The sequence below is a fragment of the Sinohyriopsis cumingii genome, chromosome 16 (assembly GCF_028554795.1).
Source record: "Sinohyriopsis cumingii isolate HCF-2022 chromosome 16, ASM2855479v2, whole genome shotgun sequence".
Taxonomy (NCBI): domain Eukaryota; kingdom Metazoa; phylum Mollusca; class Bivalvia; order Unionida; family Unionidae; genus Sinohyriopsis; species Sinohyriopsis cumingii.
This window is the reverse complement of record NC_142976.1, coordinates 19820574-19932613: the sequence shown is the minus strand read 5'-3', so window position 1 is coordinate 19932613 and position 112040 is coordinate 19820574. Positions and strand designations below refer to the sequence as shown.

General features: G+C 37.1%; 1 protein-coding gene across 1 annotated transcript; it reads left to right on the top strand.

Annotated features, from left to right (window-relative positions):
- Positions 1 to 45426: 45426 nt before the first annotated feature.
- On the top strand, positions 45427 to 95514 carry LOC149780037 (semaphorin-5B-like). The gene is made up of 14 exons (XM_089936801.1): positions 45427 to 45539; positions 53449 to 53490; positions 54830 to 54912; positions 56053 to 56121; positions 56694 to 56826; positions 64326 to 64466; positions 66657 to 66827; positions 67540 to 67728; positions 68422 to 68562; positions 79037 to 79207; positions 80140 to 80337; positions 83306 to 83488; positions 86563 to 86698; positions 95320 to 95514. The coding sequence occupies exons 1-14, from the start codon at positions 45458 to 45460 to the stop codon at positions 95489 to 95491; spliced, it is 1911 nt and encodes a 636-aa protein (XP_089792927.1). The 5' UTR covers positions 45427 to 45457; the 3' UTR covers positions 95492 to 95514.
- Positions 95515 to 112040: the final 16526 nt, after the last annotated feature.

Here is a 112040-nt window from a genome sequence, read left to right as displayed (position 1 = left end):
CAAAACTATACCGGTAAATAAGTGACTCTTACGTGTTGCGTCTCTCTATCTCTTTCACTCATTCTCTCTCTGTCTCTCTCTGTCTGTCTGTCTGTCTCTCTCTCTCTCTATATATATATATACTATCATACAGGTTAGAGTATCATACAGGTTAGAGCATTTTTAATTCGTACTCTACGGATGGGTGTCATTTACCCGCTGACCTGTATATAATTTTGAACGTATCATTGCAAAACATGACTTCTCAACCGTATTGTGTGCAGTCAAGAATAGACGTGACTGGTCTCTAGTGTCTGAAAGCTCCATTGGCTGGTTTTGGAGTTATTTACATTATTGATCCAGGCCAGTGGATCGATATTGTCCGGTGTATGCTATATGTATGGTGCTATATTGTTTGATTGTTTGTATTCTGGTGTTTGTGTTCGGACGGGCTTTACTAAATCAAATCTGTTTGAGTTGTTCTTAGTTCTTTTTTATAGTACAGAAGCATTTTAGTATGGGTAAGTAATAGGTTCTAGAATAGTCGTATTTGTTGTATTTTATAAATATAGCGTGTATAGAAGCAGTAGTATTTATGTTTATGTATGTGCTGTATGTGTAGTTGTTGTCAAAGATAGTGCAGTCTTACAAGGACCTCTATATTACAGGGAAAAAATCTGTCTTATTATGGTATGTGAAAGAAAAATTGTTTTTCTTTTTAAAGTTTAAATGTATTTATATCTTATTCATTTTGGTTTATATTTTAGAAATTAGAATTTAGGATTCAAAATCTTCCCTTATTTTCATAATAGTGTTAATATGCCCTATTAGGTCATTGCATATATGATTTTCCTCAATATTATTTGTAAATAATAACTGCATATCATTAAACGTTCCATATTTACTTATAACTTTGTTTTTTTTATGGCTTGTCTCTCTGTATCCTTCTTCAGGCATCTTAATATTAGATGCTCTTTTGAGTCAGTATGGTTCTTACATAGCCTGCATCGTGGTATCATGTTAATTATATGTCTATTAATGTTTTCAGCTGAAATCAGAGCAATAGACCTTACTCTGCAATGTATTGAAAGCAAACGTATTTTATACAGCATCATCTTCTCCGACTCCCTATCAGTACTTAAATATGTACACAATAGAAAACCGGAGAACCCATTGTTGACCAATGTTCTCGTCAAAATTACTAAGCTGAGTAAATCCCACAGTATTGTTTACTGCTGGCTACCTAACCATGCTGGTATTAAAGGTAATGAAAAAGCAGATCGCGCTGCTAAAAATGGCCCTATCTCAAGAACTATCTGATTTTAAAATAACGTATACTGATTTTAAACCTAGTATCAAAGAGTCTTTACGTCAGAAGTGGCAGGTATCATGGAATGATACAGTCAATAATGAACTTCATGATATCAAACCAACCCTTGGAGAATGGACTCCTTCCTGCAGAGCTATGCGTAGAGAGGATGTAGTCATTGCAAGAATTCGAACTGGTCATACTTATATAACCCACTCCCACATACTAAAAGGTGAAGACCCACCAGAGTGCGTTTCTTGCAATGAACCATTCACTGTTAAGCAACAGCGAGAAGAAGGAGAGGCAAGAAGGAAGCGACAGGAAGAAGTAGCAGCAGCAGATAAGAAACAAGATCAAAGAGAACGTCAAACGGTAACTGTACTCTTAAACATTTTAGCAGAGTTAAGGAGTCTGAAACAAATGTATTAGACTTTTTTAATTACGACCCAAGAGAAACAAAAACCCTTCTCGAGCCAAACAACCCAGCCTTGTTACTACGCCTGCGATACCACCGCTAGTGATTTCTACCAAATCATCATTGACAGGAGCCAGTCCAGAAGTATGCCTTGGCCGTGGCAAAGGCATATGGCAGTTAAAGCAGATTACGTCCCGTTCCTAAGTTTGTTTTTTAAACAAATACCCAACGGTCCTTTTCAGGGCCATTCTTTTGCCTCGAAAAGATTTGATTTTTTGTCTATACAGATTTTTTTTTTGTGTTGTGTAAGTGTTTGTGACTGTATGTTTTATGTTGTAAGTGTTATATAAATCTAAGTCCCACTCTTTATTCCCGGTGCACGCCCGCTCTGTGCTCCCTATTGACGTCACCTCACATAGTTACCAATCTTCAGTACTGTGACGTCACCTTGCCTGTTCGTACATTGTTGCAACATTGTTACCAATCTCCCGTACCGTGACGTCAGACGATATACAGACCCAACTTTCCCTTGTCCGTAAACAGACCCAATCTATATAATATATAAATTCCATGTTAAATTTTTGTTGTCCGTAATCGTGCCCAGGGTGATTTTTAAAACCTTGTCCGTAATCGTGCCCAGGGGGTCCGTAATGTATTTTCCCATTGTCTGTAAACAGACCCCTCCCCTCACTACTGATGGCTCTACAAACGACAAGAAACACCATCCTTCAGTACCACAACCTCTAACATTATTTGCGATGCACGACCCATTATTCTATTAACTTGTCTTTCACAAAAATTGTATTGCTTTGTTCCGGATTTTATTTCTTATCGTACCTATCACTAAATATACAATGCTTTCAGGCATTTCTGAGCACCTAAGGTTTCGGTCTCCAATAATGAAGCAAACCACATACCGAATTCGACCGATTGACGAAAATAAAATACTGAAATGCTTGCCATTTGCAAAGAGACAATTGTCACCAGACAATTAATTTTAGACACAGCGGATACCACTCCTGTGTTTTCATGACTCGCGATATGTCGGCCTATTCTGCGTACAGCTTTGAAAAGATGTAATGTTTATCCATCCGCCTATGGAATGAAATGCATTACATTATACTATTTCTTTTAGCAGTTTAGTCGAGTAATTATTTCAGGTTTATAGCTAGTTTTACAAAATCCAACGTGACAATGCCAATAAATGGCAAGAGATGTTATGGAAACTTAACCGATCTTGTAAAAATATTGTTAAAGTTCAAAATTTTATTTAAAAAAATAAGTTATTATGCGGAAGAAAAACAGCAATTAATAGTGTGTAATGTGTTTAAAACGTCTTGTTTAGGGGAAACATTATTACAGAATTTAGAAACAGACTATACGCCGGTGAATTTCTTGAGAATCCTTTATAAGCGGAGAGCTGACGCGTTGGGTAGCAGACGATTTCGTACGTGTGGGACAACGTCTTGCAAATTGGAAACTTGGAATAAGATGCAGAATATTTTAAGGTATACACTTCCATCTTTAATAATGTATTTGTTTGCATGATTCTAAAATATACATAGTAACTAGGATTTTTTGGGTTACAGGTTCAAGAAGGTCATAGAGTGGGTCTTCATGTTGGCATTTAGAAATCACATTTTCATATGCAGTTCGAGTCGAAATGTGGTATATTTATGTACACTGTATGAATACCACTTTTCTTAATTAAAGTACGTTCATTCTTGATACAAAATGGGTATTTTTTACCCAAAATAACACGAGATCCAATGTTTACAGAAATGACGTATCGTTGCGCAAAATTACTGTTTATGGGTAGTGTTGTTCATGGTTGTTCTTCCTTCCTTTTCACAGTCCACCTATGGGTCCGGGGTTGTAGAATTTTCAATTGGCCCGACGTGTCCTTACATGAGTCGTGAGAGGCGACTAAGTAATTGCAACCTGTTTGCTTGGCTTGTGGCCCTTATTTGGGGAGGAAAGGATCCTGGTAGTTGAGCAGTGACTTTCCGATGCTATACACTGCTTTGGCCTCTATTTCTAGACGGGTGGTCGGGATTGACCCGGTCTCGACAAATCGGCTGATGACGCCGAGCTCTAGGAGGTCTTTCTTTACTCGTTCATTTTCTTTATCTTTTATTTTGTATCTCTCTAAAGACTTGATACCACCGTTGCCCCTACAGCCTACACCTTTAGCATTCCTTTTCCCAACTCTCAGAAGACTTCCTAGAAGACGGTGGCTTAACGGGTTAATCGGGAGGTAATTTTACCGACTGAGTACATCTTACTGGATGAATCGGAAGGTGATGTTGCATACTGAGTATAACTTCTTTGTATCCTTGGTACTTGAAAAGTGTACCCTTATTGTGCTTCGTGGATAATTTTTTTCTTAAATGAACACAGGAGAACAAAACCTTTATCTGACCCGGACGACGAAGCATATGGCGTTGAATCTTTCCCACGCTTCCTCGTGATACAATCAAAGGATGCTTCAAAACCGTTTGCGGCACTTTTCCGTTCGTAATAGAAAAGACAAGGGGATCGAAAGTGTTAAAAGAAAATTAAAAATCTGGCTGCTTACTGGTGTAATATAAGCGACGAGGCAAAACAGAAAATATTTAGAAAATGAAAACATTCTTTGATTTTCCAGTAAACTCATTCACTCGCACGACATTCAATACGTCCAAATGTGTAATTTGCCGTCGTGACTTATCTGGAGTCAGCGATACGGAAATCATCCAAGGGATGAAAAATAAACTTGTCACTGCCGTCCGTTGAACGTAACAACACTTTTCAGGACACTAACACAGATATACATAATCCGTCCTAATCGATGTTTCAAGTGTCAGAAATACTGCCATCATGTGGCCCATGCAGAGACCTTTCTCATAAGAAATTATAGTAAAGAACAACTCCACATTGCGTCAGTTGGGGAAAGGAGCACCGTGACAATTCCAAGGATTGTGTTACCTGGAGACAAGAGAAGGAATTACAGAGGGTAAAGTAGCTTCCAACATTCCCTATCTAGAGGCCAGAACGCTTGTATAAGCTAGAACACACCTTCCTGGCCCAGACTTCTCAACAGTAGTGAGAAATAAACAAGGACGTAAAAACACAAACCCAACTGATTCACCATCAAGCTCCAACACACAACATTATACAAATCAGAAGAACATAGTATCTACCCAAACAATATTCAACAACACGCCACCACAGGTCACCAAACAGCAAGCGATCATAAGCAAATAACAAAGGGCTCCGATAACCCTATAAAGCTGTACAAACAGTTTGGCGACATGAATGCAGAAGAAACTGCTTCATGTGCTCAGCGTGATTCAATACCTAACATCAAACAATGTAGCATCGCTCTCTCCCCAGATAAATAGGCACATAGATCCCCCTCGCAAAAAGTCTAACCTAATCACACGATCCTTAAGTTTACATTCATAATGTAGCACTCTATCATGGAACTATCCAGGACTTAAAAACTATTACAATGACGTTCTTCTACTTTTAAAGGAACATGATCCTGCACACTTAAAAGTGACTCCCTTTTTAACACCTACTTTTAAAATGTTGACGGGGCCTCGAGCGGTTTCGGTTCTTTTGAACAATATGACCCATAAAAGCGTCATCCCTTTAAGCACACATTTGGAAACCATTGACTGAAGCGTCACTCTACGTCGGTTGATTACATACCATCAAACACCAACCTACTAACAAACGAATTAGACAACCGTGTTTAGCATCTGCCCGCGCCATTTGTTCTACTCTGGGACTTTAATGGCTTTCACATTTTATGGGGATCAAGTCACATAAGCGACATAAGTCAGAAAGTGGAAGACTTCATTTCTGGACACGATTTGTGACTTTATAAGACAAGTTCTCCGATGTATTTACATCCAGGAACGGGTACATTGACGTGTATAGATTTGAAAATTTGTTCTCATTTGCTACTTTTGGACTATAATTGAATGGTCACTGATGATCTTCACAGTAGTGACCATTGTCTAATCTCTCTCAAGAATATTAACTGTACAATTGAAGCAATTCCACACAAATGTAATTTAAAGAAGGCCGATTGTGCCAAGTTTCAAAGCCTCGATCAAACTAGGCTTAATAGGGATGTTTTTAAACGTTAATGACCCTGTTTAACATTTTATTTTTATTTTAATGATATTGCAGAAGAATGCATTCCCAAGTCCTCACCGAACTGTAAAAGAACCCGAAGCTTTGGTTCACTGAAGAATGTAAAGAAAGCCATTAGGCAACGTCGAGAAACACTAAGCAAATTTTATTATGATCTGATGCCCGAAAATTCAAATAAGAACCGTATTCTTCGGTCTAAAGTTCGCCACACCGTCAAAGAAAATTAAAGAACGTCATGGCAAAAATACGTTTCTACTTTAAACACTCGTTCTTCTATAAAGAAAATTGAGACACGATCCGCAAAATAAATGGAAAGGGAAAACAATTCTTTCCGAAATCTGAAAATAAATACAATTTCAACTCCAAACATGACATCACACATATACATGTAGACAATTTCTCTAAAACTTCCTCGTCATCTAATTATTAAGAAGCATTCCGAAGATTAAAACGCCAGAAAAAAAAGCAGTTGAAATTCACAGCTTATCAGTTTTGAACAAGGCCCATGATACATCCACCTGACGAAATACATTACCAGTTTTTGAAGCAACTACCAGAACCATCACTAACATCTCTTCTGGAAATCGTCAATGATTTATGGATTACTGATAATGTACTAAAAAGTTTAGAAAGAAGCAACATTAATACTAATTCCCACACCAGGTAAAGATAGGGATCCTACCAACTATCGAGCCATTACACTGACGAGCTATGTGCAGGACAATGGAACGCTCGGTTTGTATGGCTCTTGGGAACCAACTTTCTAGAATGGAAACATTTATTCATAAAGCGTTGATCAAAAAGGAACATTTAGAATCGGTTTTCTTTGATATGGAAAAGGCCTATGACACGACATTGAAGTACAGGATACTCCATGACCTGCACGATCTAGGTGCAAAAAGCCATCTACCCTTTTTGTATTTTAAACTTTCTCTCAAACAGTGAATTCAAGGTACGAGTGGGTTCCACCCTCTCTGATATGTACGAGCAAGAGATGGGTGTGCCCAAGTGTAGTATTGTATTTGTAACGTTTTTCAACATCAAAAGTAAAAGCATCATCAAGTGTTTGGCTCCTGGTATGAAATGATCTCGATACGTTCATGATTTCTTGATATGCTGTCGCTCAAATCACATGCATACAACTGAAAGACAATTATTTAAAAAAATATGAACAAGATATTCAAAATTGGGCCAATGCCAACTGTCTCAAATTGTCAAAGTCAGAAACAGTATGCAATCAACATTGTAGGTATTTTTCTTTGACATAAAATTGACCTTCATTCACCACATTAAGAACGTGAAAGGAAAATGCTTGACATCTCTAGATTTACTTAAAGTAGTAGAGCACGATGACTGGGGTGCTGATTGAAAAATCATCCTCAATTTATATAGAACGTTTAGTCGCTCCAAACTGGACTATGGTTGCGTTGCTTATGGTTTAACTGAAAAGTCCTACTTGAAGATGCTTGACTCAATTCATAATCAAGGAATAAGACTCGCTTTGGGAGCATTTAAGACATCCTTGTGTGAAAGCCTTCTCGCTGAAGCCAACGAGCCACTTTTGTCACATCGTAGAGAAATGCTTTCTATTCATAATGTTCTTAAATTAGGATCAAACCCTATGAACCCTGCTTTTTCGGCTTTTTTTCAACCAAAACACAAAACATTATACGAAAATAAATCAAATGCCATACCTTTCTTTGGCATTAGAATATCATCCAACCTTGACAGTATATACCAAGACAGATAACAAAGTCACGAAAACAAACTGGCACCCCCGAACAAATTGTACAGAATTCTTTTAGTAATTATAGCTTTTTAGGGCAAGTAAAAGAAATGGAATTTAGATACAGAAAAACTCTACCTACCACAAATTATGGAACCGAAAACGCAGACATACATTAGAAGTTAAAACCTAAGCTTAGGTTGGATATTAATGTGGAGATATTGGGCGAAAATAAGAGAAACTAGGGTAAAATGCAAGAGCATTTAACATCTTGCCTAGGTTATATAACCTTGACAATTACAATTTTATTTCTAGGTCATTTTCTTTTGACGAAATTCCGTTTGTCGTCCCAAATTCGGGACTTCAGCTCGATGACGATTGATATGTACGATTTTAATGAGAGCATGGATCTTTTCCGTAAAAGAACGATCCTACTTCATCCATTGCAGAATGAATGAAAATAATACATTAATCTAGAACTTTATATGCGTTTCAGTCACGTGGTTTATTCATCCCGATAAACTCACCAAGTTAGCTGCGTCAAAAAGGCTAAGTCTATATAGTACAATATCCACTAGTTTTACCCGTTTCCCCTCTTAGCTTGTTCACCTTCACAGTACCGCTATTATTATATACTTTAATATATCACATAGCATCTATGCATCCTCTGTATGTATAGACAGGCGCACATACAGGTGAGCGGAGTTAGCCCAATGATGCTGATGCATGTTCGACATATAAGGCACTTGTTTATCCACAGTACGATCAAAGGAGTGTTTTCCGACACGTTCGCGTGATGCCAATTTTCAATCCTATTGCAAAAGAAATATGACCAACGCAAAAGCGTACAGTAGTAATCAAAACAATCAAATTTCAGTCCCAGTAAAGTCGTTTCAGTCCGTTATTTATTTTGGTTAGCATTATGTTATGCTAAGGCGTACAACCGTAACTTAATTAAAAGTACATACACGCACGCAAAAAGATTCACACGCAATTAAACACCGTATTCCCTTTTTTCTTTACTTATATAGCTTTTGGCGAAATTGATACAATTTCTGAATTCCTTTTAATCTGGATTAGACAAGTTTCTGAAATTCTGATGATCCAAATAGAGCCAGTTCTTACAAATACAGATTCGTAACAGGACAAAAGCCCAGAACCAAGCATGACACAAGGACAAAACCCGACTATGGCAAATGTTACTAACCTTTAATCACAAACCAGGGGATATGGAAGAGGAAACCAGCTGTTATACCTAGTGTCAAAAGAGGGGGGTATTATCGTACGTTTTGGGCAATGGAAGAGATAAGGAAACCAGGCCCACTGTTGTTTTATACGCCAAGGGACTGAAGTACATGTTTCGACCTGAACTTTTGGTTTAATTTAACGGTATTATATTTGGCAGAACAGAGCAAAGAGTAACCATGACTAAATTAAATATTTTAACTTTATTATTTTCATAGACAAACACCTATAGAACGGACAGGGAAAAACTCTTAAAAAGAACGCATTTTGGAACACAATCTGTCATTTCTAAGTCCTACCCAGCAAGACAGGCCGAGAAGGTACTAAATGACGTTCCTAGAAAGAAAAAGAAAAAAAATACAGGTACATACTAGACAATAATGCACACAATAACAAAATGACTATGCAAAAAATAAAATTGAAGGTGCGAAACTCAAAATTAAAGATGGAAATGTTATTTATGAAAAAGGAGGATATTCTTAATAATGTAGAAATATTTTACGACGATGTATACACCGCACAAACATTCCTTAGAAAACCATACATAAGTATCTACATAAAATAAACGTCCCCAAGATTAAGGAATTAAACTTCAAAACTGAAAAATCAATACGCGAGACATAAGTAGAAAAAGAATTTTAAGAAATTAATAGGTAAACATCTCCATGGAATGATGATTTAACTACAGAATTCTACAATATTTCTATTAAAGAGGAGACACCAATATTATTTAATTTTATTTTTGTAAAGGGAGAAATTTCTACCAGCATGAAAGAAGGAGGAATCACTCTAATTTGCAAAAACAGAAAACATTGTAGACAAGAATCTCTGTTAAATGTAGATTACAAAATCCGAAGCAAACTTTTAGCTAACATATTCAAATTAAATCATAAATATCAGAGCTGTGAGGAAGAGGGAAGAAATACATTAAGCAATACTGTATCAATAAGAGCTATAACTGACCAAGTGGAAACGAAACATGAAACGGGAGCCACAGTCCTGATGGCCAGGAAAAAGCCTTTGATACAGTTGACCAAAACTATATACAGCAAATGTTGGCTTGATAGAAATATTTTTAAAAAGTGGATAAGGATTCTGCACACTAATAATAAGTACAAATAAATGGTGCAAAGACAAAACAAAATGACAAACAAAGGTCAGTAAGACAAGGATTGTATTATCAATGCTATATGTATTAGTCATAGAAATTTTAAACAGTAACATATATTTTAAAAAACAAATGAAAGGGGGAAAATTCTAATCTGACAGAACGCAAGTTAACCCACCATGCTGATGGCTGCATCAGCTTTGTGAAAGATTGAAAATTATACAAAGACCTATTAAAATAATATATCAGCGTTTCAGCCTCAGGATCCCAGATTAATAATAGTAAACTGGAGGGAAAACCACACATGTCTATCCCCAGAAGAAAGAAAGAAAAAACCAATAGAATTCCATTTTGGGGAGAATAGTAAGCACCGAACTTGTTTAAAGATTATGAAAATGTTAAGACACAAATATGGAACTGTGTATTTATCAACATTTTAGTTGGAATAATAATAGCCCAAATCCCATTCAAAGACAGGAAAAACATTGTCACAACGTTACTATTACAACTTAGAATAGGTTGTTGTTGTTGTGGGGTTTAACGCCATTTTTCAGCACACGATAGGCTATACATGGCGGCTAGTATTAATGGTGAAGGAAGAACCCGGGAAAACCCCGGAAAGAACCACCGACCCACGAGAAGCTACTGGCAAGCTTTCTCACATACCAACATTGCTTACAATAGGTACGAGGAGAGTAAACAACTGCACACAAATACACGATATTAAAACTATCATTGAATCTATATCAAATCAGATACAAATTCACATTATTAACACTTCATTCAATACACAAGTCATCAAATCAGCACTAAATTCAAGCTAAATTATGAAAATATGTCAGGAATCATAAGCTCATAAAAGTATGTAACACATTTTAATTTTCACACGGACAGGGAATATGACACGTCTGCACCGGAGGGATGTCCGTTCTCACAGAACAATACTGGTCCACACAGGACGTAATTATGCAAGCCAACACGAGTTTAATTATCTACACCTACACAGGGAACAATTACATATCCTTACACAACTGGAATATGTCTGCCTACACAGAACCTTTGCATCTACACGGGAAAATAAATACATGTCCTCGCATGACTTGATTATACCTCTTAATTGCTTCACCAATTTAACATGGTGTAGTACAACAGCTAGGCTCTCCGGGTTTACACGAGTGCCATCATGGTCCCCTGATAACAGAGCTAGGAAGTCACCTACGAATAAACTATTTAGTTTAAATAGGTGCAAACTCGTAGGGATTCCTATATTACTTATTAACAATAATATATGTGAATCAATCGTTACAATTCCATAGTAATTCATTCATCAGGTGACGCATAAGTACAATGAAAATCTGACATTGCAGACGAATGATTTCAACTCGCTATATATATTTGCGAAACATTACAAATATCATGCAATCTGTATATCAAAGATATGAAATACTCTACTCCAGTGGCTTCCAACGTGGGCGGTGGTGTTACCGAAGGGTGGGTGGGGGTGGGGCTAATGCTAAATAATGCTTTGTACAGGGTAAGGTAGGGGGCGCTGAGGATAACCAAGCGGGCGGTGGCCCGAAAATGTTTGGGAACCACTTCTCAACACGATATTGTTCACTCGCGCATGTAACGGTGCTTCTTCAAAACCTAAAACTATCGTATTGAAGGACGTAGAATTTGTGATATTAATGAACTAAAATTTCAAAAAATAAAAGAACAATAAATGCGAAGGTATACTCTGTCATCCCATTGTTCGTCTCTACGTGTTTTAAAAATCAGGTAAATGCCTATACTGCTTTTGCCTCGGGCAATTATGCCTGGCTGTATAAGTTACTGTCTGTATTTGAAAAGTTCGTGTTAACACAGTTCAAAACAACACGTGCAACACGAAATATCAGGTATTGTGTACCTGAGTAACTTGACAACTATTTATAGGGCATTATATTGCATAATTTAAGTAAGATTCCTATACAAATGTGCATTCATCTGCCAGCTATATTGTTCAATAAACGTTTAGGTAGACACATTTTTAACATTTGTGAACTTTACTATTAAGTTCTGACTTACATGGTCAAAATTAGCAGGAATAAAAATAACCAAATAAAGACAAGGTTACTCTTTTATACACACCTTTTATACCCATGATACACGGTTTACCAGAGTCACGGCATACAAAAGGAAAATAAAGACAATCCCAACATACCCTATGTACGTGCAAGAAACGGATAGTAAACACCTAGTAGAAAGATGTAAAGACTAACTATTTTCACGAGGAAAGACCGTATTTAACAAACAAAATTAATAAAACCTAATTAGGGAAAGTAGGTAAAACACGTTGTACACTAAACATATTAATGATAAAGAATCGTATGAAGATGCAATAAACTATATAGAAAATGTAATGAATGAAAGACAAAAATTTATCACATAGTCGGTACATTTCGCCTATAGTGTGTTTAATTTAATACTTTTGATATTATAACGTGAGCATATGACTTTATGTGATTCTGATTGGTCCAAATAAGCCCATGAAATTATTGTGCAGTATTCTTTTTACTGATTTGCTGCGATCGTGGGAAAACCTTTTTAACCCTTCCTTCTGGAATGTTTTCTTTTCAATGAACATTTTGAGAGCTATTGTTCAACTCGACTCTCGAAAGGAAATTGAGGACACATTTTCTCGGCTGTCTTTGGACAATTTACCCCACAGGTGTTTGTTATGTCAAGTATAACAATGTCAAGTAAAATGGCGTAAAATTCCAAGACAAGGAAGCTTAGTGAATTACATAAACCCTGGCTGCTAAACTGTCCTTTGGAAAGAAACATAGGGTGACGAACTTTTATCTCTCTTAAAGACATACCTAGGAAGAGAATATTCTGTATCACTGTGTTACAACTAAAACAAACCCAATGAAAAGTAATTGCAATGTTTTCCGTCACGTCCGCGCCTCATGAACTTCCGATTATTGACCCCAATTATCAACGAGCAGCTGGATAATTAGAAGTAGACCCTTAACTAAGAAGAATGCTAAGACCAGGTCATTATGACCCCTTCACAAGTAAGAACAACAGTCAGAACATAGCCCCAAATTAACATGCAACACTAATACTTCGGCACCCCCTCCCTCCCCTCGCTAAATAAACACTATGTAGCACAGGCCAGTCGCTTCTTAAAACATTTAAAAAGCACATCCACATATTCAGAATTGCAAGGCGACGTTGTTAGAGCTTGTGCTCTGTGCGCCTGCTGTGGCGTGTGTGCCTCAGATGCCGTCGTCGCTTGTCTCGCCCAGTCCTGACAATTGAAAACTATGCCTTTATGTGATTCACAGCCCGAGCTCCGAGACTGGGTCCAGATGAATATTCCATATTCTCTGTCCGCTTCAACTTGGATAACGGGAAATCGAATTCACTGTCTTAAGAGAATGTAGACACTTTTCCTCACAGTAAACAATGGGGTTAGCAAAACAAGAGGATCCAAATTAAAAACAGGGGCTCATCGGGAACGCGATGTCAACTTCAGGATCTTGTTTATCTGAAGCATCGAAACGTTGGCGTCTGACTTGCGATTCACGTCTTGTTGAAACTTCCGGATGGTTCAGATACGGGTGTAAGTAGTCCAGATGGCCCAGGCACTGGGGGATATCGCTGGTTTGGATGGGCGGGGTGCTGGCGATAATTTTTCCTTCCTGGTAAACTTCCAGTTGTCATACTGTCATCTACTTGCACTAATCCTAACCCTGTTGACACAGAGCGTGATATTTTTAGTGATTGAAGCTGGGGTAACAGGGGAGCTTGGGGAAGACGGGTTAATGTAGAAGTGGGTTTTTGGGAAAGCGGGTTCTGGCTAATTCCTTTAGGTATACTTCATTCAGATGTGGAAGCTTTTCTTTGATACTGCGATGAACCCGAACGCAGCACCTTTCGAACATATACATTACCTGGTTGAGTTGCAAATATGCCTCGTTGTCGCCAACAATGCATTGTTTTCGTTAATCAGATTCCCTGATTAAAGCGTGCCTCCATAACGACCGGCGACTACCTTCTTGAGCGTGAAAAGGACGTTGCTACGTCGCATTATATCCCTTTTTCAAACGTCTGTGGCATGAGTGAGCATTCAAACACCAGATATCAACTTCAAATGGTAGGCAAATCCCACTTTTATCGGTAACACTAGTCCAATGTAGGCTGTCGCCATTGTAGCAACATGCTACACTTGTGTCATAATAGTTTTCAGTTCATCAAGGTTGGAGAGATTATCAGAACAATAATTTTGTTGTGATCACATATCATTAATCTGTTTTCAGCAAGACCAGTAATAATTTTATGGACAAGGTCACAAATGATAAAGTTACATTGAAAATTTAAGTAAGTTTAATTTTCAAGCTGTGTGAAATATATTCAATGAATTCAAGCACACGCAAATAAACTGAACATTTTTTTAAAAAATGCTTCTGCATATGGTTGGACAGTCTAGATTTTGGGCATGTATACATCTACTCTTTGCATCCATGTGAACTATCAGAGCATTAACATGCACACAAAAACCGAGCAACAGTTTCCAAACGTAACTGAGAAAACTAACAGAAAAACAAACACCTTTAACATAATGCCGAAGAATCCCCATCATCAATGGTGACAGGCTTACCCCTAGTACATGGGAAAGATCCTCTGACTCTTTATCTCCAACCTCTTTGACTTGACTTCAATGTGTTTGCTTTTGTGTACAAGTCAGTTAATATCCCCCAAAACACTTCAGAGTGCAATGGATGTGGCTTAAGACCAAATACAGTCTTATCACCACTTTGCCTCAGGCTATCAGGTTTCAGTTTTACAGGACTGGAAAAAAGATATCTTTTTTGAATTGATTGTCACCTATTGTAGTGTACAGACCTGGCAGATACATCTCTGATGCATGCTATTGTCCACTTGAATCGCACTCGTATTCGGTTTAAAATGTACGCACGGTGACTTCCAGTAAACATTTTCCCATCCTTTACTAGTTTAGTCGTATAATATTTTAAACTCCTTGCACCATGCCAATGTAATGCATTCACATGCTGATAGTATCTTATTTTATCATCAACTTGCAGGAATTCAGATAGAGAGTCCTTGATATTAATGAGACTATTTTTGACGTTCTGTCTTCTTTGGGTCTCATGCAAAGTACGATTATACTTGCTATTGTTTTCCGATTCAACAGCCTAAGTTGTAAGGTTGTCTAACATTTTTACTTGTAGGAAACTTTGCTAATTATATCCTTTCTGTACAAGGTGTTAGTTTCTTCATTTTGTGATATCTACTCTTTGCAACACATGTACCTGCAATATACCTTAAATTTCCTTTTCGAGACTCTGATACAAGTACAAACATCATCACCCGGCACAGAACTCGAGAGAAATATTCAAGAGTTTGGATGTAATCCTGACACTGAAAATTGTCAGTGTTTAGAATAATATTAAGTTCATGCCTTGGAATCTCGCTTTCTGACCTCTATATTATTGCATACACTATTAACTATACTTTAGATCTTTTTGTACAATGTATGAAAGAAGGTATTCAACTCTTGCAGTGATTTATTGCATATTGTTTTTAATGTAAATCTAACTTTTATTTGCTCTTGTGTTGCATTTGATGGGATAAGTTGATTCCTTGCATTAAAGTCGACAGGATGCTCAGCAATGGTATATTTAAATGTGGTTGATCTAAGTTCTTGGTCAGTACTTGAAGCAGGAATGTCTTCCCTTATGGACGAAATTTAATCAGAACCCATGTCATTATCAAAGTCAATACTGAGACTCTAGTAAAGATAGAGAATGTTTACCGCATTCTAAACTTGAACTTACCATTTATTGTAGAAGTCATATATGCTGAAAATATGTGGAATACCATACTTCGCGTTGAAACTGATAATCCGTTGTCACGTTTTATTTGTGGTCCTCCATATTACTAATCCTAACTGACCTACTGCAGACGTGTCAACTTCGACTCGGTAAAATTAATCCTTATGTTTTGTGAATGGTAATGCTGAAAGATATTACGAGTGGAATTTGAATCTCCATGGCAGCAATATTTTTCTCAGTGGTACTGTAAACAGTAACATTTTCCCTTCCCAAGTGAACAGAACTTGAGAAAATCAACTTTCACAGGTTTCCATCATTGCCACAGCCTTTCTCTGTAAACAGTATACTAGAAATGAGTATAGCTTTTTTTGTCAGCATAACTGGGCAGCCTTTTCTCAAATCTAAAGCTTTTAGCAACTTGTTGCACCGATTATTGTCTTCTGACTGAGAAGAGTTTAATACACCATCCATTTCCATACCATTTTATGTATTGTATATTTTAGAGAGTTCCGTCTACAGTTTCTTGTTGGGTCATCTCTAGTAGGGAGAGTTCTCTGCGCCCTCAAGGTCAAGTTTTTGGTATCTTCAGGGATATTTCCTTGAAACCATCATTAATAGCCTTTAAAAAATCCAATTCATATTTTCCTATGACCACATCAAGGACAATGTTATATCAAATACCGTGGGGAAAATGGTTATTTTGGAGTAATATTCACCCGAATCACGTCAGTAGGTCAGGTCAGGCAAAGGTGGAAACAGATATTCCCCACCTAAAATAGTTTGTTATTCTCAAAAAGTCAAATTCGAATGTTCTTCCATTCTATATTCATATTCACTTTGTTCAAACAAAGGTGACATCTAAATTTCAATTATAATCAAGTCAGTTTTCAAAACATTTTTTTTTCTGTGAATCAAAATGTCCATCATCACGGTTATATCTTCCATCACCAACCCAGACCAAAAATGCTCAGTATATCCTTCGGGATTCAGTGCTACGATGTTTGTTGCGCTAGAGATACAGACATTTTACATGCTGCGGATGATTTGGTTTGAACTTCTTTCACCACAAAACTTGTGCTGATTCCTCTTTGGTCTCAGAAAATGGTATTGTGACCCTCTAAAGCTTCTGCTAAAAAAGGAAGTTTTTCTACATATCTTTCATTTAATTTAGAAAGAGTAACGTGTAACCTAACCAAATCCAACCTACCCATCTCACAAGGCTACAGACTTGTACGAGTCCCAAATGAGAGGCGTAAGCATTAGCTATTAAAAGCCAAGATCATTTACCTGAGAGAATGATTCAGTTGTTCTAGACATTGGTTCAAGGACAGTGATGGAAGTAAAGTTGCCTTAACCACCACCCCCTTTTACTGTGTTAATTCCTGATGAGCTATTAGACGAGCTTGTTCCCTGAATATTCTTTTTTTTTCTTCTTAAATATCAGATCCCTGGCAATAAGATCTTCAAGTTTTTGTACAAATCGCATGCCATGGACATTTTTCTGAATATGAAGTAAAGGAAAGAAAAATGAAGAATAAGAACCGGTATGAACGACTGGACACTGTTCACAGCAAACATTGCTTACTCCAATGTTCCGTGAGCAGAAACGTTCTTGCCAGAGCTGAAAAGGAAACCATTATAAGTGAACATTGAGGGACCATTTGGAAATGGTAGAGTAAGTAGACAAAGCTGATATATTTTTTCTATGATTCAGTTGAACCTTTGTCAGATTTTAAGACAAATCTACTAACATTTATAGCTTCTACCATTAACGTCAACAAACATATAAAATAATAATTGACGGAATAAGTAAGAAGACACCTGCTCTCATGATGTCAAATGGTGGATAGTGGTGTTTAAGAAAAGCATATTGAAATATAACACAAAGGTCCTCACCAAATATAAAGTTAGTTTCGTTCTCGAAAATAAAGGATATAAAACATTTTCATTTTAAATTATATGCACTTGAAATGTTATTATTTAATTCTTATACACTTCCCAAATGATGTTCACTATAAAAAAGCACTACTATTCAGATACTTGTATTGTCATGTGTAATAAATTTTAAAGATCATTTAATTTGCCGGCAAAAGATTAGGATATGTACAATTTTCTTATCTATTTTAATATTCTTTTTCTTCAATGCCAAGCTTGTATCACCCTATTACAACTATCATATATCACTAGATATATTAAAACAAACAATCTGAATTTTATACCTGAAAATCCAGGTGATTCAGAGTTCTCAAAACAGTTGATTTGGTAACATTCACATAAATGCAGATTGGGTATTGCGTGTCGCAGTTCTCTTTATCAATTAGCTCGGTTTCCTTCTTGACTCATACAAATTCAGTCTTGTAGCCTAAAGCTATTTGTGATATCAAAAGGTAAAATGTCCCTTTTTCCAATAATCTTGACAGTAAAATATTTTACCCGACGAGATACTAACACACCTGATCAGTTTTTGGTCTGGAGTGTGAGGAGCGAATTTATTTACGTTTGCATTGTACATCTGCGCCTGATTCTGGACCCAAACTGTTCGGAACATGTATGTATGTATGTATGTATGTTCACTTTTCATTCGTGTAGGAAGATCATAACCAAATAATTCAATTTTTTTTAAATTAAACACGTTTTCTGTAATTTGATTAGATGTAAATGGTTATGTGATACTGATCTGGAATGTTTTACACCGACAAATTCTGCGGACTACTTTTGGTTCCGTGTTTTCATGTCATTTGATGTGAAGTTTTATCTATATCAACTCCATACACCCTAATCAAAATAAAAACCCACCCACCCACACCTGTGATTTCCAATTAAAATATAGGAACGAGAGTGTAAAGAAATGCATGCATTTCTGTCAGTTACGAAGACATCATGATGAACCTAAGCTCACGCTGGACGGAGATCCTGTTCCAGTTGTTGAGGAAACAATATTTGTAGGTATTATCTTCAACAGAAAATTGACTTTTATTCCACACCTAAAGAACTTGAAAGCTAGATGCTTGAAAGCTCGACACGTACCCAAAGTAGAAGAGCACACTGGCTGGTTGCTGATAGAAAAGTCATCGGCAATTTATATAGAACGTTTATTCGCTCGAAACTGGACAATGGTTGCGTTGTTTATGGTTCAGCTACGATGCTTATTTCAATTCATCATCAAGAAATAAGACTCGCTCTGTAAGCATGTAAGGTATCCCCGTGTGAAAGCTTCCTCGCTGAAGCGAACGAACTACGTTTATCACATCGTAGAGACATGCTTTACGGACATTTTGCTCTCAAATTAATATCAAACCTTCTGAACCATGCTTTTTTGGCTGTTTTTCAACCCAAATACAAAACCTTATACTAAACTAAACCAAACGCCATACCGTCATTGGCATTAGAATATCATCCAGTCGTGACAGTAAAAAAAACTGATCTTTCTAAAATTCAGAAAACATTCCCGAAAACCCTGGCTACGTAAACAACCAAAGTACTTTTTATGCTACAAGATGGGAAAAAATCCGAGACAAACTCATCTATCTTCCACAACTCTTATCATGAACTCCTCACCGAATGTAAAACCGACACAAGAATTTACAAAAAAGGATCAAAGAATGGGGGAAAGGCGGCTGCAGCGTTCTTTAGTGGAAATGACAAGACAAGTGGCACATCAATTTTTCAGCCGAAATCAGAGCAATAGACCTTGCTTTGCAATACATCGAAAACAAACGTATTTTAAACAGTATCATTTTCTCCGACTCGTTATCAGTGATTCAGTCACTACACAATATAAAACTGGAGAACCCATTGTTGAACAATGTTCTCGTCAAAAATACTAAGCTGAGTACCTCCCACAATATCGTATACTCTTGGTTACCTAGCCGTGTTCGTATTAAATGAAAAGGCAGATCTTGCTGCTAAAAAGACCCTATCTCGTGAACCATACCGTCTACTGATTTTAAACCTAGTATCAATGAGACTTTACTTCAAAAGTGGCAGGTATCGTGGAATGATGCAGTGAATAATAAACTTCACACCATCAAGCCAACCCTAGGATAATGGACTCCTTCCTACAGAACCATGCGTAGGAAGGAGGTAGTCATTGTAATAATTTGAATTGGTCATGCTTATATACACCACTCCCACATACAAAAAGGTGAAGACCCACCAGAGTGCGTTTCTTGCAATGAACCATTCACTGTTAAACACTTGATGATAGAGTTTTTCTACCTGCAACCTACGCGCCATCAGTATTACAATATTACAATGTGCATGACATGAAGGAACTTTTTGATACAATAAACATCACCTGTTTATAGAATTCCTAAAAGCAGTGAACATTTACTCTAAGCTCTAACTATTATGTCATCACATTGAGTATTTCCATGTAATGTTTTTACCGTCCATAATTTTCAAAAGCTTCCCATTTGTCTTTATTAACATATACCATTTACATTTCCCGCTGATCGGGAAGCTTTATATGTCACCCTAAACCATCTTATCGTTCTACTTTCTACTATTTGTTTATAATATCGCTGGTTGTTATAAAACCTTTTATTATTTTTAAATAATCATACATATTACCTTGAGTACGGCGCTAAATAGCCTAACTGTGCTGGTGCGCCGTTCAAATAACAATCAAAACGCAATTTGTACGCTACGGCAATGAAAAAAAATCTGAGTAAGCTTTCCATCCTCCACAACTCTTATCAGAGCTTTTCACCAAATTAAAAAACTACACAATAATTTACACTGATGAATCAAATCAAATGGAAAAGCCACTACAGCCTTTCTTAGGGGGAAAACACAGAAGAGTTGGCTTCACAAATGGTACATCCATTTTTTTCACCTGAAGACCTTGCTCTGCAATACTGTATATCATAAGTAAACAATTTAAAATGCATCATCTTCTCTGACTCACTAGTAGTACCAGTCACTACACAGTAAAACTTGGCAGGTGTCAAGGAATGATGCAGTGAATAACAGACTCCATGCAATCAAGTCAACTCTAGGAGACTGGGCTCCTTCCTACGGAACCAACCAATTAGTATTGGTCATACTTATATAACCCACTCCTACATGGTAAAAGACGAAGATCCACCCGAGCGCCTTTCTTGCAATGAACCATTCACTGTTAAACACTTTGTTAGATTATTTCATCTCCAACCGACGCGCGATCGTTGTTACACTATGAACGAACTGTTTTTGATAAAATAAACTTCTCTTGCATTTTAAAATTGCTGACAAAAGTAAACATTTTTTCTGATATAACTTTTATGCTATCACCTGGTCTATTTATATCTAATATATACCGTCCTTCATACTCAACACCTTTTCATCTAATGTTTCATTAACACACCATTTACATTCCCCGTTGATTGGAAAGCTTTGTCTATTATCTGCACCATGTCATTGTTTTACTTTTTACTGTTCGATTTTATTATCGCTGGTCGATAAGAAACTTTTCATCAACTGTTAATCCTACGTATAACCTTTCGTATGGTGCTAAATAGCCTAACAATGCTGGTGCGTCTTAAAACTAAAATCAATCAATGAATACATTTTAAAATTTTTGACCCCCCTGCGGGTCCGGGGTTGTAGAATTGGCCCGACGTGCCTCGCTACATGTCGTAAAAGGCGACTAAGTAGAGAGCAACGTGTTTGCCGTGGGTTGCGTCCCGTGTCAGGGGAGGAACGGTTCCTGGTAGTTGAGCAGAGACTTTCCGATTCAATACACTACTTTGGCCTCTAGTTCTCTTAGACGGGTGGTTGGGATGGGCCCGGACCCGACAAATCGGCTGGTCACGCTGAGCCCTAGGAAATCTTTATTTACTCTCTCACCTTCTTTATCTTTCTCCTTGTATCTCTCTCGATACCACCGTTGCCCCAATAGTCTATTCCTTTATTCCCCCTGCGGGTCCGGGGTTGTAGAATTGGCCCGACGTGCCTCGCTACGTGTCGTAAAAGGCGACTAAGTAGAGGCAACCTGTTTGCCGTGGGTTGCGTCCCGTGTCGGAGGAGGAAAGGATCCTGGTAGTTGAGCAGAGGCTTTCCCTGCAACACACTACTTTGGCCTCTACTTCTCTTAGACGGGTGGTCGGGATGGGCCCGGTTCCGACAAATCGGCTGGTCACGCCGAGCCCTAGGAGGTCTTTATTTACTCTCTCACCTTCTTTATCTGTCTCCTTGTATCTCTCTTGATACCACCGTTGCCCCTAAATTCTCTTCCTTTATCTTTCCCTTTTCCAAGTCTTAGAAGACTTCCTAGAAGGCGGTGGCTTAACGGGTCAATCGGGGGGTAATTTTACCGACCTTAGAAATTGGCGACTTCAGGGTCATTCAAAGGTAATTTTATCAACTGAGTATGGCATCTGTGTATCCCTGACACTTGAAAAGTGTCCCCTTGTTGGGCTCCTTGGTGGGTGGGGAGCACGGGTGCTGAATTTTTATTCAAGCCAAAATGGAAAATCAAAAAAATCAAAATAAGCGTACCAAAACGGGAACTGACTCAGATGATGAACCATGTAGTGTGGAATCGTTTCCTCGCTTCATGGTCATCAAATCAAAAGATGAAACCAAACCCCTAGCCGCACTATCGCCATTTATAATCGAAAAGACTATACTTGGATTAGTCGGCAAACCAAAAAGCGTTAAAAAGATTAAATCAGGTGGTCTGCTTGTGGAGTGCGAACGTAAAGCACACACTGAGAACATTCAAAAAATTCAAGTATTTCATGACATCCCAGTGACTTGTTTCGCACACACATCTCTAAATACATGAAAAGGCGTCATTCGTTGCCGTGACTTGGCTGGAGTCAGCGACAAAGACATCGTAGAGGGGATGAAAAGTGAAGGTGTCACTGCAGTTCGTAGGATTCGTATCAAACGAAACAACGATCTGCAAGACACCAACACCATTATACTCACCTTCAACAGACCAACGGTACCTAAAGTTGTCAAAGTTGGGTTCTTACAAGTTAGGGTTGAGGTATACATACCAAATCCCCTCCGATGCTACAAATGTCAAAAATACGGTCATCATGAAGACCGCTGTTCCAGAAACCAAGTATGTGGACGATGTGGAGACCCTTCTCATCGGGAATCCGAGTGCAAAGCCACTCCGCATTGCGTCAACTGCGGCAAGGAACACCATGCAAATTCAAAAGATTGCGATATATGGAAACAGGAGAAGGAAATCCAAAGGATCAAATACACATCCAACATCCCGTATCCAGAGGCCAGGAAGCTTGTACAAAATAGAACATCACTCCCGGGGCCCATCCTTCTCAACCATAGTAAAGAGCAATCAAAAAGCAACGAAAGAAGCCCAAACCCAAACAGACCCACCTGAATCCCCTTCCGTCTCGAACATATCGCATTACAAACCCCCCAAAAACTCAACATCGACGCAAACAACGTTCAACAATCCTCCACCATCAAAATCACCAAACAGTAAGAAAAAGTCGACAGGAAATAGGCAGAAAAAAGGGTCTGATGACCCAATAAAACTGCACAATAGGTTTGGGGACTTTGAGGATATGGATGCAGAAGAATCTGCTCCATGTCCTCAAGGTGGCTCCAGACCTAACAACAAAAAATTCACCCCCGTACTTCCTCCAGAAAAATAACCAAAGACATTGCCTCCGCGAAAGGTCTAACCTAGCTCCAGAATCTTCAATATAAACTTGTAATGAAGAACACCATCATACAATGGAACTGTAGAGGACTTAAAGCCAACTACAATGATATTCTTTTGCTCTTAAACGAACGTGATCCTGCAGTACTATGTCTTCAGGAAACATTTTTGAAAGATATAGATAACATCACACTTAAAAACTACTCCCTGTTTAACAACTACTCTCATAATGTTGACAGAGCCTCAGGAGGAGTCTCTGTTATTGTGAACAACAGAGCCCCTCATAGCGTCATCCCTCTGAACACAAATTTACAAGCCACTGCTGTGAGCGTCACTCTGCATCGGGTGATTACCTTTTGTTCTATCTACATACCACCAAACACCAATTTAGTAACAAATGAATTAGACGACCTTGTTCAACAACTCCCCGCACCCTTTATTCTACTCGGTGATTTTAATGCCCATAACATTTTATGGGGTTCAAATCACATAAGTGACAGAGGTCACAAAATAGAAGACTTCATTTCCAGACACGATTTGTGTCTATATAATACCAAATCACCGACATATTTACACCCAGGAACTGGTACATACACGTGTATTGATTTGACAATTTGTACCCCATCGCTGCTTTTGGACTATGAATGGAAGGTCGCTGATGACCTTCACAGCAGTGATCACTTTCCAATCTCTCTTAACAATACCAACGTTACAATTGACGAAGCAGTTCCACATTGGAATTTAAAGAAGGCCGACTGGGCCAAATTTGAAACACTTTGTACAACTAGACTTAATAGGGATACTGTCTTAAACGACAATAACCCTTTTCAATATTTTACTTCTGTTTTAATCGACAATGCAGAAGAATCCATTCCCAAGTCCTCACCAAACGGTAAAAAACTCTCAAAACCATGGTTCACAAAAGAATGTAAAGAGGCCATTAGACAACGCCGAGAAGCACTGAAAAATTTTAATAATCGTCCAACACCCGAAAATTTAACTAAGTACCGTATTGTTCGGGCCAATGCTCGCCGCACGATTAAACAAAGTAAAAGAACATCATGGAAAAAATATGTTTCAACTCTAAACTCTCGTTACTCTATAAAGAAAGTTTGGGACACGATCCGCAAAATCAATGGAAATAGGAAATACAATTCCTTTCGACATCTCAAAGTAAACAACAAGAATATCAATTCCAAACATGACATTGTTAACATACTTGCTGATAGCTTCTCAAAAAATTCCTCATCCTCTAATTACTCAGAAGCATTCAGAAGATTAAAAACTCACAAAGAAAAGACACGGTTGAAATTCACATCGAATAACTCAGAAAGTTATAATCAACCGTTTACAATGTATGAGCTGAAGGAATCTCTGAATAAGGCCCACGATACATCCACTGGGCCTGACGAAATACATTACCAGTTTTTGAAACACCTCCCAGAACCTTCATTAACAGCCCTTCTAGAAATTTTCAACAATTTATGGATTACTGGTAATGTACCTAAAATCTGGAAAGAGGCAACAGTAATACCAGTTCCCAAACCCGGTAAAGATAGCGCAGATCCTAACAGCTATCGACCAATTGCACTCACAAGCTGTGTGTGCAAAACAATGGAACGAATGATCAATTCTCGGCTTGTCTGGTACTTGGAAACTAATAATTTAATATCTCCTTTCCAAAGTGGCTTTCGATATGGCCGGAGCACCAACGATCATCTGGTTAGACTAGAAACATTTATTCGAGATGCATTTATCAAGAAAGAACACTTAGTAGCGGTTTTCTTTGATTTAGAAAAGGCCTATGACACGACATGGAAGTACGGGATACTAAATGACCTGCACGATCTAGGTCTAAAAGGCCGTCTGCCCTCTTTCATATCCAACTTTCTCTCCGACAGAGAATTCAAAGTACGAGTGGGCTCTACCCTCTCAGATCTGCACGAGCAAGAGATGGGTGTGCCCCAGGGCAGTATTTTATCTGTGACGCTCTTTAACATCAAAATTAATAGCATCACCAAGTGTTTGACTCCTGGTGTGGATTGTTCGTTATACGTTGATGATTTTCTAATATGTTATCGGTCAAAGCACATGCATACAATTGAAAGACAACTGCAGCAAAATATAAACAAAATTCAAAATTGGGCCAATGCAAACGGTTTCAAATTTTCGAAATCAAAAACGGTATGCATGCATTTCTGTCAGTTACGAAAACATCACGATGAACCGAACCTCACGCTGGATGGAACACCTATTCCAGTTGTTGAGGAAACAAAATTTTTGGGTATTATCTTTGACAGAAGACTGACTTTTATTCCACACCTAAAACACTTAAAAGCCAAATGCTTAAAAGCACTTGACCTACTTAAAGTAGTAGCGCACACTGACTGGGGTGCTGATAGAAAAGTCATTCTGAATTTATATAGAACGTTTATTCGCTCCAAACTAGACTATGGTTGCGTTGTGTATGGTTCAGCCCGAAAGTCATATCTTAAAATGCTTGATCCAATTCATCATCAGGGAATAAGACTGGCTCTGGGAGCATTTAAAACATCCCCGTGTGAAAGCCTTCTAGCTGAGGCGAATGAACCACCGTTATCGCATCGCAGACAAATGCTTTCCGCACAGTATGCTCTGAAATTAAAATCAAACCCTCTGAATCCTGCTTTTTCGGCTGTTTTTCAACCCAAATACAAAACTTTATACGGAAATAAACCAAACGTCATACCTTCCTTTGGCATTAGAATATCATCCAGCCTTGACACTACAAATATAGATCTTTCTAAAATTCAGAAAACGTCCATCTCCGAAACACCACCCTGGCTAATTAAACAACCAAAAGTTCGTTTCACGCTACACGATGGCAAAAAATCCGAAACAAACCCTTCTGTCTTCCACAACTCTTACCATGAACTCCTCACCGAATTTAAAAACTACACCAGAATTTATACGGATGGATCAAAGGATGAGGAAAAGGCTGCTGCAGCCTTTGTTTGTGGAAATCACACAACGCAAGTTCGTTTACCAAACGGAGCATCAATTTTTACAGCCGAAATCAGAGCAATAGACCTTGCTCTGCAACATATAGAAAAGAAACACATTTTAAACAGTATCATCTTCTCCGACTCGCTATCAGTACTCCAGTCACTACACAATAGAAAACTGGAGAACCCATTATCAAAAAACATACTCGACAAAAATACCGAGCTGAGTATCTCCCACAATATAATATACTGTTGGTTACCTAGCCACATTGGCATTAAAGGTAACGAAAAAGCAGATCGCGCTGCTAAAATGGCCCTTACTCAAGAACCATCTGATTTTAAAATACCATATACTGATTTTAAACCTTGTATCAGAAAGTTCTTTCGTCAGAAGTGGCAGGCATCATGGAATGATGCTGTAAATAACAAACTTCATGCCATCAAGCCATCTCTAGGAGAATGGACTCCTTCCTACAGAACCATTCGTAGGGAGGAGATAGTCATTGCAAGAATCCGAATTGGTCATACTTATATCACCCACACCCACATACTAAAAGGTGAAGACCCTCCAGAGTGCGTTTCTTGCAATGAACCATTCACTGTCAAGCACTTTATGATAGAGTGCTTTGACCTACAACCTACGCGCGATCGTTATTACATTGTGCATGACATGAAAGAACTTTTTGATACTATAAACATCACTCGTATTATAGAGTTCCTGAAAGCCGTAAATATTTACCCTAAACTCTGACTTTTATGCTATCACCTTGTGCAGTTTTATGCAATATACATATACCGTCCCATTTTAATAACTATTCATCATTTTTACATCTCCCGTTGATCGGGAAGCTTTATTTTGCACCGTTATCATCTTACCGTTTTTAATTTCTACCATTTGTTCTTTTATATCGCTGGTCGATATAGGACCTTTTATACGTTTTAAAAGATTATAGAAATAACACTCTGTTTGGCGCTAAATAGCCTAACAGTGCCGATGCGCCGTTAAAAATCAGTCAATCAATCAATCAATCTATTCCTTTATCTTTCCCTTTCACAAGTCTTAGAAGACTTCCTAGAAGGCGGTGGCTTAACGGGTCAATCGGGAGGTAATTTTCCTGACCCTAGAAACTGGCGACTTCACGGGTCAATCAAAGGTAATTGTATCAACTGAATATAGCATCTGTGTATCACTGGCACTTGAAAAGTGTTCCCCTGTTGGGCTCCATGGTGGGTGGGGAGCACCGGTGCTGAATTTTAATCAAGCCATCATGGATAATTCCACACACAAAAAAAAAATAAACGTACCAAAACTGGATCAGAGTCGGATGATGAACCATGTAGTGTGGAATCCTTTCCTCTCTTCATGGTCATCCAATCAAAAGACGAATCGAAACCACTTGCTGCTCTATCGCCATTTATAGTCGAAAAGACTATACTTGGATTAATCGGCAAGCCAAAAAGTGTCAAAAAAACTAAGATCATGCAGCCTACTTGTAGAGTGTGAGCGCAAAGCACATACTGAAAATATCCAAAACATTGAAACCTTTCACGATATTCCAATAACCTGTTTCACCCACTCTACACTTAATACATCAAAAGGCGTAATTCGTTGCCGTGACCTGGCTGGAGTAAGCGACAAAGAAATCGTCGAGGGGATGAAAAATGAAGGTGTCACTGCAGTCCGCAGAATTCGTATCAAACGAAACAACCATCTGCAGGACACCAACACTATTATACTCACCTTCAACAAGCCAACAGTACCTAAAGTGGTCAGGGTTGGATTCCTACAAGTTAAGGTTGAGATATACATACCAAATCCCCTCCGATGCTACAAATGTCCAAAATACGGCCATCATGAGGACCGATGCTCTAGAAGCCAAATATGCGGCCCATGCGGCGATCCCTCTCGTCTTTAAATCCTAGTGCAAAGCCACTCCGCATTGCGCACTGCGGCAAGGAACACCATGCTAATTCAAAGGAATGCGACACATGGAAACATGAGAAGGAAATCCAGAGGGTTAAATACACGTCCAACATCCCTTATCCCCAGGCCAGGAATCTTGTACAAGCTAGAACATCACTTGCCGGCCCATCCTTCTTAACCGTAGTGAAGAGGAACAAAAAGCAACGAAAGACGCCAAAACCCAAACAAACCCACCTGAATCCCCTTCAGACTCGAACATTCCGCATTACAAACCCCAGAAAGACTCAACATCGACGCAAACAATATTCAACAATACTCCACCACCAAGATCACCAAACAGTAAAAAAAAAGTCGCAAACAAATAGGCAGCAAAAGGGGTTTGATGACCCCATAAAGCTGCACAATAGGTTTGGAGACTTTGAGGATATGGATGCAGAAGAAACTGCTCCATGTCCTCAAGGTGGCTCCAGACCTAACAACAAAAAATACACCCCCGTACTTCCTCCAGATAAATAGCCAAACAGATTGCCTCAACGAAAGATCTAACCTAGCTCCAAAATCTTCAACATAAACTTGTAATGAAGAACAGCATCATACAATGGAACTGTAGAGGACTTAAAACCAACTACCATGTTATTCTTCTGCTTTTAAACGAACATGATCCTGCAGTAGTATGTCTTCAGGAAACATTTTTGAAAGATACGGATAACATCACTTAACAACTACTCCCTGTTTAACACCTACTCTCAAAATGTTGACAGGGTCTCAGGAGGAGTCTCTGTTATTGTGAACAACAGAGCCCTCATAGGGTCATCCCTTTAAACACAAATTTACAAGCCATTGCTGTAAGCGTCACTCTACATCGAGTGATTACCTTTTGTTCTATTTACATACCACCAAACACCAACCTAGTACCAAACGAATTAGACAATCTTGTTCAACAACTCCCCGCACCCTTTGTTTTACTCGGGGATTTTAATGCCCATAACATTTTATGGGGATCAAATGACATACGTGACAGAGGTCACACACTAGAAGACTTAATTTCCAGACACGATTTGTGTCTATATAATACCAAATCACCGATATATTTACACCCAGGAACGGGTACATACACATGTATCGATTCCACAAATCCCCATCGCTGCTTTTGGACTATGAATGGAAAGTCGCTGATGACCTTCACAGCAGTGATCACTTTCCAATCTCTCTTAACAATACCGACGTTATAATTGACGAAGTAATTCCACATTGGAATTTAAAGAAAGCCGACTGGGCCAAATTTGAAACACTTTGTGCAACTAGATTTAACAGGGATACTGTTTTAAACGACAATAACCCTTTTCAATATTTTACTTCTGTTTTAATCCACATTGCAGAAGAATCCATTCCCAAGTCCCCACCAAAAGTAAAAACCCTCAAAACCGTGGTTCACAAAAGAATGTAAAGAGGCCATTAGACAGCGCCGAGAAGCACTGAAAAATTTTAATAACCAACGCCCGAAACTTGAACTAAGTACCGTATTGTTCGGGCCAAAGTCCGCCGCACGATTAAAGAAAGTAAAAAAGCATCATGGGAAAAATATGTTTCAACTCTAAATTCTCGTTCCTCTATAAAGAACGTTTGGGACACGATCCGCAAAATAAATGTAAAGGGAAAATACAATTCCTTTCGACATCTCAAACTACACAACAAGAATATCAATTCCAAACATGACATAGTTAATATACTTGCTGATAGCTTCTCCATAAATTCATCATCCTCTAATTATTCAGAAGCCTTCAGAATATTAAAACTCACAAAGAAAAGATACGGTTGAAATTCACATCGAATAACTCAGAAAGTTATAATCAACCGTGTACACTGTTTGAGCTGATGGAATCTCTGAATAAGGACCACGATACATCCACAGGGCCTGACGAAATCCATTACCAGTTTTTAAAACACCTCCCAGAACCTTCATTAACAGTCCTTCTGGAAATTTTCAATAATTTATGGATTACTGGTAATGTACCAAACATTTGGAAAGAGGCAACAGTAATACCAGTTCCCAAACCCGGTAAAGATAGCGCAGATCCTAACAGCTATCGACCAGTTGCACATAAGCTGTGTGTGCAAAACAATGGAACGAATGATCAATTCTCGGCTTGTCTGGTACTTGGAAAATAACAATTTAATATCTCCTTTCCAAAGTGGCTTTCGATACGGCCGGAGCATCAACGATCATCTGGTTAGACTAGAAACATTCATTCGCAATGCATTTATCAAGAAAGAACACTTAGTAGCGGTTTTCTTTGATTTAGAAAAGGCCTATGACACGACATGGAAGTACGGGATACTAAATGACCTGCACGATCTAGGTCTAAAAGGCCGTCTGCCCTCTTTCATATCCAACTTTCTCTCACACAGAGAATTCAAGGTACGAGTGGGCTCTACTCTCTCAGATCTGCACGAGCAAGAGATGGGTGTGCCCCAGGGCAATATTTTATGTGACACTTTTCAATATCAAAATTAATAACATCACCAAGTTTTTGACTCCTGGTGTGGATTGCTCGCTATATGCTGATGATTTTCTCATATGTTATCGATCAAAGCACATGGATACAATTGAAAGTCAACTACAGCAAAATATAAACAAGATACAAAATTGGGCCAGTAGGAACGGCTTCAAATTCTCGAAGTCAAAAACGTTATGCATGCATTTCTGTCAGTTACAACGACGCCACGATGAACCTAAACTCACGCTGGACGGAACACCTATTCCAGTTGTTGAGGAAACAAATTTTTTAGGTAAACTCTTTGACAGAAAACTGACTTTTATTCCACACCTAAAGAACTTGAAAGCCAAATGCTTAAAAGCACTTAACCTACTTAAAGTAGTAGCGCACACTGACTGGGGTGCTGATAGAAAAGTCATTCTGAATTTATATAGAACGTTTATTCGCTCCAAACTGGACTGTGGTTGCGTTGTGTATGGTTCAGCCAGGAAATCATATCTTAAAATGTTTGATCCAATTCATCATCAGGGAATAAGACTGCCTCTGGGAGCATTTAAAACATCCCGGTGTGAAAGCCTACTAGCTGAAGCGAACGAACCACCGTTATGGCATCGTAGAGAAATGCTTTCCGCACAGTATGCTCTCAAATTAAAATCAAACCCTCTGAATCCTGCTTTTTCGGCTGTTTTTCAACCCAAATACAAAACCTTATACGAAAATAAACCAAACGCCATACCTACTTTTGGCATTAGAATATCATCCAGCCTTGACAGTACGAAAATTGATCTTTCTAAAATTCAGAAAACGTCCATCTCCGAAACACCACCCTGGCTACTTAAACAACCAAAAGTACTTTTTACGCTACACGATGGAAAAAAATTGAGACAAACCCTTCCGTTTTCCACAACTGTGATCAAGAACTCCTCACCGAATTTAAAAACTACGCAAGAATTTATACCGACGGATCAAAGGATGAGGAAAAGGCGGCTGCAGCCTTCGTCTGTAGAAATCACACAACGCAAGTTCGCTAACCATAAGGAACATCAATTTTTTCAGCCGAAATCAGACCAATATACCTTGCTCTGCAACATATAGAAAACAAACGTATTTTAAATAGCATCACCTTCTCTGACTCACTATCAGTACTTCAGTCGCTACACAATAGAAAACTGGAGAATCCATTAATGAAAAGCATACTCGTTAAAAATACCAAGCTGAGTGTCTCCCACAATATAATATACTGTTGGTTATCTAGTCATATTTGTATTAAAGGTAACGAACAAGCAGATCGCGCTGCTAAAATGGCCCTTACTCAAGAACCATCTATTTTTAAAATACCGTATACTGATTTTAAACCTAGTGTCAGAAAGTCCTTATGTCAGAAGTGGCAGGCATCATGGAATGATGCAATGAATAACAAACTTCATGCAATTAAGCCAACTCTAGGGGAATGGACTCCTTCCTACAGAACCATGCGTAGGGAGGAGATAGTCCTTGAAAGAATCCGAATTGGTCATACTTATATCACCCACTCCCACATACTAAAAGTTGAAGAGCCACCACAGTGCGTTTCTTGCAATGAACCATTCACTATCAAGCACTTTATGATAGAGTGTTTTGACCTGCAACCTACGCACAATCAGTATTACAATGTGCATGACATGAAGGAACTTTCTGATACTATAAACATCACTTGTATTATAGAGTTCCTGAAAGCAGTGAAGATTTATTCTAAACTCTAACTTGTATGCTTTCACCTTGTGCAGTTTTATGCAATATATATACCGTCCCTTTTTTAATACCTTTTCATCATTCTTCATTAACATACACTATTTGCATCCACCGTTGATCGGGAAGCTTTATTTTTCACCGTTACTATCTTATCGTTTTAATTTCAACTATTTGTTGTTTATATCGCTGGTCGATATGAGACTTTTTATAATTTTTAAAAGATTATACATATAACATTTTGTTTGGCGCTAAATAGCCTAACAGTACTGATGCGCCGTTAAAAATCAATCAATCAATCAATCAATCAATCAAATTTCTGAAAGAAGTGAACATTTTTTTAAAAAGTATATACCTTCGTTCATAATAAATACCTTTTCATACAAATCTACATTAACATGCGCCATTTACATTCCCCGTTGATCGGGAAACTTTACATATTACCCTGTTCATCTCCTCGTTTTGATTTTAACTTGGATTTTATTATCGCTGGTCGATAATGGGCCTTTTATCAACTGTATCTTACGTATAGCCTTTATATGGCGCTAAGTAGCTGTACCGTGATGGTGCACCGTAACAGTACAATCAATCAATCAGTCAATCTTAAACTAAGCAATAGGAAATAATGAAGACAAAAAAAGGTTTGCAAAATTTCAACAAATAATTTATTTCGCCTGAATAGAAAGTGTAAAATCAACGATTCAGGTTGGATACAAAATGAACTTGATTTTGGACAAGGTCAGGTCCAAAATATAATTATCAGTAGCATATAATAATAGCAAAAGGTAACAAACAATGCAAATTAAACATACATACATACATTCACACAGACATAAATATACATACATGCATGCATACATACATACATACATACATACATACATACATACATACATACATACATACATACATACATACATACATACATTCCCCCTGCGGGTCCGGGGTTGTAGAATTGGCCCGACGTGCCTCGCTACGTGTCGTAAAAGGCGACTAAGTAGAGGCAACCTGTTTGCCGTGGGTTGCGTCCCGTGTCGGGGGAGGAAAGGATCCTGGTAGTTGAGCAGTGGCTTTCCCTGCAATACACTACTTTGGCCTCTACTTCTCTTAGACGGGTGGTCGGGATGGGCCCGGTTCCGACAAATCGGCTGGTCACGCCGAGCCCTAGGAGGTCTTTATTAACTTTCTCACCTTCTTTCTCTCTCTCCTTGTATCTCTCTTGATACCACCGTTGCCCCAATATTCTTTTCCTTTATATTTCCCTTTTCCAAGTCTTAGAAGGCTTCCTAGAAGGCGGTGGCTTAACGGGTCAATCGGGGGGTAATTTTACCGACCTTAGAAATTGGCGACTTCAGGGTCATTCAAAGGTAATTTTATCAACTGAGTATGGCATCTGTGTATCCCTGACACTTGAAAAGTGTCCCCTTGTTGGGCTCCTTGGTGGGTGGGGAGCACGGGTGCTGAATTTTTAATCTAGCCATCATGGATAATTCCAAAAAAAATCAAAATAAAAGATCGAAACCCTTATCAGAGTCTGACGATGAACCATTTAGTGTGGAGTCATTTCCACGCTTCATGGTCATACAGTCAAAAGATGCCACGAAACCGCTTGCCGCACTATCTCCATTTGTCATCGAAAAGACTATCACAGGATCGATTGGCACACCTAAAAGTGTTAAAAAGTTGAAATCGGGTTGTCTTCTTATTGAGTGTGAGCGACGAGGTCAATCAGACAATATCAGGAAAATGAAAACGTTCTTTGATATCCCAGTAACCTCATTCGCTCACACCACACTGAATACGTCCAAAGGCGTGATTCGCTGCCGTGACTTGGCTGGAGTCACCGACGCTGACATCATCGAAGGAATGAAAGATGAAGGTGTCACTGCAGTCCGACGAATACGTATTAAACGTAATAACAATCTGCAGGACACCAACACCATTGTACTCACCTTCAACAGGCCAACTGTACCCAAAGTGGTGAAAGTTGGCTTTTTGCAAGTAAAGGTAGAGATTTACATTCCCAACCCCCTTCGGTGTTATAAGTGTCAAAAATACGGCCATCACGAAGACCGCTGCTCCAAGAGCCAAATATGTGGCCGATGCGGAGACAATGCTCATCAGGAATCTGATTGTAGAGCAACTCCGCATTGTGTCAACTGCGGAAAAGAGCACCACGCAAATTCCAAGGATTGCGATACCTGGAAACAGGAGAAGGAAATTCAGAGGGTAAAATACACAAATAATATTCCCTATCCAGAAGCCAGAAAAATTGTACAGGCAAAAACAGCCCATCCTGGCCCATCCTTCTTCACTGTAGTGAAGAGCAATCCTAAAACAACGAAGGACGCTCAAACACAAACAGAAGCACCCGATTCAACACCAAATTCAAACACCCCCCCATTACCAAGCACAGAAAAACACGGCATCTACTCAGACTACATTTAATAATACCCAACAACCTAAATCACCAAAGAATAAAAAATCTCACGGAAACAGGCAACAAAAGGGGTCAGATGACCCCATCAAACTTTATAACAGGTTTGGAGACATCGAGAGCATGGATGCAGAAGAATCTGCTCCATGCGCACAAGGGAACTCCAGACCTACACACAAAAAATTCACCCCCGTACTTCCTCCAGAGAAATAACAAAACAAATTCCCTCTGCGAAAGGTCTAACCTAGCTCCACAATCTTTAATTTAAATTTATAATGAAAAACACTATCATACAATGGAATTGTCGAGGACTTAAAGCAAATTACAATGATATTCTCCTACTTTTAAACGAACATGATCCTGCGGTACTATGCCTTCAAGAAACATTCTTGAAAGATACAGACAATATCACATTTAAAAACTACTCCCTGTTTAACACCTGCTCTCCAAATGTTGATAGGGCATCAGGAGGAGTTTCTGTTATTGTAAACAACAGTGCTCCTCATAGCTTCATTCATTTAAACACCAATTTACAAGCCATTGCTGTAAGCGTCACTCTACATCGAGTGATTACATTTTGCTCTATTTATTTACCACCAAACACTAACCTAGTACCAAACGAACTGGACAATCTTGTTCAACAGCTTCCCGCACCCTTTGTTTTACTCGGGGATTTTAATGCCCATAACATTTTATGGGGATCAAATCATATAAGTGACAGAGGTCACAAAGTTGAAGACTTTATTTCTAGACACGATCTGTGTCTATATAATACCAAAACACCTACATATTTACACCCAGGCACGGGTACATACACAAGCATCGATTTGACAATTTGTTCTCCTTCTCCGCTTTTGGACTATGAATGGAAGGTCGCTGATGACCTTCACAGCAGCGATCACTTCCCAATCTTTCTTGTAAATCTTAACTCTACAGGCGATGAAGTAATTCCACATTGGAATTTAAAGAAGGCCGACTGGGCCAAGTTTGAAACACTCTGTAAAACTAGGCTGAATGAGGATACAGTTTTCAATGTTGACGACACCATTCAGCATTTTACATCTATTTTAATAGAGATTGCAGAAGAATCCGTTCCCAAGTCCTCGCCATATTGTAAAAGAACCCAAAAACCTTGGGTCACTAAGGAATGTAAGGAAGCCATTAAACTACGCCGAGAAGCATTAAGGAAATTTAATAATCAACCGACGCCCGAAAACTTAAATATATATCGCATTACCCGGGCCAAAGCTCGCCGCATAATCAAAGAAAGTAAAAGAGCATCATGGAAGAAGTATGTTTCTTCTTTAAACTCTCGTTCCTCTGTTAAAAAAGGTTGGGACACTATACGCAAAATAAACGGAAAGAGAAAGCAAAACCCTCTCCGACATCTGACACTGAACAATAACAACTTTAGTTCAAAACGTGACATTGCAAATATTCTTGCTGACAGTTTCTCGAAAAATTCCTCATCATCTAATTATTCAGAAGCCTTCCAAAAACTTAAAACTCAAAAAGAAAAGTCACGTTTAAAATTCACATCCAACAACTCGGAAAGTTATAATCAATTGTTCTCACTATCGGAGCTTAGGGAGGCTTTAGATAAGGCCCATGATACATCCGCTGGGCCTGACGAGATACATTACCAGTTTCTGAAACACCTTCCAGAATCATCATTAACATCTCTTTTGAAACTCTTCAATGATTTATGGATTACTGGTAATGTACCAAAAATCTGGAAAGAAGCAACTGTAATACCAGTCCCCAAACCCGGTAAAGATAGCGAAGACCCCAACAGCTATCGACCAATTGCACTCACAAGCTGTGTGTGCAAAACAATGGAACGAATGATCAATTCTCGGCTTGTCTGGTATTTGGAAACTAACAATTCAATATCTCCTTTCCAAAGTGGCTTTCGATATGGCCGGAGCACCAATGATCATCTGGTTAGACTAGAAACATTCATTCGCGATGCATTTATTAAGAAAGAACATTTAGTAGCGGTTTTCTTTGATTTAGAAAAGGCCTATGACACGACATGGAAGTACGGGATACTAAATGACCTGAACGATCTAGGTCTAAAAGGCCGTCTGCCCTCTTTCATATCCAACTTTCTCTCCGACAGAGAATTCAAGGTACGAGTGGGCTCTACCCTCTCAGATCTGCACGAGCAAGAGATGGGTGTGCCCCAGGGCAGTATTTTATCTGTGACGCTCTTTAACATCAAAATTAATAGCATCACCAAGTGTTTGACTCCTGGTGTGGATTGTTCGTTATACGTTGATGATTTTCTAATATGTTATCGGTCAAAGCACATGCATACAATTGAAAGACAACTGCAGCAAAATATAAACAAAATTCAAAATTGGGCCAATGCAAACGGTTTCAAATTCTCGAAATCAAAAACGGTATGCATGCATTTCTGTCAGTTACGAAAACATCACGATGAACCGAACCTCACACTGGATGGAACACCTATTCCAGTTGTTGAGGAAACAAATTTTTAGGTATAATCTTTGACAGAAAACTGACCTTTATTCCACACCTAAAGAACTTAAAAGCTAAATGCTTAAAAGCACTTGACCTACTTAAAGTAGTAGCGCACACTGACTGGGGTGCTGATAGAAAAGTCATCCTAAATTTATACAGAACGTTTATTCGCTCCAAACTAGACTATGGTTGCGTTGTGTATGGTTCTGCCAGAAAATCGTATCTTAAAATGCTTGATCCAATTCATCATCAGGGAATAAGACTGGCTCTGGGAGCATTTAAAACATCCCGGTGTGAAAGCCTTCTAGCTGAGGCGAATGAACCACCGTTATCGCATCGTAGAGAAATGCTTTCAGCACAGTATGCTCTCAAATTAAAATCAAACCCTCTGAATCCTGCTTTTTCGGCTGTTTTTCAACCCAAATACAAAACTTTATACGAAAATAAACCAAACGCCATACCTTCCTTTGGCATTAGAATATCATCCAGCCTTGACACTGCAAATATAGATCTTTCAAAAATTCAGAAAACATCCATCTCCGAAACACCACCCTGGCTAATTAAACAACCAAAAGTACGTTTTACGCTACACGATGGGAAAAAGTCCGAAACAAATCCTTCTATCTTCCACAACTCTTACCATGAACTCCTCACCGAATTTAAAAACTATATCAGAATTTACACTGATGGATCAAAGGATGAGGAAAAGGCTGCTGCAGCCTTTGTTTGTGGAAATCACACAACGCAAGTTCGCTTACCAAATGGAGCATCAATTTTTACAGCCGAAATCAGAGCAATAGACCTTGCTCTGCAACATATAGAAAAGAACTGTATTTTAAACAGTATTATTTTCTCCGACTCGCTATCAGTACTCCAGTCACTACACAATAGAAAACTGGAGAACCCATTATTGAAAAGCATACTCGTAAAAAATACCGAGCTGAGTGTCTCCCACAATATAATATACTGTTGGTTACCTAGCCACATTGGTATTAAAGGTAACGAAAAAGCAGATCGCGCTGCTAAAATGGCCCTTTCTCAAGAACCATCTGATTTTAAAATACCATATACTGATTTTAAACCTTGTATCAGAAAGTTCCCCCTGCGGGTCCGGGGTTGTAGAATTGGCCCGACGTGCCTCGCTACGTGTCGTAAAAGGCGACTAAGTAGAGGCAACCTGTTTGCCGTAGGTTGCGTCCCGTGTCGGGGGAGGAAAGGATCCTGGTAGTTGAGCAGTTCCCTGCAACACACTACTTTGGCCTCTACTTCTCTTAGACGGGTGGTCGGGATGGGCCCGGTTCCGACAAATCGGCTGGTCACGCCGAGCCCTAGGAGGTCTTTATTAACTTTCTCACCTTCTTTCTCTCTCTCCTTGTATCTCTCTTGATACCACCGTTGCCCCTATATTCTTTTCCTTTATATTTCCCTTTTCCAAGTCTTAGAAGGCTTCCTAGAAGGCGGTGGCTTAACGGGTCAATCGGGGGGTAATTTTACCGACCTTAGAAATTGGCGACTTCAGGGTCATTCAAAGGTAATTTTATCAACTGAGTATGGCATCTGTGTATCCCTGACACTTGAAAAGTGTCCCCTTGTTGGGCTCCTTGGTGGGTGGGGAGCACGGGTGCTGAATTTTTAATCTAGCCATCATGGATAATTCCAAAAAAAATCAAAATAAAAGATCGAAACCCTTATCAGAGTCTGACGATGAACCATGTAGTGTGGAGTCATTTCCACGCTTCATGGTCATACAGTCAAAAGATGCCACGAAACCGCTTGCCGCACTATCTCCATTTGTCATCGAAAAGAGTATCACAGGATCGATTGGCACACCTAAAAGTGTTAAAAAGTTGAAATCGGGTTGTCTTCTTATTGAGTGTGAGCGACGAGGTCAATCAGACAATATCAGGAAAATGAAAACGTTCTTTGATATCCCAGTAACCTCATTCGCTCACACCACACTGAATACGTCCAAAGGCGTGATTCGCTGCCGTGACTTGGCTGGAGTCACCGACGCTGACATCATCGAAGGAATGAAAGATGAAGGTGTCACTGCAGTCCGACGAATACGTATTAAACGTAATAACAATCTGCAGGACACCAACACCATTGTACTCACCTTCAACAGGCCAACTGTACCCAAAGTGGTGAAAGTTGGCTTTTTGCAAGTAAAGGTAGAGATTTACATTCCCAACCCCCTTCGGTGTTATAAGTGTCAAAAATACGGCCATCACGAAGACCGCTGCTCCAAGAGCCAAATATGTGGCCGATGCGGAGACAATGCTCATCAGGAATCTGATTGTAGAGCAACTCCGCATTGTGTCAACTGCGGAAAAGAGCACCACGCAAATTCCAAGGATTGCGATACCTGGAAACAGGAGAAGGAAATTCAGAGGGTAAAATACACAAATAATATTCCCTATCCAGAAGCCAGAAAAATTGTACAGGCAAAAACAGCCCATCCTGGCCCATCCTTCTTCACTGTAGTGAAGAGCAATCCTAAAACAACGAAGGACGCTCAAACACAAACAGAAGCACCCGATTCAACACCAAATTCAAACACCCCCCATTACCAAGCACAGAAAAACACGGCATCTACTCAGACTACATTTAATAATACCCAACAACCTAAATCACCAAAGAATAAAAAATCTCACGGAAACAGGCAACAAAAGGGGTCAGATGACCCCATCAAACTTTATAACAGGTTTGGAGACATCGAGAGCATGGATGCAGAAGAATCTGCTCCATGCGCCCAAGGGAACTCCAGACCTACAAACAAAAAATTCACCCCCGTACTTCCTCCAGAGAAATAACAAAACAAATTCCGTCTGCGAAAGGTCTAACCTAGCTCCACAATCTTTAATTTAAATTTATAATGAAAAACACTATCATACAATGGAATTGTCGAGGACTTAAAGCAAATTACAATGATATTCTCCTGCTTTTAAACGAACATGATCCTGCGGTACTATGCCTTCAAGAAACCTTCTTGAAAGATACAGACAATATCACATTTAAAAACTACTCCCTGTTTAACACCTGCTCTCCAAATGTTGACAGGGCATCAGGAGGAGTTTCTGTTATTGTGAACAACAGAGCTCCTCATAGTTTCATTACTTTAAACACCAATTTACAAGCCATTGCTGTAAGCGTCACTCTACATCGAGTGATTACATTTTTGCTCTATTTATTTACCACCAAACACTAACCTAGTACCAAACGAACTCGATAATCTTGTTCAACAGCTTCCCGCACCCTTTGTTTTACTCGGGGATTTTAATGCCCATAACATTTTATGGGGATCGAATCATGTAAGTGACAGAGGTCACAAAGTTGAAGACTTTATTTCTAGACACGATCTGTGTCTATATAATACCAAAACACCTACATATTTACACCCAGGCACGGGTACATACACATGCATCGATTTGGCAATTTGTTCTCCTTCGCTGCTTTTGGACTATGAATGGAAGGTCGCTGATGACCTTCACAGCAGCGATCACTTCCCAATCTCCCTTGTAAATCATAACTCTACAATTGATGAAGTAATTCCACAATGGAATTTAAAGAAGGCCGACTGGGCCAAATTCGAAACACTCTGTAAAACCAGGCTGAATGAGGATACAGTTTTCAATGTTAACGACCCCATTCAGCATTTTACATCTATTTTAACCGACATTGCAGAAGAATCTATCCCCAAGTCCTCAGCAAACTGTAAAATAACCCTAAAACCTTGGCTCACTAAGGAATGTAAGGAAGCCATACGGCAACGCCGAGAAGCCTTGAAAAAATTTAACAATCATCCGACGCCCGAGAATTTAAGTAAATATCGTATTCTCCGGGCCAAAGCTCGCCGCACAATCAAAGAAAGTAAACGAGCATCATGGATGAAATATGTTTCCTCTTTAAACTCTCGTTCCTCAATTAAGAAAGTTTGGGACACGATCCGAAAAATAAACGGAAAGAGAAAACACAATTCTTTCCGACATCTAAAAGTGAACAATAACAATCTTAGCTCAAAACGTGACATAGCAAATGTTCTTGCTGATACATTCTCTAAAAATTCGTCATCATCTAATTATTCCGAAGCCTTCCAAAAATTGAAAACTCAAAAAGAAAAGTCACGTTTAAAATTCACATCCAACAACTCGGAAAGCTACAACCAGCTGTTTTCACTATCAGAACTTATGGAGGCTTTAGACAAGGCCCATGATACTTCCGCTGGGCCTGACAAAATACATTACCAGTTTTTAAAACATCTTCCAGAATCATCTTTAACATCTCTTTTAAAACTCTTCAATGATTTATGGATTACTGGTAACCTACCTAAAATATGGAAAGAAGCAACAGTAATACCAGTTCCCAAACCCGGTAAAGATAGTGAAGATCCTACCAACTATCGACCTATTGCACTCACAAGCTGCATGTGCAAAACAATGGAACGAATGATCAATTCTCGGCTTGTATGGTACCTGGAAACTAACAATTTAATATCTCCTTTCCAAAGTGGCTTTCGTTATGGACGGAGCACCAACGATCATCTGGTTAGACTAGAAACATTCATTCGCGATGCATTTATCAAGAAAGAACATTTAGTAGCGGTTTTCTTTGATTTAGAAAAGGCCTATGACACAACATGGAAGTACGGGATACTAAAAGACCTGCACGATCTAGGTCTAAAAGGCCGTCTGCCCTCTTTCATATCCAACTTCCTCTCCGACAGAGAATTCAAGGTACGAGTGGGCTGTACTCTCTCAGATTTGCACGAGCAAGAGATGGGTGTGCCCCAGGGCAGTATTTTATCTGTGACACTTTTCAATATCAAAATTAATAACATCACCAAGTGTTTGACTCCTGGTGTGGATTGCTCACTATATGTTGATGATTTTCTCATATGTTATCGGTCAAAGCACATGCATACAATTGAAAGACAACTACAGCAAAATATCAACAAGATTCAAAATTGGTCTAGTACGAATGGTTTCAAATTCTCGAAATCAAAAACTGTATGTATGCATTTCTGTCAATTACGACGACACCACCATGAACCTAAACTCACGCTGGACGGAACACCTATTCCAGTTGTTGAGGAAACAAAATTTTTGGGTATTATCTTTGACAGAAAACTGACCTTTATTCCACACCTAAAAAACTTGAAAGCCAAATGCTTAAAAGCACTTGACCTACTTAAAGTAGTAGCACACACTGACTGGGGTGCTGATAGAAAAGTCATCCTGAATTTATATAGAACGTTTATTCGCTCCAAACTAGACTATGGTTGCGTTGTGTATGGTTCTGCCAGAAAATCGTATCTTAAAATGCTTGATCCAATTCATCATCAGGGAATAAGACTGGCTCTGGGAGCATTTAAAACATCCCCGTGTGAAAGCCTTCTAGCTGAGGCGAATGAACCACCGTTATCGCATCGTAGAGAAATGCTTTCAGCACAGTATGCTCTCAAATTAAAATCAAACCCTCTGAATCCTGCTTTTTCGGCTGTTTTTCAACCCAAATACAAAACTTTATACGAAAATAAACCAAACGCCATACCTTCCTTTGGCATTAGAATATCATCCAGCCTTGACACTACAAATATAGATCTTTCAAAAATTCAGAAAACATCCATCTCCGAAACACCACCCTGGCTAATTAAACAACCAAAAGTACGTTTTACGCTACACGATGGAAAAAAATCCGAAACAAACCCTTCTATCTTCCACAACTCTTACCATGAACTCCTCACCGAATTTAAAAACTACACCAGAATTTACACTGATGGATCAAAGGATGAGGAAAAGGCTGCTGCAGCCTTTGTTTGTGGAAATCACACAACGCAAGTTCGCTTACCAAATGGAGCATCAATTTTTACAGCCGAAATCAGAGCAATAGACCTTGCTCTGCAACATATAGAAAAGAATCGTATTTCAAACTGTATCATCTTCTCCGACTCGCTATCAGTACTTCAGTCACTACACAATAGAAAACTGGAGAACCCATTATTGAAAAACATACTCGTCAAAAATACTGAGCTGAGTGTCTCCCACAATATAATATACTGTTGGTTACCTAGCCACATTGGTATTAAAGGTAACGAAAAAGCAGATCGCGCTGCTAAAATGGCCCTTTCTCAAGAACCATCTGATTTTAAAATACCATATACAGATTTTAAACCTTGTATCAGAAAGTTCTTACGTCAGAAGTGGCAGGCATCATGGAATGATGCTGTAAATAACAAACTTCATGCAATCAAACCAACTCTAGGAGAATGGACTCCTTCCTACAGAACCATTCGTAGGGAGGAGGTAGTCATTGCAAGAATCCGAATTGGTCATACTTATATCACCCACACCCACATACTAAAAGGTGAAGACCCACCAGAGTGCGTTTCTTGCAATGAACCATTCACTGTCAAGCACTTTATGATAGAGTGCTTTGACCTACAACCTACGCGCGATCGTTATTACGTTGTGCATGATATGAAAGAACTTTTTGATAATATAAACATCACTCGTATTATCGAGTTCTTGAAAGCCGTAAATATTTACTCTAAACTCTGACTTTTATGCTATCACCTTGTGCAGTTTTATGCAATATACATTCCGTCTCATTTTAATACCTATTCATCTTTTTTACATCTCCCGTTGATCGGGAAGCTTTATTTTGCACCGTTACCATCTTACCGTTTTTAATTTCAACCATTTGTTCTTTTATATCGCTGGTCGATGTAGAACCTTTTATAAGTTTTAAAAGATTATACAAGTAACACTTTGTTTGGCGCTAAATAGCCTAAGAGTGCTGATGCGCCGTTAAAAAAAAAAACAATCAATCAATCATGTATCAGAAAGTTCTTACGTCAGAAGTGGCAGGCATCATGGAATGATGCTGTAAATAACAAACTTCATGCAATCAAACCAACTCTAGGAGAATGGACTCCTTCCTACAGAACCATTCGTAGGGAGGAGGTAGTCATTGCAAGAATCCGAATTGGTCATACTTATATCACCCACACCCACATACTAAAAGGTGAAGACCCACCAGAGTGCGTTTCTTGCAATGAACCATTCACTGTCAAGCACTTTATGATAGAGTGCTTTGACCTACAACCTACGCACGATCGTTATTACGTTGTACATGACATGAAAGATCTTTTTGATAATATAAACATCACTCGTATTATCGAGTTCTTGAAAGCCGTAAATATTTACTCTAAACTCTGACTTTTATGCTATCACCTTGTGCAGTTTTATGCAATATACATACCGTCCCATTTTAATACCTATTCATCTTTTTTACATCTCCCGTTGATCGGGAAGCTTTATTTTGCACCGTTACCATCTTACCGTTTTTAATTTCAACCATTTGTTCTTTTATATCGCTGGTCGATATAGAACCTTTTATAAGTTTTAAAAGATTATACAAGTAACACTTTGTTTGGCGCTAAATAGCCTAAAAGTGCTGATGCGCCGTTAAAAAACAAACAATCAAACAATCAACATACATACATACATGACCATTGCTAGCACTTTGACAATTCCACACAAGTACTTCATAAAATGGTACACTTAAAAATATGTCTTATGTTATTTCTCACCAAAGGGCTGTTCCAAAGAATTGATTTTCCCTCAGCGTTTCTGTTACTCATTCTTCAATTCATTTCTGATCATGTTTATGAGTGGATCGACTTTATTTGAAATTATCAGAGATGTTAATTACTGGAAAAATTAGTAGCAAACAGTTTTATACAAGTAGCGCGACACATATCCAATGCAAGCAGGATCCAATTTTCCCCTAATAATATTCAGAGATTGACAGGCACAGACATGACGCTATACAGATGGATAAAAGACGTTCATTCAACCTCGCCTGCACATAATACACGAAAGTTGTATGCAGAGACGGACGTGACGCAGATATATATATAAAAGTTCGAATTCAGCACAATGACACACGTATCATTCACTCGGTCGGAATTTCTAAACGTTATCTGGAATAAAGTAGGTATTCATGTCATCAATAGAATCAAGTGACATCTTGTTTTATTTTTGTACCACCAGTGACATGGCAAGGACACAAGTTGTGCAAGTTTGTAAGTTGACTTCTTTTAAGTACACTATGATCCAAAATCATCAGCACAGTTTGATTACCAAATCGACATCAGTGTTCGTTTTAACTGAAACTAATAATAATAATAATAATAATAATAATAATTTTTATTATTATTATTATTTTTATTTGTATTATCATTATTATAGGATAATGATAAAAGTGACAACCAAGAATATGATTCGTTATTGCTCTTGACGAAAGGTAATACATTTTGGAGAATATTTCTGTTATGTGTACATTATTTTGCACACGATGTGGCTTTTATTGTTGTTGTTGTTGTTGTAGAGTTTAATGGCACTTTTCAGCACAAATAGGCTATACATTTCGGAGAGTATATCTGATGGAGGAAAAACCCAGGAAAGCCCCGGAAAGAACCACAGACCTACGAAAAGCTACAGGAAGCTTTCTCGCGAACCCGACACTGGACTCGAACCCATGCAAACAGAGGTGAGATGGCAGTGATTCGTAACGGTGGGCGCTTTAGACCACTCGGCCACTCGCGGCCCGGCTTTTATTGTTAGATTGTACATAGTGTTTCGAGTTTCTTTTTATTTTTTTATTTTATTCTAACCTAGGAGGGTGATTTATCCATTTATCGGATCATTTGTTAAACGTTTTAAAACTTGATAGTTTCTATGATCTATCGTCATATTTGATATTTTGTTGATATCGGAAGGAACAGTTTACATGAAATATTTTTTTCAGGTTTGTGCTATTGATAGAAAATGAATAAAGATCATGCGAAAAATCGTTATAAAAAAGACAAAGCAAAGTACAATTTTCATTTACACGGTTAAGCTCCCATTCTTTTAAAACATCTAAAACAAAAATATAGAAACTGATATATATATATAGCAATGAATAATTACATACATTTAGCAATGCCGTTTTCCAATGCATTAGCACGATCAAAACCCCTGATCTTCTACTGGGAATCGGTCGCATAAACCGCCGGTACAGTAGTTTGACTAGATTGTTATCTGATACGTAATGTTTTAACCAGTACATAAATCATGACGCACATACATGTGTACATTTCTATTGCATCTGCAAGCTGTCAACATCCAAAGGAAGGCGTATTATTTGTTCACTAAAACTATTCCAGAACGTTGGAACATACCGAGGTACATTACCTTAAATATCAAGGAGATAATGGAAGCGTTATAGTTACTGCACAAGGATGACATTTATTTGAGACTCCTTTATGATATAACCTTAATGAACTTGCGGACTTCATAGATAAAAGTTTGCTCCATCGTGATAGACTGGAAGTCTAACATGATAAACTTTTGCCATAACGTGAGGTATTATCGTAATCTTGTAGTAGACTGATGGCCTTGTAGGAAAGCCTAAATGAAAATAATCTGTTCGCCCTTACACTGATCCAGTTTTGGACGTAACGACACAGAGGCGAAGGAACCCTGTGTACAGTAAACATTTGAGTGCTGTAAAAGTATTCATCAACCTACGGTTATGGGAAAAGAAGTCGTGAAAATTATTTTAAAGCTCTACAGACCCTGTCCCAATCGTAGAATGATTTTACCCTATTCCATAACGTAACTCAGAGTAAGGACCCAAATCTTTGTATAACATTGAGTTGATATGCTATCACACCTTTTTTTAACCAGAACTTTGTAACAAGCATTTGGATTAGTTAAAATCAGATCAGGATATGCGAAATCTTTTAGGTATCACTAGAAATGTCCTTCTTACTATAGGGTTGTTAGGTGTTAATATTTAGCCACACGTAAGTGCATTTCATAAAACAAAATTTCAAAGATGCAAGATAAAACGCTTAATCAAGAAAAAGGATATATCATGTTCACATAGTATGCCAAATTTAGGTTACTCGCATCACGCAAAAGTTAGTTCACTGCAGGTTCTTAAAGAGTGTTGCTTTTGCGATCTTCACATTGACTGGTTTGTGTAAACATGTACACAGGTGAAAATGTGCGATTTCTAGATTCCCTGATGACATATTCACATATGTATTCCTACACCCGTCAGAGATTTTACAATATATTTATCCCCATGCGGGTCCGATATTGTAGAATTTGCCCGACGTGTCATCACTACGTGTCGTATGAGGCGACTAAGTTGAGGCAACCTGTTTGCCGTGGGTTGCGTCCCGTGTCTGGGCAGTTAAGGATCCTGGTAGTTGAAAAGACACATTCCAATGCAATACACCATTTTGCTCTCTACTTCTTCTAGACGGGCCGTCGGGAGGGCCCGGTATTTACAAATGAGCTGGTCACGCCAAGCCCTAGGAGGTCTTAGTTGATTTGCTTGCTTTCTCTATCTTTCTTGATACCACCGTTGCCACTACTGTCTACCCCTTTATGTTTCCTTTCTCCTACACCCAGAAGACTTCCTAGAAGGTTGTGGCTTAACAGGTAAATCTGGAGGTATCTTTAATTGCTGACTATACCATATATGTATCCATGGCACTTGAAAAGTATCCCCTTGTTGGTCTCCTCGGCGGGTGGGTGAACATGGGTGATGAATATACTACAAGACATTATGGAAAACAAAAACAAAACCATCTAAAACGATATAAACCATAAACTCAATAAGACAGAGAGCCGTGTAGCATGGAATCGTTGTTCTCACGCTTCATGTTTATTAAGTCAAAAGATCCAACGAAACCAATTGCTTCGCTGTCACCATTTATGGTCGAAAAGACTATACTTGGCCTAGTCGGCACGCCCAAAAGTGTGAAGAAATTCAAATCGGGTATCTTGCTCGTTGAATGTGAGCTCAAAGTACAAACAGAAAATATCAAGAAAAGTCAAACTTTCTATGATATTCCAGTTACTACTTTCTCTCATTCAACACTTTTCTCATCCAACGGGATAATTCGCTGCCATGACCTCACAGGGGTCAACAACACTGAAATCGTAGAGGGAATTAAGATTCAGGTGTTATTGCAATTCGTCGAATACGTATCAAACGTATCAACTGCAGGACACAAACAGCATCAAACTTACTTTTAACAAACCAACAATACCAAATGTAGTAAAAGGTGGCTTTTTCCAGGTTGAAGTTGAAGTTTACATTACAAAGGTTTGAGGTTGTTTCAAGCATCAGAAGTACGGTCACCACGAAGAGAGATGCTCCAGAAGTCATGTATGTGGCCGATGAGGCGAAACCAGACGTCCAGAAGCAGATTGCAACGCAAACCCCCAATGAGCAAATTGTGGCTAAGGTCACCATGCCAATTCTAAGGACTGCAAAACCTGGAAACTAGAGAAGCAGATCCAGAGGGTAACATATACGTCAGACATCCCCTTCCCAGAGGCCAGAAAGATGGTCGAATCTCGAATCCATTTACATGGCACAACCGTATCAAGTATTTTAAAAGCCAGTCCAAACACAACCAAGGATGGACAAATTCAAACAGATCTACCCGATACAACAGCAACTACTAATATTCTACACTACAAGGCACAAAGAAACACGAATTCCACGCAACTTTCAGCAAACCCACATTACCTAAATATCCAAAAATTAAAACGAAACAACAAATAAACAGGCAGCAAAATAGGTCTGATGACCCCATTAAGCCACATAATAGGTTTGGCGACATTGAGGACACGGATGCCGAAGAAACTGCTCCCTGCTCTTAGGTTCGCTCCAAATCTACAACCAAAACATTAAACCCGATACTTCCTCCACAAAAATAACCACATGAATTGCCCCTGCGAAAGGTCTAACCTAGCTCCATAATCTCTGTCTTAAAGTTAAAATGAAGAACAATCTCATACAATTGAACTGTCGAAACATTACTGCACGATACGCACATCACACGTGAAAACTGCTCATTTCTTAACACCTACTTTGAAACTGGTGAAAGGGACTCAGGAAGAGTTTCTTTTGTTGTGAACATTAATGGCTCTTCACAACGTCATCCCTTTAAACACAAATTTGTCACTCTACACAGAGTGATTACATTATGTTCTTTTTATATACCACCAAACACCAACCTCGTACCGAACAAATTAGACAATTTTGTTAAAAAAACGTCTCGCGCAATTTGTTTTACTCGGGGAATTTAATGCCCATAACAGTTTAGGGGGATCAATCACATAAGTGACAGAGGCCACACAGTGGAAGACTTCATTTCTAGATGCGTTTTGTGTCTATATGACACCAAATCTCCGATGTACTTACACCTAGAACAGGTACATACACGTGTATCGATTTGACAGTTTGTTCTCATCGCTGCTTTAGGACTATGACCGAAAGTCGCTGATGACCTTCACAGCAGTGATCACTTTACATTCTCCGTTGAAAATATTAACTCGACAATTGATGACGCAATTCCACAATGGAATTGAAACACTATGTAAACCTAGGCTGAATAAGGATACCCTTTTCAACATGAATGACCCATTTCTGCATTTTGCTTCTATGTTAATCGAGATTGCAGAAGAATCCATTCCTAAGTCCTCACTGAACTGTAAAAGAACCCCAGAACCTTGGGTCACTAAAGAATATAAAGAAGCCATTAGACAACACCGAGAAGCACTGATAAATTTTAACAATCGTCCGACGCCCAAAAATGTAAGTACAGTATTCGCCGCGGCGGAGCTCGCCGCACGATCACACAAAGCAAAAGAGCATCTTAGAAGAAATGGGTTTCTTTAAACTCTTATTCCTCTATTAGAACGTTTGGGACACTATCCGCAAAATAATTTGAAAGAGAAAACAATTCTCTTCGACATCCGAAACCGAACAATACCAAATTTAGTTCAAAACGTGACATAGTAAATATTCTTGCTGACAGTTTCTCTACAAAATTCCTCATCTAATTATTCAGAGGCCTTCCGAAGATTAAAAATTCAAATAGAAAATACACGTTTAAAATTCACATCCAACAACTCTGAAAGTTATAATCAACTCTCACTATTGCAGCTTATGGAGGCTTTAAACAAATCCCACGATACTTCCGCTGGGCTTGACGAAGTACATTACCAGTGTTTGAAACACCTTCCAGAATCATCGTTATCATCTCTTTTGAAAATCTTCAATGATCTATGGATAACTGGTAATGTACCTAACATTTGCAAAGAAAAAACAGTAATACCAGTTCCCAAACCAGGTAAAGATAGCACTGATCCAACCAACTATCGCCATATTGCACTGACGAGTTGTGTTTGCAAAACAATGGAACGCAAAATCAATTATCGGCTTGTATAGTACTTGGAGACTAATAATTAAATATCTCCTTTTCAAAGTGGCTTTCGATAGGGCCGTAGCACGAATGACCATCTGGTTAGACCGAAAACATTTATTTGCGACGCATTTATCAACAAGGAACATGTAGTAGCGGTTTTCTTTGATGTAGAAAAGGCAATGACACGACATGGAAGTACGGTAAACTGGCTGACTTGCACGATCTGGGTCTAAAAGGCCGTCCACCCTCATTTATATCCAACTTTTTCTCAAACAGGGAACTCAAGGCACGAGTGGGTTCTACCCTCTCAGATATGTACGAGCAAGAGATGGGTGTGCCCCAGGGCAGTATTTCACCTTTAACGCTTTTCAACATCAAAATTAATAGTGCCTAGCTCTTGGTGTGGATTGTTCTCTTTACGTTGACGACTTCTGAGTATGATCAAAGCACATGCATTCAAATGAAAGACAACTACAAAAAACACAGACAAGATTCAAAATTGCGTCAATACGAACGGTTTCAAATTGTCAAAGTAAACAACAGTATGCATGCATTTTTGTCAGTTGCTAAGACAATATGACGAACCTAAACTCATGCTGGAAGGAATACCTATGCCAGTTGAGGAAACAATATTTCTAGGTAATATCTTCGACAACAAACTGACCTTCATCACTCACCTGAAGAACTTGAAAACTAAATGCTTGAAAGCTCTAGATTTACTTAAAGTAGTAGCGCACAATGACTGGGGTGCTGATAGAAAAGTCATCCGCAATTTATATAGAACGTTTATTCGCTCCAAACGGGACTATGATTGCGCTGTTTGCTGTTTATGGTTCAGCTAGGAAGTCATATCTGAAGATGCTTGACCCAATTCATCATCAAGAAATAAGACTAGGTCTAGGAGCATTTAAGACATCCCCGTATAAAATCCTTTTCGCTAAAGCGATCGAGCCACCTTTATGACATCCTAGAGAAATGCTTTCGGCACAGTTTGCTCTCAAATAAGAATCAAACATTCTGAACGCTTTTTCGGCTCTTTTTCAACCGAAATACAAACACTTGTACGATGATAAACCGAACGCCATACCTTCGTTTGGCATTATAACACCATCCAGCCATGACAGTACCGAAATTGATGTTTTTAAACTTCAGGAAACATCCATCTCCTAACCACCTTCCTGGGTATTTAAATAGCCAAAAGTACTTTTTACGCTAGACGATGAAAAAAAAGATATGATACAAACCCTTCCATCTTCCAAAACTCGTATCATGAACTCCTCGCCGAATTTAAAAATACTACACAAAAACGTATACACGTGGATCAAAGGATGAGAAAATGGCTGCTGCTGCTGTCATCGTTAGTGGAAACCACACAAGAAAGGTTCGCTTACCACATGGTACATCAAATTTTTCAGCCTAAATCAGAGCAATAGACCTTGCGATTCAGTATATCGAAAGCAAAAATTGTAAACCGCATTATCTTCTCCGACTCCCTATCAGTATTTCAGTACTACACAATAGAAAACTGGAAAACCCTTCATTGACCAATATTCTCATCAAATATACTGAGTTGCGTACTTCCCACAATATAGTATAATGTTGGTTGCCCAGTCATACTGGTATTAAGGGTAATAAAGGAGCAGATCGAGCTTCTAAAATGGCCCTATCCCTAGAAACATCTGATTTTAAAATACCGTATATTGATTTTCAACCTAGTATGAAAGAGTCTTTTCATCAAAGTGGGAGTCTTCATGGAATGATGCAGTGAATAATAAACTTCACGCGGCCAAGCCAACCCTAGGAGATTGGACTACTTCATACAGAACCATCCGTCGGAAGGAGGTAGCCATTTCAAGAATTAGAATTGGTCATACTTATATATAATTCATTCCCACATGTGAGAAGTCGAGGACCTACCAGAGTGTGTTCCTTGCAATGAACCATTCACTGTTAACCACTTTATGACAGAGTGTTTCGACTTGCAACCTACACGTAAACAGTACAACAATGTGCATGACATGAAGGACATTTTGACACAATCAACGTCTCTTCTATTATAAAATTCCTGAAAGAAGTAAACATATATTCGAAACTATAATTTTATGTTATTACCTTGATCATTTTTATGTGATGTATATACCGTTCCATATTATCAATACCTTTTCATCCATCTTCATTAACATACACCATTTACATTCCCTGTTGATCGGGAAGCTTTATATATTACCGTTACCATCTTATCGTTTTACTTTCAACTGTTTGATTTTATATTGCTGGTCGATACGAAACCTTTTACCACTTTTAGACGATCATATATATTTTGTATGACGCTAAATGCCTAACAGTGCTGGTACGCCGTGAAATTGCAATCAATCGATTAATCAATCATTCACTGCGGTCGTTCATTGAGCAGGAATTCAGTTTTCAAAAACTGACAGTTAAAGCTTGCTGTAAAATATGAAAGATGGTTCTTAATTCAGTGTAATTTATGCACTATGTTGTAAGCACACGTCGTGTTAGATGTTCTTTCGTATGAATCATATTCCCAAGATAATATTCATTTGATTTAAGGAGAAGTGGTCCAATGCGTTAAAATGAAGTAAACGAACCAAAGTTGACTCAAGACGTAGAAAAGGTTATAATAATAATAATAATAATAATAATAATACAATTTAGGAGAAACTGACGACTACGAATCTATTATATTTTGCAGATATCGCTGTGCAAATATTTGTTACTATCTTCTTGAAATGTGGTAAGTATATCTGCCTCCGATTTGACAAACATCAATATACCCTTGAGATGGACGTTCTAGCAATTCATACCTGTAGGAGAAATGTTATTGTTATAGAGTGGACACTGTTCTAATTTGCCACAACGCTTTAGCACCAGAGGCACTGTCATGTAGTTTGTCTGCACTTTTTTTCCATTTGTTCGTAACTCTTTCTCTTTATATGCTGCTTTATGGAAATGCTTCAAACTAAGTAGACAATCTTCCCTTATGTTAACCATTTACAAGAAGGGTATACGTTTCATTTCTCCCCAGCCACAAGAATGGGTCTAATTTCAAATCCATTTTCATTGCAGTTGCATTGACAGATTTCAATCATTGTGACCCTAATTTATACATGCATTCATACTAGTATGACAATATATGTTATGGATCTAGGTCACTTTCTAGAGGGTGAGGAGAATATTTGATAATGAAAAAAAAAAATTCATATTTGCCTTGGCGTGCGAAGTAATGCCAGTTAGCCGTAATTTAATATGTTGAATGTCCTCTATAGTTAACTTTATCTTTACATGCACCATATTGTATATTCGAAGTGTCAATCAGTTCTTAAAACATTTTATTTAGTAGATAGTATCATAAAAGATTGCATTCCTAATAAATAACCTCATGGGAATGTATTTTGAAAACCCGATATATTTTTAATTTTTTGTTCACTTGAAATAGCTGAAATAGATCATGACTATTTTAATTTTCCGCTGTCCATGGACCTTGATATATATCGGATCAAGGCTCATGACGTTTTGTGCATAATTATCTTGCATACTGTGACGACTTCTATAGTATTTCGGTCTTTTTACGCGTCTGGACGAATCAGAGAAGAATCTCCGCTTGAAGGTCACAATACATGTTATGACAATGACTTGCGTATTCTGGTATGGATGTGTACCAGTTTTAAATCAATATATTAACTGACACATGTAACTCTTTGAGTGTTAATAGTGTCTGTCCTGCTGTTTTCTTAACCATTCAAACCTTAAGAAATCATTACAAAAGTAATATTTGGCCGTAAACACGAATTGTTTAATTGATGGCTACTTTATGATTGTGTGACTGATAAGTAACATTAAACGTCAAGTTCCTTTCGTTTACTTGGTTATGCCGAAATGTTTAGTGTGTCGGACCTTTGTATTAAATGGAAATAAAGTGAACTTATGTGGTAAAAGTATTGAATTACTTCATTTATGTATTTTTCATACATCTTGAGTTGTACAGAGAGGAAAATAAAGCTGTAATTCATGTATAATAGACTTATGCCACAAACACATACTTATTTTTAAACAGTTTTATAATTTTATGACAGATGCGAATTTGAACTGTTTTCTGTGTTCACGTGTCTCAGATGTTCAAAGCTGCGACAATATCGTAAGTTGTCAGCAATTTGAGGTAAGTTTTCACATGTAAAACCGTAATTTCTCATTCTGACTCTTGCTCTGGCTCTCATATTCTGTAGGGATCTAACAACATGTCACTACCAAGAGAAACTGGCCTCAGAGCAATGTTTCCCTAATTCAACCGATCTCAAGACACGTGACTGAAGAGTTCTTAAAAGCACCAATGTGCCACACACAATTTCTTCTAATCAACTTGCGACCAGACATTCATCAGACCGAAATCTTACATTTTCATGACATTTCTTGCTTCACATTCGTATGATTCATCAGTATGCGTTTCTGATGACCTGATCGTTATATTATGCCACGTACTACAAAATAAGTCTCAAACACTCAATACAAAGAATTAGTCTTACCTCAAATGACCAAACACATGTAGGTGAGAGTATACAACGAATTACTTATTTTACGAACATAGGGAGCGTTCGTCTTTGTCCGACTTTAAGACTGGTTTGCCTAATCATCCTAGGTGTAAGAGACCTGCTACCTATATGTATATCCAATTTCTGAAACATTGAAACTTAATAGGTACGTTGGGCAGTACCGTTTCTGAAAACTATCCTCAGGAGATGGGTGTACCCCAAGGCATCATATTCTATTCACATCAGAATTAACAGCATTGTGACATGCCTTAATCCAGGAACTAACTGCTTATGACAACTGTTTGATCTGCTATAAATCAAAGAGTATGTATGTTGAGGTATAGTCAAACGCTACTGCAAACAATCATACAAACCCTTTTATAAATATTAATTAATGCTACCTACATGGAATGCTGTACATTATGATATCTGCTCATAACAATTGACTAATTAATCGGTCCGAGAAACAAAATGTAACTTATAATCCCCATAATCAAGCTGATATTTACTTGCCTATAACAGAAGACGTAAATATCACTAGCAAATATATTAGATGTTATCCAGTATTCATAATGCTTAACTTTTCAAGAAATAATTGCAACCTTGCAATGATAAATAGTACAGATAAAGTATTTGATTAAAGCATGTCATATAAAGTCTGCGGATTCCTATTTTCGAATAAATTGTGAATAAAACCCGTTGAATATGTATTCTAAAATTGCTGCAATACCATCTTTCATCAAAATAATATTTATTATTTTGTTGTATAGAGTTGCTATATACAGAGAACAAACACTTCCTCGGGTGCGGTCTACACACTTGGCTGTAAAAGCTTGGAGGTAATTTTTCTGACTTTGGTATACATTCCTCTTTTATAATTCGTTCTATGGAACATTTTTTTAATAGAAAAAGATGCTTTATCTGTAGAGGAAAATACTGGGCAAAGATGAAAGTTGGACAAAATTTCAAATATGTTAGGAAAGGAACATTAAATATGTATTAGTACCAAGAACATTCAGTATAGAGAATGCACAGTTTCATATATTCAGAATTTGACGAAATCGAGAAATGAAAGAAACTTTCAAACTTAACAAAGTATGATTTAAAATGTATTGATATACTTTCATCATTTTAAAAGAAAAATGTTTTACACTTCATTGAATTTTTAAGTCTCAAGAAACTTCCTGCATTTAGTCAGTTAATTCCAAAGTCTACTAATTCTGATAAATACAATAACCATCTATATAAATTATGTTTAGATTTATGATACTCAAATTGTTAGTACTCTGATTGCAAAAGATTTCCGTCTATGGTTTAAATCAAATTTTCAGTAAGGAACAGCTTAAGTAACATGATAAGATACAGACAGAAGATAAATGGTAATCATTATTTTGGGGTTTTACTCAAACAGCAATGTCCGTCGCCACAGTCCTATATCCTGGTCGGAAGAGAGATAAAATATAATGGCACGGCGGACTGTTTAGATTGCTGTCAGGAACAAGGATGTAACAAACACCTATGTGAACTCAAAGATATCCCGAGAGGTAATGCTTCGCAAAAGTCTAAAACAAAACGTGAATGAATTGTTGAGGACTGCAAAGCGTACAAATTATGTTATTCGGAAAAGACAGGTATTTACCATACAAAGCTGGATACTGACATTATTTTGCTCTTATAAGACAGTCATTTACAAGGTAGAATGTGCGGGAAATGATGTTATGCTATCCGATAAGCATTAAAAGTTATTTATAAAAACGAAGTCGCGTAGAATGATACTATATTATTCCGACTAGAGAGTCATGTGCAAGATAGAAGGCCCTGGGAACAGTTTTTGGTTTCATTGGTAATTTATAAAACTAAATTAATATCATATTTTTGACCTACGTCAGCCATAACGTTATTCAATAAATGAAACTATTCTTTTCATTTATGCAATATTTTCTATACATTATAGTTACAGTACTTATCAGATCAAAGCAAAGGGTATAATCGTAAGGCAGTGGACTTTATTGGGACATGTACAGCACACTCCCTCTCTGTGACAATGGATGCAGTAGTTAGATTAAAAGAAACAAAGGTAACATTTATAGTTTTCGTTTTTGATGTACGTCTGATGATACTTTACCGATTTCTTTTCTCACCGTTTATTTCGACTCTTTCCATTGATCACTGGCTTCATTGACCAAACAAACTATGGAAAAATGGAATGTTGACGTTTAAAGGTACTTTATTGTGCACTGGTTGGATTAAACTTAGAATATGTGAATACGTGTAGCCTAAGTTTAAAATTTGTTTTTGAAAACTGTTTTAAAAGACTTGGTATATTCAAATGAAAATGTAAAAGGCATTGCAAACACTGGTCTTGAAGGATTTTCTTCTGATAGCATTTTCTAGACATTTAATCTCTCATCCCTAATACAAGAAGAAGGCTAAGCTGTTACGCTTCAGGTGCATACAATAATCAATGTAATCTACAATACCCAGGTTGCGAACTTTATTTCACCGAAGGGAAACATAAACACCTTAAGACAAATTAATCAAATCTACATCCTGACTGCAAAACTTGATATGAAAGAGGTTCCTGCTTGGTATCAATATTGTGTGCTTTATTAAATACTTTGCAGAGACTCAGTTTTATGACATAGATACATCGCTAGTATTCCAAAAGAATTACATTATAACAAAATAGTTGAGATATGAAACACAGCTAGACCTCAGTTGATGAGATGACGGTAAAGCCTTTGCATCCAGCAGTTAACATAGAATCAAAGACATCTAGGTAAATATGAATATTGATGAATGGACAAGCCCGAAACAGCTACTCTGGTGTTCCCTTGAGCAAGGCACTTTACTTCAATTATCTCGGTACTAAATAACCTACTTGTTTTGCTGTCTGTCCGTCACGTTAACTTCCGGGTTTCGATGAACAATCCTAACTTTGGTGGAGTTATTTGCCAAGGTTGTACAGTGGAGTTACGTATATTTTGATTGTCGCTCCAACCTCATATCTCAATACTCTCGTGCGTCGGGGAAGGATTAATAACAATATCTAAAGATAAAAAGCACATAAACTGTCAAACTATATTTTGACGATCATTTTTGCAATTGGTTCGACATTAAAGAAGGAACCTAATACGCAGACGAAATGAACGTGTAGTTATGGGACTTAGTCACTGCGTAAGGACTGGTAAACTGTTGAAGTCCCCACTAAGTATATAGGAATGATCAGACGAATCCTGATAAGCGAATGCCATTGGATCTGTGTTTGTCTCATCTTCCCGTACCGTTAGCTCTTTGGTCCTAATTTGGAAACTATCGTAAATCCCATACTATATGCCATGTATACAATTCCCGGGCTAGAAAAAGACAATTTTATATATGCAGCTATTGAAATGCCTTGGGTTCATCAATACTCCTGTCAGTGTTGACGCAAAAAACACCCCTTTATCTTCGATGAACAAACCTGGTTCATCAGTACGCTACCACGCTATATTCTAATCGATCTAACCCTGTATATGATAAAGACTCATGACCCAGATACTAACCCACAGTTTTCAAACGACATCTTTTGACCTGCGTATTAGTCCTAACTTTAAAGACAAAGAGGAGTACTGGAAATATTTTAAAATTCCAAATCACTATCATGGTTAGCAAAATCTCATAACGTAATATTTGACCTGTGCATATACAAAACGTGCTCAACAGATCCCCTCCTTTTTCGAAGTAAATTCAATGAACTCGCAGCCACCATTCGTAGCCATCTCTCCCTATATATATATATATATATATATATATATATATATATATATATATATATATATAGAGAGAGAGAGAGAGAGAGAGAGAGAGAGAGAGAGAGAGAGAGAGAAGGAGAGAGAGAGAGATGGTCAGAAACACAGACTATATGCCATCTGCCATTACAACACCCCATGGAACCACTCTGAGTCGGTTAATGGAAAAAAACAATTTTGATTCCAGAAAGTACAACTATACTAGAAGCCTTGAACAACGTTGATACCTCATAAACAACGTTCGTTTATCTCCCTTTCCACAGTAAATATATTTTAAACTCTATATTCTCCAATTCACTATCAGTACCTCACTCTCTCCACAACCGAAAGTTGGAAACCTCATTATTGACGGATATTATCATTAAACATAGCGAGTTGTGTACCTCTCACAATAAAATATAATTTTGTTGCCCAACTATGTCAGGAATGCAAGTACAGACCTGGCTGCCACACTAGTCCTCTAATTACAACTATCTACTTGTTAAATGCTATATTTCTCTCAAGTATTTTAACCAACATGTATATTGCCAATCATCGAAATTATGTTTTAGCATCACATTAGCCTTTGCACACACCATTTCCTTCCTCCGCTGATCGGGAACCTTCATATGTTATTCTCACCCTCACATCGTTTTCATTTTGTTTTTATCAGTCCTTCATAAAGAAACACTCTTCAAAATAAACCATTAAAATTAAGACCCAAACCATTAAAATTTGCGTCTGTTTTCCGACTCAAATACTACAACTTTAGAATATCATCCAGTCTTGAGATAAACAAGTCAACCATTGAAAGATCCAAAAACTTTTGTTTCTGTACCACCTGCCAGGTTTCCCTCTGCGGGTCCGGGGTTGTAGAATTGGCCCGATGTGACTCACTACGTGTCGTAAGAGGAGATTAAGTAGAGGCAACCTATTTGCCGTGGGTTGCGTTCCGTGTCGGAAGAAGAAAGGATCTTGGTAGCTTAGCAGAGGCTTTCCGATGCAATACACTACTTTGGCCTCTACTTCTTCTAGACGGGTGGTCGGGATGGGCCCGGTCTCGACAAATCGGCTGATCATGCCGAGAACTAGGACCCCTTTTATTTACTCGCTCACCTTCTTTATCTTTCTTCTTGTATCTCTCATGATACCACCGTTGCCCCTACAGTCTGTTCCTTTATCTTTTCCTTTTCAAAGGCTTAGAAGACTTCCTAGAAGGCGGTAGTTTAACGGGTCAGTCAGGAGGTAATTTTAATGACAATAGAAGGCAGTGGCTTCACGGGTCAATCGTAGCTAATTTTATCTACTGAGTATAGCATCTGTGTATCCCAGGCACTTGAAAAGTGTCCCCTTGCTGGGCTCAATGGTAGGCGGAGAGCATGGGTGCTGAATTTTAAACAATCCAACATGGAGAAGTTAAAAACAAATCAAAACAAATGTACAAAAACAGTATCAGACTCGTATGACGGACCATGTAGTGTGGAGTCATTTCCACGCTTCATAGTTATACAATCGAAAGATGCCGCAAAACCACCTTCGCACTATCTGCCTTTATTATTGAAAAACATATTACGAGAATGAATGGAACAGCTAAAAGTGTGGGAAAATTGAAATCGGGTTGCTTTCTTGTTGAGTGTGAGCGACGAGGTCAAACAAAAAATATCAAAAAATGAAAATTTTCTTCGATATCCCAGTGACCTCAGTCGCTCACACCACACTCAATATGTCCAAAGGCGTTATTCGCTGTCGTGACTTGGCTGGAGTCAGCGACACTGATATCATTGAAGGAATGAAAAACGACGGTGTCACTTCAGTCCGTAGAATACGTATTAAATGTAATAACAATCTGCAGGACACCAACATCACTGTACTCACCTTCAACAAACCAACAGTACCCAAAGTGGTCAAAGCTGGCTTTTTGCAAGTGAAGGTCGAGATCTACATTCTAAACCCCCTTCGGTCCAATAAGTTCAGAAATACGTCCATCAGGAAGACCGTTGCTCAAAAAGCCAAATATTTGGCCGATGTGGAGACCATTCTCATCTGGAATCTGATTGTAGAGCAACTCCGCATTATGTCAACTGTGAAAAGGAGCACCACGACAATTCCAAGGAGTGTGATACCTGGAAACAGGAGAAGGAAATTCAGAGGGTAGATTACACATCTAACATTCCATCCCGGCCAATCATTCTCCGCTGTAGTGAAGAACAATCCGAAAACAACGCAGGACGCTCAAATACAGACAGATAACCGATTCCACGCCAAGCTACAACAGCCCCCATTACCAAGCACAGAACAAAACACGGCATCTACTCAGACTACTTTAAATACTACACCACCATCAAAATCACCAAAGAATACAAACAAACCTCATGGAAACAGGCAAAAAAGGGGTCAGATTATCCCATCAAACGCTATAACAGGCTTGGGGACATTGAGAGCATGGGTACAGAAGAAACTGCTCCATGCGCTCAAGGTAGCTCCAGGCCTACAAACAAAACATTTACCCCCGTACTTCCTCAAGAGAAATAACCACACAAATTCCCCCCCCCCCCGCGAAAGGTCTAATCTAGTTCCACAATCTTCAGTTTAAATTTATAATGAAGAACACAGTCATACAATGGAACTGTCGAGGACATAAAGCAAATTGCAATGATATTCTCTTCCTTTTAAACGAACATGATTCTATGGTTCTATGCCTTCAGGAAACATTCGTGAAAGATACGGATTACATTAAACATAAAAACAACTCCCTGTTTAACACCTACTCCCAAAATGTTGACGGCCTCCGGAGCAGATTTTGTTGTTGTGAACAATAGAGCCCCTCATAGCGTCATCCCAATAAACACAAATCTGCAAGTCATTGCTGTAAGCGTCACTCTAAATCGAGTGATTGCCTTTAGTTCTATTTACTCACCACGAAACACCAATGTAGTACCAAACGATTTAGACAAACTTGTTCAACAAAGTTCCGCACCTTTTGTTTTACTCGCGGATTTTATTGCCCATAACATTTTATGGGGATCAAACCACATAGGTGACCGAGGCCACAAAGTAGAAGACTTCATTTCTAAACACGATTTGTGTCTATATAACACCAAATCACCTATATATTTACACCCAGGAACGGGTACATGCTTTTGGACTATGAATGGAAGGTCGCTGATGACCTTCACAGCAGTGATCACTTTCAAATCTCTTTTAAGAACACCGATGTTGCAATTGACGAAGCAGTTCCGCAGTGGAAATTAAAGAAAGCAGACTGGGCCTAATTTGAAACACATTGTACAGCTAGTCTTAACAGGGTTACCGTTTTAAACCACAATAACCATTTTCAATATTTTACTCCTGTTTTAACCGAAATTGCAGAAGAATCCATTCCCAAGTCCTCACAAAACTGTAAAAGAACCCAAAACCGTGGTTCGCAAAAGAAAGTAAAGAAGCCATTAGACAACGCCATTAGACAACGCCGAGAAGCACAGAAAAATGTAATAATCGTCCAACGCCCTAACCTTTAACTTAGTACCATATTGTTCGGGCCAAAGCCCGCGGCACGATTAAAGAAAGTAAAAGAGCGTCATGGCAAAAATATGCTTCAACTTTAAATTCTCGTTCCTCTATACAGAAAATGTGGGACACGATTTGCAAAATAAATGGAAAGGGAAAACACAATTCCTTTCGACATCTCAAACTAAGCAACAAGAATTTAAATTCCAAACTTGACATAGTTAATATGCTTGCTGGTAGTTTCTCTAAAAATTCCTCATCGTCTAATTATTCAGAAGATTAAAAACTTAAAAAGAAACATTTGGTTGAAATTCATATCGAATAACTCAGGAAGTTACAATCAACCGTTTATACTGTTAGAGCTGATTTAAGCTCCGAATAAGGCCCACGATACATGGTACTTGGAAACTAACAATTTAATATCTCCTTTCCAAAGTGGCTCTCGATCTGGCCGGAGCACCAATGATCATCTGGTTAGACTGGAAATATTTATTCGCAATGCATTTATTAAGAAGGAACATTTTGTATCGGTTTTCTTTGATTTGGATCCTAAATGACCTGCACGATCTAGGTCTAAAAGGCCGTCTGCCCTCTTTCATATCAAACTTTCTCACAGACAGAGAATTCAAAGTACGAGTAGGCTCTGCCCTCTCAGATCTGCACGAGCAAGAGATGAGTGAACCGCAGGGCAGTATTTTATCTATGACGCTTTTCAACATCAAAATTAATAGCATCACCAAGTGTGTGGCTCCTGGTGTGGATTGCTCGCTTAACGTTGGTGAGTTTCTAATAGGTCATCGATCAAAGCACATGCATACAATCGAAAGACAACTACAGCAAAATATAAACAAGATTCAAAATTGGTCCAGTAATAACGGTTTCAAATTCTCTAAATCAAAAGCGGTAAATATGCTTTAATGTCAGTTATGAAGACATCACGATGAACACACGCTGGACGGAGTACCTATTCTAGTTGTTGAGAAAACAAAGTTTTTATGTATTATCTTCACAGAAATTGACTTTTATTCCGCACCTAAAGAACTTGAAAGCTAAATGCTTAAAATCTCTAGATCTACATAAAGTAGTAGCGCACACTGACCTGGGTGTTGATAGAAAAGTCATCCTCAGTTTATGTAGAACGTGTATTCACTCGAAACTGGACTATGGCTGCGTTGCTTATAGTTCAGCCAGAAAGTCATATTTGATAATGCTTGATCCAGTTCATCATCAAGGAATAAGACTCGCTCTGGGAGCATTTAAGACATCCCCATATGAAAGCCTACTAGCTGAAGCGAACGAACAAGTTTTATCACATCGTAGAAAAATGCTTTCTGCACAGTGTGCTCTCAAATTAAAATCAAACCCTCTAAACCCTGCCTTTTAGGCTGTTTTTCAACCCAAACACAAAACCTTATACGAAACTAAACCAAACGCCATACCTTCCTTTGGTATTAGAATATCATCCAGCCTTGACAGTACAACATTTTGTCTTTCTAAAATTCAGAGAACGTCTATTCCCGAAACACCACCCTGGCTACTTAAACAACCAAAATTACTTTTTACTCTACACGATGGAAAAAATCCGAGACAAACCCATCCATCTTCCACAGCTCGTATCATGAATTCCTCACCGAATTTAAAACCTACACATACTCGTCATCGAGGACTAAGTATGTTCACTGCTTCATGGTGGATGTCGAAACAGGTATGCCTCGGGATATACGTTTCAAAAGAGAGACTTATTTTATAATTATTATTATTTACAGTTGAAGTAAAGCCAACAAGCGTCTCCAACTGTTCCGATAATTCAACCGACTGTACTAACTTGGACAAGTTTGGACAAATTTGCAACAACGTCACCCAAGCAAAACTGATTTGTAAAAGACATTGCGGTTTGTGCAATCTAGGTAACAAACATTTCATTAAAATATGTATATTTCTAACCTTTCTTTCCATCATGCTAAATTTACATATTTATTGGAGATTTACGCCTTTTATTCACAACGTAAGTAACGGTTGCGGGCTATTTTAAATGCTCAAAAAATTTTGTTATAAGTTCATGCACATTTGAGCAAGTGAACGAATTAAGTGTCAGTCGATAGATAAAACATGCGCGTGACGTAACATAGGCAAATGACAGTGAGGTAAATATGTCTGAGCTGGAGGACAATTCTGCTACTCAGCAAAAAACATTTGTAAAGTCCGTCGCACTAAGGGTACTCACCTACTGATAAGTCTGTCGATATCGATTAGTTAAATTTTATGGATGTACTTTACTGTCATATACTACAATTTTGTAATGGTTTGATCGTTTTAAAGATGGTCGCGACTCCACGGAAGATGTACGTTCTAGAAGCCAGTTGCCTGTGATCGGTTAGCGAGAAGTGCCTACTGTGACTGGGGATTAGGGACAGTAGATGTAGATTCACGAGATATAATAGCACGAGTATTAAATCGTACGCTATTTTTGATATGTTTAATAATCACATGAAGCTTTGAAAGGTTCGTGCGAGACTGGTCCAGAATATTTTTTACGGCTGATTAAATCACCAAACAGCTACTTGCCAAATATGACAAAGGTGATGTAACATAGATTCATTATTTTCAACCTGAATGAAGGGAAACTAATGTTTGGCTGATTGAATACGTGCACAAACCACAAATCCCTCGAATGAGTCCGACTATCAAGAGAACGTTGTGCGGATTATTTCTCGAAGCAAAATGCCTGGTCGCCGTCTGGTCGCCATCGTATTTGACATTTGTATGCTCCCTAAGTATTGCCAAAAATTGTGGAACACTAACGGACCGACGAAAACGAGCACTGGTCCTTGAGGTATCCTTTTTTTCGATAACAATACGCCGTCTTGACAGTCTCCCTGTAGGTGCACAGCATCCGAACTTAGACACTTCCACCATACACCCTTCATTTATCTCCATCTGGTTTTGGCTCAATTCCATTATCAGTGGTTCGCATAGGAGCAGACTTTTTGAACGTTGCAATGCGGTTTCACTTTTATAGTGTATGAGCAACATATCAATATTTGAATAAAAAGGCATTTTATAAGTTTATAAGCGGATTAAGAAGGTAAGTTGAACTGGAAGAAGGTAAGTAGAGCTGGACGGGAAGTACATTGACGTATTGTACACTAATATCCGGAGCTTTTTAAACACTTCTCACATACATGTAACAATCATTGCTTAAACTGCGTTAATTGTGATAATCTGTATGGGAATTTCTGTATTTCACGTTAGTTTAGCACTATATCAGAACAAGACAAGAAGTTGCAAATTAGATAATTAATTCTTGATTTTGTTCAAATAGATTAATTCATTTCAAATTTACATGCACTCTCAACTGGTATTGTTTATATTTTCTATATTTTTTTAAATACTCAAAAGTACACTTTTCAATTTTGCGGACTAATCAAAATATCTTCTTGTACAATTGAGACCTGATTATCCAAAAAGATGTTTATAATAATCGGATTAAAATTTATTATTTTACAACAGCCAGCCATCAATTCATGGATGGAAATTAAGCACGAAAAGAGTTTCTTTTTTGTCATTGCATGCCAGTTACAAATTAGTATTGCTTTGAAAGATAAGTGTGAAATTGAGGAAAACAGATCACCTGTACGCCTATGAAGAAAGTGTACATTATATGTACATTACGCTTCCAAACATGTTCACCAAAAGGTATTCGTTTCACAACTGCATCGCCTAGTGGCCTATAAGAACAACTTTTACCAGTGAAGTAAACGCAACATATATGACATACATGAGAATAGCAATCAGGATTAGATGGTTAAAATGAAACCTCTTTAGAAGATTCCTTTGTGTATCAATTAAAACGCATTTTATATTACATTTTGATGATCTTCTGTTTTGATTCAAGGCAGATCTTTCACTGCCTTTAACCGTAACCTTCAACATGCGCATATTCTTTTGAAACGTTACGCTAATTGGCATATTAGCTTAATATCAGTACATTATATATATATATATATATATATATATATATATATATATATATATATATATATATATATATATATATATATATATATATTTATATATATATATATATATTTTCCCAGTGGATGGTGGATGGAGCAGCTGGGGCGGGTGGACACAGTGTAGTAGAAGTTGCGGTCTAGGTATTGAATCCAGAATACGCACCTGTTCAAATCCTACCCCTGCCAATGGCGGAGAGCTTTGTGCAGGAAATAGTACTCAACAACAATCATGTTTTTTGACATTATGTCCAGGTATTTAAAATGCAAACAACTTAGAGACATTAAATTTCGCAGAGCTGTAAGTTTTACTATATTTGTTGTTTTTATATGAGAGATCGGAAACTATATTCGCAGATGTTAATTGGTTTCATTGGCATGAAAACTTAGTGCTTTCTAAGGGCGTGTTTTAAATTATTTTTGTTTGGGTTATATTGGTGATGTTTCGTAACATATATGGAAAACGACTTTATAAAAAATTCTATATTATATTCTAAAATATATTGGCTTTGTTTACATCGCGATGAATTGTTCATTGATTTACTCAGTACCTTCCCTTTTTTCAAACTTTGTTAAGATCCGTGGCATGAGTTAAACCTTCGCTAAAAACGGTCATCTAATATTCAAAAGAAAACAAAGACAATGTTTATTTCGTTTTAGAAAATTCCAACATAGCATAACTTATACCATGAACTTCAATATTCTGCCATTTTATCCTCCGATTCACAATTTGTTGAATTTAATGATTACTTAACTCCAGATAAATCAATTTTAAAACTAGATATTTTCATTCGTTTCATTTGTCTTAAATGATGTCCATTAGAATGAGATCTTAACTGGTTCTCATTAATAAACTTATGCCGATATATAAACCATTTTTGGATGAAAATGTTCTTGTGCATTATCATTTTTGTCTTGCACTTCAGTCAGTAATATTGGGTGAAGACTTTTTTGTGCTTTTTGACAGATGATGGCAGTTGGTCTGAATGGGGAGAATGGGGACAGTGCAGCTCACAATGTGGGATTGGACTGACGAAACGACATCGGAGTTGTGACAATCCGCCCCCTTCCTTATATGGACGATACTGCATTGGAGATCCTACAGACTATGGCCTGTGTAACGGTTCACAATGTGGAATATCTATCACTAGTGCAGGTTGATGTCGTATATTGTCCGTTCGAGTTATTTTTATTTCATAGATTTCCCATTCTCAACAGATTATAATAGTTTTCATATATTTAGTTTACTTCAAAGATATCTATATGCTTCGGTTTATAGAAAATTTTCAATAGATGTCATTTAGCAGTTATTTGGTCTAAAAAAGATTATTCACTAAAGCTGTCAACAATATTTGCACTGATGTAATATTGAAAATGAGTACATGACGATGCTGCACCACGAAATGGTGAGGTAAATATACTGCACTTAAGTCGAATGGAATAGACCTGTATTTTGTATTTTGAGTCAACCTTGTTAGTTATGATATTAACCTAGTTACGATATTAACCTGCATATTGGTACTTCTGGAAAAAAAATATTTATATAGATAATCATCTTTTCGAAAACTTTAACTTTCCGATGTTGTAAATTTTGGTTGTTTGCTTATGTTGTTTACGTCTGTAAGTTCATGCACCACTACTTATAAACACCACTTTCTATCTTTGCTAAAAAGGAAACCTGTTAAACATTTGAGAACACTTTCAGGAACATTGGTTCAATGAAACGATTATGCGTTATCAGGATGCTATATATTTGATATAATAACCCGAGACAAAAGCCAGATAAAATATAATTTACATCATAAAGAGTTTTCTTTATTTAGTGACGTCTTCATGAAAATATTTTCAGCACCAACAACTCTTCATCCCACCGAATATTGTTTGGATACCTTGAGTGATTGCGGGACTGTCGACAGAGCTTTTGGTGTTTGTTCCAACAAAGAGCAAGCAAGGAGCATGTGTAAACATTATTGTGGACTCTGCTCGATTGGTAAGATGTGTGTGTGTGTGTGTCAGAGAGAGAGAGAGAGAGAGAGAGAGAGAGAGAGAGAGAGAGAGAGAGAGAGCTGGTTCTGAGTTTGACAAACGGAAATAACTCCCTACGATGCGAAGGACATGCATATCATTTATATGGGTATATGAAGAAGGAATCTTCAATTTAACAACATGTTCTGAGAGTGCTTGTCTATTTTGGTGGAAGCTAAAGTCTTGGTTGAACGGTTTGAAATAATTTATATTGACTGGAACGATATCAGGGGAAATTACGTATAGCATGTTACATACAACAGATGATGGATTTGACAGCTGTTTACGACAAGAAATATGCCACATTTTATTTTGTAGATCATATGTAGGCAACAACGAAATATTGTAAGATATAGAGAGCACAGGCGAGTGCTACTAAATTTTTAACGTCATTTGGAGACTATCACCACTAAATGTCTCAAAGATATGAACATTTAAACTTTTGTTCTCACCCAGTGTCAGATGGTGTTCCCATCCAGAGTCGAGCGAAATAGAATATATGTATGGCTTTTAATACATAACTGATCAGCATCGAAATATCAGCGTGCGACAGATTGTGAAACATATGCTCAGTCAGTCTGACGTGCGTTAAATTGCGCAATATAGGTTCAGTCAGTCTGGCGTGCGATTGCGAAACATGTTCAGTCCGTCACACGATCGATAGATTGTGAAACAGGATCAGTCAGTCTGACATGCGTTAGATTGTGAAACAGGTTCAGTCAGTCTGACGTGCGATAGATTGTAAAGCACGGTAAGTTTCTCTGCGATTGATTATATAGCATATGTTCAATCTGGCGTGCGACATATTGCAAAACACAGCGATGGATTAAAAAAGGATTTAGACGAACGTGCGACAGATTACAAACCATTGGTTGATTCAAGCTTGGGATGTATTGCCAACCACCGGTTGAATTCGGCGTGTGATAAATTTCAAAACCGCTGCTGCGTCTGGCGTTTAGTATACTGCAAAACAAAGGTTCAGTCTGACATGCGATTGATTACTCAATACAGTTTCAGTCTGCCTGACGTGTGAATAAATAATATAACAGTTCACTTTTTATGCCGAAAAACTCTTATGATCGTAGCAACCATCCATTAGAGCGCACAATGGTACCTTGTATTAAACAAAATTAAGAAATTTGACGTAGTTTTTATTGTTAGGAACCTATAATATATTGTTGTTTTGTTCAGGCAATTAAAGGTTGTTTCCGTCAGCTCTATTTAAAACGTAGATGGAACTGTTTTCTTGTTCTCTAAGTGCTCATGTACTTATTTCCATATAAACATCCCCCTGCAGGTCAGAGGTTGTAGAATAGGCGTGGGTTGCGTCTATTGTATGGGTAAAAAGAAATCCTGGCAGCTGAGTAGTGACTTTCCAATGCAATACACTAATTTGGCCTCTACTTCTTCTAGACGGGTGGTCGGGAGGACCAGGTCTCGACAAATCGGCTGGTCACGCGAAGCTCTAGGCTGTCTTAATTTACTCGCTCACTTTTTCTATCTTACCCCATAAATCTCGCTTGATACCACCGTTGCCCCTACTTTCTACCCCATTGTTTTTTGTTTTTCCTTCCTCCTGCTCTCACAAGACTTACTAGAAGACAGTGGCTTAACGGGTCAATCGGGAGGTAACCTTATATACTGAGTTTACCACATGTGCATCCCTGGTACTTGAAAAGTTTCCCTTTCTTGGAGTCCGTGGTACGTGGCCGAGCACGGGTGATGAAACAAGTTAGATACAAAAACTGTAAAGTCAAAATAACAAAAAATCAGCTAAAGAGAACAAAAACCATTTCAGACTCTGAAGATGAGCCAATGTTTTTCCTCGCTTCATAATCATCCAATCTAGAAAAGAAGCTACACCACTTGCCGCACTATCGTCATTTGTAGTCGAAAATACTATGGCTGGATTAATCGGCAAACCCAAAAGTGTAAAAAAAACCAAACTAAAATTAGGTCGTCTGCTTGTAGAGTGCGAAGGTAAAGCACATACTGAGAATATCCTAAACATTAAACCTTTTCACGATATTCCAGTAACCTGTTTCGCAACTGATCACTTAATACATCAAAAGGTGTCATTCGTTGCAGTAACATGGATGGAGTCAGCGATAAATAAATCGTCGAAGGGATAAAACATGAAGGTGTCACTGCAGTCCGTAGAATTCATATCAAACGTAACAACAATCTGCAGGATATATAATCACCTTCAACAAACCAACAGTACCTAAAGTGGTCAACGTTGGACTTTTACAAGTCAGAGTTGAGATATGTATACAAAATTCCCCTTCGATACTTCAAAAGTGAAATATACGACCACCATGACGACAGACGCTCTAAAAGCCAAGTATGTGGCAGATGCGGAGACCATTCTCATCGGCAAACCGAATGCAGAGCAACTCCGCATTGTGTAAACTGTGGAAAGGAGCTCCACGCCAATTCAAAGGATTATGACACCTCCAAAAAGGGAAAAGAAATACAAAGGGTTAAGTATACCTCCAACATATCCTATCCAGAGGCCGGAAAGCTTGTACAAGCTTCTCTCCCTGGCCCGGCCTTCTCAACTGTAGTAAAAAAAACCAACCCAAAAACAACGAAAGACGCCCAAACCCAAACAAGCCCACGTGAATCACCATCCAGCTAAAATTAATCAGCATTACAAACCCCTGAAAAATTAAATATCGGAACCTTTTTATACAATAAACGTCTCTTGTATTATAAATTTTCGAAAGAAGTAAACATGGATTCTAAACTACAATTTGTATGCTATCACTTTGATCATTTTGTATAATGCATATACCGTCCTTCATACCTTTTCATCTAAATCTTCATTAACATACACCATTTGCATTCCCCGTTGATTGGGCAGTTTTATATATTACCTTTATCATCTTACCGTTTTCTTTTTATCTGTTTGATTTTTTTTATCTCTGGTCGATAAGAAACCTTTTATCACTTGTAATTTATCATAAATATAACAATTTGTATGCGCTAAATAGCCTAACAGTGCTGATGCACCGTAAAAAATACAACAATCAGTCAACCATATAAACAATTTTGTATGTATTTGGATAACTGCAACATTGGACTCTGGCCGTCTCAAAAATAGATCTCCTTTCCAAACCTAATGATAAGCTGATATTAGGAATGTCTTGCATTTTGTAGCTCATACGCATGTAACTTTCGTTACACCACTCAAGCCTACCAGGGATTTCGTCCCAGTAGTTCCTATTAAGATCGTGTTTACTGTACAATGTGACACTGTTACTTTAGAAACAAAGCCCTTATTTGTATCTCGATATAAGGATATACATCTGTGCAGTATTAGTATTTTTGTTATTGTTCTGAATCTCAATTTGATCTAATAACCATTGTAAAAATAACAGTCATGCCGTTGGGCACGATTATTATACAAGGTAACACGAAGGCGAAGAAAGCACGTCCTGCAGACTTTTTTTATCATGTACAATATATTCATCTTATTATGTGCTCATTTTTTCTCCGGTAACTTTACACTGCCAGAATCGTTCAGTATTTTACGATATTGCACACCTTCATAGTGCACTCACGCGCAGGACACGTGTGCCCAATAGTGTATTAGGAACTACTTTGTAAACAAATCATGTACTCTCGTGTAGCGGACGCTTTACGTTTTGGTTGATTAAATTTGTTTCTAAATTGACTAAAGCAGATGTTTCGTGGACTGCCACATACCAGCTGCTTTACTAAATTCCGAGTTAACTTTTTTGATACAATGTTTCTGATTTTGGCAAAAGACGCCATATTTTCATAAAATTGCTTGGTACCTACAATTAGCATGCAAGTTATAAAGGCATAAACTGTCTCCTTTAGCTGGTAATAAGCAAAAATATACTTACAGTTTTACATTCTGAATTTCCTCAAAATGTACTTAGTTGAAATATTTAACACATTAACGAATCCAGGAGTAATTACACTGTATTAGAATTAGATGCTAGTGTAAAGTTATTTGTGCAGCAATATATGGACTAAATGAAGACAATTCAGAATTGTTTTAAAAAAAAAATCTTTACACTTATGGGGAAATTTGATAATTCGTCAATAATAATTGAAGGATATTGGAATGTACCACTAGACTATGTCATAGATACGATTAACTATGTAAATAATAATAAGAATGCACACAAATAAATGATTCAGTAATGGCAGCATTTTACCATACAGACATCTGTAGAAAGAAAAACACCACCCTACGAAGATATTGCAGAGAGGCCATTTCTAAATGCTCATTCTCGTGTTTCCACCACTTTAAATTTAGTGACCAAAGAAAGAGGACGATGCACATGTAAAGTTAATGTTAGCCTTTAAAGTGACCCGAAAATCGATATCCTTAAAAAGTGAATACCTGTTATTATTGAAGAATATAAAGTTAGTAATGTTTACAACAAACTTTAACATGAATAATCAATTGTTTTTGAAAACTTACTAGTCTTTAAAAAAAAACACCAAAGGATCAGAGAGAGAGAGAGAGAGAGAGAGTCTAAATTAAAATGTTTATATGAAAACGACAATCTTCTAGATAAGGTTTATGACATTGTCACACTGGAAACAAATTTGAAACGTCTCCAGGCAGACAAATGTAAAGGCATGATCTTAAGAGCAAAGGTTAGATGGACATTATAGGAGCAGAGAAACTCTAAATTCTTTTGTAACCTTAAGAAATGCATCACACTGAAATTGATGACCAAGCTTATCGTTGATGAAAGAAGTGAACCAGCAGATATGAATAGCATTTTAACTGAACTTTTCATTCTGCTAGAAATCCTAAATTAAAAAATCTCTCTTTTGAATATCACTACATATCTTTTCATTCGCAACCTTCTGCAGTTGAGAGAGAAGCACTTGATGGATCTGAATCACTGCAAGAAAGTCAATAGGCACTAATAGTCATGATAATTGGCAAATTACCTGACGTAGACAGTGTTGCTGCTGAGTTCTATAAATATGGATTGACCTTAGGCTAATTTTAGTAATAGCCCTAAAGTATGCATAGGAAAACAATAATCTGAACCACAAAAGAGAAGGGATTTATCACTTGTATTCTAAAGAAGGAACATCAAATTTTTTCTAAAGAATTGGCGACTCATCTCTTTCTTGAAAGTCAAATCTAAAAATTGCAACATCGTTTGCTCACAGAGTAAAGAAAGCTTTGCGCCTGATATTAAGTTAAACAGGATTAGCTGTTTTGAAGGATCGATATATCGTTGACTGTAGACGCCACATCTTTGATTTAATTGAAAAAGATGACACCCCAAATCTTCGTTCGTCATGATTTCGATGAATCTTTTGATTCAATGAAACGGTCCTTTATAAAAAAGGTATTTAGAATCTTTATGTTTTGGTTCATCTATCTTAAGACGGTTTCAAACCTTGTAGCATGATATATCTAGCTGCTATCAGGTTTTCCTATACGGCGTGGAGTCAGACAGGTTGGCTACCTTTCCCCAAACCTATTCATAATAGCTCTAGAGTTATTAAGCATTCCTGCAAAAAACAATCCATCTGAAATGGTATAATTAGTAACAACTCTGAATATCTAATACTCCAGTATGCTGATGACTTCATTATCTTATCAGCTCCCCTCAATACTGGTTTAAATATTCCAGAGAGATTCTCATAGTTGGGTGTGCACTATGATAAATGGCTTGGTGTAAAAAGAGACTGTGGTGAAGAATAAAGAACAAAACATATTACTTGGATTCACTCTGGTTGTTTTAAACTACTAGAAATTAAATTTGATTTGAGCAAAAGCAGTACTGTAGTAGATTATACAAAGAAAATTAGATGAAATAAAATAATTGTTAATTGGACCTTTAGAGATCTGTCCATGGTTGAAAAAATCGCAATATTTAAATCTTTAGCTTTGCCTATATTTGTTTTAGAGTACTTCTTGACAATCCAAAAGGAAATGTTGCAGCATATTCCAACAGTATTTCTTTAGTTCATTTGGAGTGGAAAAGGTGACAATATCAAAAACAAACATTCTAGCAATTGACTATTAAGATGGTGAGCTAAATATGACACAACGTTCAGTATTTGTGTTGTGCACTTACGATCAACTGAATAACTAAAACTCGATCAACTCAATCATTCACGCTAGAAATTTCTTTTATACCTACATGAAGAGTTTGGAAGCTACAATATCCTGTTTTAATGAAAGTACTCCACATTGTTTCACAGACGTTGAACAATTTTTGGAAACATGTGTTTTGTCATGGACGAAATTGGATGACTACCCTATCACAATCCCCGAGTAAATTGTATCAATGCCAAACTTGTATAATCTATTTATTAAGAAAAACGATAATATTTTTTTCTCAAGAATTGTTTTGAAATATCTGTATTCGCTTTTAATGATATAATTAAGGAAGCTGGCAAGTTCTTTGCATACATTGAGTTCATACGAAAATTTAATATCATTATTACTTTTATAGAATTGTATTGAGTTCTTTATACAATACCAGGAACATGAAAAAGCATTATTAGAACGACTAAGAATTAGAGTCTTCACTACATGAAGATAATCCTCTCAGGCAGCAGGATAAAATTGTATTTTATACAATCAACATGGGGAAAAACAAAAGACTTCCAGTTCAAATGGAGACTTAATGAAATTCTGTTTTAAATAGAATTACTCACATGAAGATTGGGAATCAATATTTTTTCTTCCATTCTCTACTATTGAGGGTACAGGACATAAACGTTTTCAATACAAAGTTCTATATAGAATTCTCTGTGCTATTAGTCGATTGTTGAAAACGAAAATCTCTGAATCATCACTATGTACTTTTTGTAACGAAGCTGAAGAGGCTTTCATTTAGTTTTTGCTCATTTTTTGAAAACAGTATTAGTAAATTGTTTGCCTGTTCTAAAAGACAAATGTTTTAGTGTCTTAGATTTAACAGAATATAAAATACTACTTCGATTTAAAAAAATAACCAGAGTAGGATATAATTAATGTAAGCTTTATTTTGATACAAAAGTACCTATACACCTGCAGCAGTAAACATCGTATTCCAGATCGTGGCATGCATAAAACACATCGAATTGTATACACATCTGGAAATATGTTCTACATACGTGTACTCCTCCGCAAGGGCTACGCCAATAAGTGGAAAGATTAAAGTAGATATACGGTAATTAGTTAGGTAACATACAAATATGCGGGTATGCATTTATTTAAGTGTGTAATGTAGAGAAATGAGATACTATATGTTATTCTTTCACTGAATGCCCAAAAATGCGCTAGAATTATCTCTTATTGCCGCCTTATTTCCTCCTTAGGGAAGTGTATGCTAGTCGCTTGGTCTATGAAGTATTTTTCATGGGTTATGAAAACAGTAGAAAAGGATACATTATATCACATAAGTAAAATTAAACTTAGTATGCATATAGTAGTATTAACATGGCACATCAGCACACAGGGGCTATTTAGTATCAACAACCAATTAAGTTCCAGAAATGTACAGATTATTTTGCACAAAAGTATAGGTGGTCAAACCCTTCAAAGAAAATGTAAATTTAAGTACAATGTAAAATATAAAACAATAAGATGTTATAACTCTGCAATATATATATATATATATATATATATATATATATATATATATATATATATATATATATATATATATATATATATATATATATATATATATATGCAACATACAGATAACACAAACTCCTTTAAGCAGTGTTACTATCTGATGTACAAGGACCACGATATTCTCAGGTGGCACGTCCTCATACATTTTCCTAAAGATTTTCACGTTAAAATACTTTCTTGACATTAGAGAATGATGTCTGTTCGTTTTAACAATATACATTATCAAGAAGTTATAGAAAATAACGGTGGCATTACAGAGCACCTGTTTACCACTGGAAAGGTGATCAGTGGGATGTATGATATGTTGGGGGTAGTGATAAGACCGAGACTCACAGGGAAACGAATTTTAATTTGAATAAACTGTTCGGCCGATTGACGGCGCACTTCTTGGAGAGAGAGAGTTTTATTCTAACAGGTTATTTGAATTTGAAAATATGGTTATTTCTTTTACTTTGTTTGGCATGATTTATCTGCATTGTACTCAGAATTATACTATTTTCACCGGGGAGGATTGTATCAGTGTCGGTCGCGCGGATCGGGATTGACAAGCGGGACATGCATGAGAAGTAAATGTCATAGCATATAACGTGAATAATGTTGCTAATAAAAACTTGTCCAAACATAATGGTTTGAATTTACATTGCTAACACCGTTTAAAAGTGTATGAGGTCCACCTCTAGTCTTTCACCCTCCCCTCGGATCCAAAAATATTTATTACTGGACAAAATCGAACGAAGAAAACATTCGATTTCAGATGTGGAATTGATACGAATTCCTTTCTCACTCGCCGCCACATCCAATCATTCCTTATGATCAGCTTCATCCTAAGTAAAGTTAAAATGCTCATTAAGGCTAGTCCAAGTCTGGTGTATTATCAAGTTCAGTAGATTCTAAAAGTATACAGCAACAAGAAGCCCATTCGATACAACAGACATCCCCATTCTGTTTATTTTTATGACGATGAGACTATGTATTTCAAAGAAAAGAAAAACTCGTATGTCAGCATTATTTGCCATTAACCAAGACGGTTGATAATTTAAAAAAAAAGACAAAACAAACAAAAAACTCTCTTTGACCCGTATGCTAAGCTTTCTCTGAGCTTCGACACTTATCTAACTTTATAAAGATATGTCCATAATAAAACTCCAGATCTGAAGAGGGAATGATAAAATGGTACTGGTACTGAAATAAAAGGAAAACAACAACAAAACCTTGGACATTGACGTTGATCTTTGGGGTGGACGGACAGACACGCATCCTGAAAAGTAATTGAAATTTGACGAATATTTAAACTTAAGATATTGGTTTATTTAATAATCCATTAATTAAAATCAGTCATTACACATCGTGAATCTCTCTCTCTCTCTCTCTCCATGTTGATTACTTGATTGCAAAAATGAATGGCGCATTTTTGATAGCTCCCACTGCAAATGCCATAGTTGATGATCTTTGGGTTTTTTATCCGTTTTATATTCTATCGTATCAACCTTGAGTTGCTAGTTTTAGCGCATTTTACCATACATCTTCGTCTTTTTACAAACATACTCCAGTCTGAGTGACGTCCTTCAGTTATTTTCACCGTAAGTTCATTAACTAAATCCTACGGATACAACAAAAAATGTCAATGATATGTTCCCAAATACTGTTCTAAGCATGCTTGAAACCCGGCGACTCCTTTTCGCAACGTTCGCATGTTTCCTCTGCTGTTTTTAATGCAACTCCTATAATCTCTACCAATATATTGTTGCATATATGCTCCGCGGAAATGATATGGCAAATCAACATCAATATCACAATGAAAACAGAAGCTTATTGGAAATATCGCAGAAAAAAAAACATTAATTTAACTGTCCAAGGGCTGTTCATGATTTTATCTTAATTTTGATTTAGGGTGTTTTCTTAAATGAAAGGTTAAATTATCGAATTAGGGAAAATCATAATGATATTATTAGAGATATTTTAATTAAAGAACGAAAGACATATGTAATTTGTTGTTGGGGGATTCTGTTTGTTTTTTTAAATTGATTTGTAATGTGCGCTTGCAGAGCATCTGTATTTAGAATGTACTGTTTCGAAACTAAAATACCTACTGACATTCTTATCAATTTTTCACTCAAAGTGGACATATTCAGTGATAACACAAACGTAAAGACATAGGAAAAAGAAAGTGGACATATTCAGTGATAACACAAACGTAAAGACATAGGAAAAAGAAAGTGGACATATTCAGTGATAACACAAACGTAAAGATATAGGAAAAAGGTTTTACTTTCCAATTCATATCGTTCTTGCTAGTATCTAGAAATAAAGAAACCTAAATAGGTCAGAAAAATAAAACAGTATAAAAATTCAATTAATTAAGATAGAAGGTATAACAGATTCAAGTTATGTCCTAATTTACCATCAAATAGAAACGAACATTCAATGGAAATAAGCAACACATTAGTGGGCATTGTATTAACTATAACAACTATAGTAAAAGTATTTCTTATGTAAATATACACAAATTGTAATAACAAAGTTACTGTGTAGATTTTATATTGTTAGTGTAAGCATTTTTGTGACTTAAGACGTAGATGTGAACAATAAAGAGGAATATCTTCTTATTTTATAATGTCATATGATGCTGAGAGAGAAAATGTATTATTCTTAAAGTATTTAACAAAAAAAAGGAAATCATCAAACTCAAATGTATTCCTAACGAACCTTCATTGTTATAAATCACACTAGCTTTAAAATGATTGACGGTACTGATAATTGTACGAAATTCTGTAGCTTAAACACAATTTTTGTTCAGTGGACGGTGTTTGGTCTCAGTGGACGGAGTGGTCGAACTGCCCTGTTACATGTGACACCGGCATACAGATGAGATCACGTAATTGCTCTAATCCACCACCAGCGAATGGAGGGAGGGATTGTGTTGGAGACTCAAAGGAAACATCAGTCTGTACACTTAGCAAATGTTCAGGTGCGATTTTGTAATGTACCAATACCGAAATACTACTACTCTTGCTAGTACTACCACTACTTTTTTGTTTACTGAAACTACTGCCTACTGCTGTTTACTTACACTACTTCATCTAATACTACTACTACTACTATTTACTTTCACTAGTGCCACAACTACGGCTCTTGCAACCATTATCTGCTTATAATAGACACTTCTACTACTGTTTATTTGTGCTACTGCCACTAATATTATACACGTTTACTGCTGCCACGACTGCTACTTCTACTGTTTACTTATACTACCGTCACTTCTACTACATACTCTGCTGCTATTAGGACTAATATGTATGCTGAAAGATATCAATTTTAAAGGTTTAATTGATAAATACAAAGAATCTGTTTAGAACATGTGGGCACAACATAATAATCTATATGCTTCATATGACTGTTATCTATTCATAGAGTAAATAGTACTATAGGAACGTTTGGCATGGCTAAGCGTTGATGGAAAGACAATAATAAACATATATAGAGATGAGTAAATACACAATTACTAGCAGAATGTCTTAATTATTAAAAGGTTGCAGATCAAGTACTAGATCATCCGACTAGGCTTGTCTTTAGGAAGGGCATGTAGCTCCCATTTTCGTAGGATGATATGACAAATAATGTGTTAAAAGTGGCGTACCGCTCTCCCAACCAACAACACACAAAATAACTATTAACGTATTTGTTACGTCAGATTCAGTTTCGGAACATATTTGTTAATTATATTGTAGTAAAATTTATGTTTTGAAGGCACGGTATGTAACTGAACATTTTCTTTGCTATGAACAAATACACATTGTATGACTATTGTCCGTTCCAAATTTACTTCATGACCCATCAAACATTCTCTGTTTTATATCTTCGTTCAGTTAGGAAGAAACGAAAAGTATTTTTATGTTGCAGTTCATGGTGGATGGTCTGCTTGGACTAATTGGTTTTCATGTAGCACTACATGTGATATGGGACTAACACACCGAAGAAGGACATGTGATAACCCAAGACCGTCATATAACGGAAATATGTGTTTTGGGGACCCAGTTGAGTACAACCTATGTACATTGGGAGCGTGCAAAGTTAATTCAGATGTACATTTGCAAGCAGGTAAATGTAAATTTACTAGTATTAACAATAACTCATAGATGTATATAGTCTAATATGTTTGATTCCTACAAATAAACTGATACTAGATGAGACTCTTTTTATCTACTTTGTATCATATATATGCAGGGACCATCGATTCTCGTTGTTGCGATGGCAGTGTCCGTCTGAATAAGGCACAGCGAATTAAAAATAAGGGATACAATCTCGTATTTTAAGAATGCGAATTAATGAAAAGCATTATTAAAAAATTATAATCTAACAGCAAATGGAAGCAGGATGTATTTTAATATCCATCATATAGCGTCTAAAATAACTTTGACAAAATAATGTCTTCACAGAAGCGAGTCGATTACTTTGGGCGAAATTTAATTTCCGTCCATTTGCCATTATACACATTCAATATGTCAAAGGTTCTAGGGTTTTTCTAATTGATATTCGTTTTTTCCTACATTAATTGTATAATCCCTGGCCCCATGTCACTCTGTCCATGTGCACAATTAGGGTCTTGGATCGTCTTGATGAAAAGAGCTATTCCCATCCAGAAAGCCAGTGTGATTTTTCATCTTCTGCATTCTTTCGAGTGTATTGATTTCTACCCTGTTCTTATTACTAGATATGTGTGCAGTATCACTTGCATGCTCTTTGTTTGTGGAACCCCAACTACATGATCCGTATAACTTGTACTATAACACCAAACATTTTCTACAAAAGTAATATCGAGTAATTTTCAAAGCAGCTGAGGGGTGAGAATCAATTTCGCCAGAAACAAAAAGGCATCTTCTTCGTCTTGGCTTATTGACTTTGAGACTCTTGCTTTTCTACCAAAGCCTGATTTCTTCAGTAGCATTTTGTTTTGGAATTTAGTACTTGAACTGACATGTAAAATGAAACTGCCGTGAACGACACAGGATATATATGGGATCTGGCCTTTGGCCGTAATATGCTTTTCTGTGCTATTTTTAAAATATTCTAGAGAACACATTCCTTTTGGCAATTGCTGTGAACATTTCTTCGAAATAAGCGTTTAAATAATATTTTAAATACGACATAAAGCATTGAGAGCAGCAGCAACGTCTACTGTTTTAGTATGCTGATGTACAAAGCCATATCATTATATCATTAAAGAAGATCGAAATCGTTAAAATCGGATGTTATTTGATGAGATTTCCTGAAAATTGCTGCTGCATGCCAAAACGGATGTAATCCACATCTGGTTGTGTTTATATTTGGAATCTCCAATATTTATATAAACAATTTCAGATCATTTAAGCAGGTTGAAAATGTTATTTTTTAACACGTTTGCTAACTTGAGGAGTTCATGGTAACCTCTGTTTTGTACATTAAATACAAATCTCTGAACCATTTCATAGATTTTTTTCAAGTTTGTTGCTAAAATGCTAGGGATGGTAGTTACTTCAACGTAACTTCTTGCTCTGATAATAAGTGATACCTTACATACCTTACTTTTGTTCTTCGTTTCCATTGACGCTTTTAGTTGGTTGATATACCATCGACACAACTTGAGAGAATCATTGGTATTCATCAAACTAAATCAAATAAGACCTAGTCATTAGATTTTTTTTGGCTTTGTCCATGTTACAAATTGCATTTTTTTTCAGCGTCTCCTGTATGTATGTAAATTTAATTATGGTATAGTAATTTACGTGGTTCACTTTGTCATTTCTTCAGTATTCGAGGAAACAAATCAACAGCAAAAATGTATCATGACTTCTGCTCTGAACGTATATAACTCTATGTTTACAGAACTTTTTCGTACAACAATTAATACTAAATGGTGCGTCTGTTGAAGAGTTCATATGAAATTTATAAAGTGATATGTTGTCACAACAACAATTGTATATTAGCAAAGTATTAGCAAAATATACTTCATAAAGGCATTTTGATTCCATATCTACAATCGACAGTTAATTGTCCATATTGAATTATTGTGTGGTTTCAGTAATGTTTTCAAACATTCCCGCGATATCTTTTTAAAGCTCAGTTAAGTCAAGTAGGCAAACACCAGATTTGTGTAAATAATTTTAAAATGAAATATATTTCCTAGGTAGGTACATAAATTTAAATTCTGATGATGTAACAGATGTCATTACAGTGAAAAACATGTATTTATTCGAAATCAGACATATAATCCCCATCTCTTTATTGAATGACTACAATCGTGGGGGTAAGCTTAATTGGAATATGAATTTTCCTTATGAATGTTAGTATATTGTGTTGTCGATATTACTCTTTTGTCACAAGCTAGGCTAGGCTCATTAATTTCACCTTAGCGGTTGTGAATATAGAGTAGCTGTGATAAAAGAAAAAAGCACCCTATTGCTTTGTCGCCAGATTAAGAACAAAGTAGCATAGAATGAACTTTTTCTTTTTTGCGAGGTAGATGTTTTTAGTTACGTTTTCTTACGCGAGCTCATACAATAAGGTTAGTATAAGGCAACATATAGTGTCTTTGTAAGCTTGTAATGATGAACAGTAATATAGAAAATGTATCTTAGTTATGTATGCTTCCAAACTATATAGTTTAGCTAATACTCGTTATACGCTACGCTGAGACGGCAGCGTAACTAAACATACTGGCTACATGCTTTTAAACGGTGTGTGTGTGTGTGAGAGAGAGAGAGAGAGAGAGAGAGGAATCGCTATTAACTTTTAACTTAGCGGTTATCTTTTTAAATATAGTATATATGAATATTGCTATGCTTAGCGAAAGAAAATACGAGGATAGCACTGCGAAATATTTGTTGAGACTGCAACCTTCCGTGTTCAACCATAGACTTTTGTATGAATAAATACTGTTTAATGCATTGAGGTAAACATGCACTTGTGAACGTTAATGTTTTTGCTTTTGTTTTAATGTATTCAAGTACAAGCACTTCATAAAGGTGCATGCATAATGCTGGTACCTGGAATAAAATCAGATGGTTTGTAAATCGTTTCGTTATCCTAGTGAATGGTAGCTGGACCTTGTGGACGTCTTGGAGCCCCTGTTATAGCGACGTCTTTCCTTGCGAAGTTGGACTACAAAACAGAACTCGAAACTGCACAAACCCTGCACCCAAAAACGGAGGAAAGTACTGCGATGGAAGTCCAATAATGTACAAAGATTGCGATGCACGTATGGCATGTTTTGGTATGTAAAGCATTAAACGTTTGTAAATGTTTTCTAATCTTTACATGTAAAAATGGAACACAGTTAATGATATACAATTGTATTCTCTGGAATAGACATACGTCAAAAGAGATTTGATTGCTCACAAAACTTCCGCTATTTATAATGTGTGTGACCATAATAACAAAGACAAACTGGAGAAACTTAGCGCCGCCTTGATACAGTTCTAGTGAGCCTAAAAGATTACTGTGTGTAAAAGTGGAATGTAGGTGCTGGCCTTTTCAAGACCCTTGTCATCTAATATAACCCATGAAATATCCCAAAATTGACAAGAATCCTATTTAGCCTATCCTCGTTCGGATACCGTGTCATGTTTATGGGTAAGGTAATTTACACCCATTGCTTCTGCACTAAATGGACTAAAATGTGCTCATGTGATATTAAACACTTCAATCGATCAAAGTGACAATATCCTTCCATTCATTTTTCACCTGTGTTACATGGATCGTTTTTAGGTACAGTGTACATTATCAGAATGGGCATTTTAAGTGTTTTTAAAAGTAATTCAGTTAATGGGTCTAACTTCTCTATCCTAAAGGTTTCCGATACTCAGAAAGCTAATGGATGTTCATTTTCATGTTATGACCAGCAAAAACATTACCGAGAAATGAGCAAACGTTTTACACACAAACCCGTGGATTTGATCTTTTCTAACAGATAACCGGATGAATGGTAAAGTTTCGATTAGACATTTGTTCCTTTTCTTAGCTACGTAGTGTTTGCAGCTTTTTAACCGCAAAATATGTACTAAGAAGTAAACTTCAACATATACACGACATTCATCGAACTGATAAAAGACTTTGACAGTCAGCCATGTGGGCCTTTGGAGGGTCATGGGAAACGTTGGTTGCCCAGAAAAATCCATCGTGATAGTTCTGCAGTTTCATGGGTGCATGGTTGCAAACACCGTGGAAAACGGAAAGTCATCAGAACCGATGGAGTTAAGCGGGCCTGTATATTGGCCTCAGTATGTTTTCTGTCATACTTACTGATGTCTTCCGTGACCATAACGCTGCGATAAACATTAGATTCCGGACTGATGACAAACTATTCATCTCGGTCTCAGAATCAATATACAAAAGGCAGAGGTAATGCACCACCCTGCACCAGGAAAGTCTTATATAGAGCCTACCATCACAGTAAATTGCCAGCATATTGTCACGTGTAGTAGACGTCGATGATGAAACCATCACTAGAATTGTTAAAACAAGCGCGGCCCTTAGCAGGCTACCTTTAAATGTACTGTACCGCAGAAGAATCGCTTTACAAACAAAACTTAGTGTCTGCAAACTCATTGTGTTGCCCACCCTGCTGTATGCTTCCGACACCTATAAAGTGTGCATACGCCATGCCAAGACGTTGGATCATTTTCACTTGGGCGACGTTTGAAGACGAGATGGCAGGGCAGGGTCTCTTACAGTCATGCATGCCACCCATCCACAAACACAAACAAGGCATACGTGCCACGTTAAAAAAAGATGTCAAACACGCGAATATCGAAGATAAATGGATGAAAAGCGCAAACACTAAAGTTCAATTTCCTTACAAGATTTTATTTTTAAGATTCCTAAACTTGCGAAATATGATTATGAAAGTATTTTGTGATGAATCTTTATTGTTTTAGTAATCGTAATTTGTCCAATCGTTAAACATTTATCTTTGAATCTCTTTTGTCACATATCAATGTGTACTCGCCATACCGATTCGACTCCGGCTTTCAATAAATTATATCCCAATAACCTTTTTTTTTTTGATTATATTAGCATCGTTAAAAATGATTTCGTTCATATAATCATCCATCAAAAGTGCATATTGTGTGATCTTTCCTCATTATTCTGTATATATAACTGTACATTTATAGTTTATAGTTATACTTTCTTGTATATACTTTGCTTTTCTCACTAAAAGTCCATATGGGTGAGTTACTTATATTTGCACGTATTGCTGTATGCATTACCGTTTAACGACAACTCTATAAAATCAGGGCTACATGGTATAAATGAAACATCCCAAACTTTAGGAACTTGTATCAACCCAAATAAGAGTAAGCGTGAAGTGCAAGAAGATACTTGAAAGCAAAGATATAACCAATGTACAAAAGGTATAAAAATATGCAAAATCATCAAATCAAGTTGTCATAATTGGTTATATAAACTTTATCCCCTCAGAATGTCCAAAACTATTTCTAGTGGTACATGCTCATAACGTTTATTCACCGAGTTCACATAAAACACCCTGGTCTCGCTGGGTGAAAGTCGACGCAGTCGAGCACAATGTGTACCTCTGCTGCTTTTATAGCGAGTTGATTCTTGTACATCTTGAACTCTTTTCCTCCGACCTCGTTCTATCCTACATTGTCGGAAATTGGCGCGTGGTTGAATGGGTTAGGACGATGATGCGTGGGAGTTAGGAGATAGGTACCATTACATGCGGCACATAATCGGTTCCTGATTGCAGCAGAGTATAATTTCTTACAGTATTTGATTAATTTGGTGTCATAACAATCGTACAAATTAGCACTCTCACAGTATCCTACACTGAGTAAAAGATTTTCATAATAATACAGAACATGACTACCAGACAGGCAATCGTAAGGTTGAAAGACGAATTTAAATAAACCGTCATCATTTGTCTTGTACGCTTCTTGCCTACTTTTTACCGTTAAGGAATGAATATTTCTGTTGGAAACTTCTGCTACTTTATTATCAGAGATTTCTAATTTGTTGAGTTTTAAAGCAAATCTTAAAGTGGCGCCTGAATAAATCATCAGAACAGATGTTCATTTTAATATGTCCTCTTTTAAAGCTTGAATGCGCTGATTAACCATGATCAGCAAAGACAAAAACAATATTTGGACATTATTTGGAAAACTCCGTAAAGATATATAAAAGATGCATTTTAAAACAGAATGCTACTATAACATGCGTAGTTGGTGGTGGTGCTTTTGGAGGTTCCACTTTACATTATTCACTTCTTAGTATATGCAACTACGAACATTTGACCTTAAAACATCTCGTTTTTTTGCATTATTCTAGCGACGGTCACGGGTTCATTTGCCCGTGTTATATCTGGACGTCTTGAGGTGTATTATAACCATACATGGGGAACAGTTTGTGACGACTCTTTTGAGGACGTAGATGCCAAAGTAGCCTGCAAAATGCTGGGATATAAGTAAGTCTGAACTTCTGGAATACAAGTAAGTGTCATTCTTGAAAAGACCAAACTGATTTAACATTGTTCCCCACCAACTCTTATTGAAGAGAATATGATGGACACAGCACCGACCAAACCTTTACAAATCTCCATATAAATGTTCCCATTAGTTATATTAGTTTCTTACACGCTGTCGTTTGTTTGTATATGTCGCTTACAATATTTCATAGACAAATTCATCTTGTTTGAAATCAATTCACTTTATAATGACCAACGTTCTCTCATTAACCGACACGCAGGCTAGGATGTAATAAAGGGATATTTAGACAAAGTTCAAATCTCTGAAAATAGAACTACTTTCTATATCCCAAACCGCCTACGGATCGAGGGTTGTAGAATTAGCCCGACGTGCCTCACCACGTGTCGTAAAAGGCGACTAAGTAGAGACAACCTGTCTGCCGTGGGTTGCGTCCCGCGCCGGGGGAGGAAAGGATCCTGGTAGTTGAGCGGAGGCTTTCCATGAAATACGCTAATTTGGCCTATATTTCTTCTACACGGGTGGTCGGGATGGGCCCGGTCTCGACAAATCGGCTCATCACACCGAAACCTAGGAAGGCTTTATTTACTCCCACACCACCTTCTTTATCGTTCTCCTTTTATATCTGTTGATCCCACCGTTGCCCCTATAGTCTATTCCTTTATCTTTCCCTTTCCCAAGTCTTAGAAGACTTCACAGAAGGTATTGGCTTAACGGGTCAATCGGGAGGTAATTTTACCTCAAAACAAACGTACCAAAACTGGAACTGACTCAAATGATGAACCATGTAGTCTGGAATCCTTTCCTCGCTTCATGGTCATCCAATCAAAAGATGAAATCAAAATCCCTAACCGCACTATCGCCATTTATAGTCGAATACTTGGATTAGTCGGCAAACCCAAAAGCATTTAAAAGCTCAGATCAGGTGGTCTGCTTGTGGAGTGCGAATGTAAAGCACATACTGAGAACATCCAAAAAATTAAGACCTTTCATGAGAGTCCAGTAACTTGTTTCGCTCACACATCACTTAATACATCAAAAGGCGTCATTCTTTGCCATGACTTAAGCTGGAGTCGGCGACAAAGAAATCGTAGAGGGGATGACAAATGAAGGTGTCACTGCAGTCCGTAGGATTCGTATCAAACGAAACAACAATATGCAGGACACCAACACCATTATACTCACCTTCAACAAACCAACAGTGCCTAATGTTGTCAAAGTTAAAGTTGAGATATATATATCAAATCCTCTCCGATGCTACAAATGTGAAAACTACGGTCATCATGAAGACCGATGTTCCAGAAACCAAATATGTGGCCGATGTGGAGACCATTCTCATCGTGAATCCGAGTGAAAAGCCACTCCGCATTGCGTCAACTGCGGAAAGGAACACCATGCTAATTCAAAGGAATCCGACACATGGCAACACGAGAAGGAAATACAGAGGGTTAAATACACATCCAACATCCTCATTCCAGAGTCCAAGAAACATGTAGAAGCTAGAACATTAATCCCCGGTCCGTCTTTTTCAACTATATTGAAAAGCAAAAAAAAGCAACGAAAGACGCACAAACCCAGACAACCCCATCTGAATCCCCTTCCAGATCGAACATTCCGCATTACAAACCCCCGAAATATCTACTCAAACAACATTCAACAATACACCACCAACAAGATCACAAAATAGTATATAATAAAGTCGCTAACAAATAGGAAGCAAAAGGGGTCTAATGAACCCATAAAGCAAGCAGCACAATAGGTTTGGGGACTTTGAAAATATGGACGCAGAAAAAACTGCTCCATGTCCTTAAGGTGACTCCAGACCTAACAACAACAAAAATACGTACTTCCTCCAGAGAAATAACCAAACAGATTGCCTCCGCGAAAAGTCTAACCTACCTCCATAATCTTTAAAATAAACTTCTAATGAAGAAAACCATCATATAATGGAACTGTATAGGATTTAAAGCCAACTACCATGATATTATTCTGCTTTTAAACCAACATGATCCTGTAGTACTATGCCTTGAGGAAACATCGAAAGTCCCGGATAACATCACACTTAAAAACTACTCGCTGTTTAAGACCTACTCTCAAAATGTTGACAGGGCCTCAGTAGGAGTCTCTTATTGTGAACAACAGAACCCCTCGTAGCGTCATCCCCTTAAAAAACAAATTTACAAGCCATTGCTGCAAGCGTCATTCTAAATTAAGTGATTACCTTTTTGTTCTATTTACATAATAACCAAACACCAACCTAGTACCAAACGAATTAGACAATCTTGTTAAACAACTTCATGCACCCTTTGTTTTACTCGGGAATTTTAATGCCCATAACATTTTATGGGGATCAAATCACATAAGTGGCAGAGGCCACACAGTCGAAGACATCGTTTCCAGACACGATTTGTGTCTATATAACACCAAATCACCGACAATTTTACACCCAGGAATGGGTACATACACATGTATCGATTTGACAATATGTTCTCCTTCGCTGCTTTTGGACAATGAATTGAACGTCGCTGATAACCTTTAAAGCAGTGATCACTTTCCAATATTCCTTGAAAATATTAACTCTACAATTCATGACGTAATTCTACAATGGAATATAAAGACGACGGCTGGGCTAAGTTTGAAACATTCTATAAAACTAGGCTGGATGAGGATACAGTTTTCTATGTTAATGACCCTATTCAGCATTTTACATCTATTTTAACCGAGATTGCAGAATAATATATCACCAAATCCTCATCATGCTGTAAAAGAAACCCAAAACCTTGGTTCACTAAGGAATGTAAGGAAGCCATTAGACAACGCCGAGAAGCACTGAAAAAAATTAACAATCGTCCGACGCCGCACAATCAAAGAAAGTAAACGAGCATCATGGAAGAAATATGTTTATACTTTAAACTCTCGTTCCTCTATTAAGAAAGTTTGGGACACGATCCGCAAAATAAACGGAAAGAGAAAACACAATTCTCTCCGACATCTGAAACTGATCAATAACAATTTTAGTTCAAAACGTGACATAGCAAATGTTCTTGCTGACACATTCTCTAAAACTTCCTCATCATCTAATTATTCAAAAGCCTTCCAAAACTTGAAAACTCAAAAACAAAAGTTACGGTTAAAATTAACGAACAAAAACTCGGAAAGTTATAACCAACTGTTCTCACTATCAGAGCTTATGGAGGCTTTAGACAAGGCCCATGATACATCCGCTGAGCCTGACGAAATACATTGCCAGTTTTTAAAACACCTTACAGAATCATCATTAACATCTCCTTTGAAACTTTTCAATGCTTTATGGATTACTGGTAATGTAACTAAGATTTGAAAAGAAGCAACAGTAATACCGGTTCCCAAACCAGGTAAAGATAGCGAAGATCCTACCAACTATTGAGCTATTGCACTCATAAGCTGTGTATGCAAACCAATGGAACCAATGATCAATTCTCGGCTTGTATGGTACATGGAAACTAACAATTTAATATCTCCTTTCCAAAGTGGCTTTCGTTATGGACGGCGTACCGATGATAATCTGGTTAGACTTGAAACATTTATTCACCACCTATTTATCAAGAAAGAACATTTAGTAGCGGTTTTCTTCTATTTACAAAAGACCAATGACACGACATGGAAGTGTAGGATACTAAATGACCTGCAGCAAAATATAAACAAGATTCAAAATTGGGTTAGTACGTTCGGCTTCAAATTCAGTTACGGCGACACCACGATGAACTTAAACTCACGCTGGATGGAAATCATGGTCTAAAAGGCCGTCAGCCCTCTTTCATATCCAACTTTCTCTCAGACAGAGAATTCAAGGTACGAGTGCGCTCTACTCTCTCAGATATGCACAAGCAAGAGATGGGTGTGCCCCATGGCTGTATTGTATCAGTGACGCTTTTCAATAACAAAATCAATAGCATCGCCAAGTGTTTGACACCTCGAGTGGATTGCTCGCTATATGTTGATGATTTTCTAATATGTTATCGATCAAAGCACATGCATACAATTAAAAGACAACTACAGCAAAATATAAACAAGATTCAAAATTGGGTTAGTACTTTCGGCTTCAAATTCAGTTACGGCAACACCACGATGAACTTAAACTCACGCTGGACGGAACACCTATCCCAGTTGTTGTGGAAACAAAATTGTTAGGTATTATCTTTGACAGAAAACTGACTTTTATTCCACACCTAAAGAACTTGACAGCTAAATGCTTAAAAGCACTTGACCTACTTAAAGGAGTAGCGCACACTGCACACTGCCTGGGGTGCTGATAGAAAAGTCATACTCAATTTATATAGAACGTTTATTCGCTCCAAACTGGACTATGGTTGCGTTGTGTATGGTTCAGCCAGAAAGTTATATCTTAAAATTCTTGATCCCATTCATCATCAGGGAATAAGACTGGCTCTGTGAGCATTTAAAACATCCCCATGTGAAAGCCTACTAGCTGAAGCGATCGAACAACTGTTTTCACATCGTAGAGATGTGCTTTCCGCACAGTATGCTCTCAAATTAAAGTCGCACCCTCTGAATCCTGCTTATTCGGCTGTTTTTCAACATATATACAAAACCTAGTACGAATATAAACCAAACGCCATTCCTTCCTTTGGCGTTATAATATCATCCAGCTTTGACAGTACAAAAATAGATCTTTCTAAAATTCAGAAAATGTCCATCTCCGAAAAACCACCCTGGCTACTTAAACAACCACGATGGACAAAATCGGAGACAAACCCTTCTGTCTTCCACAACTCTTACCATGAACCCTCACCGACTTTAAAAACTACACAAGAATTTACACCGATGGATCAAAGGATGAGGAAAAGGCTGCTGCAGCCTTCGTTTGTGGAAATCACACCATGCAAGTTCGCTTACCAAATGGAACATCAATTTTTTCAGCCAAAATCAGAGCAATAGACCTATCTCTGCAGCATTTTAAACAGCATCATCTTCTCCGACTCACGATCAGTACTTCAGTCACTATGCAAAAAAAAACTAGAGAATCCATTATTGAAAAACATACTCGTCACAAATACCGAGCTGTCATGTATCCCACAATAGAATATACTGTTGGTTACCTAACCATATTGGTATGAAAGGTAACGAAAAGGCGGATCGCGCTGCTAAAATGGCCCTTACCCAAGAACCAACTAAAATACCGTATACTGAGTTTAAATCTAGTGTCAGAAAGTCCTTACGTCAGAAGTGGCAGGCATCATGGAAGGATGTAGTGAATCACAAACTTCATGCAATCAAGCCAACTCTAGGAGAATGGACTCCTTCCTACAGAACCATGCGTAGGGAGGAGGAAGTCATTGCAATAATCCAAATTGGTCGTAATTATATCACCCACTCCCACATACTAAAAGGTGAAGACCCACCAGAGTGCGTTTCTTACAATAAACTATACACTGTTAAGCACTTTATGATAGAGTGTTTTGACCGGCAACCTACGCGCGATCAGTATTACATTGCGCATGACATGAAGGAACTTTTTGATACAATAAACGTAAGTTGTATTCTAGAATTCTTAAAAGAAGTAAATAGTTATTCCAAGCTTTTATTTTCTATGCCATCACGTTGATAAGTTATACGTAATGTATATACCGTCCTTTACATTCAAAACCTTTTCATCTGTCATCATTAAGATACACCGTTACATTCGCCGTTGATCTGGAAGCTTTATTTATTACCTTTTCCATCTTGTCGTTTTACATTCAACTCTTTGGTTTTATATCGGTGGTCGATCAGTACTGCAATGTGCATGACATGAAGGAACGTTTTGATACAATAAGTATCACTTGCATTATGGAGTTCCTGAAAGCAATGAATATTTACTCTAAACTCTAACTTTTATGCTATCACCTTGTGCAGATTTATCCAATATATATATATATATATATATATATATATATATATATATATATATATATATATATATATATATATATATATATATATATATATATATATATATATATATATATATGTGCCTTTTTTAATACCTTATCATCATTCTTCATTAAAATACACCATTTACATCCCCCGTTGATCGGGAAGCTTTATTTTCCACCGTTACTATCTTAGCGCTTTAAGTGTTCAACTATTTGGCTTTGATATCTCTGGTCGATATGAGACTTTTTGTAATTGTTAAAAATTATACATATATTCATTTTGTTTGATGCTAAATAGCCTAAGAGTACTGATGCGCCGTTAAAACACAATCAATCAATCTCTATCCCCTTCCCCATTCTTCATTTTTATCCCATGATCCCCGCAGAAATAAAGCAATACCCAAATTACGTCTGTAACTGCCAGTCCCTCCCTTCTCATATACAATTACCATTTTCATAATCCCCTACAACTGTAGCAATCTTATCATACGTTGCATGAAGGAACTGAAAAACAAACACAAGCACATATTACAAGAAACTTAACGTTTCAGAATCCTAAGGACAATGATGTATCCTAGATGAACATTAATCCTGTCCTCAACTATAGTGAGATCTATAACTTTGGCTTGGCTATCCTACAGTGCATTATATGTCATATGGGTCATGTGTGCGCATTACTCATTTTAAAATAGTTCCTTTAAAATGTAACACTAATTTTCTTTACCCAGGGTTTATTCATCTGATTATTGAATGTTCTGAACCTTAACTTCATCAAGAAACTTGCAGACGAAAATTATATCTTGCTATTAACTTTAATAATGGTGGCCATTTACTAAACTTGGGTCAAATAAAGAGCGCGTCGAGTGAAATTGTCACAATCGAGGGTAGTACGCAATGGTTATTTCATCCATAAACGTCGACATACGTTAGCATTAGGTTTGCCATATGCACCTCTCGGGGTGTCTAAATAATGACCTAGCAAAGCAATATAAATGTACTCGAATAGACATGAAGTGATTACTTGCCACTTAAAGGTATGGAGAATCAACTTCTAAATAATGACACCCATTACTGAAACATTCGGTGTTGTTTGCGTACATGACCCGTGTGACTTATCCTGTAGTAAACTCACTAAAACGTGCTACGTATGTTGTTATTAGCATTGCTAAACAACTTTTAAAAACAGCTATCGTCATGCCATCAGATTGTGGTGTTTTTCCTTCTCGTTTATAAAGTATTTAGTACTCGGTCATGGTGTCTCTAATGTTACACAGAGAGACAGACAGACAGATTATAAAATAATTGCGTGTGTGCATATATTATCTAAACTTTACAAACAATCAAGACATAGAGACACATATATTTTATATTCTCATGAATAGGAATTACAATGAAATTTGAAAACGACATTATATAAGTCCATTTTAATGGCGTCCCGTGTTATTTCTACTGGCATAGCTTCTTCTTTTGCGTAGCTATATACTTGTTTTAATTGGAATCACATGTTGCATTGAATACGAAAATGCACAAAATTGGTTATGCACAGTGTATAATTAATTGCGTGGATACTATAATACTTTTAGTTTCTGTAGTAATTATAATATTGTAACTAGAAAAGCTGCCACACTGTGTTGTTTCATAAATATAATGGCAGCATGCTGTGATTGTGAACAAATAATCCAGTCTTTAGTGCGTGTGAAAATAGTTCTGCCAAGACCAGATTAATACTTCAGTACTTTGTGTAACTAACGCATTTGACCTGTATGAATTTCAGATTTCTTGTAAAGTTAAAGCATTTTTCTGTGAAAGTTTTGAAAACGACTGGTTCAATATCAGTTCATTTTGTGACACGTTGGACACATCTTTGGGAAAAAGAACTAAAGAGAGATAGAGAGTTGTTGTTGTTCTAGGGTTTAACGCCTTTTTTCAGCACAATATAGGCTATACATGGCGGCCAGTATAACTGGGGGAGGAAGAACTCTGGAAAACCCAGGGAAGAACCACCGACCCAAGAGAAGCTACAGGCAGGCTTTCCCACGTACCCATGCTAGCCGAGCCTTGGACTTGAACCCATGCAGGCAGAGGTGAGGTGGCAGTGATCCGGAACTGTGAGCGCTTTAGACCACTCGGCCACTCGGGGCCCCCAAAGAGAGAGAGAGAGAGAGAGAGAGAGAGAGAGAGAGAGAGAATAAAAAAGTTCATGAAAGTTTCTTCTTTAAAAATATAAAAGCAAATACCACAATACCAATTTCCTTTTCAAGTCGCAAATAGTCCTTTTCAGAACACACTTATATATCTTAGGAGATATCTGTCAAATGGTAGCTCAATCAAACACAGTACCAAAACCCTGTATTACTATATATGTGCCTGTATATGCATATATGCAATCATATCAATACTTAACAATTAAATCAATGTTTTAATTTATCCCGAATGAGAATCACAATGACATTTTGTAAACACATAGCAAATATCAATTGATTCTTCTTTGTTTTTGCTTTCATTTTGTTACGTTTACTTCTATGTTTTCTGAACGTTCCTCATTGTTCTTGTAACTCTTGAGAATTGTTTTCGTTTGAGACTGCCAAACTTCTAAGATCAATGTTACTATATATTTCAGTTTTGGGTGGATATATACAAGTACACAACGATATGACTGACTGAAAGTGTTTTCTTTATAACTTTAGTAATGGATGGCTGATATTGAGCGATAATGTACCGGATGGTACTAATCAAATTTGGCTTGACGACGTTCACTGCAGTGGAGCTGAAAATGAGCTACTTCAGTGCCAGCACACTCCTTTTGGAACTACAAACTGTGTACATTCGGAAGATGTAGGCGTCAGGTGCTCGTTGTAATTAAAGTTGCGTCCTCATGATTACATATATGGTTTCTCTGTATATTTAGTATCTCGTAATCTGGATTTTAGACAATGCAAGTACCATGTGAAAACCTCTATGTATACGTTTGATTCGTATCAAGGAAAAGAAAAGAAAATATAATAATAAAGACAAATCAAACTACTATAACATTGCATTGCTAATTATACAAAAAATATTGATTGAACAAGAAGCCAACAATAATCGTACATTTGCTTCATCTACAAGTATTAGAGTCCTGTGTCTGATAAACTGGACTACATGCTGGAATTGACACGGAAGTAGTTGTGTTGGGACATATGATACCTATATAGGGGGTTTCACGGTTGAAAACACCGGAGGGCATATCGGTGCAGCTCACTTCCGGATAGATCAGTCAATTAAGATGGCAGATGGAGATCAAGAAAATATGACAGACCGCTCTCATTATGCAAGCAGGGTCGATATCTCACTACCTTAAAAAGAAATTCTATCAATATTTGATCAATTTAGTTTACATCATTTTTTGTCACTAACTTTCACTGCTCCCAGCTTTCAAAAATAAATCTTATCTGCCCATTTCAGGACTTCATTATCTTTCCATTACTACCTTATGCTCTAGTTTGTATTATCTGATTGTGCGAAAGTGTATCGCGCGGTAAAAAGTTCTTGCAATTTATCTCACTTGAAGAATAATGAAAATTTGTTTATTTTGTACACATTCAGTCATAGCAGTTAATGTTGTTTCTTTTATTATTGATTTAGAGTGTTGCTTTTCTATTAATGTTCATTATATTTTCATGAAATAACATGAGTTTTTTTCAACCACGCTGGAGAAATATCGATGTTTGACACACTATGCATGTATAGGACATTTGTGGCTCTCACCTATCTGTCTGTCTGTATGTCTGTCTTCTTTCATCTGGTGCATGGGTATGTATATCCTCGAATGAATGTGTGTTCGCATATGTATATTACATAAACATACTTCTGGTTAAAAACGAGTATAAAATGATACTAAGTTAGAAAGAGTGACTGAGAGATAAAGACAACAAATATGAATATTTGTGAGTATCCATTTATTACTGACTTGTAGAGTATGTTCGTACAAGCAGTCTCTTTTTTAAATCATACTGTTTGCAATTGTACATCCGGTCACGTGGATCAATGTTGATTTAAAATCGAACCAACGTAATATGACGGAATCTGTGATATAATTGAATCTTCAAAACTTACATATTTGATGCAAGAAAAGTTCAACAGAATTAAACTCATTTCAAAAGAAGACTGTACTAGATGAATTTGCTGGTGGCCATCAGAAATGTTGTACAAAGACACCATCAAATTTGAGAGCTATTAAGTGTCAGCATAAGCAAAGAAAAATCATGCTGAAAGTTATTGCATGTACCGTCCGATATCTGATGTTTCAAACGTCAAAAAGAAAATGAAACAACAAGAAAAACACGTCATTGGGCATGTTATTTAATCTGAATATTGTACGATATTTACACCCAAATATGAATAAATATTCCGCCTACATTAATTACACTCATTTATCGTTATGATAGCTAAAGTAATTATTGCTTTGTTAAGTTCCTCTAAATAAATTAAAATACTGTGTTCCATTTTTTTTAACACAACAAATCTGATTTAAAATATTCAGCATTACAAATCAGCTGACGTATGGAATTAGTGTTATAATTGTCTTATCGAACTTGTGTTATAACTTTCTTAACACGTGTTATAAACGAACTATTAGCCTTGCGAAAATAACTGAGAAAGAAGGATATATCAACATATGAAAAGTGAAAATTGTTGAGATTGTTTTCAGTAAAGTTATATAACTAAACATGTGCAAAATGTTTAAAATCGGAGAGCAGAGTGATATGTCCCTACAAATGTATCTGAAATTATGGATAATGAATTTATATTATCAGATATGGACAGTGTATTTAATTTAATTATTTGATATCATTTAAGTATGGAAAGTAAATATTATTTAATTATCTGATATAATGTAAGTATGGATACTGAATCTAATTATCTGATTTAATGTCTATAATTATTCTCCTAGTATGAACAAACGATGTTTGGCATATATAATTGATTCATTGGTTTAACCATAATGATCTGTAGTACAGCTAATATACCTTCCTTTGTTGACTATGTTTCTCTAACCAAGTGTAGAACGGTGAACTATCCGGAACTGGAAAAAATTTGTGGGCATGCGCATTGGAGCTAAGGGATGTAATTTTAGGCGCTACGATCAGTAACTCCGTTGCAACCGTGAAACCTCCTATAGGCGCACAAATTTAACATACAGGGTGTTAAGAAGCTATGGTCTTAAAATAAGTAACAAAATAAATCGGAAACCAAGATGCGTTGTAAACGTCAACTGATAATTTATTTCCTCAGAATGCAAAGAGATAGTTTACAAAGAAACCTTTTAGAGTTGTGAATTGAATCCCAGATAGTCCTAACATTATATCACAAATTCAAAAGCAGAGAGTTTCGAATGAATTCCAGTGATGTTATGAATGAATTACAAATGTGATGATGTGCCAACAGTCTTGATGTGCCATTCTTATATGCTCCAGATAGTGCATGTATGAATACACAATAATTCCACAATGGTGATAAAGTCACGAAGTCAACTTAGCACATTATAACTCCAATGAAAAAATTAAATACATCAATAAATCCTCAAATTATAACTGAACAGAACTAAACTTCACTTCACAAGACCGATGTTCCTCCCCGCCTAACATACGCGGCCATAACCATGGTCTGCAAATACTCGTAGTAGACATTTTCAGCGAATAAAATCGGGTTTGTTTACACAGATTTTAGCAGCTAACCTGTGAGCAATAAGGTAAACCATAGCATTTCCCAGGTGAAAAACAATGATCTAAACTCAAATCCAAGTAAACATGTTTACTAATTTTATCTTGAAGTTTTATCAACTCTCACGTCAAAACGTTCGCAACATAATATGTTTTTTACAAAATTAAAATTAAAATATAGAACCATGGACAAAAATTAAACACTAAAAACATAACACCTACCCTCATAACAAGAAAGATTTCTGTCGTTAATATTTCTTTCACATACTAATCAATTATACATGTGATATTATGATAATAACAATTACAAAGGTAAATGTCTTATGAATGACAAAACTATACATACAGCAGTATAATACTTGCATACAAAAGTGCATTTGCAATCAGATTATCTTTTCCTCTGATGTGCCTAATTGTTACAACTATATGGTTTTAAACTAAATAACAGAAAGAAAGAAAATCAATATGATTTTTAAAACTTACTAAATAATTTAATTCTCTAAGTTATAAAAACGACATTTGACGAATAACATACAGTATTATGAATTACATCCAAAACAATCACAAACATTAGATCACAAGTCCAAAGGGATAGAGTGTCGCTAATAAAATCCAAGTCCTGATTTTGCTGATTTATACATTTTGAATATGCTGAAATTCTAGCAAACGTTCATAACAAGAGTAAATAACCTTGAATGTAATGAAGTAACGACAGTGTTGTTATCTCACAATGATATTTTACAGAATGCCTTTGAATAAAGTCACAATAGTCCTAAAATGTTTCTATAATCGTCTGTGCAATTTGAAATTTCAATGGCGTAAATAAATAGGTCATCAAACAAAATCCAAAAACATTGAATACATCTGCAGACTGATTTCAAAATAAGAACATATTAAATAAGAATCCGAATTGGGAGTCAACTTATGGCACATGTCTTTTCCTTGTGCCAATAAATTCACAGGAATTCCAAAATAGTTAATTATTGCTTAAGTCAATGAGCGCCTTGTAATTCCAATTACTAATTTATACAGATAAAATCTCTCAAAGTATACATTATCACAACAAAGATATTGAATCCCCAAAGTCTGACGTTCAGATATACAAATAGTTTTTCTAGTGTAAACCGGTTTATAGTATTTCCAGAGATACAATACAAGGATCCGGATGAGGGTCGAAATTAATTTCCAGAACAATCTAAGTTGTGAGCAGAAACAGGTCTTGAACTGAAATTGTATTCAAGAACATGACATACATTAGATAGAAAAGGCTTTTCCGAGAGGAAACTAATATCCTGAATTCAGGTCCAAGTAAACATATTTACAAACAAAAACGACGCTATCTTAAAGTAAACATCAACAACTATGGACAAAAAAACGCGATTTAATATATCGTTTACAAAATTACTATTATAAGCAATGGCCACGAGGAAAAACACACGATACGTTTACAGATAATGTGAGGACCATACTACTTAACATGAAGAAGATTTCGAGGTATACGCAAGAGAATCAGAACTCTATCGCCAGGCCTGAAAACGTTTTGCGTTTCTGTCATATCTTAATTTCATTCGTGACTGATCAGAGTGTAGATTCATTCTTACTACTTCATAAGCCTTTGATAAGTTATTTTTGAAATCAGACACATAGTCAAGAAGATTAATCTCTGACTCTTCGGTTGAAAACGGTTTTTCTTTTAATAACGTCAATGTTACAGAGATAGTGTGTCTAAACTCTGGTCCAAAACTAATAAAACCTACAACTCTTCAACCGATTCCATAACATCAACCAACAGTCAATGAACACCCTCATCCTTATCATTTCTTGTCTCAAAGAAATATGACCGACTCATATTCTTTAAAGTTTGATGAAATATTTCTAAAGTTCTTTTACTTTCAAGGTAATATAGTTTGAAGATTTAAAGTGTTTGACAACTAATTCGCGCATGTCTGAAAATTCCAGACATAAAGTTTGACCCATGATCAGACTGAACAGATTCGGGAAGAGCAAGAAGTGTAAATGTAAATTAAACTGTAATAAAGCTGTTACATTGGTTTTAGTTTTAATATTCCTCAAAGTAATAGCTTCCGTAAATATTTGAACGCACACATTATAGTCAAGACGTATAGATTGCCTGAATTGGTTTTAGGTAAGGAACAACCTAGGCTGCATTATTTTAAAAAAAACGGTTCGTCAAATGCAGATGATAATTTGTTGTCTTCTGATGGAGTTTTATACCATTCGGCAAGTGTGACAAGATCTATAGTATTTACAAACATGACGTTAAATATTTGGCGTATACAAATTATTATTGATCTTTTGATTTGTCTTACTGTCTCCCAAAGGAGTTTCATGGGCTATATTAAAAATTTCCTGTTGATATGACCTTAAACAACAATTTGATACCTCGGTGATTACTAGTCACCAGTGGGTACCTCAGACGATCATTGTCTCTTAAGGACCCATTTTTACGAAATAAATAAACTGGCACCTGTTTGGCTTCGGTTTTGCTAATAGCCCTCTGAAACAAAATGGCGATATCAGGGTCTTCTTCTGCTCGACAATGACTGAGTGCTTTGTTACTCTGATTAAAATAGAGAGAATGAGTAATGAAAATATGATCACTATTATCAATACATCTTGTTTGGTCAATACCAGAAATAAAGGTGACCTCAACAAAAGACTGACCAATGAATTTGTCAACTAAATGAATTCTTTCGTGATCGACATCATTCTTTTGAGCTCTTTTTGCAATAGCTCCTGTAACTATACAAACAGTAAAACAGGGACTTAAAGCTCAGCCTTTCTAATCCAAACAAGGCTTGTAAGTTAGATGTGTATTAACCAAAACCTTATTTCCAGCTAGTTCATTGCCCAGTCATAAAACAATATAGGCAGAGTACCTGATCGTGAAAGAATCATGAAGATCATGTATCCCATGATACTTTAATAGGCATGGTCATCGAAACATCACCAATAGGTTATATAGAACCTTCCGACATGAATGATTCATAAATTTTGATAACAAAATGAGACTCATCATGTCAGTATGTGCACGTAGGAAGATACTAACTTTTTTATCATTCTTAACAGAAGTTTGATTTCTAAAGATTGTGCCGCATCTTTGGACGTACTTGTTTCAGACTGAACAACACCTGAAACGAAGGTTTATCGACAGGTCAATGTATGGTCAACAGCTGTTTGAGCATCATTTTCCATGTTTCTACCTTTTCCTCATCAAAATATGTCTTGACGTCACTGTGGACACAATTCGCGAACTCTTATTATTCTTACCTGTCGGAGGTAGACGTACTCTTTAACAACCGTCTTGCCTGAGCAGCACTCAAAAATAGGTTTTCATTTTCCCTAACACGTTCATCTCGGGTTTGTCCAGCATTTTTCCTGCAATTAATATGTTTCAGGTACCAACGTATAACTCTTCAAAAAATTCATTAACCATATAGCAATCGGTACTGTTCTCAACTGATAGTGATGTGTAGACTTCCCGAGATTTTCCAGAACACTTCGCAATAACACAGTCCAGTGTTCTCTTCACCATTTCAGATTTTGAGCAATTTTCTGAAAATCAGGAAAGTACTAATCTACATCATTATATTTAAAAGATGTACTACCGTAATATTTATGATAACAAATAAATCTGAACTTGAGTGTAAAGATGGAAAGTGTGCACCACCTGCTAGTTATGTTCGTATAATTTAAGTTGCATTTTTCTCTCTTCAGTTTTCTATTATGTTTTCTCAATCTCTTTTTCTCACTTTGCATCTGCATTTTCTTCAGTTCTGTCTCTTTGTATTTCTATATACTGCAGCTGCTTCTCTCTCTCTTCTTCTTCTTCTCTCTCTCTTTGCTCTATTCGATTACATCCTGGATATCCGTCGTTTCATTCTGAAGCCAAAGCTTTTTAATTTTGTTTTCATTTGATGGTTCTTAAGTGCTCTTCATTTACTTTGCTATATGAACTAGAGACAAATTTGCCAATCGAGTACAAAGCACTTTTATCCAAAAAATTCTTTTCCAATTAATAATGGACCAAAAATATTTTATATTTCTTCCTTCGTTAAAGAATGATCAGCTTCAGAATCATAACATCTGACTAGCTCAAACACTTCCACCATTTTCAAGGACTCTAATACTTCCTGGTATGACTGAAAAAATGTTCTCCACTTTTGATAACATTAGCTTAATATTTGGAATTTAACTACCGAGGCTTGAGGGAATTCCGAAACAAACTGAATTTATATATATATATATATATATATATATATATATATATATATATATATATATATATATATATATATATATATATATATATATAATAACAGCAAATGTAATATCTCTGAAGTATTTTACACAAACTCATATCCCTAACGAGTGCCCCCAATTTTCGATTACGTCTCAATGGTCCTTAACTAAGTAACAAAAAAGCCAAAATCAACAAGTTTTGAAACATTCAACAAATAATTTATTTCTATAGCACACAAAGTGAAACTTTAAAAGGAACTTCGTTTTTTATTTGTATCGCAAATTATCCTGAAAGGTTTATCACGAGTCCAAAAATATAGTGTACAGAATGTTTTGTGCGAACGACTTCCGTTCTTTTTGCGCTTACGTGCCAGACGCATGTACGTGCTTATATGCCAATATTCTTGATGTATCACAATGGTATGATCCAGAACAACCTAATATAAATTAACAATAATTTCAAAATAATGATTAAATCCTAAAGTCAATGACCGACTTGTAATACAAATGGGTAATTTAAATATATAAATCCTCTCAAATTATAACTGAACAAAAGACGATATGTTCTGTTTACTTGCTGCTTACTTGCCGTCTTGTGAGATACAAAGTGGATCTTATAAATTCCAAGGGGAAACCAATGTTCTGAACTCATGTTTATAAACAGTATGTTAAAGTTGTCTATACTCATGGACAAATGTTAACTATGTAATGTGTTGTTTGCAGAATGACCCTTACAACCTACAATCAAAAGGACAAATTTCAACACACAATATAGATACACATAACACGGGCCACTATCGGAAATCCTATGTGAAATGGGTCAACATGGGTTTGGTATAATACGGACAAAAGTATTTATTGTTGCTGTTGTTGTTGTTCTAGGGTTTAACGCCATTTTCAGCACAAGATAGGCCATATATGGCGGCCAGTATAACTGGTGGAGGAAGAACCCTGGAAAACCCACGGAAGAACCACCGACCCACGAGAAGCTACTGACAGGCTTTCCCACATACCCACGAAGTATTTATTGTGACAAACGTTTTTGTATGGACGAACGGGAATGATAATGTAAAATTGTTGAAAGAAAAAAGATTGAACGTTTACGTGGACAAACGGGAATTGTAATGTTAACAGAAAGAGAAAAATTTTCGACAGTTTATAGGGTCAAGGGAAACTGTAATGTTAACATTTTTATTTGCAATCCAATATATCACGGCAACTATCCAAACAAATACCCCTAATATCCAGCACCCGTATTTTGATTACTATCCAAATACAAACCTAAAGATCAGTACCTAATTATTTTATTATAATCCAAAACATACGACTTTAGCCAATACTAGATACGTACTATCCAAAATGCCTTATTTAGTATATAATATCCCCACACGGACCATCAAAGGAAAAGGCGAAAAGGTATAATGTAAAAGAAGGATGATTCAGTCCCACAAATGTACTATCCATCATCCGCTTCGTGATAAATGTATGCAACCCTCTTCATGATTACTATTCAACATCCACTTTTTCAGTAGTATCCAATACCCAACAAATACTACCCAGGACGCCTTATGTTGTGTTTACGAAAGACCACAGTTACTATCCAACGAATTGGATACGATGTGATGTAATAGAATGGGAAGAAAGTCATTCAATAATATTATCCAGGATCAGTTTTTATTAATATACAACACACTCTTTTGCCCTCAATCGAACTTTCTGAGTAATAATACATTCTAATCTAAACTCTTTGTTTAGTGTCTACAAAACACATACTTAAAGGGTATGATGTAAAAAAAGAAGATAAAATCACGCAAAACATGCAATCACGCGCTATTTGATTGCTGTCCACTTTTTGAATACTATCCGAAACGCCCTGTGTAGTATCACATATCCCCACATCCAGCGAAAGAGAAGATATGATGTATAAGAAAGAAAACATCACGCGAATACTATGTCTATTACGCATGTTTTGGATATACAATCCAAATCCGCTTTTTGATCACAATCCAACACACACCATTGCAATGTTTTTGGTTACTATTGAACACCATTGTTACGAATATTATCTGACACCGCAGACATATTGACCCAATCGCCTTGTGTAGAGTCATATCCTCACAACTACTATCTGAAGAAAAGAGTGCGGTGTAAAAGAATGGGTGGGGTGGAATCACACAAACGTATTTTTGCATCTCACGAAAGCTTAACTTAGATACGCAGACTTCACCATTTGTCTTCGTTTTTCAAAGATCGATAGCAAAATGGTGAAAGACCATGTTTGAAAATGAATATATTGGTATAAGACAACGCTTTCTTCATAATGAACAATTTGTACTAAAGGAAAAAATAATTTCTAACAAAGACAGTCATAACAATAAATAATATTCAACATCAACATGCGATGTCAAATTTTAAGTTCCAATTACCTAAGGCGACTGCATTCTTCCATCGATCCACGCTATCTTTCTAAGATAACGAAAAGATATAGGCATAACGTTCACAAAACCATCTTTCTATTTTAGTATCATTTAGATGGTACTCGCTATCGCATCAAGTCATTAAATTTCCTAAGTGAATTCAAAGGTTACGATGATAAATAAAAAAACAATATTGCCAATAAATTGATTCTTTAAGACTCACGTGACTGAATCGAGTTGATAAAGCATTTGTTTTTTATAAGGTCAATGAGGTTGTTACCCATAAGGATCAAAATATTCCACGCTGTGATCGTTTGGGAAGTAGACGGCTAACGAATGGGTTTCCGGACACTGATTGCCGTCATGTTGATGACATGGGCTTGAACATCTTTAGGTTTTCGATGGGAAAGTTCATCTTCAGCAACTACACAGGAGTTCAGGATGTATATGAAATGTTTGTTAAAAGATAATAAAATTCACAAGAGTAAATTATTTTTTGTTTTTGGTTTAACAGATTATCCCAAGTCATCATTTCACACCAGGCCTTTATTCAATTGCTCTGTCAAGTAAATCGACGTACAAAGAGTCCTTCTACTCTGTTTCAAGAGAGCTTTGGTGCATTGGGACTGCAGATAATTAAATGGAGGTATGGAGTGGTCCGTCAAATCTTGTATCATTTCCTCAAAATCATCTCTTTTTAGATGACAGATAATCTCCCAACTTTACTTCTTGATTCTTCATTGTACAATTGCCTTGTTGTTCCTGACTACCATCTTCAATTCTACATCCATAACAATATATTCGATTCACCCTATAATTATTTCCGCCAAATCAAGTGTGAAACAAGAGACTACATCTTTTAGATCCGGCCATCTTGACATCATGACTCTTTGTGTGTCTTCTTGTTCACGTGTCGCATGTGCGTGTGATTGTTGATGTTCTGGGTCAGACTTATCGTCATCAGCTATCTACTTACACGTTGGTTCTTTGTGTGTTATTGTTTCTTCTAATAGTCTAGGATCACTTCTTTCCAACATGGTTTTCAGTTTATTGGCAATGCGTTTTTCAGTTTATTAGCCAGAAATATATCAACAAGACGTTACCTGTGTTTGCCAGAGCTACTGCAAACTAAAGTTCCATCCGAAGTTGGTTTTATAGGGTGAAAAGTTCCTTCGTCGCTGCCTTGGTCCTAGATGAAATCAAGTCCATATGACTTATACCCTCCTGTATAGTCGTCGTACAAATTGCAGTTGCTTGTGTTGTTACCTAATTATCCTGCCGCATCAAACTGTTACGTTCAAATGACCTGGTACACAAGGTACGGCCTTCTAGGGTGAATTATATACTGAACATGTTGAAGTGTTGAGATAAAAATAAATTTGGTGTATGCAATATTACTGACTATGCCAATTAACAAACGTTTCGGTAGCTGTCATTGGAATATATAATTTGTGATGTACAAAGGCAATGGTGAAGGTTTCCACTTGCACTCGTATTAGACGATGTTTTGCTGTTGATCCGCTCAGAGTTTGACTGATGTCGTTTCCCACTTTAAGTAAGACTTCCACACGGCGCACGTAAAGTCTGGCTTCATCAATGATGGTTTCGTACTTGTTGGCACTGGTTATAAAATGGAATACGGTACTACATCGCCTCAGTCATAAGAGTAAATCAACGCAATTCAACAAATGCTTGTTAAGCAACTAAATGTCCTAGTTTGATTTATTGTCCTTGGACGGTCGTTAAATCCAACGTTGTGTGTATCGTTAACTCCTATTAACTCTTTGCCATTAAAGACATCGAGTGTGTGGGGTTTCCAAATCAATTAAGCATCAAGATGTGTGCTGTTCGCTTCGATTCCTTACGCCAAGAGATTTTCTAGGTACGCTCGGTAATGGTTGGGTTCCATATTGCTGCACGCTGGTTTGTTACTCAAGTACCAGTCTACTTCGCTGATCATCAAACCCATGAAATCGATGATGGGGGCAATTCTGACAGCTTTTCCTGGATTAGTGGTTATCACTTCGAAAACTTTGTCTTCAGCTGCAAATGACTGCCATTAATACTGAGGTAATCTTCCGTTTGTCGTTTTTAATCTCAAATTTGAAAGGGGCATAAGTAGCTAAAAAGAAAACTGGATACAATTCTACTCAGAGAGTTTCTTCCATCGTCATCATGATCGTTGGCATGGTAAACATAAACGTCCCATTCTCCGTCCGTTGTATTATGTTTCTGAAAGTATGCATGGAGCATCACATTTTTGATTTCCTTGTCCCTGTTTTGGCGTACAGGAGGATATAATTGCTTCCCCTGAAGCGTGCGGCGAAGTGATGGGGTTCATGACGACCAAACAATGTATTTTCATTGTTTGAAATAACTCACCTTTCCTGTTTTTATGACGGCAAACTACATAAGCGACATGGGCAAAAGGTAGACGATTTCATTTCTAGACATGACTTGTGTTTATATAACAGCAAAGTACCAATATATTTACATTCAGGAATGGGTACATACACGTGTATAGATTTGATAATTTGTTTTCATCCGCTGCCTTTGCACCATTATTTGAAGGTCGCTGTTGACCTTCACAGCAGTAATCACTTTCCAATCCCCCTTGAAAATATTAACTCTACAAGTGATGAAGCAGTTCCATAACGGAATATAAAGAAGGCCGACTCGGCTAAAATGGAAACACTCTTTAAAACTAAAATGAATGAGGATGCCCTTTTCAAACTTAATAACCCTATTCACAGTTTGCTTCTGTTTTAAAGGAGATTGCAGGAAGTCCTCACCGAATTGTAAAAGAACCCAAATACCTTGGGTCACTAAAAATGTAAAGAAGCCATTAGACAACGCTAAGAAGCACTGAGAAAACTGAAATATCGTCCTACACCCGAAACTTTAAGCAAATACCGCACAATCAAAATCAGCAAACTAGCATCATGTTAACAAAGTTTGGGCCACTATCCACAAAATAACCGGAAACAGAAAACAAAATTCTCTCCGACATCTGCAACTGAACAAGAACAATATTACATACTTGACATAGCAAATATTCTTGCTGATTTTTATTTGAAAAATTCCTCATCATCAAATTATTCAGAATCCTTCAGAAGATTACAATATCATAAAGAAAAATCACGTTAAAAATTCACATCCGACAACTCGGAAAATTGTAACCATCTGTTCTCACTATTGGAGCTTATGGAGGCTCCAGACAAGGCCCATGATACATCCGCTGGGCCTGATTAAATACAATACAAGTTTTGGAATCACTTACCAGAATCATCATTAACATCTCTTTTGAAAATCTTCAATGATTTATGGATTACTGGTAATGAACCTAACATTTCGAAAAAAAAGCAGCAGTAATACCAATTCACAAACCAGGTAAAGCTAGCACAGATCCTACTAGCTATCGGCCCATTGCACTGATGAGCTCTGTGTGCAAAATAATGGAACAAATTGTCAATTCTTGGCTTGTATGGTACTTTGAAACTAACAATTTAATAGCTCCTTTCTAATGTCGCTTTCGTTATGGCCTTCGCACCAATGATCATCTGTTTGGACTGGAAACATTTATTCCCGACGTTAGAGCGATGGGGCGATAGTTGATAGGATCTGCGTTATCTTGACCTGGTTTGGGAACTGGACTTACTGTTGCTTCTTTCCAATGTTTTGATTCATTACCAGTAATTCATAAATCATTGAAGATTTCCAGAAGAATTCTTAATGATGGTTCTGGTAGGTTTGTCAAAATTGGCTAAGTATTTTGTCAGGCTAAGTGGATGTATCATGGGTTAAGTTCAAAGCTTCTATGAGCTAAAATAGAGAAAACAGTTGATTCATACGTTTCTGAGTTATGCGAATTGCAACCGGGTCGGTTCTTTCTTTCTTTATTTTACTCTTTAGAAGGGTTCTGAATAAATATAAGGAATTTTTAAAGAAAATATCAGCATGTATATTGTCTATGTCATATTAGGACTTGAAATTGTTGTTGTTTAATTTCAGATGTCGATCCTGTCCCAAACTTAATAGAGGAACGAGAATGTAAAGTTGAATCCTATAGTGTCCTTGATGCTTTCATCGTGCGGCACGTTTTGGCCCAAAGAATACCGTAATTAGTTAAACTTTTGGGCGTTGGGCGATTATCAAATTTTATCAGTGCTTTTCACCGTTGTATAATGGCTTTTTAGATTGTTTTGTGAACCAAGATTTGGGACTTGCGAATGGATTCTTCTGCAGTATCGATTAAAACAGAAGTAAACTATTTAATAGGGTCATTGTTATGTGCAACGGTATCCCTGTTAAGCCTAGTTCTACAAAGTGTTTCAAACATGGCCCAGTGGGCCTTGTTTAAATTCCATTGTGGTTATGCATCATCGATTGTAACGTTGGTGTTCTTAAGAGATATTGGAAAGTCGTCACTGTTGTGAAGATCATCAGCAGCCTTCCAATTAATATAAACGTGGCGAAGGAGAACAAATTTTAAGATCAATATACATGTATATACCAGTTCTTGGGTGTAAATATGTCGGTGATTTGGTGTTATACAGACACAAATCGTGTCTAGAAATGAAATCTACTACCATTTGTTTCCTGTCGCGTATGTAGTTTGTTCCCCATAAACTGTCGTGGGCATTAAAAAAAACCGATTACAACAAATGGGGTAATCAGTTGTTGAACAAAGTTGTCTACGTCATATTGTTGTAGGTTGGTGTTTGTTGGTGTATAAATAGAACTAAAGGAAATCAGTCGATATAGTGCGACGCTTACAGGAATGACTTGTATATTTGTGTTGAATGAAATGACGCTGTAAGAAGCCCTATTGTTTACAACAACGGAAATTCCTCCTGAGGCCCTCTCACCAGTTTTGGAGTAGGTGTTTAAAAGGGGGGAGATTTGAAATGGGAAGTCCGTATCTTTTGAAAATATTTCATGAAGGCATATTCGTTTAGAAGCAGAAGAATGTCAATGTAGTCCTTCGTATGATGGTGTTCTTCATTAAGGATTTTTGAAGCGGAGTTGATGTAATTAGGTCAAAACGTTCGCGGCGAAATATATGTGCTTCTTTCTCAGGAGGAGATATTTAGTCAAATTTTCTGGTTGTAGCTCTAGCGTTACCTTCTGTACATGGAACAGTCTCGGCTGCATCCATGTCCTCAAAGTCGCCAAACCTGTTGTGCATGGGGTCATCAAACCACTTTTGCTGCCCATTTGTTTGCGCTCTTTCTTACTGTTTGGTGATTCTGGTGGTGGAGTGTTGTTGAAGGTTTTTTTGAGCCGATATTGAGTTTTTTTTCGGAGTATTGTAATGTGGGGTTTTTGCGGTTGATGGTGATTTGGGTGGGCTTGCTTGGGTTTGAATGTCTTTCGTTGTTTTTGGATTGTTTTATCACAACAATTGGGGCGGGGAGGGAAATGCTAACTTGTACACGCTTTCTGGTAAAAGAAATACAGTTTAAGAGATATAGTATGAAAACTGAATTGGAAATGATAAACGTAAATGGAGGCAAAATAAAAATTGAAACAGAACATAGTATTTACGAACTTATTCTGAAAATGAAAACTGAAAATGAAACATGAAAATAATGTTGAATATGAAATATTAAAAAAATGAAAATTGAACATTAAAATAAGAAAGACAAATATAATATCAAACTGAAATTGGGGATTTAGAAAATGAAATTGCAAGAATGAAATTTTAATGGAAATGTGGAAAGTTAATAATTAATAAGAAATTTGAAAAACTATATTTGAAAGTAAATCTCAAAAGGAAAAGTGATAGGATGATACTTGAAAAACACAATAACTTTGAACATGTTCAAATGGTCAGAGATTAAGCAGCTGTGACGACGTATATGACTTGCCATGCTGCAACTATTGTCACCAGTGTTGCACGAAATTGTATGGAAGAATGCCAATTACACTGTTAAGGACTTAGTAGACAACCGAATACCTTTCAAAAGACTGATTCTGTAATTTAAAAAAACAGATAATCCCATTGAATTTTGGACGCCATGTCGTGTGTGCGTGTTAGTTTTCACTTACCGACATATTATTTTTGGAATATTTATCAACAGTACATGCAACGATTATGAACCATATAGAAGTTAATCTGTTTAAAATTATTAACATTACAAGTCAAAGCTGTCGGCAGTAACGTTCCCTTTCTCTAAAATTTTAAAATAATCTTCACCAACTACCGAGACTGACTTTCTTGGTTGATCTCCACACACACACGCACAAACACACACACACTCTCTCTCTTTCTCTCTCTCTCTCTCCTGCGGAGGTAGATATGTTTGGACATGGGTCAATCATTTATTTTTCAAAATTGCTAGCTTGACCTTCCGCAAATTTCATAGAGAATATTTGGAGATACAAAACGTCGTCGTCACTTGACGTCTGATTTCTTCTTGGAAATGTGTAATCTTTTCATCTTGCCACCAAAACATTAACAGTTTACATTTCTCTCCCAATATGTAGAGCACCACTCGAATTAAGAGAAACAATATTTGAAGACGGTAGAGTCACAAGAAATCACACGTCTGGTCAGAAACTTAGAGAAAGCCAATCGAATGAACACTTCAGGACTACTAACTACTCCACTCCAGACAAAATACATGTTTTGTCTGTCAACGGAACGGACACTGGAATCATCAATGTTTCTTTCGCAAAAATGGAAAAGGTAAGAAAACAGGAATAAAGGTAAAGATATATGTTCGTAATGTCAATGAAAATAGGGCATCGATCTTCAGAGTGTCAGAAAAGATAAGTGAACACCGCGTTGGATTGTTCATAAGCAGAACCAGCAGAATAAGAAACCATTTCAGTAATTACATTTGCGAAAGCAAAACTACAGAAGAGTAGAAATTCATACCAGTTCAGAAATTCAAACGAAAACGATAGGACTTTTGTGATGTGTTATACAATTTCGATGTGATTCCAATTCAAGACAATACACAAAACAGAAAATCACGTCATAATCTTGATTTGTTTATAAGACACTCAAACATACTTTCA

Excerpts from the sequence above, each read along its gene's own strand:
- LOC149780037 (XM_089936801.1), top strand. The coding sequence starts at position 45,458 with ATGTCATCAATAGAATCAAGTGACATCTTGTTTTATTTTTGTACCACC. Across the intron at positions 67,729-68,421 it reads AATATCTATCACTAGTGCAG|CACCAACAACTCTTCATCCC; the intron begins GTTGATGTCGTA and ends AAATATTTTCAG. Across the intron at positions 79,208-80,139 it reads TACACTTAGCAAATGTTCAG|TTCATGGTGGATGGTCTGCT; the intron begins GTGCGATTTTGT and ends TTTATGTTGCAG.